General features: G+C 36.1%; 1 pseudogene; it reads left to right on the top strand.

Moving 5' to 3' along the window:
* The first annotated feature begins 9,653 nt into the window (after window positions 1–9,653).
* LOC149542390 (floricaula/leafy-like protein) lies at window positions 9,654–101,521 on the top strand (annotated as a pseudogene).
* The last annotated feature ends 42,658 nt before the right edge of the window (window positions 101,522–144,179 follow it).

Consider the following 144,179-nt stretch of genomic DNA (forward strand, 5'->3'; position numbering starts at 1 on the left):
GGTCTTATCCCGACCAAAATGTCCTGCCATCCCTCCACTATGTTTCTCCTTAATCAGATTTTCCCTCATGGAACTCCTTGGAATGCACAATTGACTACCTTTGAACAACATGCCATCCTAAATCAAATAGTCTAACCACTTGGTTCTATCTATAGCAACAGGTTCTTTATAAGCTTTCCATGCTTCAGCAAAATCGGGATCCTCAGGGTACAAATTCTTGAGTTCATCAAACCCAACTACTTCAACCTGCATTGTTGTAAGCAATAACTGTCTCCTACTTAGTGCATCTGCAACCCTGTTAGATTTTCCACTTCTATGCTTCAACACAAATGTATAGCTCTGCAAGAACTCTACCCACTTCATATGCCTCTGATTTAATTTACCTTGACTATTTAGGTACTGTAATGCCTGATGATCAGTATACAAAACAAATTCCTTTGGCAATAAATAATGCCTCCATTTCTTTAAGGCCTGAACTATTGCATAGAACTCTTTATCATAAACAGAATACTTCTTCTTTGCATCATTCAATTTTTCACTAAAATATGCAATAGGCTTACCTTCTTGGCTTAATACAGCCCCAATAGCGCTACTACTAGCATCACAATCCACCTGGAATACTTTTCCAAAATCTTGAAGTGCCAACACAAGCTGTTCAGTCACCTTCTTCTTCAGCAATTCAAAACTTCTTGCAGCTGCTGCAGTCCATTTGAACTCTTTTCTTTCCCCTCTTATTGTATTAGTTAGGGGTGCACAAATGCCACTGAAATTCTTAATAAACTTCCTATAAAAACTAACCAGGCCATGAAATGATCTTACCTCAGTAGCAGACCTTGGAGTAGGCCATTCCAAAATGGCTTTTACCTTCTCTGGATCCATTTTGAGACCTTCAGGTGATATAACAAATCCCAAATAGACTAACTCCCTTTTTGCAAAGACACACTTCTTTAGATTAATTAACAGTTTCTCTTCCCTTAGCCTTTCAAGGACACTATGAATATGCAGTAAATGTTCTTCCAAAGTCTTGCTAAAAATTAAAATTTCATCCAAATAGACAATAACAAATTTTCCCAAGAACTTCTTAAGTACCTCATTCATGAGCCACATGAAGGTGCTTGGGGCATTCGTCAATCCAAAGGGCATGACTAACCACTCATAAGACCCTCCTTGGTCTTGAAGGTTGTTTTCCACTCATCTCCTTCTCGAATCCGTATCTGATGATAGCCACTCTTCAGATCTATCTTTGTGAATTACTGAGCTCCACTCAAGTAGCCCATAAGATCATCCATCCTTGGTAAAGGAAACCGGTACTTGATGGTTATCCTAATTATAGCTCGAGAATCTGTACACATCCTCCACTCTCCATCCTTCTTTGGTGCAAGTACTGCAGGTACTGCACATGGACTCAGGCTCTCTCGAATCAAGCCCTTCCTCAATAGCTCCTGAACCTGTCTATTTAGCTCCTCTGTTTCAGCAGGAGTCATTTTGTGAGTAGCCTTGTTAGGCAAACTAGCTCCTAGAATCAGATCTATCTGATGACTGATTTGCCTTACTGGTGGCAATCCATCTGGAACATTATTAGAGATAATATCTCCAAATTCCCCTAGTAAATCTGAAACTTTAAATGGTATTTCACTACTACCTTCTTTATCTTTCCTAGGAATCAAAGCATATCACATACGCTGATGTTTCATGCCATCTAAAAACTTCCTTCCATCAACAAGACAAATCCTAGCACTGTTACATACCTTTTCACTTTCCTTTTTCATGGGCTTCAATTTGTGGCGAACTCCATCCTTTGTCAGAGAGTAGGTGTTTGCATGTCCATCATGTATTGCATGTCTATCAAACTGCCATGGTCTACCCAACAATAGATGGCAAACATCCATCGAAATAACATCACAGAGAACTTCATCATGGTAACTCCCAATTTTGAATTTTACTAAACATTGTTCACTTACCAGGAACTTATGATCATCTTTTACCCAAGAAATTCGATAGGGCTGGGGATGTTTCTCCCTCTTGAGCTTCAGCTTAGAGACCATCTCTTCTGATACCAAATTATCAGTGCTACCACCATCAATGATCACATCACAACATTTATCCTCACACTTGCATCTGGTACGGAACAAACTCGTCCGTTGTCCTGGTTCATTCTCACCACTTAGTAGGACTCTTTCATTTACCAAGGTCTCTCCTCTTTCTACATCCTCTGAATGTGATGATTGTGCATCCTCATCCACATGAGCAACCCTAGCTTGGCCCTCAGCTCTCCTGTCTGTCCTTCCTTGTCGTTGAGGGCATTCAAAGGCACGATGACCTTCTTCATTGCAATGGAAACAGGTACCATGAAAGCCTCTTCTTCCTTGTCCATGTCCTCTACCTCTTCCTCTTTGATTTCCAAAGTCTTGATGATGGGAGCGGTTGAAACCCTCATTCCTCTGGTTTTTGCTAGTACCCACATCTTCATTTGGGTTTCATTGTGGCCTCCAGATGATCTACCGCTTCCCCTTCCTCCTTGACTGCGCCCTCTTTGTCTTCCTTCAAACCTTTTATTCAGCTTCTCTTCAACTCTTAGGGCAAACTGGTATGCCTCTTCAACGCTGGTCATTCTTACTAGACTTAATTCCTCCTGGATGCTAGGTCGCAACCCACTGATATAACGAGCAACCTTCTCCTTATTTGCTTCTGCATGCCCCACTCTAATCAAGAGTCGGTAAAACTCCTCTGTATATTCTTGGACTGATCTTCCTGCTTGCTTTAACCCATGCATCTTCTTAAACAGATCAAGCTTGTAGTCTACAGGAATGAACTGCTTCTTCAATTTGTCCACCATGCGATCCCATCTTGTGATCTTCTCCTTTCCTCTTCTAAGTCTTTCCAGTTGAATCTCTTGCCACCAAATTTTTGCATGGCCTTTCAGTTTGGCCTTTGCAAACCTAACCCTATCTGGGTCTCTTATATCCTCATACTCAAAGTATTCTTCGAGTTCATTGATCCAATCGATCAACTCATCTGGTTTCAAATTTCTTGAAAATATACCCACTTCAATTGTAGGCCTTTTCCCAAACTTACTAATGGCCCTAAAAAGCCTTTCCTCTACAGGATTCAGAACTTCTCCGTCAACTTCCATTACTTCCTCTTCATTGTCATCCTCACTATTGTCATCTGCGGCAATATTTGCTCCTCTACGAAGCTCCTCTTGCAATGCTTGTACTTGTCTCTGGAGGGCTCTAACCTCCTCAGGATCAATAGCTCTGGCCCTTCCGCCACACTCTCTTCATGGAGACATCTTCTAACTCAACCCACAACCACACAGTCCTGGTGCAAACTGCCTTACAGTCGGCGCTCTGTCTACACACTCAGGAAAACCCGCTCTGATACCACTTGATGGGGACACAACCCAACAACAGAATGGACACAATAGAAAAGGGGAATAATATTAACTGCGAAAATAAGCTAGTACAAACAGGGCAAAGAAAATAAACTTCAAAACATTCCCTACGGGCTTACAATAGCATAAATCTGGAGAATATTTCTCCTTTTAGCACCTCCTCTCAAGCTCCAATCCGAACTGCCTTTTACAATGCCAGAAATCTCCTTAAATAGACCCCAGAGGGTTAAGGATTAGGATTACATTCTAGAAAGTGCTAGTAGGCATCCACCGACAAAATAGAAGGTTCCAGAAGCTATGTTAGAAGTCGGTGCAAATCTAGAAGAATCCAGAAATGGTAGCCGAACTTCCGGGAGGCATAACTTTTGAACTGTAGCTTCGATTGACGAACCGTTTACATTTTCAGAAAGCTCTCGAAGTTCTCTATAGCCCTATGGACAAGCTTGGCTCATCCCCCATTTTTTGACCCTTTTTGAGGTCATTTAATGCCCCAAACCTGACTTTGAAGCATTCTTAGGATGTCTCTAAAACCCGAAAAACTGCAATAACTTTCAAACCGTGGGGCCGATTGACCTGATTCTTTTTCTAGAATGCTCTAAATCATGATTACATTCATCTAGCCAATTCACACCTTCTAGTTTACCAAAATGATGGCCCAAATACATGCTCCTATTTTTTTAGGATTTTCAAACGCACTGATAGTTGAACTATGAGAGTTGGAACCTTTATTTGAGCCAAATGGGTATCCAAAAATGTAAATACATAAAACAAAAACTAAGTGTAAGTACATTTTTTTTTGGGTGACACAGGATTGCCCTTATACCTTTGGATGCTCCTGCATCAAGGTGCATGCATCAAAAGAGCCTTAGCTCATGAAGAACTAAAGTACAAAGATAGAGCAATATTGATAGATGCAAAATCTATCGTCCAGTGTTGTAACGCTACAATGGGTCCAGGTAAGGAAGGTGAGTCTACGGTTTGTAATTTTTTTGGTTGATAGATAATACTAACATTGCACCATATGAGGATTGTTGCACACTAATAAGATCAAGTGAGTTGCACTCTTTTAGAAGCTCTAATGCAGGTTTATGGAGTATCCATACACAAAAAATGGTATGCTATTGTCCATCATGTACCAATGAAAATTGGGACGAGTCAACTGAATGGGTGGACAAATGGGATATATGATTTTGGACCCAATTGACACCTATCATCCCCCACAAGCACTAGAAATGGTAAGATGGATTCATCTATTGCCTTTGACAACTTGTCTAATCTAGTGCAACCTGGTAATATATATATATATATATATATATATATATATATATATATATATATATATATATATATATATATATATATATATATATATATATATATCTTTGTAATTTCAATATGTAACTTTATAACTTTTACCTAAGTATTTTCTGAATTAATGACTACATTTTGTACATTTATCACTGTAGGCCATGTTTTGTTGTTATTCCACCTGAAGACAATGAAGAAGGGACATATTATTATTTGTGATGTTGTGTCCAAGCCAAATAAAATTTGGATTTCTCGGTTATAGATGGTGAAGGTTTAGAGTACCATATTAGTGTGGTGGTTGTAACCGGCACATGGCTTAGAGGATATTCTATGAAGAACCCTAACTTGTGGTTATTCAAGGATTGGAAAATAGAGAGCAAGATTCTTCATTATTCGAACCTTTTTGTCACATCAAATGTCCACTTGATAAAATATGGTGAAAAATCACATAATAAGACTCTTTGGAAAGTTCGCAAGTCAGCCACGAGGTAATACTTGAGACATTAAAATGTAGAGTAGATCTACTTGGTTCATTAGATTGAATAGGGAGAGAGGGACAAAGAGAAATAGTGGTGCAGGGTAACCTAGAATCATTAATGCAAGTGATAGGGTACAAAAAATGAAGGTTGGGTACAACCCACGAGGACACCTAAACAAAGTTTGAAAGGCCAAACAATGCCAAAAAACTAGCACTTGCACCTTAACAACAATAAAGGCTTAACATATGAAACCTACTCCAAAAATGGAACCATGAACAAAAACTTAAGGCATCTTTTTTTACATCAACAGGGGCATATGGACTGAATTTGAAGGCCTCAAACTAAGAAAAGGTCATAGTTCCTTCATTAACCTCTTAGATTCCTAGTATCCCAAGAAGCAAGGTTATGACTTGCAAGTTAGTAAATATTGAATGGAAGCAAAAACTAACCACCAAAACACCTCCTACTCCTGATATACTATTAGATTCCAAAGTGCTGATATTGCATACACAAAAATGCTACATTAACCCGTGGGGACAATAATTAAGGCTAAAGGGCTGATTAGGCCACTATTGCAAAGGAAGTACTATTTAGACATGTGCTAGAAGCACCAAACCAATTAAACATGTTGAGGAATGTTCTGAATAGCCTAAATCCCAAGTTTGAGGCTTTGGAAATGAGTTTTAAGGTCTCAAGTGTTGACTATAACAAAATAATGAGTTGGTGCATATATGCTACATGCACCTAGGGCATCATCTTTCTCCCTTGTACCTACATTTCTACAACTAAAACCACAAAAATATCAAAGAGCATTAAGAATACAAGGACTCCACCAACGACCATAAAATTCCTATGGTGGAATCTAAAGTTATAACGTGATTTCCACCAAAACCCTTGAAACCCTTAAATTTGGGGATATTAGCACGAAAATAGGAATGTCTTGAGTTCTATAGCATTTAAATAACTCAAAATAGTTGCATTAGAAAGGTAACTGAAATATGCATCCAACCAAAGCAAGATTTGACACCTGTTCATTTGTACAGGTCTGTTCCATGCAAAAAACGGCCCAGAATGCAACAAAACAAGTTATATGTTATTGATTTCAAAGAAAAATATTACATTATACCTTCCACCCACCTAAAAGAGCTATATGAAGGTCTTACTCAATGCTTCCAACCAAATTTGAGAGGTTGTGACTGTTGGCGCTCAAAATTGCATGGTTAATTTTGAGCACTATTGAAAAATTCAGGCCTATAAATGCTTTGTGAAACCTATGTACCTTGCCATTGAGGTAATGCATAAATGGTGTTTAATGTTTCTAACACCTTCCATTCAGCTTGTCTACCTATTCAATGAAGATAAATCATCATTCTGAGCTATTTGGCGAAGTCCTATTTCAAGCATTTGTCAAATTTGCAATTCTTCCCTAGTGTCAAACAGTGACATGAGGCTGTGTTTGCATTTGAATATCTCGCACCCAGAAAGGTTTTGTGACTTTTTGCTTTGAGAGTGTCTAGTGTCCATACCTGAGAATCTATGTTTCAGATTTTGAGTCGTTTCAAGTCCGTTTGACTAGGTTTTGAATTCCTCAAAGTTAGTCAGTTACTGTTTTTATGATTGATGCACTTTGCACCTAATTCTGGGAGGCCCATTTTGACGTGCTATAACTTTGACCTAGTTGACTAAAATCTTGAATTTCTTTTTGCATTGCATTGTACATGTCAGAGACTTGTTATGTGTCAGGTTTCATCTTTTGACGAATCCATTTGATATGTTTTCAAATGTGATTCCAAACGAGATTTCTAAAGTTTTACTGGTGTCAGCACTTGCAGATTTGTCAAGTACCCCTGTTTGTGGCATTATAACTTGAAATTCATGATTGGCAAGATCAAATGGATTGCATCAGTGTGATATACTCTGAAAATACTATAAGTGTGTAAGTTTGTAAGTCGTGACGAATTCATCTGCACACTTTTTTAGGTCAATTCCATTCGCAAAAAATGCTTTCTGTCAACATGTCCTGTCTGCAAAATTCTGAGTAGCCAACTTTAGATGCTTGCCAAATGCATCCTGTTATTTTTCATGAGCCAAAACTGTAGAATCATACTTTCCTCATGGAAAAATACTAGTGCCCCAGTTTTTGTCCTTCCAAGTGTCAGTTTACCCAGTTTTTGAAGCCAATTCTAAACCCAGTTTAGTGTTTTCTGACTTGTTTATCTGAAGGTGATTCTGAGAGGTCAACTTTGACAATGAATATATTTTGACCTCAAATTCGTCATGAGAAGAGATTTGATAGGATGCAAGAATGAGAAGCAGAGATTCAACATGTTCAATTTCAGGGCCTGGTTAGTTGTTCGGGTCAGTTTTTAAGGCCAGTCAAAAGACCTCCTAGCATGAAATTGATAGTTTGCAAGAAGAGGTGAAAATGAGTTTAAAGATCAGTTTGTGCTCAAATTCATTTCCAATCAGTATTAGATGTTCAAATGATCAATTTTCCAGCTTAGGTGTTTGAAAACAAATTTTTTTTTTAGCCGGACCCACTTTGGGGTCCGACTGATTCCATCAGATGAGCCGGATTTTCATTGAATCATGAAGTTATCTTGATCATGCAAATGGGAACATCAAGAAGAGGCTTTCATTTGGAAAGTCTTAAAGAGATGACTTTCAAATTTGTTAAGTCTGGCATGGCTTCATTAACTCCGATTCAGAGTATCATTGGAAGATCATAGAGTCATTGCAATAATGACAAACATAATATCTCACATCAAAAAAAGAGAGCTTCATGATCATTAGTTTTCATTGATGTTTCTAAACAAAGTGAGGATGGCTTCTCAGTCATGGTATCCTCCATGGTTCACATAAAGAATGCAAGTAGTCATTCACTAGAGTTGCATTAAACATGGCAACCTACGCATAGAACAAAAGAGGAAAACATTTGAAGACAAGGAGCAACTTCTAAAGGTGTCTAAATTGAAAACAAAGCCATCCCATGCAAATAGAAACAGCAACCAAGTGGAGGCAGAGTTTTTCTCCAATCAAAGCATGAAAAGAGAGCTGATAGGCCAGAAAAAGACACCCACGCATTCATAATACCAGAGGAGCTCAATGCATAATAGAAGAGCCTTTATATAAAGCAGACCCTTGGCTAAAAAAATTCCTCCACGCCATGAGAAGATGCATCGAAAAAGCCCACGTGTAATGCTGGTTGGGAAGTTAGTGCAGATAAGAAAGGAAGCAGGCATAACTCATAAAAAAGAGCGCGCCAAGAACAAGAAGACATTATGCAGTCAACACCCAGCAACCCCCACATTGAAAAAACCCATAGCACATTAAGAAGAAACCGCTGCAAGATCATATGTTCTGATCAAATGAGGCGTCGCAAAACATATATATCTTGAAAGAAATAGGAAGATGAAATCGTAACTAGAAGATCTTTCATGGTGATCATCGTCAACACCAGCATATCGTCCTATTCCCTTCTTTTAGGGTGCAATGTGGTTTTACAATGTCAGGATTGTTATATAGAGGATATGAGGTTTAGCACATTTGGATGGAAGCCAGTGACACGAGAGGGGTGGATGAATAAATTTGGACCAAGCAAATAGGCTGATGGTTAGTGTGCTTTTTGTGGGAACCATTATATTGGACTATTGGATTGTTATAGAGTCTCCAGAGACTTCCATGTTCCAGAACAAGAAGGCAAGGAAGTTTTAAAAGCCCTGCACAATGGAAAGAAGGAAGAGGAGGAGTTTCCAGCGACACAGTCCAACAGGAGACTCATAAAAAACTAGAAGTCAACGCACTTTCACAAAAGCTGTAGGGCATCAAAGAGCCGTTGTGATTCAAAATAGAAGACCTAGCAATCTTGAATTCACATGTAAAAGACAAGTTGTTAACCTGTGGCTGAATGGGAGCAGACTCATGTCTTGAGGATAGGGGAGCTTATAATTCACACAGTAGTCAGCGACAAGTTTAAAACAAAGGTCCACACCTTTTAACCAAACAAAGCTCCCACGTTTGGTAAAGAAAGGCAGAACTCACGCACTGACAGACAAGATATCATGCAAATAAAGTGCCAAGCAAGAAGAATAGGTCGCAGGTCAGAGAGGAGGTTGCAGAGCAAGACAATTGCCAAAATATTTATCCTACATTGGGGATATCAAAGGGTTCACAATGTTTAAATAGCATTTCAAGTGAAAGTCATAGTGTCTATAAGACACTGTGCTTTTTAGCGCTGAGCCATGTGGAAGGGGCCATGGGGTCGAAAAGAAAAGGTATTTTGACCCACGTGGTGCATGGAAAATGGTCCACTCACCGTAGGGTCGGAGACTCAAAATTTGAATGATACATTCTTATGCAGTGGGGAAATATCTCAACGTAAGAGTGGAGGCTGAAATGAAAAGGCTTCCGATGATATGAGAAGGCAAGTGTCCCGTATGGTCGGGAATAAATTTTGAAGACCCCCCGATATTATGCGTGGATCATATGAGCGTAAGGACAGAATCAAGAGCTTTACAATGCCACGGTGAGTGTATGATCGTAAAGCAACATTTGAAACGTATGGTTAGCAAGCAAGATTTAAAAGGCTCCACTGCTACGGGAAATGAAGCCAGCATATGGTCGTAAATGGAAATTTGAGAAGGTCCGAGAAGCAATAAAATATTAATATAGTATTCCTATGGGCATGTGCGTAAGAACGTAAAGAAGATTGATTGCTTCCCCGGTGCTACGTGAAAGAGGGATTAAAAAAAAATTAATATTAGTATATTAATTAATTAAAAGTATTTCAAGTCTTTGCATAACAAATATGAGTTCGACATTTGGCAAGGTGGGCAAAGTTATTGAAATGAATTTAAAATAAAATTCAGAAGTTTCAACACATGATTTGTTCAAGTGATGAATCTAAATAAATTTAAGAAAGTTTATATAGTGCAAACTATATAATTTTAAAAATTATTCATTTTAATGCTTTGGTTTAGTCTAGGAGCCTGAATTTCAAATGGCCATATCAGGGGTGATTTTTTGTCAGAAATGGGTAGTGCAGTATACTGTTGGAACTGGGAGAAAGTAACTTTTCCATTTTTGGGATCAGATTATGCACAGGTATTCACTGGTTCGTTCTATAAGCAATTTTTTAATTTTTAGAGGCATTCTCAGTGCAATGAGCAGAAGTCATCACAGAGCATCAAAGTTGGTTACAGGGTAGATTTGAATACTTTTTGAAGCCTGGATGTGGAGCTAATAAACAAGAAAGGTTATATTGGCTTCTTGAAGTCACTTTGTAACTGGTTTTTCATTTTTACCATGAATGCACTTTAGAATCAGAAATCAGTTACGAGGGTGAATAAAATATCTCAGATATTTATGCCTTATGGAGCCATAATGATGAAGATTTGATTTTCAGTTTGACGGAGAAGATAAGAAAAATGGTTTTAACCTGTTGAGGAGGTTTTCCCAGGGGATAGATGTCATGATCAGATCAGATCCGAGAATGAACTCTTCTACTATATCTTTCTTTTCATTCTCTATTGTAGAGGTTCTAGTTTTTGGTTCTAGTTTTGGGTTCCAGTTTTTGGTTCTAGTTTTTTGTGACTGTGAAACCATTGTCAGTAGGAAATTTACAATCATTTTGTGAGACCAGTTCTTTGGATCTAGAACTGTGATTCCACCTCCATTCTTTAGCAGTTTTCTCTCATGTGAGCAGCAAGTGTAAAGATAATATAGATAGTTCAGACATGTTAGGTGTTTTCATTTTTTGATTGCATGCTTTTAAATCTATTGTTTCAAGGAAATTAATACAAAGGAACAAGAATTTCATTAGTTTCTTTCTGATTCTCATTTCCCTTATTAGTGATCTTCAATGTTTTACAATCTTTGAACAAAGAGTTTAGGTTGTAATTGTAGCTCCCTAAGGTTGTATGTTAGTTCATTTTTGCTTATAACCCAAGAGGTTATGTAAATGCTTCAGAGAATCAACAGGATTGCAGGTTTGCTAATGGGGATATCATGTAAGAATGAGGTTCAGATTGAGCATAGATGTCCATTTACAAGTTAGATGGATAGATTAGATATCTGAAGATACACATATGTCTCAGATATTCATATGCATGCATTTGATTCATGGATTTGCCCAATAGATAAGACATTGGTCGTTTACAGGATCACTTGTTCATGTTGCTGCATTTTAGGAATTTTGTTTGAATCAACATCATTAATCAAACGATCTTTACTTTTTATGTTGAAGAGCTATAATAGAACTAACCCTCACTCAGCTTATGACTAGCATAGGTTTGCACCTAGCTACTATAGATCTGTGTTGTTTCATAGGCCATTAGGAGATATAGGGGGTTTTATCTACATTAAATAGATTCAGGGATATGTTTTGCACTGGTACGGTATCAATTGAATCTCAGGTCTACCCGCCTAGGTTTAGCAGAGCCTGAAGTAGAAGAAGGGTCATGCCTTATAGTTGGCCTTGTGTCTGAAATGATATGTTGATAACGGGAGTTAGCTATCCCTAGATATGTCATGTTCTCATGGGGATAATTGAAAACCCTCCAGCATTTTCAAACTCCAACAGTGACTATTGGGGAAATGATTACAAACAATTTTTCTTAGTTATGCAAAAAGTTGCATAGCAACTTTTGCAACTTTTATTGCATTTTTGCATTTTTGTGCCTAAAAGGCATTTTAACTATGTAAATGAGTCCTAATTGACTCAATACAACTATTCAACCCTAGATGAAAAGTATATGCATTCAAAATACAAAAATTGTGCCCTTGTGACCTCATTGAGCAACGAGCTTATAAAACACCCAATAATGCTAATGGACCACACAAAAGGGTTAATGGCAAATCTAGGAGTCTAAAATCATGACCTTATTAAAAAAATGGAAAGAAAACTAGAAAGAGGTCATAAATGACCCAAACAACTTGATTACATGATTTCATAAGAGGGGTGATCTTGCACCAATCATAAGGCCCTCACCTTTTCATTTTTGTTGTGTTATGCTCCAGATAAGCCTTGTAAGTAGAATAAGCTAGGGTGGTAGCCTTCAATATACAATAAGTTTTAGAAATCTTAGTGATTTAGGTGTTTGGTCCTATTGAAAATCTAAATGCTCCAAGGGAATGACCTAAAACTTGTCTTAGTTTGCATATGCTTAGTTAGCACTTAATAATACAATCTCATTGTATCTATTTGTACACCCAATTCTCACATATATAAAAGCTTCAAAATAACTTCTTCAAATTGTTTCAACCAACTCTCATTGGTTGGGTTGAAGGTTTAATGGTTTAAAACAATAACAACTCAGACTTCCCTCTAAATCCTAAACTAGCCATTGAATTTTGAAAATTCAAAATTCCAACATACAATTATTGAATTCTTTTAAACAAAAAGACCACTAACATACTCATTTTGATCTTTTATGATCATTAAACTTTCTTAGACAATAAACATTCCACTTTAACCCAAGGACTCTATTGGTCCCCCTTACAAAGCAAATTTGGTCCCTTTAGGACTTTTAACAGTTTCTAGGATTTGTAGAATCAAAAAGCCATTATAGGCTTAAGTATTTCCCAATTAATTTGCCTTACCCTTTGATTGTGTATTTCGTCCTCTGGATTTTCCTTGAGGTTCATAAAGGTCCTCACGATCTTTATCTTTGGCTTGAATTTATGAGGTTCTCCTGCATGACAAAATTACCGAGTTTATGAGTTTTAAGGTGTTTTTGACATTATTTTTGTAGACTGTACTAGTTTCCATGGTAGATTGGGTTGTTTAGAACAATTTTGTTTTAGGAAGTTTGGTCTAAGGTCTAAGGTGTGTTTGTATTCCATTTCATGGTCATTGTTCTCTTTTCATTCATGTTTGGGGGTATGTTCCTTGTGCAGAGCACCAAGGCACTTTGTTTATATTTTGGTCTCAGATTGGTTTTGACAATTGAGTGTCAACACACTTAACCAATATTCACATAGAAGCCAAGTACACTATACATGCCGAGCTACATAGAACTACAATAGGTGCCGAGTGAACCATATGAGTCAAGTGATATATAGGTGTCGAGTCATAGTTGGTGCCAAGCAAACCAGAATCATATATGTGCTAAGTAACATAGATTTAGCATATGAGTTTGTGCCTTCACAAACTCAGATGTAAACTATTTTTTGAGCCGACATAGAAGAATCTCAAAGGGATTAAACATAAGATCAAATCTTTTCATTTTCCTATGCAATCAACATGCAGCCAATAAGAAAAATGGAGAAGGCATGCAACTAGTAAGAAAAGTGCAAGGAATGAGTGAGAAATTAAGATTCAATATAGATCATAGATCCATACCTAACTCTAAGTCTTTGATATCTTTAAAAGGAGGATGAAAACCGATTGTATGCGAGGATGAGAGTTATGTATGGGAAAACTATAGTAAAATTTAGAGAGAAGAGTGAAAAGACTTAGAGGAATAGAGCAAGGGAATCAAATAGATATTAGATCTCAGGGGATCAAGATCAGAATGAGCAGATCAAGTGCCTGAATTCAATAATCAAGGATTGTAAGCTATCAGGTTTTTTAGTCTAATACTCTCTAGCAATTGTATTAGAAGGAAAATTCAATGTTGATAGGTTAGCTTAACAACTAGGTTGTAGATCCTTTGAAGAGGTGATAAAATCCTTTAATAGGGTGACACTTCATGTAAAGTGTTTGTAAATCCTTTAAACAAGTCACTATTGACATAGTGTAAAGCCTTTAATAGGGCAGACCTTTCACAGGGCAGACCATTAGAAGTGGTCAAACATTATTGCTGCAGTGATTTTGTGGGTGTCATCCCCACCCTAGTTTTACCTTCTCATTTTGGAGTGTTTTTGGGTTACTAAATTTGGTGTTATGTGTTGTGATGAATGTGTTTACTTTATGGTTGTTTAATATGTTTACATGCATGAATTTTATTTTCAATTAAAAGTGTGATACTTTTGATTCACCGCCCCCTCTTAGAAGTATTCTTCCCATTTGATTATTTCAACAATTGGTATCAGAGCCTAGTTCTCACAAGGACAAGCCTAAAAACTTAGAGAAAAGATCTAAAGATGGAAGTCTTCAAACTTGGGAAGATTATAGAGAATCAGGTGATGGATGTGCACCTTTCTCTACACAACTTGGAGGAAGCCAAAGAAGAATTCAGAAAATCTTTGAAAAGAAGGAAGGATATAACCATAGCTGAAAATGACACATGCTACAAGGAGATTGATACCACAAAAGTGTTTGCCAATGGAGATTCCAAAGATTTTGATGCAGCAATAGCAAAATTAATGGAGAAAAACAAAGCTCAAGCAGAAAAAATCAGAATACTCAAGCTTGAACAAGAATCACAAGCCATCATGCTTTTGTAAAGTAACTAAACAGAAGAAAAGAGCCATTGAAGATAAGATGATGCTAGAAGATGAAAAGATAAATCTTACCAATAGACTGGAGGAAAAGACAATTGAGTTTGAAAGAATATCAAACATGCAGCTAGAGACCTTAAGCCAAATGATGAATGCACACCATGAGCTAAATATGAAGGACATTGAGATCTCTACATTGAAGATAAATAATGAACAAATGCAAAATGACCTAAAAAAAGAGAAAGAAGTTGCAAAAATTTTCAACAAACCCAATAAAGCTATCAAGTACTTTGAGCAGCTACTAAAATCACCAAGGGCTAGCAATGATACTTCAGGACTTGGTTACATCAGAACTGAACAAGGAGAATCATCCAAGACTGCAGAAGAAAGGAGCAACAAAGGTAAGAACCCTAAACCTACTTGTCATTTGTGTGGTAAAAAGGGACACACTGCTAATGTATGTAGGAGTAAGAAGAAAAATCAGCATGATAAGCCTAAGAATGCAAGCTACTGTCACAAGTGCAAGAAGCAAGGACATCAAGCACATGAATGTAGGACTAGGACAATCAAGACACTAAAATTTGAAGGTCACTACTACAATTGCAAGAAGTATGGACATAGAGTTTTTGAGTGCAGATCAAAGCCCATGTGGACATCAAATCAAGCAACAAGAGAAGGTAACCATGGTCATCATCAAAATTGGGACTATAACACAAGTTATAGCTTTCATTACTATCAGGAATATGGGCACATTCCTAAAAATTGAATAAGGACACATTTTAGAGGGAATTACAGTAGATGGTTAAGCCAAACCACATGTTTCAATTACTTGAAGACTGGTCATATTAGCAGAAATTGTCCAACAAAGTCAAAGGCACCCAAGTCAAAAGTCAACAAAGGAAAAGATAAGGTTTATGTGGAACACATCAGAGAACAAATGAACAAGACTTGGAAGAAGTAAGATGAATGTAGCTCATCAAATGGAGGGATCACTTCACCTAACAAGTCAAGTGGTCATAGCTCATCCAACTAAAAAAAAGAAGACATATGGGATTTATACACAAAGCTATATCAAACATCAGTCTCAAGACAAACAAGTACTGCAAAGGAGAAAATGACATAAGAAAAGATGCCAAGTTAAAACTTAAAATTTTTGCAAGTGTTGCCAAGTTGTCTGTAGATGCCAAGTAAACCTCCAGTGAATGTCAAGTTGCCAGTAGCGATTGAGTTGATAGTTAGTGCTGAGTTCAGAAATGTCAATGGAAGCTGAGTATACAGATGTATGCACTAAGAATTTAATGCTAGGTTTTGAAAGGTATAAGGTCAATTTTTTATCATTTCTTGCCATTCAAATGCAAAGAAAAGACAAGATCAGCACATAAGAGAGCAAAGAATAGCATTGAAGCCATTTGCATGGATTTCAACAATGATCAAGCACAGATTTTGTCGATCTAAGGTATTTTTCAAGTGCCAAGTTGTGCAATTTAAAAGTTTAATGTTTTAAAACCCTAGATCAGTGAAATGGCTTCTAGTTCTAAGAACCTAAAGGATAAGGAAGATCATGAGATCAAATTGGTTAGTAATGAGGTGTATTGTCCATTATCTCGCCAAAAGTTGTAATGGTGCAGGATGTAAGGAAGTGGTACAACTGTAGAATAGGAGCAATAGGAGACTTGGAAAGTTTTCAAGCATATGAAAAATTGTGTGATAACAAGATATTAAAGGATTAATTTTAGATAATTGAGAAAAAGGGTTTAATCCATGCCTTATTCTACCTCACAAGTTTCAAAACAAAATGGATAAGAATTATTCTGAGTAGGATACACAATGGTTGCTTATGGTTAGAAGGAGGACCCATGAAGATAACAAAGAGAATAGTGCATAGGGTTACGGGCTTTCCAACCCTAGATCAACATAAGACCCTATGTAGTGACTCAAAAGAGGCCATTGAAAGGAACACAAGGGCCAAATGGAATAAAGGGGGCATGACAACTAACACTATCATAGATCCCCTTCTAGATTTTGCAGTGAGTGTGATTTCTCACAAATTTTATCAATCCAATTGACTGAACAGTGTACCATCTATTGTTGTGGATGTGGCATATAAACTTGTCAAGAAATATCATACATATGATATGTCAGAATTGATGTTGAAGCAAATTATGGAGAATCTTGGAGCAATTAGAAGATCCAAAGGTGCTCAATGCAAGTTTGGTTCAATTCTTGTTAGCATATTCTTCCATGTTTGGAAGAATTTCCCTCAATTAGTAAAGTGAACTAGAATTCAAAAAAATCTCTAATTACTCAAATAAATGAGTATATCGAACAAATGGGTGATAACTTTGAAGCACAAATGACAAGCTACTTTGACGATTTTAAGAAATCCATGAAACAAAGATTGAGAATACTAGTTTCCCTAGTGGAACAACATGTTAATAACATATGTTTCTTAGTTGATATTGATTATAGGGTAAGTGCACCAAGTTGTGGTGCCAAAAGCGGGGTATAAGTGGACACCTTTTTCCTAAAATCTGCAAATTTTGAACTTCAACAAGAATTTGAAGATAGTTATGCTCAAAATTTTAAGATATGACAAAAACAAAAGTCGTAGTCCTTTGAATCTAGTTTCTAAATTACTAATTTTTTTTTCAAAATGGTTTAGTTTTAGGTCCTCAAAAAAGGGGGCCACAAAAAGTGGTACTATTTATTCCAAAAAAACATAACACAATACAAAATGTGGCCCCCCTAAAATTTGAACTTTTTTTTTGAAATTCTTTAATCACTTTAGTCAAAAGTTACTTAACACTATGTAGTTTATCCCATATTTTTCAGGTAATTTTATAATGTGTATTTTTTTTAATGATTTTTTTAACTAGACACATCCCAAAAACATGAAATATTTGTGTGCTCCCCCTAGAAATAATTGAAAACTAATCTAAAATCAAAACTTTTTTTTTCAAAGTGTGTAGAATGAAGTCTAGTTTCTTCAAAACTAAGTTGTTGCAAAATTTGATGAACAAGCTAAAATCTATAACCCAATTAGTACATGGTAGTTTTTGACAAAAAATGAACATACATTCAAAATAAATTATAGATGAAAGGTTTGAAATAGTTCAAATTAAAAATAAGTAATATGGTTAGATAGCTAACACAAAGACCTATAATGCTATGTAACCTGATCTTATTGATACCCAACCATGAGGAATCTTGAAGGGGAACGCACAAGAAAAAGAAATTATTTTTGGTATGTTTGCTAGAAAACACGTCTCAGACCTGTTTATAAACTCCAAACCTTTGGGTTGGATTTCCAAGGAAAAACCAAGCCTTAGGCTTAGGTTTAATGCAAAGCTTTCAATAGCATGTGCACGCTATAGTGCGCACACACTATAGCACGCATGCACTATTGAAATTTACATTCCCAGTAGTGCGTATATGCTATAGTGTGCACACACTATCAATACTTAAATTACAAAAGAGAACTAGGTGGGGGGAGGGCAAGGGAATGGCTATGTTTGTGTGTGTGAGAGAGATAGAGAGAAAGAAGGGGATGGGAGAGGGGAGAGAGTACAAGATGGGAGAGATAAAGTGAGAAAGAGTAGAGGTGGCAAAGAGAGTATAGGATGGGAGAGAGAGGAAGTGTGAGAGAGTAGGGGTGGCAGAGAGAGTACATGATGTGAGAGAGTAGGGGTGGCAAAGAGAGAGTGCAGGATGGGGGAGAGAGTTTGATAGTAGGGGATGGGAGAGAGAGTATAGGTTGGGAGAAAGAGATTGAGAGTAGGGGATGGGGGAGAGAGAGAGAGTAGGCAGTGGGAGACAGAGTGGGAGAGGAAGAATGAGAGAGAGGAGGATGGGAGTGCATGTGTGTGAAAGAGAGAGAGTATGGAATGGGAGAGGGGGAAGATAGAGTAGCTTGAGAGAGAGTAGGGGATGCAAAAGAGAGTAGGCAATGAGAGAGGGAGTGGGAGAAGGAGAGAGATGGGAGACAAAAATGTGTGTAAAAGAGAAAGAGAAAGAGAGCAGGGGATAGGAGAGAGTGTGAAAATGTAAGAGAGAGTAGGGGGTAGCAGAGAGAGAGTAGAGAGGGGGAGAGAGAGAGAGTGAGTAGGCAGTGGGAGAGGGAGTGGGAGAGGGAGATCGAGTGAGAGAAAAAGTAGGGGATGGGAGAGGAGAGAGGGGGGATGGGTGTGTGTGTGTGAAAGAGAGAGAGTAGGGAATGAGAGAGGGGAGAGAGAGATAGAGAGAGTAGGCAATGGCATAGGAATGGGAGAGAGAGGGAGAGGGAGAGAGAGAGAGAGAGAGAGAGAGAGAGAGAGATAGTAGGTAGTGGGAGAGGGAGTGGGAGGGAGAGAGAGGTGGAATGGAAGTGTGTAAGAGAGATAGAGTAAGGGATGGGAGAGAGTAGGTAGTGGGAGAGGGACTGCGAGAGAGATAGGGGGGGAATGGGAATGTGCATTTATTTATAAGAGAGATAGAGTAGGGTATGGGAGAGAGTGTGAGAGTTTGAGAGAGAGTAGGAGGTGGCAGAGAGAGCTAGTATAGGATGGGGGAAAGAGAGAGAGAGAGAGAGTAAGGGATGGGAGAGAGTGTGTGACAGAATAGGGGATGGAAGAGAGAGAGTGAGAGTAGGGGATGGGAGAGAGAAAGTAGAGAGGGAGAGAGAGTACTTGAGAGAGAGAGATAGTAGGCAGTTCAAGAGGGAGTGGGAGAGGGAGAGAGAGGGGGGATGGGAGTGTGTGACAAATCTAGTGAGTAGGGGACGGGAGAGAGTGTGAGGGTGTGAGAGAGAGTAGGCGGTGGCAGAGAGAGCTCATATGGGATGAGAGAGAGAGAGTGAGATTACGAGATGGGAGAGTGTGAGAGAGAGTAGGGGATGGGAGAGAGAGAGTGGGAGTAAGGGATGGGAGAGAGAGAGAGAGTAGAGAGGAAGAGAGAGAACTTGAAAGAGAGAGATAGTAGATAGTAGGAGACAGAGTGGGAGAGGGAGAGGGAGAGGGAGAGAGATAGGGGGGATGGGAGTGTGTGTGATAGATGTAGAGAGTAAGGGATGGGAGACAAGAAGAGTGGGGGGATAATAGCGTGTGTGTCTATGAAAGAGAGATAGTAGGGGATGGGAGAGAGTGTGAGAGTAGGGGGTGTTAGATTATGTTGACATTGTAGCTGACATATTATGGCTGACATGTTGTAACCCTAAAAATGGATAAAATACTTGTATAAAAGGGTTTAGGGTTAGGTATTTTCATTATGTTGTGATGTGAAATTTCTTCTTGCAGTGGTATTGAGCTATAAGGGATTACAAACTATAATTAGGTTGTAATCACTAGATTGTAATAATATTGGACTTTTTGTTTGGTGGACGTAGCCCAGGGATTGGGTGAACCACGTTAAATCTTGGTGCCTTGTGTTCATTTCTGTGTGATCTATTATTTTTTTTATTGGTTATATTTGCATATAGTTTTTATTTCTATCCGTGGTTTATCCTAACAAGCTATATTAGAACGAGGTTGTATTTCAGTTATCCTTTGCAGGAAAGTCTCATAGTTAAGTGGGAGTCTCACGGTTGAGTGGGAGCAATGGCAGATGAGGGTAATCTGAGGGTTGATAGGTTTAATGGGCAGAACTTCCAGTTATGGAAGATGCAAATGGAAGACTATGTCTATCAGAAGGATTTATGGAAGCCATTGGAAGGCAAAGCCAAGAATCAGGGAACTATGTCAGATGTTGAATGGGATCTTTTGGACAGAAAGGCACTCATAAGAATTTGGTTATGCTTGGCACCATCAGTAGCATTTAATATTACAAAAATAAAGATGACAAAAGGTTTGATGAAAACCCTAGCGACACTGTATGAAAAGCCCTCCACTTCAAACAAGGTATTTCTCATGAAGCATTTATTTAATATGAAAATGGCAGAAGGTGGATCTGTTGTAGATCATTTAAATGAGTTTAATACTATTATTAGTCACTTATCTTCTATGGGTATCAATTTTGATGAAGAAATTAGGGCTCTCTTGATTTTGTGTTCTTTTCCTAAAAGCTGGAATGGCTTGGTAATGGCCGTGAGTAATTCTGTTCCTGGATCTAGTACCCTAAAATGTGAAGATGTGATCGATGTTATTTTGAGTGAGGAAACTCATAGGAAATCCTCACGTGGATCTACATCAGGAAGTGCTTTGAATGCACAAAGTAGGTGTAGAATGACTGAGAGAGGAAGTAAGTCTAGAAATTGTGGGAAATCAAGAGGAAAGACGAAGGGGAAAAGGTCTCAATCAAGAGGACCAAATGATTGCTGGTATTATGGGAAACCAGGTCATAAAAAGAAAGATTGTTGGAATCGAAAGAAAAATGAAGGAGATAAATCAAATGGAGACAAGGAGGGAAATGTGGTAAGTGACAAATCCGAAGAGGATGCTTTGCTTCAATCTTTAGAAAGTGTTGATGATTCATGGGTTTTAGATTCTGGTGCTTCATTTCATGCTACACCTCATAGAGGTTATTTCATTGATTATGTCCAAGGGGTTTTTGGGCTTGTTTATTTGGGGGATAATGAACCCTATCAAATTTTTGGAAAGGGAAAAATTAAGATTAAGTTACAGAATGGGAATCATTCACTACTACATGAGGTAAGACATGTTCCAAGGCTCAGTAGGAATTTAATTTCAGCAGGACAATTCGGTGGTGAGGGTTGTGTAGTTACTTTTAATGATAAAAATTGGAAGGTTTCAAAAGCTTCCCTTGTAGTAGCAAGAGGTGTGAAAGTAGGCACCTTATATCTTTTTACAAGTCATATTGTTCCTTCTACTTTGATTGTTTCAGAGAAAAATGAATGTTTAGGAACAATTGCTGCAGTTGAGTAGGGAGAACAAATAGCTACTATAGATTTTGATATAGCATTGTGGCACAATAGACTTGGGAAAATGAGTGAGAAAGATATGAAAGTACTTCATTCAAAGAAAGTTTTACCAGGTCTAAAATGTGTTAATATGGATTTCTGTGAAAGTTGTTTGTGTGGAAAACAAAAGAGAGTGAGTTTTGTAAAGACTGGGAAGGAAAACAAAAAGGAGAAATTAGAGCTTGTGCATACAGGTGTATGGGGACTAGCTCAAATATCTTCCCTTGGTGGCTCTCATTATTATGGTACATTTATTGATGTCGCAACTAGAAAAGTATGGGTTTATTTCCTTAGACAGAAATCTGATGTATTTCAAACTTTTAAGAAATGGAAATGCTTGGTTGAAAATGAGACTGGTAAGAAATTAAAATATCTTAGATTTGATAATGGTGGTGAGTATTGCAATCATGAAATTGAAGATTATTGCTCCACTAATGGATTTTTAGATAGAAAATTGTTCCAAGGACTCCGCAGGAAAATGGAGTGGTTGAATGCATGAACAGAACTATAATGGAGCATGCAAGGAGCATGAGGTTGCATGCTGGGTTGCCCTTACACATGTGGGTAGAGGCTATCAAAACTACTATATATTTTATTAATAGAGGTCCCTCTACTCCTTTGGGTTGTGGTATTCCAGAGGGGGCATGGATTGGTAAGAAGGTGAGTTATTCTTTTCTCAAGACCTCCGGTTGTGAAGATTTTACTCATATCGACTCTGAAAATAGAACCAAGCTAGAAGCTAAATCAAAGAAATGTGTCTTTTTTGGATATGGCATTAATGAATTTGGTTATAGGCTTTGGGATTTTGAAAATGATAAAATTGTAAGAAGCCAAGATGTCATATTCAATGAGAAAGTGTTGTACAAAGATCTGTTGAAGTAACATGAGAAGAAAGAAGATGATTATGTAGTGTTGGATGATACTCCAAAAGCTGATGTTCCATATATTCCTCATGATGTGAAACAACTGCAACAATCAATACCACACACACCAGTGAATGTTAGATGGTCAACGAGGCAAATTAGACCTCCACAAAGATTTTCTCCCTGTTTGTATTCTATTTTACTTACTGATGCTGGTGAACCTAAAAGTTATGATGAAGCTGTGTAGGTGGATACTAAGATTCAGTGGGAGTTTGCAATGAAAGGTTAAATGGACTCTTTGCTAAAGAATAAGATATGGGATCTATGCAAGTTGCTTGCAGGTAAAAAGGCTTTACAGAATAAGTGGGCTTACAGGTTAAAAGAAGAGGAAGGAGGTCAGAAAAGATTTAAGACCAGGTTAGTTCTAAAAGGATTTGCACAAAAAAAGGGAATTGATTTTTATGAGATATTTTCTCATGTTGTTAAAATTACTTCTATTCGTACTATTTTAAGTCTTGTGGCTACTGAAGATTTGCATTTAGAGCAGTTGGATGTTAAAACAACCTTTCTTCATGGTGTTTTTGATGTAGAAATATATATGGTTCAGACACAAGGTTTTGAGGTCAAAGGTCAGGAGAACTTAGTGTGCAAATTGAAGAAAAGTTTATATGACTTGAAGCAAGCACCTCGGCAATGGTATTTGAAATTTGACAGTTTTATGCATGAGCATGGATATAATAGGTGTCATTCAGATTACTGTGTTTATTTTAAGAGATTGGATGATGATAGCTACATTATTTTACGTTTATATGTTGATGATATGCTTGTAGCTGGGTATAACATGGATCATATTAAGGGGCTAAAATTCCAATTAGCACATGCATTTGCTATGAAGGATTTGGGGATAGCAAAAAAAATCTTGATATGAAGATTTGTAGAGATAGGAAGAACAGAACATTGACGCTATCTCAGGCTGATTGACGCTATCTGTAGGAAGCTTAATGTATGCTATGGTATGGACTAGGCCAGATATTGCACATCAAGTGGGAGTCATTAGTAGGTATATGAGTCATCTAGGATTTGAGCATTGGAATTCTGTCAAGTGGATTATCAGATATTTGAGAGGAACATCTAATAAGTTTTTACACTTTGGGGGCTCTACTACTAATTTATAGGGCTATGTTGACTCAGATTTGGCAAGGGATATCGATACCAGTAGAGTACTACAAGTTATGTCTTTACTGTTGGTGGGGCAGCCGTGAGCTGGGTTTCTAGGTTACAAAAGATTAATTCTCTATCCACCATAGAGGTAGAGTATGTTGTTGCTACAGAGGTAGCCAAGGAGATGATATGGCTCCAATTCTTCTTAGACAAATTGGGACATCCTTAGAAGGATAATTATTTGTTCACAGATAGTCAGAGTGTCATTCATCTTGCAAAGAATTTAGCTCTGCATTTTAAGACCAAACACATATAGTTGCGGTACCATTTCATTTGGTCAGTTTTGGAGGATGGACAATTAAAGCTAGAGAAGATCCATATAAATGACAATCCAATAGATATGTTGACAAAAGTTGTCACAAGGGAGAAGCTAAACTCCTCTTCAGCTTCGGTTGGTCTTCTAGACTGAGCATGACTAAAAGAATAGTAGAGTTCAGGGTGGTTTGATCTAGTGGGAGACCCATGTGGTAGTGGTATCACTATAGGATCAGTCTCCAAGTTGAAGATTGTTGTTTAGTGTGGAGCCTGATCAGTCCCCAAGTGGGAGATGGTTAGATTATGGTGACTGATCAGGAAAGTACTGTACATACAAGGGGGATGGGAGTGTGTGTGACAGATGTAGAGAGTAGGGGATGGGAGAGAAGAGAGTGGGGGGATAAGAGTGTGTGTGTCTATGAAAGAGAGAGAGTAGGGGATGGGAGATAGTTCGAGAGTGTGTGAGAGAGTAGGGGGGTGGCATAGAGAGAGAGAGAGTATGGTGATGGTGGAGAGAAAGTAGGTGGTGTGAGAGGGAGTGGGAGAGAGAGAGGGGGGGAGGAATGGGAATGTGTGTAAGAGAGACAAAGTAGGGGATGAGAGAGATTAGGGGATGGGAGAGGAGAGAGAGAGAGAGTAGAGGATGGGGGAGAGAAGGTAGGTAGTGGGAGAGGGAGTGGGAGAGGGAGAGGGAGAGGGGGGATGGGAGTGTGTGTAAGAGAGACAAAGTAGGGGATGGGAGAGAGTGTGAGAGTGAGTAGGTGGTGGTAGAGAGAGCTCATATGGGATGGGAGAGAGAGAGTGAGATTAGGGGATGGGAGAGTGTGAGAGAGTAGGGGATGAGAGAGAGAGAGTGAGAGTAAGGGATGGGGAAGAGAGAGAGAGAGAGAGAGAGAGAGAGAGAGAGAGAGAGAGAGAGAGAGAGGGAGAGAGAGATAGAGTAGAGAGGGAGAGAGAGAGATATAGTAGGTGGTGGGAGAGAGTGTGAGAGTGTGAGAGTATGGGGTGGTAGAGAGAGTACGACAATGGGGGAGAGAAATTAGGTGGTGGGAGAGGGAAAGAGAGAGGGGGGATGGGAGTGTGCATATAAGAGAGAAAAAGTAGGGGATGGGAGAGAGTGTGAGACTGTGAGAGAGTGGGGGATGGGAGAGGAGAGAGAGAGTAGGGGATGGGGGAGAGAAAGTAGGCAGTGGGAGAGGGAGTGGGAGAGGGAGAGAGAGAGGGGGGGGGGGGGGGGATGGGAGTGTTTGTGTAAGAGAGACAAAGTAGGGGATGGGAGAGAGTGTGAGAGTGAGTAGGTGGTGGTAGAGAGAGCTCGTACAGGATGGGAGAGAGAGAGAGTAGAGAGGGGGAGAGAGAACTTGAGAGAGAGAGATAGTAGGCAGTAGGAGAGGGAGAGGGAGAGAGCTAGTGGGGATGGGAGTGTGTGTGATAGATGTAGAGAGTAGGGGATGGGAGAGAAGAGAGTGGGGGGATAAGAGGGTGTGTGAGAGATCTAAAGAGTAGGGGATGGGAGAGGAGAGAGGGTGAGAGAGGTAGAGAGAGTAGGCAGTGGGAGGAGAGTGAGAGAGAGAGTAAAGGATGGAAGAGGGGAGAGAGAGTGTGTAAAGGATGGGAGAGGGGAGAGAGAGTAGGAAGAGAGAGAGAGGGTAGTGGATATGAGAGAGTAGGGAGGATGGAGAGTGATGTGTTTTCACATAGTTTGTACATACTATAGTGCGTACGTACTTTATAGTGCATATGCACTATAGTGAGTATGTACTATGTGAAATCACCTAAAATGGGCAAAAAGAAACTTTGGGGCCAATTTCATCAATTTTTTGCTTTTGGTCTGTTATGCACTCTGTTATTCCGATAGAAATCATGGGTTCCAACATAGCAAACACTATTTCAGCACTTTTGGAAGCTAGCAAACACCAAATTCAATCATTGGATATGTGATTTAAAAACTTTTTGAATATTCCTTGTATAGAAAAGGTTAGTGCAATCTATTTTAAATATTATTTATTGATATATAGATACAAATTTGATTATAATTTGACATGTTGTTTAATATATAGTGAATTCATTGAAATTTGTATGTTTGAATGAAATATTATTTCGAAATGGTTAGAAATTTGACAAGTAGTTTGATATATATTGTGTATTCATTCAAATAATTATAATTTTTATATGTATTTGAATAATTTTTAATTTACACATTTTAAGTAATTCATATGCCAAGGAAGAAACCAAAAACTCAAACAAACGAAGATAGGGAGAGAGATTTGGCAATGAAAAGAGATCAAATGAAATTACCATGTGAGCAAAGAAAATTTGCAAGGCAATAATGAAGAATTGACTTTCGAAGAGGATCAAGAACCACTGGTACAAAGAAACAAAGAGGAAGAATTGGAAAGACAAAGAGAACGAATGAGACTATTATCCTCAAGAATACAATTGAATTGTGAAGCTACGCCATCTTCCAATGTTGGAGTCATATCGCCCGCTACACCATGTTCCAATGTTGGAGTCATATTGTCCGCTACACCATCTTCCAATGTTGGAGTCATATTGTCGGATACATCATCTTCCAATGTTGAAGTCATATAATCCTCTCATGTTGAAGAGACACTGATTTGTAGATCTAATGATATATACACTCCATCATGTCATGTTGAAGGCACAACATCAACACATCAAGTAGGTGATATTCCATCTTTTGCAAAACATTAAAAATTGGTACAGGTACTCTAAGGAGAGCCATGCTAAGGCGTGAGAGATTGGAAGATCCAACAAAAATGAGTTATGGACATTTAGCGGTAGACTTCTGTGAAAGGATAAAGAAATTAGTGAAGCCTTGAAATCATTGATCAAAATTTTTTGAAAAAATAACACACTTGTTTCCCCTAATCAAAGAGATGTTGTAAGAAAGAGGATTGGTAGCCAAAATTGCGACCCACATGCAAAACATTTTTTGGACTCAACTCAGACACAATTTTTTGCAAAATTTATTGGTATGTATCCTCAAATTCAAATAAGTCAAAGATTTTTTGAGATGGGTAAACCTTTGTATGTGAAGATAAATCACACACACACAACTTGTTCTTGTAGGATACATATTGAATTTTCTAACCATTTTGATGTTTTTAGGCATATATGCATAGTTTTACATTCTCAGTTTGTTTTGCAAGATTGTGACATAAATGAGCCACCAAGATTGTCAAGGGAATTCATATCCAACATTTAATGTGAAATAGGGGACGGCCAACAATTTTACAAGACATCATGCTTGGATGGTACGTGCTTATTTTGTGGTTCTTTGCAACTTTTATCAACTTATCAACATATAGATAGTACACATGCAATTGGAAATGAAATAGTAGATTACAAAAAATTTAAGACAGTGACATATTCTCTAAAAGATGGAAAATATGGTAAAAGATGTGATTTAGTCATTGAAAAGATTCCAGTGTATGAGTTCATGAAGAATTTTTCGTGAAAAGATTATTTACAAGTATGCAAGGCATACCCATAGAGCTCAATGGCTAGATTTGTAATTCAAGTTGTGCAAGGATACATTTCCACTGGATACCATTGTTTTGGTTGTAGATTTCACAGAGAAGTACACACTACAACCACAAAATGAGGTGCAAGAAAAGTATTATACTTCTCAACAGGTTTCCATATTTGTTCACATAACATTCATGCATTCACCTACAAGTATAGAGGATGACAGGAGGATTTTGAGGTACCATTTTTACATCAGCGATGATCAATCACATTCTACAGAGTTCATACATGGTTGTTTTCAACTATTTTATGGAGATTTGGCTAACAGGGGCATACGACCTCATGTTCAGTTTGACAACTATTATTTGCAAAAATTGCTCTTAGCAACTTTTTTCATTTTGAAATTTTTAATACTTTTTTACAATTTTTTGCACTTTTGTAGGTTGGTTTAGCGGTTTTGAGTCTATAATAATCATTTGGAATGATTAGGATTCATTTAGGTTGGTGGTTAGTTGAAATACCAAAAAGTGCAAAAATTGCAAAGTTGCATTAGTAACTTTTGCAAAAATTTAGCAACTTTTAGGAAATAACCATAAAACTGTCTATATTTGTATATTTCTTTGAGATTTTATTGTTGCCGAAACTTTTCTAAGTCATAGAATTGGAATCAAGTGAAAAATGTAAAAATTGCACTTTTTTTGCAAAGTTGCATTGTTGAAAGTTGTAAAAGGTGCTCAAATTTACAACTTAGTGGAAAAAGGGTTGTGGGATCAAACTGTCTACTCCATTAGCTCCGAGTGGCTGGGTAAGCACTATCCCTAACCTCATCCTATCCCCTTCAACACTCGAACATTCTTGGGCACACCGAACCGGAATGTCCCTAAGGGTCACTAAATGCCATAGGGTTGTGATCTTTGACGAGGCATATCTCAAACCTCGTGTGAGGTATGGATGCAATTCTAGTTCCTACAAGACTGTGTTGCAGAGACCTACAATGACCTCTCTCACTTTTTTGAGATCAGACTCCATTTTTATTTTACAATGTCATCTTGGGTGATGCTTAAACTTGCAGTATTGGCCAGTACAAAGTTGCCAACTTCCAAATCTCTCTCACCTTTCATCATGGGATCATAATGTCTACTCCGTTAGCTCTGAGTGGTCAGGTAAACCCTATCCCTAACCTTTTTTTGTCCCATTTACTGCTGGAACGTTCTCGGGCACGCCGAATCGGAATGTCCCTAACGGTCACTAAATGCCATAGGGTTGCAATCTTTGACGAGGCATATCTCAGAGCTCGTGTGAGGTATGGATGAAATTCTAGTTCCTATAGGACCATATTGTGGAGACCTACAATAACCTCTCTCACCTTTTGGAGATCACACTCCATTTTTATTTTACAATGAAATCTCGGGTGATGCTAAAACTTGCAGTATTGACCAGTACAAAGTTGCCAACTGCCAAATCTCCCTCACCTTTTGTCATGGGATTGAAATGTCTCCTCTATTAGCTCTAGGTGGTTGGGTAAACCCTATCTCTAACCTTGTTCTATCCCCTTTAGTGCTGGAATGTTCTCGAGCACACTGAACCGAAATATCCCTAAGGGTCACTAAATGCCATAGGGCTATGATCTTTGATGGGGCATATCTCAGAGCTCGTGTGAGGTATGGATGAAATTATAGTTCCTACAGGATGGTGTTGCAAAGACCTACAATAACCTCTCTCACTTTTTTGGAGATGACACTCTATTTTCATTTTATGATGCCATCTCGGGTGATGTTGAAACTTGTAGTATTGGCCAGTACAAAGTTGCCAACTGCCAAATCTCTCTCACTTTTCATCACGGGATCGAATTGTCTGCTCCATTAGCTCTAGGTGGCTGGGTAAACCCTATCCTCAACCTTTTCCTATCCCCTTTAGTGCTAGAACATTCTTAGGTATGCCAAATCGAAATGTCCCTAAGGGTCACTAAATGCAATAGGGCTGTGATCTTTGACAGGGTATATCTCGAAGCTCGTGTGAGGTATGGATGTGATTCTAGTTGCTAGAGGACCATGTTGTAGAGACCTAAAATAAGCACTCTCACTTTTTGGAGATCACACTCTATTTTTATTTTACAATTCCATCTCAGGTGATGCTAAAACTAGTAGTATTGGCCAATACAAAGTTGCCAACTGCCAAATCTACCTCACCTTTTATCGTGGGATCAAACTGTCTACTCCATTAGCTCCAGGTGGATAGGTAAACCCTATCCCTAACCTTGTCCTATCCCCTTCACCACTTGAACATTCTCGGGCATGCCAAAATGTAATGTCCCTAAGGGTCACTAAATGCCATAGGGCTACAATCTTTGACAAGGCATATCTCAAAGCTCGTGCAAGGTATAGATGCAATTCCAGTTCCTACAGAATGGTGATGTGGAGACCTAAAATAACCTCTCTCACTTTTTGGAGATCAGACTCTATTTTTTATTTTATGATACCATCTCGGGTGATGTTGAAACTTGTAGTATTGGCCAGTATAAAGTTGCCAACTGCTAAATCTCTCTCACCTTTCATAATGGGATTGAATTATCTACTCCATTAGCTCTAGGTGGCTAAGTAAACCCTATCCTCAACCTTGTCCTATCCCCTTCAGCCCTCTAACATTCTCAGGCACGCCGAACCGAAAAGTCCCTAAGAGTCACTAAATACCATAGGGCTGTGATCTTTGATAGGGCATATCTTGGAGCTTTTGCGAGGTTTGGATATGATTCTAGTTCCTATAGGACCATGTTGTAGAGACCTACAATAACCTCTCTGACTTTTTAGAGATCACACTCTATTTTTATTTTACAATGCCATCTCGGGTGATGCTAAAACTTGTAGTATTGGCCAGTACAAAGTTGCCAACTGCCAAATCTCTCTCACCTTTTTGTCGTGGGATAAAACTGTCTACTCTGTTAGCTCTGGGCGGATGGGTAAACTCTATCCCTAACCTTTTCCTATCCCCTTTAGCACTCAAATATTCTTGGGCACGCCAAACTGGAATGTCCCTAAGGGTCACTAAATGCCATAGGGTTGTGATCTTTGATGGGGCATATCTCAGAGCTCGTGCAAGGTATGGATGCCATCTCGGGTGATGTTGAAACTTGCAGTATTGGCCATTACAAAATTTCCAACTGCCAAATCTCTCTCACCTTTCATCGTGGGATCAAACTGTCTGCTCCATTAGCTCTGAGTAGTTAGGTAAACCCTATCCCCAACCTTGTCCTATCCCCTTCAATGCTCGAACATTCTTAGGCATTCTCGAACATTCTCCACTACACTAATTACAGACACTTTCGAGTTGTTTAGGAGTCTTTAAGACCTTCAAAATTGACTTGTAAGTTTTTATGCCAACTTCAAAAACAAGAAATTTTATTACATTAAATCTAGGCATTATCTTTCAATAAAAAGTTATTAGCATTCTTATTTAGTCCCATCCAAAGTTTTGAGAAAGGTCTAGGAATAATTTGTGCTGAAATGTAAACTTAATTTAAATAGTAACCTTATGCAAATTAAAGGTTGACATTGTCCATGAACAAATCATTGCTCAATCAACCTTGTCCTCTCCAATTTCGAGTTCTCCCTTGTCTACCAAATTAGTCTACAAAAAAAATCAAAAAAGCCTAATCATTCTCAAATTGATTATGTTTGAGAAGGGAAAGGAAAGGAAAGGAAAGGGGGTTTTATAGTCCACGACACTATACCATAGTTTTTGGGCTTACGTATGGTGACAGTGATATGAGACTACCTCGTACTCTTTTTCAAGAGGTGCTTGCCACTACAAACAAGGCATACATACCCTACCCCCTAGTGGGATTTGAACTGGTGACCTCTCTTTCAAGAGTACAAGTTCTCCACCACTAGGCCAACTAAGGCTGTACATTGCATTCACCTTCAAGGTGTGAATCTCTTTGTAATGATAACATTGCTCTCATAGAAGCCATAATATTGAAACCCAATAAATGCATGAAAATACCACATTGTAGGTCATGTGTCTAATGGCTTCTTGTTTACTCATTTTTTTAATATTCATTACAGATCCAAATTGTCACTAACTCTGTAACTCTCTATCCTCCACTAAAACCATCAAATTGCTAGAGGCAACTCATTGTTCTGTGTTGTTTGTCATGACTAGGGATGATAAGAGTATGAGTAGATATAAAATATTTTATACAAAATATAAATATATTCCTATGTGACAATAGATAATCAATATTGACTAACTTTAAAGATGTTAAGAAAAAGGGGAAATTAAGTTAAAAACATTGGAAATTTAGTTAAAAACATTGATAAATTGTTAATGAAGATAAAATATTGAATGGACTTATATCAAAGGTAGTGATGTAAAAATAGAAGATATGAGTCAAAGGGGGGGAAATGAACTACTGGCGAATGCTACTCAGGGAGAGAAGTGTTATAGTTAAGATATGAGTCGAGCAGAGACATGAAGTAGAGAAGTGTTGCAAGGAGGAGATGAAGGGTTTATTAGTTCTATGAGTATTTTCATAAGGGGGAATATATAATAGAAAAAAATGGAAACATTATTGTGTTTCATCATAATTTGAAGATGATAAATATTGGTGAGTGGAGGAGGTTTGAGGCCATGCACCAATTCATGCACCAATTATTTGGTAATTACTTTGAAAACCAAACCTAGTGTGACCTTATTAGGTCTATGTACTTTACATGGGTTAGATGCTACAGGAATGGAATTGGGAATCTAGGCTTTGGAGTCTTAAATAAATTTCAAAAGGGTGTCTGAATCTACCCATATAATAGTAAGATTTCAACCTAAGAGGAATTTAAGTCCAGAAAATCAGAGTAGGAGACCTACAAGGAATTCTATGATAGTCAACATTTTGTACTATATGAAAGTTGGAGGGTTAAACCAAGAGTTGATTATCAATCAGTTCAACATAAGGAAGGTGTCTCAATAGAAACTTGGGGTTGGTGAAGCCATTGGTGAAGAGTTATAGTTGTTGGCTTGGAATAGGGCCAGTATCACTAAAACAAAAAGGTGCAAGATCTTGATTGGAGAAGTACTCACCTTGGAGGAGTTCACAAATGACCCTATCACTTTGGATAGGCCACAAAAATTATATCCTAAAGGAGTAAGATATTAGGAAGGCCACAAGTTTAGTTTGGTAGATTAGGAAGAAGAAAGTGCTTAAACCTCACTTCTTGCTCAACATCTCTACATTAGTGAGGGGGAGATGAAGAGGATAGATGGCTACATAGATATGGCAAAAAGAAAAATATAAAGAGGGTGGGGCGGGGGGGATAAGAGAGAGTGAGATACAAGAATAACATGAGCCAAAACTACCAAATTGCAGTGCTTGAATCCTTCATTAGAAAATCGACACCCAAATTTGAATACGAGTCTACAAAACAACATGTTCCTTCCACTTGTCATACTCTTTTATTTCCTTTTAGAGATGCTCTATGATTTTCCATAACATGCCTTGTAAATTTGTTAAAAATTATAGCTCCCTCTTACAAGTATCTTATGTGTCATCTTAGATTCATCCCCCTCTCATGTGAGATATCTCTCTTTCTTATACATCACAACTATTTATTAAACTTTTATTTTTACCTTATCTAGTTACTATAGAATAATAACAACACATTCCAATCAACTGGTGATAATGTTACAATCATTAATGTATGAAAACACATAAAACTATAAGTGATTATGTTACATTTAGGATTTTTAAAATGACTTTTTTTTGCAAATAATCCATCTTTTCTCTACCATCTCTGACATTTTTCAATTGATGATAAAGAATGGTGGTTATGTATTGAAGCTTAAATAGCTAATTGTGTTTTTTCTTCTTGTCTATATTATTTTTGTAAAAATGATTTTTTCTTCTACACAAACTTTGTGACCACTTGTGATCAAATTTTTATCTTATTTTTAACATAAATGTTTAGAGAAATTTTGATATAATTTTGTTGGATAGAGTAATTTCAAACTATTTATTTCTTTAATGGAGTTCCTAATAAATTTCAAGGTTCTCATTTAGATGACCAATTGCCAGGAGGTCCACGAATATTGCCTGATAAAGTTTATTGCCAGGAGGTCCTAATCGATCTTGATTGATAAAGTTTATTGCCAATCAATATTGTATCAAAAATTCAAACTAATTAGGTATTGAATCAAACTTGATAAACAAATAATAGAGAAGGAAGAATTTAAACATGAACAAGGTCATAAATCATATGTCGATGACATATTACAAATGATTAACTTATGCTTAAACAATGATAAAGTTTATTGTTAATCAATATTCTATCAAAGTTTTCAATAGATTAGGTATTGAATTTAATGTGATACATAAACATATCTAATTTAATGTCATACATGCACATATCTAATTTAATGTCATACACGAACATATCTAATTTAATGTCATACCTGAACAAACATATAATATAAAATGATAACCAATAATGTCATGTACATTAAAAAACATATAATATATTATGATAACCAATAATGTCGTATATGAACAAACATATCTTATATTAACCAATAATGTCGTAAGTCGAATAATGTCATACATCAAATATAGAATGTCATATACATCAAATGTTTATCGAATATGTCCACTGATGCCTATATATACATGTCTAGATCAACTATATCTTTTTCTTCCCACAAGGGTAAGGAAACAAGTCTCTCGACGTCCTCTACCATCGTGTAGAGGGAGATGGTGGAGATGACGAGGTCCTCCTGACACACTCACTCGACCTCTTGTGGAGGCTCTTCTCCAACTCCAACTGATACAAAGAAAGTAGATATGAATCAATATTTATTATACGTTGAAATCAAATATATGTACACACAAAATCAATTATTTTCTTACCGCCATCAAATAGTTACTCTATAAGTCCACCTTGAATGCTCGTGGATGATCAAGCGTGACGAGACCCTACAAAAATTCAATAAATATAATCACTTATAAATAACATTAGAAATTTTTTAACTAACTATTATAAGCAATAACTAAAATGAAGAAAATTCATTCATACCTCTGTTAATGGCTGTGAGCTAGCCATAACTGCGGCCACTCCACTATCATTAGACTGTCACAGATGAGGAGGTGTGTCCGACATTATGAGATGCATGTCATACAATACACATTACATCTAACATGAAACATGAAATAAAGATAATCAAATGAATTAAATTAACATGAAACAACTGTACTTGTGTGAAGCTCGTACGATGTCTATGCTTTGAGTCCATAGTAAAGGTTGAGGGTCCTATGGAGAACTGATGCACACGACTAATTTTTTTTGTCAATCCTTAATATGATTACGTAATAAATATATGTATTAATTAAAATGATTAAATTGATACATACCTCTGGATTGGTGGAAGGGACAAAAAATGGGCCTGGAGGATCACTGCTAGGCCCAACAACACTCTGACCTTGAATTTTGAACAATGTCAATAGATTCTAATTAATTAATCATTCACTATACATATTAAATGTGATCAAATTAGTAAATTATAATTTTAATTTACTTGTGTGTCAATGCCAAATGTGTTGTTCAGGAACTGATTGGTGACAAGCCCATCATCCACACCATCTCCAGCATGAGTGCCAACTATGCATAGGGATCCGCATAAAGTGCACATGTGACAACAATACACAGAAGGCTCCCCCTCAACTAATGGGCTCGTGGAATGGATGAGGGTCTAGGTCAAAGCATTAATGGTCCTTAGAGTGATGGCCTCTACATGTTCCTTCACAACTAAAGGAATAGTCACATGCTAGCACTGTGGCTTGACCACAGTGCCCTAACTAAATTAGGGTCACGACGTGCTCTCTGCCTCTCAAATGATGACCCCCCACCTCTACCCTAGGAGTCTAATATATCAAAATAATTGTGGATCTCCCCAAGGAAAAACTCACAATATAATTTCTTCAAAAAATACATGGGGACCTCGTGACTATTGCAAGGAGGGGCATCAAAAACCATCCACCATCTATCCCAAAAATTATTTCTTATAGCATCGTGTATGCACCAATGGACGGGGAATTGTTTAGTACCTTCTCTAATAGTATTTTGCTCACCAAATTTTCTAAATAATGCACATATACTACCTTTTGGTATTTCTTTTTTTTTTTAACATCTTCATATGACAATTTATTTGCATAAAATATTTTTTGTTCAATCCTCTTAACCTGCCAAATATCTAACTGACCAATAACTGAGGCTATCTGGGTGTTAATGGATTTGAGGGATGATTCCAATTGAGCCTTCATTAGATTGGTTTGTCCAGATTCTTTCAACTGGGCAATGAGTCTTTCTAATTCAGTTTTGCCTCTCTCTATTTCATTTATTATATTTTCTTGTGTGCCTAGTAGAGGTCTTACAATTGGTTCGGGTTGTGGAATTTGTTGTTCTTCTTGGGGAGGGTTTTGGTTTTGAGGTTCTTGTGGATTATTCGGTTGATTATGGACATTTCTTGATAAAAAATCAATTGAAATCCAAATAAATAAATAAATCTAAATGAAATTTGTAAAAACCCTACAAAACAATATAAAAAACCTACAAAACAATATGAAAAACATATGGTACGCTTGTGGTCTTGGATTTCATTGGCAAGGAGGCATTTTGGCAAAGGATGGTGAAAATGTTGGATTTTTAACTCGCGTAAGTGCCACTCTCTGTAGGAATAGCAGAAAATGCTAATGAAAATGATGGATTACGAGTGTACAACCCATCATATATACTTTTTTGATTTTGGTAATAGTGCATAGCATTATGGCTTGGGTTATGGTACGTGCTATAGCATGTACGCACTATTGAAAATAGGAAAAAAAAAAAAACTTGTCACCTTTTTGGCACCACAACTCGGTGCATATGCCCTACACCTACATCCAAGTAGAAATTCCAAGGGTGAGATGGATAAGGCCATTGGGTTATGAGAAAAACATTGATGAAGCCTCAGTAGCAATCGCGACATTGCTTGTAGAAGAAATTGATAAGGAGGCACCCCATTTTGGAAAATATGATGTTGTAAAGTCCAAAGTTGAAACAGAGTTGAAGAAAACCTCTATAATTAAGAGGAAAGATAAATCAGTGAAGAAGATAAAGAAGAAATTTGGTGCAGAAATTGAAGAGGTAGTGGGTGCAGAGGATGTAGATGATGAAGAAGATGAATAGGGGCAAGGCCCAATGGAATTAACTCAAGGCTTAGGAGAAGATAAGGAGGAAGGTGCCAAGGAAGAAGAAGCCAAGGAAGCACCATCTCAAGCTGAGTCAAAGAAAAAAAAGGCTAAAGCTCAGCCTGTAGTCCATCCCAAAGCCAAGAAGGTTACAGAGCCTACTCAAGCCAAGCCAACACCAGTAACAAGAGCCACTACTCAAAAGGCCAAGGACAAAGCGAAAGTAAAGAAGAAGGCTATTGAGGAGACTGGTCCAGTGTAGAAGAAGCAAAGGAAGGAAGTATGTAGCATATGCAGAGTCTGATGAAGAGGAAAGAACACAATAAGAGGACATAAGCTAGTTTAGAGTGGTAAGTCATTCTCCTAAGTCACATATAGATAAAATCTATGATAATGTTAAGAATGCAGATTTTTTTGATTTGAAAAATATTGATTTCAATAAGTTAAGTAGAGAGGATCAAAACAAGATAGAAGAGTCAGTGTATGCCATGATGACAACACTATGCCCCAGGAACTATATAAAATTATTGAAAATAAGTGGCATTATTGCTTGAAAATGGAAAAGGAGATGAGGGAATTTACTTTGGCACAAGTGGTGCCAGACTTGACTAGAGGTCAAATTACTAAGGCTATTAAGAAACATGGTGGCAAATTTGCACCAAACTATAGAGCATTTAGCATCCTACAAAATAAAATTAAAGATTTTTTTCAAAAATGAATAAGATTATGGAATCAATACATAACATAACAAATGACAAGGATGGACAAGAAGGGAAGGATGTAGAAGCAAATAAGGCAAAGGCTAGTGAGAAGGAGAAAGAAGACAAAATAGAAGTAGAGGAAACAAGAAAAGGAGAAGAAAAAAAGAAAGAAGAAGAGAAGAAAGATGAAGAGGACAAAGAAAAAAGTGAGGAGGAGATACAAAAAGGAGATCAAATGGCAACAACTAAGCAAGAGCAACAACAAGACCAGAGTGTGCAAGACACACAATTGCCACCCCCTAGCCCTCCTCATGTAAACATCACATCTGTAGATACTATAACGATAAAAGATGTTACTAAAAAATCATGTCAGAACATCAATCCACTGACTACAGAGGATCTCAAGAAGATCCTTCACCAATCAACTCCACAAGCAAGATTATGCACAAATCTTGTATTGGTAAGTGTGGATGAGTTAAAAAAGGCTATAGCAGAACCAATTAGAGACAAGGTGAAAACACAAGAACCACCTTCTGTCTCTATAGCTACTAGTACTCAAATTTTAATGCTTCCACCACCAATTGCAATGGTTGATACCACAGTGTAGAAGCTGAGTGTAGAGGTAGTGAAACACATAGAGAAAATAGGATAGATTGCTACATCTGATCCTATAGTACATTCAACAAGTACACCTTAGATTATTGTGATTGATCAGGGGAGAATAGTTAAGGAAAATGAGGATAAATCAGAAGAAAAGGAGCAGGCTTCAATACAAACATTGGTAGAGTTACCTAAAATAGGAACTCCTAAAAAAACTCTTCAAAAGTCTAGCACTAATGTCATACCTTTGCAAATCTCTACACTAGACTTGAGCTCAACCAAAGTGACTAGGGTAATTCACTATGGAGACCCTAAGTTAGATGAAGAAATCATCATACCTACCTATGACTCCAAGACAATCAGCATTGAGCATATCACAAAGATGCAGGATGCATTAAATAGGAGACAGAGGCAAGAAATACTCAGGAAGGAGTATAAACATAAGCAAGGATTGCATGTGATTAAGGACATCTTTATGGAAGCCTTAAGCTTGTAGTCACCAGATGAGACAAAGCTTATAACGAAAAAAATTGTTAGATAGTGTTGACAAGGTGACAAGTGAAGACTAGGAGACAAATGTGAAACTCATGGAATGGTCTGAAAAGAAATTCCAAGGGAAAGTCAATGAGAAAATAGCTAGTGAAATAGCACTATCTCAAGTTGAATTGTAAAAGAAGATTAATAAAGTGAAAAAGATATTTGAGAATATATTCTCATTATACAAAATGTTGTGTGATTTTTCCTATTTCACACAAGAGACAAGTCAAAGTATACTGAGCCTGGAGAGAAATCTAAATATTTCTAGCATGCAACTGCCAAAAGACCCAGCTCAGAGTAAGCCATTTTTCTAAAATGCTTCACACAAAAAAAGAATTAGCTGCACTAACAACTGAAGAGGCCAATATTAAGGCCAGATTAATGTAGATACAATCTTCCATCACCCCTCACTTGGAAGTACTCCATAAAGAACAAGCCTATGTTGAGACTATTTTAAAGAAAGATCCTAATCTTTCTAGTTCAGATGGGCTTGTACATCTCACTGCAAAGATTGCCATCCAACACAAGTTATTAGAAATTGCTTTGGAAAATTGGGATGCAACTCTTAAAATGATTAGTGAGGTAAATAGTACATTTTTCTCAAAATAATGTCTTAACCCCTAGCACCCTTTGACACAAGTGTCAAAAGGGGGGAGATATAATAAAGATTGTACATATGAAATAAAGGGGAGATTACTAAGTAATTACATTCTTTCATTCTTTTGGAGAATAAAGGGGGAAATATTGTACATATCCCATGGTAGGAAAAAGGGGGAGACATATAAAAGGGGGAGATATGAATAAAAATTTGCAAACGCAGAATAGGTGAAAATAGAATAGATAGAACAGGTCAGCAAGCAGGCACAAGAAAATAGAAATAGGGCAAAGGCAAAGAGTATCAGAAACATCAGCATGAGACAAATTGAATGCAAAATTTTGGTCATAGGAATATAAATGGCACATAAACTCAAGAGGAGTTATAAGAATCTTGAGGTATATTGTTCCTTAAAAAATTTTGAACAACTTTTTGAAATTTTGTATATATGTCGAATAGATTGAATAATGTACTCATAAGACCAAGCATAATGCTTAGTTAAGTATTTTTGACACTCATGTCAAAGGGGGAGATTGTTGGTCTCAAATTGGTTTTGACAATTGAGTGTCAACACACTTAACCAATTTTCACATTGAAGCCAAGTATACTATATGAGCCAAGCTAGACAGAACTCTAACAGGTGTCGAGTGATCTTCAAGTGCCAAGCAATCTTTAGGAACCGAGTGAAAATCAAGTGTTGAGTGACTTCAAGTGCTGAGTGAGCCATATGAGCCAAGTGATATATAGGTGTTGAGTCATAGTTGGTGCCAAGCAAACCAAAATCATATATGTGTTGAGCACCAACAATCCAATATGTGTTGAGTAACACATAATTAACATATGAGTTTGTACCTTCACAAACTCATATGTAAACCATTTTTTGAGCCGAGATAGAAGAATCTCAGAGGGATTAAAAGATAAGATTGATTCTTTTCATTTTCCTATGCAATTAGCTTGCAACCAATAAGAAAAATGGAGAAGGCATGCAACTAGCTAGTAAGAAAAGTGCAAGGAATGAGTGGGAAATTAAGATTCAATATGGATCGTAGATCCATACCTAACCCTAAGTCTTCAATATCTTTAAAAGTAGGATGAAAACCAATTGTATGTGAGGATGAGAGCTATGTATGGGAAAACTATAGCAAAAATTCAGAGAGAAGAGTGAAAAGACTTAGAGGAACAGAGACACATTGTAGTATCTAGTTGATCATAACAGAGCAAGGGAATCAAATATATATCAAATCTCAGAGGATCAAGATCAAAATGAGTAGATCAAGTGCCTGAATTCAACAATCAAGGATTGTAGGCTATCAAGTTTATTAGTCTAAAACTCTCTAGCAATTGTATTAGAAGGAAAATCCTATGTTGATAGGGTAACTTAATAGCTAGGTTGTAGATCCTTTGAAGAGGTGATAAAATCCTTTAATAGGGTGACACTTCATGTAAAGTGTTTGTAAATCCTTTAAATAGGTCACTTTTGACATAGTGTAAAGTCTTTAACAAGGCAGGCCTTTCATAGGGCAGACCATTAGAAGTGGTCAAACATTATTGTTGCAGTGATTTTGTGGGTATCATCCCTACCCCAGTTTTACCTTCTCATTTTGGAGGGTTTCTCGGTTACCAAATTTGGTGTTATGTGTTTTGATGCATGTGTTTACTTTGCAGTTGTTTCATATAATTACATGCATGAAGTTTATTTTCTATTCAAAATTTTAAGGTTAAAAGTGTGATACTTCTGATTCACCCCCCCTCTCAGAAGTATTCTTCCCATTTGATTATTCCAACAGTAACCCTTTCCATTTAACCAAGTATTGATAGTAGGTTTGATTCCTTGTCTTTTTGGAAACTTTGGTCTCCAAGATTGCTTCAAGCTCTAAGGGTTGAGAAGGTGATAGATTTTTCAACCAATCTTCATGTGAACTTATTGTAGATGTACTTGCAATATGCTAAGTGTCCTTGAAAATAGTGAGATTAGCCACAATGAAAATTGGTGAGATGGCAATGGTAGGTGGTGATGAAATTTCATAGGCATTATGACCAAATTTATGCAAGATTGTGCAAGGTCCTACCTTCTTCATTTGGAGTTTGGTGTGATGACCTTTAGGGAGTCTTTCATTTCTCAAATATGCCCACACTATGTCACCTATTTAGAATTGAACATCTTTCCTCTTCTTATCTGCTTATGCTTTGTATTTTTGTGAAGTTTGTTCCAATGTATCTTTCACTTTTTCTTGTACTTTTTTGATAAGGTTAACCAATTCTTCCCCTTGTGCACTAACCTTGATATCATTAGGTAACTCTCTAAGTTCTAGAGGTCCTTTTGGATGATAGCCATAGACTGTGAAAGTCACCAAACCTTCCTGAGCATTGAGTTCATTTCCACGACCCCATTTCATTAATATATTTTGATGAGAACTTTGAGGGATCATGCCCAGCTTGAGTATCTTGGCTTTCCAAGTCCTGTAAATGCAAGGCCATTGATGAATAGGCATTTCTAATTGAAACATCTATGGTGTTGGAATGAAGTGCATGACTAGATTCTTTGCCTGCTAATGAGCCAATTTGAGGCTTCACTTCACATTGCTTCGTGGACAATCCTTTAGCACTTATTACTTCTCTATCTGAAAATTTTGTCTATATATAGGTGCACTTTCTTCCAATAGCTATAGTTTTTTTCTCTTTATCCTAAGTAATTGGCATACCCTAGATGGCACTAAGACAAAAATTTTCTTCTAAAATGTCCTTTTCTCTCAGATTAATCTCTTTATTAAGCAAGTTTTCTATATCTTCCTTTGTATATTTAATAGATGTAGCTGGTATCCAATTGCTTATTCATTTTCTTTCAATATTCATGGGAAACTAAAGTTTTTGGTTACCTAATAGGTCCTAGGAATCTTAACTAGGGTCCTAGAATAGTAGTAGATGGACCCATTTGACCTAAATATGTAAAGAGCAAAAATTGCTCAAAAGTTGCAATGTTGCTCAAAAAATTGCTTAAGCAACTTTTTCAATTTTTGTAAAAAAGTTGCAAATGGAAGTTTGGGAAGTTGTAACTATCCATGCTTAGGTATATGAGCATGGGAAATATTTTTTCAAAGGTTAGAAGTTTTGTAGTCAGATTTGCCTTTTTAAGCAACTTCTACAACTTTTGCTATTTTGCACAAAAAGTGCAACTAATGTAAAGTTCAATAGATTTCACTTCTAGGACTTGGAAAAGTTTCCAAACTATTAAAAAAAACTAAAAACACCTAATCCTAGGCTATCTTGACCAAAAACTCAAAAAGACCCGATTTGGCCTAATTAGCAACTTTTGCTCATATCTTGCTCATATCTCCCTAATCATTAATTGTGGGATTGAAATGTCTATTCCATTAGCTCCAAGTGGCCAGGTAAACCCTAGCCCAAGCTTATCCCATCCTGTTGAGCACTCAAACATTCTCGAGCACACCAAACTAAAACATCCCTAAGAGTCACTAAATGTAATAGGGTAGTAATCTTTGATGAGGCATATCTCAGAGCTCGTGCAAGGTTTACTTGCAATTCTAGATGCTATAGGACCGTGTTGCCGAGACCTACAATAACCTCTTTCACTTTTTGGAGATCTTAATCTATTTTGATTTTGCAACACCATCTTGGGTGATGTTGAAAATCATAGTGTTGGGTGTACAAAGTTGCCAACTACCAAATCTCCCTCACCATTCATTGTGGGATCAAATTGTCTATTCTATTAGCTCCGGGTTTCTGTGTAAACCCTAACCCCAAGCTCATCCTGTCCTGTTGAGCACTTGAACATTCTTAGGCATGCCAAACCAAAATGTCCCTAAGAGTCACTAAATGCCATAGGGTAGTGACCTTTTATGGGGCATATCTACAAACTTGTGCAAGGTATACTTGCGATTTTGGATGCTATAGGACCATTTTGTAGAGACCTACAATAACTTCTCTCACTTTTTCTAGATCATACTCTATTTTGAATTTACGACGCCATCTTGAGTGATGTTGAAACTCGTAGTGTTGGCCACTACAAAGTTGCCAACTGCAAAATCTCCCTCATCATTCATTGTGGGATCAAACTATCTATTTTGTTAGCTCTGGGTGGTTAGGAAAACGCTAGTCCCAAGCTCATTTTGTCTTGTTGAGCACTCAAACATTCTTGGGCACACCAAATTTAAAAGTCCCTAAGAGTCACTATATGCCATAGGGTAGCAATCTTTGTTGGGGCATATCTTAGAGCTCGTGTGAGGTATGGATGCAATTCTAGGTGCCATAGGACCATGTTGTAGAGACCTACAATAAATTCTTTCCCTTTTTGGAGATCTTACTCTATTTTGATTTTGTGATGCCATATCTGGTGATGCTGAAACTCGTAGTGTTTGCTAATATAAATTTTCCAACTACCAAATCTCCCTCACCATTCATCATGGGATTAAACTATCTATTTTGTTAGCTCTACATGGCCAGGTAAACCCTAGCCCCAAGCCTGTCCCATCCCATTGAGCACTCAAACATTCTCGGGCATGCCGAACTGAAATGTCCCTAAGAGTCACTAAATGCCATAGGGAAATGATCTTTGATGAGGCATATCTCAAAGCTCGTGTAAGGTATGGATGAAATTCTAGGTTCTATAGGATTGTGTTGTAGAGACCTACAATAACCTCTCTCACTTTTTGGAGATCTTACTCTATTTTGATTTTGTAGTGCCATCTCAAGTGATGCTGAAACTAATAGTGTTTGCTAGTACAAAGTTGCCAACTACAAAATCTCCCTCACTATTCATCATGGGATCAAACTTTCTATTTCATTAGCTTTGGGTGGCCAAGTAAACACTAGCCCCAAGCTTGTCACATCCCATTGAGTACTCAAACATTCTCAGGCATGTCGAATTGAAATGTCCCTAAAAGTCACTAAATGCCATAGTGTAGCGATCTTTGATGGGGCATATCTTAGAGCTCGTGTGAGGTATGGATGTTATTATAGGTGATAGAAGACCATGTTGCAGAGACCTACAATAACCTCTCTCACTTTTTGGAGATCTTACTCCATATTGATTTTATGACACCATCTTGGGTGATGCTGAAACTCGTAGTGTTGGCCAGTACAAAGTTGCCAACTGCTAGATCTCCCTTACCATTCATCATGGGATCAAACTATCTATTTTATTAGCTCAAGGTGATGCTCTTACTTTTTGGAGATCTTACTCTATTTTGATTTTGCGACGCCATCTCAGGTGATGCTAAAATTTGTACTGTTGGCTAGTACAAAGTTGCCAACTACCAAATCTCCCTCATCGTTCATCGTGGGATCAAATTATCTATTTTTTTAGCTCCAAGTGGCTAGGTGAACCCTAGCCCCAAGCTTTTCCAATCCTAATGAGCACTCGAATGTTCTCAGGCTTGGAAACTGAAATGTCCCTAAGAGTCGCTAAATGTCATAGAGCAGCGATCTTTGACAAGGCAATTTCAGAGCTCGTATGAGGTATGGATGAGATTCCAAGAGCTATAAGACCATGTTGTAGAGACCTACAATAACCTTTCTTTCTTTTTTGGAGATCTTACTCTATTTCAATTTTGCGATGCCATCTCAGGTGATGTTGAAACTCATAGTGTTGGCCAATACAATATTGCCAACTGCCAAATTTCCCTCACTATTCATCATGGGATCAAACTATCTATTTTGTTAGCTTCAAGTGCCAAGGTAAACCCTATCCCCAAGCTCCTCCCATCTTTTTGAGCGCTTGAATGTTCTTGGGCATGCCAAACCAAAATGTCCCTAAGAATCACTAAATGTGATAGGGTAGCAATCTTTGATGGAGCATATCTTGGAGCTCGTGTGAGATATGCATGCAATTCTAGGTGCTATAGGACCGTATTGCATAGACCTACAATAATATCTCTTTCTTTTTGGAGATCTTACTTTATTTTGATTTTGTGATGCCATCTCGGGTGATGCTGAAACTCGTACTTTTAGCCAGTACAAAGTTGCCAACTTCCAAATCTCCCTCACTATTTTTCGTGAGATCAAATTGTCTATTCCATTAACTTCGGGTGGCCGAGTAAACCCTAGCTCAAGGCTCATCCTGTCCTATTGAGCACTTGAATTTTCTTAGGCACACTGAACCAAAATGTCCCTAAGAGTCACTAAATGTCATAGGGCAATGATCTTTGATGGGGCATATCTCAGAGCTTGTCTGAGGTTTGGATGCAATTCTAGGTGCTATAGGACTGTGTTGTGGAGAAGTAAATAATGTCTCTCACTTTTTGGATATCTTACTCCATTTTGATTTTGCGACACCATCTCAGGCGATCCTGAAACTAGTAGTGTTGGCCAGTACAAAGTTGCCAACTACCAAATCTCCCTCACCATTTATCGTGGAATCAAACTATCTATTTCGTTAGCTCTAAGTGGTTGGGTAAACCCTAGCCCCAAGCTCATTTCATTTCATCTTGTTTAGTGCTCAAACATTCTCGAGCACACTAAATCAAAACATCCCTAAGAGTCACTAACTGCCATAGGGTAGCGATCTTTGATGAGGCATATCTTAGAGCTCGTGTGAGCTATGGATGTAATTTTGGGTGCTATAGGATCATGTTGTGAAGACATACAATAACCTCTCTCTCTTTTTGGAGATCATACTCTATTTTGATTTTGTGATGTTATCTCAAGTGATGTTGAAACTTGTAGTGTTGACCAATAAAAAGTTGCCAACTATCAAATCTCCCTCACCATTCATCGTGGGATCAAATTGTCTATTTTGTAAGCTCTGAGTGTTTGGGTAAACACTAGTCCCAAGCTCCTTCCATCCTACTAAGCACTTGAACATTCTCAGGCACGCTAAACTAAATCATCCCTAAGAGTCACTAAATGCCATAGGGCAGTGATCTTTGACAGGGAATATCTTAGAGCTCATGTGAGGTATGGATGCAATTCAAGGTGCTATAGGACTGTGTTGCAGAGACCTACAATAAAATATCTTACTTTTTGGTGATCTTACCTTATTTTGATTTTTTGATGCCATCTTAGGTGATACCTATTACTTGGCATGCTGCATTATTTCCAACTTTGAAAATTCCTTCATCCTAACTTTTGAAGTCAACAAACTTGTTCATGTCACCAGTCATATGATGTGAACAACCACTATCAATTATCCAATTAGATTTCTTCCCAACCTGTGATACCAAAGCTACCTTTTCTAGAATCTTTTCTTTAATTCCCACAAATCCAATTTCATCATCGCTAGCACCCAATGCTTGCTCATTAGAATCATAATCTTCATTCGCATACAAACAATCTCCATCTTTTGTAGGCTTACGATTTCCCTTATACTTTTTCTCCCTTTTTGGACACTTAGATGCATAATGACCATATTCATTACAAGTTCAACATCTAAAGATTTTCTTACCTCCTTTTTCTCTTCTTACCAGAAGGGCTACTGCTTCATCAATCTTTCTATCTTCTTTGAATTTGCTGCTGTTAGAAAAATCTTGTGTAGCACTTGTGATCCTTGATAAGTTAGGTCAAATACTTAAGGCACTAAAAGCTATCTCCAATTGCTTCAATTCTTCCAAGCAATGTTTCCTTTGTGAAATCTTTGGTGCATGATATCAACAACTATATCATTTGAACTGCTCACTTGAATAGTAGTGTTAGAGTTTTCAATATCTTCCTTATAATTTCATCATCATCCTTGTTTCCTCCTTGAGCTTTAATACCTATTGTAATTTTTGATATCCTACCTATATATGTTCTTAAAGATTCATCTTCCATCATTTTGGCATCTTGAAATGCACAAATCCAATTTTTTAGCCTCAACTTCTTAGAGTGTTCATCACCTTCAAATCTATTTTCCAAAGCTTTGCAAATTAAATGTGAAGTAGCAAGTGATTTTACCTGATTGTACTAAATTTCAGAAAGTGTAGTCAATAGTGCTTCTCTAGCTCTTATGTCATACATGAAAAAATCCCTTTCTGCTTTGGTGCAAGTTTCCAAATCCTTTTCTTCAATGAATTTCTTCTTTGTTTTTGTTAGGATCCAATATCCTAGACTCATACACAACAAATGTATCTTCATCTTTTCTTTCTAGGCCATAATTTTTTCCATCAAACATCTGACTATCTTTCCTGAACATGTTCACCATGGATCTCCCAAAGCTATTAAACTTTTCCTTCAAGCACCTAATGCTTTGATACCAATTGTTAGAAACAATAATCCACCAAGATAACTAAGATGGGCGGGGGGGGTGTGGGGTAGGGGTGAATCAGTTATCTAACAATTAAAATGCTTATCTTCTTCAGACAAACTTAACCATTCAACCAAAGTAAATAGCAACCATACAAAGATGTATGTAGAATTACACTAGATATGTTGACTCGGGAAACCCTTGATCAGAGGGAAAACCTTGACAGGAGTGATGCCCACAAGATGATGTACTAATAGAAATATTCCTTGTTAGAGGATAGACCCTATTAGGAGTCTGTTACAACATTAAGTACAATGAGTCCTTGTTAGGAGACTTTGAATCCTTGTTAGGAGATTCTGACCCTATTAGGAGTTGTGCCAACCTTGTTAGGAATTGTGGTATAATGTATGCAAGAAGAGCCCACTGCCCAAACATGCAATTTAAACTACATGAAGAGCTCACTACTCAAACAAGTAATTTAGTGTTATTTTTCTTCCTTGGTTGTTCTTTCCTCTATCCTGTCAACCAGAAAAATCACTGTTAGACCTTGTAGACTAGGTCACAAACCTTGGATCCAAATATCAAAACATCGAATCACTCAAAAAAACCTTAGGAATGAAGTTTTCTTCACTTCCACACTACTATACTTAACTTCACATTCTGTACTCTCTATTGCTTTCTAAGCATTCAGAATTCACATATCACCATACCATGATAATGGAAAATATCCTTCCTTTATACCAAGTCCATTAAACAATTCCTTGAGGTAGCTATTAGTCCTTCTCAATTAATTATTATAGAACCACATTAAGAGAAAGTTACACTTAGTGATAACAAAAATCTTTTGCCTTGTAACTTGAATAACTTTTAGTACATGCAATAGTATGACAAGTGAGCTTAGCCACATAATCCTCAACATTTCTTCTCCATGTCCTTAACCTTGATCCTCAAGATATTATCTCTACTAAGAGATATAACAAGTTTACTAGAACATGCCTCTGTAAACTCTATCTTAGAACAAATATCACCAAAACATACATAACTTTTTCTAGACTTATGCTTTCTACTTCTTACATTAACTAAATATACCAAATACTCATATGTGTCTTCCATAACCTTGGGTGGTTATCATGCTCTACTAGTTGTTAGTATCAACTTTATCTTTCCATTGTTCTTCTGTCAGATACCATAAAAGACATCAAACATGCTATGTTGACACCAATGATGATAACATACCATTAAACCAATCTCTCCAATCTTCCAATAGAGGTTTCTAAATAAGTGATAACTAAATTAATTATTGGTTAATAAAACTAAGATAATTAAAATGTGATTGCCTGGTGGTTGATCCGAGGGTATGGACCTAGCAATATAGCTGAGGGCATGTGTTTTTATGACATTTCTCTAAGGGCATGGTATGATGGACTCCTGAGGGAGAGTTTTTGCATGATGTTTAGCTTGGGCTCCATGATGCCAAGTGACCTACTCTCCACTAGATTCCCTACATAGGAGACCCATAGAGTGTTTGACCAGGACCTATTGCATTGCATTGTCTCATTATCTTGGGTTTAGTACTTTGTACTATTTGGCATGAGATTTAGCATTGGCTGATAGTCTTCCATGAGTTTAAGGTCAAATCACTATCTCGATCAACACAGTGAGAGTGGGTCGATGGGTTCCACATGGTTTGGAAGTGTAGCTACCTTTACCACTACTAGGGACCAACATATAGAGTTGGCGTTTCTCTTTGTTTAGTTTTGGAGGTTGATGCTCACTTGGTTCTTTGTATCTCTTGGGGTATGTTTCCATGCAATTTCTATGATTTTAGTTCATAGAGATAGTTGATTTATGCTAATGTATGTTAGCGATGATACTTTTCCACATGGTCACTAGATGCTATGGATTAGGTGATTAGATGTTTGATTTATCCCTTTTAGCATGTTTAGTTGTTTTACATTTGTTCAAGCTTTTGAGCCTCAATTATTGTGGATTTGGTACTCCCCAGTGTGGACGTTCTAACTCTTTTTTCCTTTTGATTGTTCTTCATGTTATTTCTTTGGGTAAAAGCACAAACCTGTGTCACCTTTTATAAAGAAACGAGATATTAAAATTTGACAGTTCAACATTAATGACAAAAAAATGGTATTGTGTTTAGAATATGAAGATGATGTAAACTGATGAAATGTGTAGAATTGGATGAATTTTATGCTTATAATTTTTATAAATTTTTTAAATAAGAATTTATTCATTTTTTTTTATTTTGAAGTTCCTTTTTTAACTGTAAAAAATATAGGGTGTAGTTCCCGTCAAACAAGTATATGAAAATCATCTTTTTTTTTTTTTTTTCTGATTTGAAAATATCTTACAGATGACATGTATAGCTAGGGAACAAAAAAAGAAATAATTATTGTTGATGTATATTTTTTTTGTTATACGTACTCAAGTTTGACCTTAACAAAATCAAACAATTTTTTCCTCCTGTCAAAACTTCACTATCAAATCTCTACCTTCTCGTAAAATAATTACATATTCGTGAAGAGGATTCTCTCCTCTAGAGATAAATATGATTTTAATTTATTTTTTATATGATTTACTTTTTTTTTTTTTCCTTTTTTGAGGGAGCATCTTCTAAAATGTTGAAATATCAACTTATAATATTTTGAGATTATAACATATTATAACTAATAAAAACACTCAAAAATTTATATAATCATGATATTGAATTTGAGATCTATAAAAGGGTATTTTTAGTTTTTGAAAAAAATTGAATTTTCATAGAGAAATGAGATTTGACCAAAATAGATTTTGGTATCATAAACGGTGACATAGATCTATGCTTTTACCCCTTTGCAATCCTGGCTGACAAAAGTTCAACATTGGGCGATATTGGAAAACTATCGCATGCCTTAAGGAGAAATATCAAAAGATACTTGAAATTATGTAGTTATAAGTTCTATCCTGTGACACTGGTAAAGTATCTCATGGTAGTAGTAAATTATATCATGCAGTCCCTAAAAGTGTTGCCCGATAGTTATAAGAAGTGTCACATGATACTAGAAAAGTATCACCTGGTAGTAATGTGAAATTTCATACGTTATGGGTAAAGTATCACCTGATATCTTTGCAAAAACCTACTTGGGAAAACAACAGGTATCTCTAGACTTTTTTATATGATTTACTCTCTTTTTTTCCTTTTTTGAGGGAGCATCTTCTGAAATATTGAAATATCAACTTATAATATTTTGAGATTATAACATATTATAACTAATCAAAACACTAAAAAATTTATATAATCATGATATTGAATTTGAGATCTATAAAAGGGTATTTTTAGTTTTTGAAAAAAATTGAATTTTGATAGAGAAATGAGATCCTGGCTGACAGAAGTTCAACATTGGGCGATGTTGGAAAAACATCGCATGCCTTAAGAAGAAATATCAAAAGATACTTGAAATTATGCAGTTATAAGTTCTATCCTATGGCACAGGTAAAGTATCTCACGGTAGTAGTAAATTATATCATGCAGTCCCTAAGAGTGTTGCTCGGTAGTTATAAGAAGTGTCACATGATACTAGAAAAGTATCACCTGGTAGTAATGTGAAATTTTATATGTTATGGGTAAAGTATCACCTGATATCTTTGCAAAAACCTACTTGGGAAAACAACAGATATCTCTAGACTTTTTGGTTAAGAGTCAAAGGGTGTTTTAGTTACCCTCTTAGGATACACCCCTTCCCAGGCTGCAATAGGTTAGAGATCTTCAGCTTCTCTTTTTCATAAACTTTCATAGTTGGTTTTGGATGTGTTAGTAAGTAGCGTGACTTGGAGATTTTTTGGTTGCTTGGATTGTTTTGTTAAGTCTACTATTGTGATCCTATGATCAATTACATTTTGATTTTTTTTAATTCCATGATTCTTCTTCAAAAAAATTTATATTGGCTTTTATTTATCATTGTTCCAAGGATCTCAAAGTGGGTTATTACATCTGGTATTAGAGCCTATGTTGCAACATTGGGATCTTTGTGTTATGCTCCCACTATGATATTGTTTTCATTACATATAATGGTATCTTATTTTAGCTTATGCTTGTTATACTTATGTTGTTTCATATGACTATAATCCTTATCTTTTTCCTCCTTTAGTGATACCTCATACATGTAGACATGGTGGTTGAGGTAACACTCAACAAAATGACAATTAAGATGAGCACCATGAGGAAGAATGTCAAGAAGTTCAGGGAGGACAAGGTGATAAAAATCAAGGTGATGTTAGGGAACTATTACCTTTATTGTAAGAGATTATAGCTTAGTTGGGACCTTAAGTTGAGGAAAACCAACATGACCATGGCTAGGAAGAGAGATCTAATCAAGGAGATTTCCATTTGTTAGATCATAGAGAGGAAGAAGAATGTGAGCATGAACATTCTCGCACACCACCTAGTGGCAAAGGGCACCATTAGAGAGGTCAAGACCATGACAGTGAGGATTCTATCCACATGGACATGATGTAATCCCTTGAGTAGTCTAAATAGCCATACTTTGATGGTAAGGGTGGTGGCCTCAAGGATGAAACTTGGTTACTTGATATGGAATATTACCTTTCCATGTATCCATATACAAGAAACTTGAGAGCATATTGTGTTTTCATGCAACTAAGATGCCACACTTCTATTTAGTGGAACATTGAGGGGAAGAAGCTCCAAATGAATATAGTATATCTCACCTAGGAGATCTTTGAGGAGAGATTCAGTGAGAGTTCCCTATCCCCTCAGTTCAGGGAGGCTTGGGTGGATGAGTTTCATAAGATCAAACAAGGGAACATGATGATGGATCGATGTGAGATGAGATTCTTTGAGCTTAGGAAACTCATGTTATAACCATGATGAGATACTCCTTACTCAACATTTTCTTTGAGGTCTTAAGGACTTCATCATTGGAGATGTCTAGATGCATCAACCTAGGACACTTGCCTTTGCTTTCAAGAAGGAAAGGATTGTGGCAAGCAATTTGGTGAAGGGGTTTAGTGGAAAATCTAGTTCTCAAAGCCATAGTGCACAACCTTAGGGGCAAGAGGTACAATCCCCTTAGTTGTAGTTCTTAGGAAAGGGTCAAACCCAGTCAACATCCTCACAAGGTAGTCATGATCACTAGAGGTAATAGAACTATTAGTATTGGTCTAAGGGTGGACAGAGTATAGGTTATATAGGAGAAAAGGGGTGTGTTCAGAGTATAGATCAATAGTCACAACAGAATCATCCTTCTTAGAGTAGTTAGCAGAACTATAGCAAGGGAAGTGCACCTTATTCTAGTGCTTCTTAGGGTGGATGTGGATAGGGCTCCAATATTAGAAGAGTGTGTTTCTTATCTAGTCATCTCGACCATAGAGAAGTTGAATATCCTTTGAAGACATCTTCAAGGCCTAACAGAGGAGTAACCAATCAGAGCCTATCGTCAAGGATGTAGGTAGATCCCATGAGGTTTTGTGGTGGTTGATAATCGTCAAGATGAGCACCAGGATACCATAGTCAAGGCTACAAGTATTTTGCATGGTATTTCTTCTATAGTATTAATTTATTCAAGTGCTTTAGATGCTTTTATTTCATCATCCCTTATTAAACGATGTGGGCTAGTGGCTACACAATGGGTTGATAGGTGGTAGGTTGAGTTAGCTACATGTTCCAAGGTGACTGTGGATTCTATAGCTAGGGGTTGTGTGTTGGACTTAAGCACCTTCAGTACCATAGTGGATCTTTGTATCCTAACCTTAGGATCTTATGATATTATTTTGGGTATGGATTGGTTAGCCACCCATTAGGAAAATATAGATTTCCAACATAAAGTGGTACAGTGTGTTGATGACATAGGTGGGTAGAAAAAGCTTGTAGGGGTCCAGAGGCTAAGCTCACTTTGGATGATTTCAGCGAAGCATCTGAAGCAGAGTGTATGAAATGGATGTCAGATGTTTGTAGTCTCTTTTAGTGACCTTGAAGAGGCTGAGAGTAGTGAGGTGAGACTAGATGATGACCCACTCCTTCGTGAGTATGTGGATGTATTCCTTGATGAGATACCAAGAATGCCACCAGAACATGACATTGACTTTTGTATAGATCTTATTCATGGAGCAGAGCCTATTTCATGAGCTCCTTACTACATGACTAATTAGGAGTTGAGAGATGTTAGATTGCAGTTGGAGGAATTTTTGGCCAATGGTCATATTTGTCCTATTGTATTGTCATGGGGTGCACCAATTATTTTTGTGAAGAAGAGAGATGGATCATTGTGGTTGTGTATTTACTACCGATACTTGAAAAAGTTGATGGTGAAGAACTATTATCCTTTTCTAAGAATAGATGATTTGTTTGATCAAATGAAGGGAGTGAGAGTGTTCTCAAAGAATGATCTTAAATTAGGACACCATCAGCTTTGAATTCATGAAGCTAACATTTATCGGACAAATTTTTGTATATGTTATGTGAATTATGATTTTATGATTATACCCTTTGGGTTAACCAATGTGTCATCGATTTTTATGAGTTTGATGAATGGATTATTTTTCACTTACATTGATTGGTATGTCATTATTTCCTTGGATGACATATTGATCTATTCTAAGGCTATTGAGGAGAACAAGGTCCATTTATGTCAATTATTGTAGTGCTTACAAGACCATCAATTATATGGCAACCTAGGAAAATGTGGATTCTTCTAGTCTGAGGTGAAGTATTTGGGGCATACCATCATAGGTAATGGTATTGTAGTGGACCCAAAAAAAATTTGAGCTATCATTGATTGGTCAGCACCCACTAATTGTTCTGAGGTTTTTAGTTTCATGGGATTGGTAGGTTACTACCATCAATTTGTGAAGGACTTCTCACGAGTGGCTCATCCTATCACTTCTATTTAGAGGAAAGGGAAGAAGCATGTTTGGTTAGACCAATGTGAGTTAGTGTTTGAATCTCTGAAGGAGTAATTGACCATTGCACCAGTCCTTGTAGTTCCTAATCCTATAGATGATTTTATGGTTTGTACATATGCTCTATTAGAAGGTGTGAGTGTAATTTTGATGTAGGATGGTCATGTGATTTCATACGAGTCTAGAAAACTCAAGGACCATGAGTTTAACTACCCCACTCATGATTTGGAACTTGCAGTTGTGGTGCATGCATTTGTGTGCTGGAGACATTTCCTATTGGGACACAGGTTTGAGCTACATAGAAATCATCGTAGCTTGTAGTATATCTTGACTTAGCCAAACTTAAATGCACGACAATGTCATTGGATGGAGTTCCTATGTGAATATGATTTTGATGTTCACTACATCACAAGGGAAAGAAAATATCATCGTGGATGCCTTAAGTAGGAGACAAGATGAGATATTAGTTTTGTCACTAGGAGTGGATTTGTGAGGTTGTATCTTGGAGGCTTTGCCTAGTAACACATGGTATCATGAGATGAGGGAAGAGATTGAGTCTACACATACCCATAAGGGGAAGTTTTCAAGATATTTGTTAAAGTTTGATGGATTTTTGCAATACTTGGGGTGCAATTATGTGTCTATATCTAGTGATCTTTGTACCTTGAATTTTTCAGAAGCACATCATGCACCGTATTATGCACATCCTAGCATCAAGAAGATACATTCCAACCTTAGATAGTTGTATTTTTGGTTCGGGATGAGATGCAATGTTGATTTTTTTGTTTGATGTCTTGAGTGCCAAAGACTAAAGGTAGACACTTGTACATTAGAGGTCAAATTTTAACCTATAATTTTTGACCAACTCCTCAAGAGAGTTGTTCAATACTTTTTTTGGTTTTTATGCTTGAGTTGGTTGAAATTTTGACCAACTTAGGGGTTCTCAAGTTGGTCAAAATTTTGACCATCTTGAGTTACATAATCAAAAATTAAAAATCATGAACATTCATTATTTCTTAGGTATTTCACAGTGTTTTTTTATCCCTCGTCATCCCCTCACTATAGAGAGGTTCAATAAGAGTTTCAACCAGTCTGGAAATAGTGAACACAATGTCTTTATAATGAATATAGATATGCTTAGTCTATGTCGACAACTTTTTGAAAAACAATATTTGACCAATTTATAGGCACCAAGGCACTAGATGATGCAGATTAAGATATGATAGAAGTACTTGGACTAATTCTAGTATGAAGATTTTTTAATACTTCTATAGATCAATAAAGAATTGAATTTAGAATTCTTTCCATCGTGCAAGTGAGAGGTATGGCTTTTATATTTTGTGCATGGATTTGGATGATTATGACTATAGAAACTAAGATCTATTTAAAAAAAATTAAATGACAATACTATTTCTTGTGCAGGATACAAAGAGCATACAAGATACATATATACTTCTATCAACAATGTGATTGTTGATGCTAGAAGGTACGTGCTTCTTTTCCATTATTATAATATTTATTGCTATCTTGAAAATGATTTAAGTAAATGATATTTTATTTCACAGTGTCTATATCATTAAATATGGTTATAGTTATTAAGTAATTCCCCCTATTTCAATGTGAATTAATTCAAAAAAACTCTTAAATAATTCTTTTATAATATGAAGACTTGTGTCTATCATATATGGTGTGAAATGTAGAGCCAGTTCCTCATATTTTGGCACATCTGGTTAGGTTGTTGAGCCCTCTACATCGGTTGGCTGAATAAAAATGTTAAAAAAATATGGAATGTTTACTATCCGCAATTAGTTGCTAAGAATTAAATTGTAAACTAAGGCAATAATGAACAATAGAGTGCGTGACATATTGAAAATGGTTCAATGCCTATTTAGTCACTAAACTCACTGTCACTCAAATCTTTATCATGGGAAATACTTTGAATTTGAGTTATGACTCTTTGACTCCTTAAAATGCAATAGATGAACATTTTTTTTGTACTAATACCTTTGTGATATGTTATGGCATGAGTGTTGATTTCATTTTTTAAATTGCTTGTTGCTCATTGATAGAGTATGCTATGGTCATATGTTCTAAAGTTAAAACAAAACTTATAATGTTGGCTATAGATTAAAACATGGCTTCATTCCTATGAAATCTGAACATCTCCATGTACAAAAAATAATGCAACAAAAATCACTTCATACAATTTACCAAAACTTGAATTTCTATTTTTGTTTGTAATTAAGTAATTGATTGCACACTAATGTAAAGGATTTGAAAAATTAAGTGCACATAGCTCTTGTTTAGGTATGATTATCATTTGAACCTCTTCTCCTAAGCTTGTGGTGTATACTGAATAGTAAATGGATTTACATGATTATGTTTAATATTGTCATCACTTGCACATTATTAGTACCCATAATTATTTCTACTTCCTTAACTCTATTCTTTAACTTTATTGGTGCTTGATGATAACTCCCTTGTATAAAAATTGCTACTTTTTTTTATTGCAACTTCTACATTAACATGGGTTGAGAGTGTATAGAATACTTTGCCTGGTTAATAGGAATTAAATGTATTCTCACTCTTGTTAGAATAGAAAAGGAAGAACACTATGCTTAATGATATAGACTACAATACACACACTAAATGTATATATACATCTTTAAGAATTACATACTCTAAATTTTTTTCACCCTTTTATTAAAGGTTGGGCCCTTGATGTTGTGTAGTCCACATAGGTTGTCCATAATCAGTTGTAGGACCTTCTTCAATTTTTTTCCATTATAAGGTGCAAAAAGAGTTGTTATTCATATGATTTAAATGTGATAAGAAGTAGTAGTTGATCTCACATCTTTACAAAGATGCTCTATTAATTTTGTTGGACCAAAGCAACCATCAAGGACTACAAATCCCAACTCAGAAACCTCTAGTTAGACTAGTCGACTCTTGATAAATATGAATCTAGTTCTTCCATGTTAGGATAGCTAAAGCTAAAGGTGTTTTAGGACAACAAATTCTAATTTTTAGGAAAACTAAAGTTGTTTTACTGTTTCTCTTTTTGTCATCATATTGCATTTAGAGAGTTGTAGTAGGAAAATAGTGTTGGATACAATTGATTAATTGTGTGTTATCTTTGATGTTACACAAATTTCATATCAATTGATAGACAATGCTTACCAAGCTCACTTGGTCAGTGAAGATAGCTTTCCTTGCTACTGAGCATTCACTAGTTTACTCTGTATAGATGAAAGTGTCTATCAAGCTCACTCAGGTGTTGAAAGAATTGAGGAAGAAAAGAGTGTTAACGAAGCTCACTCAGTTAATGAAGGCAAAGATGGACAAAGCTAGTATTCACCGAGTTCACTCAGTTGCCAAAGGATTTTTACAAGTTCACAGTGTTAACCAAGCCTCTGTTGGTTAACACAGAGAATCATTCCAAAGATAGTTTCTACCGAGCAGGGTCAACTTATGAAGGATTTTCTTGTTTTGGCATATGAAGCTTAATTACTTTATGTATTGATTCTAGCTGACTATGATGATGAATATTGGTTATTGTAATTTGAAATTGGGCTGACTTGAAAATTTGGAAGGTATAAATAAAAGGTCAAGTTGAGATTTCCAGTGTGTTGATTGAATTAAAAAGGAAAGTGAGAAAGTGAACTTGAAGGATAAGTAGGTATCCTTATGGAGCAGAAAAATAATATTCAATCAGGAAGGATCAGGTTTAAGCAAAAAAGAGATCTAGATTCAACAATTCAGTTGCATCACAATCGGGTCATTTTATTGTTACTCTCTAACCATTGTAGCAGTGATCTAAAATATCTTAATAGAGTTGGTTTAATAGCTAGTTGTAAATCATCTAACAAGATGGAAATTCCATTTACTTGTTTTAAGACCTCTTGCAAGGCCACTCCTAACAAGCTAATTAAATCCTCTAACAAGGTCACACCCAACAGTGTGTTTTTTAACCTTTAACAGGGTTGGCTCCTAATAGGGCTCACTTCAAAAGAGTGAAATATAGTAACTGCTTAGATTGGTGGTTTTTTCCAAATTGAGGTTCCACGTTAAATCCTAGTGTCTCATGTGTTCATGTTACTTCTTTTATGCTTGAAAGTTAATTACTAATAATGATTTAAGATCTGCTAAAACTAATTTACTCTATATTTACCAAGTTACAACAATTTCTGTTTGTTTACCAAGCATCAGCAGCAATTAGTTTTCTCAATCTAAATTTTATTGTTGATATCTAAGGGATCTGTGATTTATTTTAGTGGTAATTGATTCACCCCCCCTCTCAGTTACTCCTTCTATATTTCCAACAATTGGTATCAATTGGTGCTTGCAACAAAGGTTTCAAGGACACAAGCTAAAGAGCAGGATGTCTTACAAGAGAGAGATTCCAAAGCTAAACAGAGACAACTTTTTAGCATGGCAAGGACTCATGAGACTTCATCTAGCCACCATTAGTGATTCAAGCTGCAAATACCTCGATGAAGAATACAAAACTCTTACCGCTACATTATATGTTGGAGATCTTGCTGACAAAAAGATCAATAACATCATGATGATTGATATTGCATCTTCTCTCAGCTATGATGAATTTGATGAGATCAAAGATTGTAAAAATACTTTTGATACGTGGAACAAGCTAAAGGACATCTATGGTGATGATGACAATGTAAGGAGAGCCAAAGCAGAAAGCCTTGGAGGATAGTTTGATCAAATAAGAATGAGAGAAGATGAAAATGTTACCAAATATGTGAAAAGAATCAAAGCTAGTGTCAGTGCAATTAAATCTTCTAGATGAGAAATCAAGGAAGAAACTATTGTAAATAAAGTTCTCACAACATTTCTTCCTATCTATGCAATTAGAGTATCTGCTATTCAACAAAAGAGATGTGACCCAAATCACAAGTTAAGTTTGGATGCCTTAGCAGGAAGATTGAAAGATTTTGAGCTAGATAACTTTGACAATTATGTTCTAGCTTCCAAAAATGTTGAGTCTACATTTGATGCTAAACTTTCACTCAAAGAGAAAGGCAAGAAAATAAAGGATATTCATTCAAAAAGTGAAGAGGAAACAGAGAAATTTTTTGACAATGATCTTGAAGTTGTTGAAGCTTTACTTACAAAGAAATATTCTAAAGGTAGAGGAAAGTACAAAGGTAAAGTTCCTTTAATCTGCTTTTCATGTGAAGAAATTGGTCATATTTCTACCAAGTGCCCAAATAGAGAAAGAAAGGATGAGAAGAAGAGCCACAAGTATAAAGGCAAGAAGGAATCCAAAAGTCACAAATCCTTCAAAGACAAAGGTAAGAAGACTTGTTTTATGGCTAAATATTCTGATAACAATAAAGATGAAATAGTGTACATTGTTGTAAAAGATGAATTTGATGTAGAAGAAAATAAGATGGCACTTATCTCTCATGTTAGTAAAAGGTACATGTTTTATTGTTAATTTTGAACGTAGAAGTATTAAGGATGTTATAGAGAATGAAAGTTGGATTGAGGCTATGAACGAAGAAATAGAACAGATAGAAATGAACAAAACTTAGACTCTTGTTCCTAGGTCTAAAGATAAAAATATGATTGGAAAAAAATGGGTATTCAAAAATAAGCTGAATGAAGATGGACAAGTATCAAGAAACAAAGCTAGATTAGTGTGTAAAGGGTATTCTCAAGAAGAAGGAATTGATTATGGTGAGACTTTTGCTCCTGTTGCAAGATTAGAAGGTCTTAGGACCTTACTTGCATATGCAGCTCACAAAGGATTCAAAATATATCAAATGGATGTTAAATCTACATTTTTAAATGGAATTCTTGATGAAAAAGTCTACATTGAACAACCAGAAGGTTTTATTGATCTTGAAAAAAGGGACATGATTCGTAAATTGCACAAAGCTCTATATGGTCTCAAACAAGCTCCTAGAGCTTGGTATAAAAGACTACATAACTACTTGATATAGATTAGTTTTCAGAGAACAAATGATAACAGTAGTCTATACATCAAGGAAGGACCAGATAACAAAATTATGTTGGCAGGGATATTTGTGGATGATAGTCTATTTACAGGAATTGATGACCTATGCAAAGTATTTTTAGAACAAATGAACAAAGAGTCTGAGATGTCCAAGTTTGGTGAAATAAATTTTTTTGTTCGATTGTAGATACAATAGAACAAAAATGGTATCTATATCACCCAATCCAAGTATGTAAAAGAGATCCTCAACAATTTTGGTATGGATGATTCAAAACTAGTTGGTATCACTATGTGTATTAGACTCAAGCTTACCAAAGATGATGACTCCAAAGAAGTAGATCAGACCTTATATAGATCAATGATTGGAAAATTATAGTATGTAGTTCACAGAAGGCCTAATATTGCCTTAGCAGTTAGAATAGTGGTAAGATTCTCAGCTAAACCTAGAGAAAATCATATGATGGCAATCAAAAGAATCTTGAGATATCTAAAAGGTACTAAAGACTATGGCTTATGGTACAAACTTGGAGGAAACCTAGACCTAAAGGTATTCATTGATGCTGATTGGTCAGGAAATCTTGATGACAGAAAAAGCACCAATGGTGGAGCTTTCTTTCTTGGTAAAAGGTTAGTAGCTTGGACAAGCAAGAAGCAAAACTGCACATCCCAATCTACAGCAGCAGTGAATTGTTCTAACATTGTTTGGTTCAAACAATTGCTAGAAGGAATGAAGGTTGAAATCAAAGAGCTAGTAGTAATGTATTGTGATAACACCAGCACAATTAACATATCAAAGAACCCAGTGATGCATTCCAAAACAAAGAACATTGCTATAAAATATCACTTTGTCAGAGAACTAGTGCAGGACAAAGAAATTAGATTGGAATATGTCCATACAAAAGTAAAAATTGCAGACATATTCACCAAGCCGTTACATGAGGATGCATTCATCTATCTAAGAGGTAAGCTAGGAGCCATTCCCCTATCTGAAGGTCACTAAATAAAGTTTAGTGATGCATCAACCAGAACAAAGTTAAAGATCAATCAGTTGATGCAACATAATCAAGAGAATATTGCATATGAATCAATACTCAAGGTACATTGATACAAATTTGGCATGTGTTGTCAAAGAGGGAGAAGTTTACTATCATATCTTTATCTTTTTGAAACTTTGTAGTGGGATAAGTTTGAAAAGAAGGTATACAATGAAAGAATATAGCATAAAGAAGTTCTTGTGTAAAATCTAAGAGGGAGAAACTTTCTGTCAAAGAAGTTTGAAGAGAAGGTATGCAAAGAAAGAATACAACATAAAGAAGAAGTTCTTGTGTAAAATCTAAGAGGGAGAAACTTTATGTGAAAGGGAGTCTTATTTTCAAAATACTATGACATGTTGTGTTGTCATCAATACCAAAGAGGGAGATTGTTGGTGTTACACAAATGTCATATCAATTGGCAGACAATGCTTACTAAGCTCACTTGGTCAATGAAGATAGTTTTTCTTGTCTACTGAGCATTCACTGGTTTACTCTAAATAGATAGCAATGTCTACCAAGCTCACTCAGGCATCAAAGGAATTGATGAAGAAAAGAGTGTTAACTGAGCTCACTCAGTTAATGAAGGGAAAGATGGACAGAGTTAGTATTCACCGAGTTCACTCAGTCGACAAAGGATTTCTACATGTTTGTAGTTTTAACCAAGCCTCTTTTGGTTAACACAGAGAATCATTCTAAAGATAGTTTCTACCGAGCAAGGTCAGCTTACGAAGGATTTTCTTGTTTTGGCATATGAACCTTAATTACTTTATGTATTGATTCTAGCCGACTATGATGATGAATATTCCATTATTGTAATTTGAATTTGGGTCGAATTGACAATCTAGAAGGTATAAATAAAAGGTCAAGTTGAGATTTCTAGTGTGTGCGCAAGTGTGTTGATTGAATTAAAAAGGAAAGAGAGGAAGCGAAATTGAAGGATAAGTAGATATCCTTGTGGAGTAGAAAAGTAATATTCAATCTGAAAGGATCAATTTTAAGTAGAAAAGAGATCTAGATTCAGTAATTCAATTGCATCACAATCAGGTCATTTTATTGATACTTTCTAATTTTTGTAGCAATGATCTAAAATCTCTTAATAGAGTTGGTTTAATAGCCAGTTGTAAATCATCTAACAAGGTGGCAATTCCATTGAATTGTTTTAAGACCTCTTGCATGTTAGGATAAAATCACATACATAAATAAAAAAATACATGCAAATATAACCAATAACAAAAAATAATAGATCACACAGAAATGAAAACAAGGCAACAAGATTTAACATGGTTCACCCAATCCCTGGCCTACGTCCACCAAACTACAAATCCGATATTATTACAATCCAATGATTACAACCTGATTACAATCCATAATCCCTTACGTCTCAATATTTTTGCAAGAAGCAATTTCACATCAAAACATGATGAAAATACTTAACCCTAAACCCTTTTATACAAGAATTTTATGCCATTTTAGGGTTACAACATGTTGGCCATATGTCGGCCACGGACCAATTTTTTTTTTTGAGGCGATGCCCCGAACCCCAAAGAATTTATGAAGTATGTATAGTACTTTCCGGATCAGTCACCACAATCTAACAATCTCCCACTTGGGAACTGATCAGGCTCCACACTAAACAACAATCTCCCACTTGGAGACTGATCCTGTAGAAATACCACTACCACATGGGGCTCCCACTGGATCAAACCAACCTCGACTCTGTTGTTCTTTTATTCATGTTCAGTCTAGAAGACCAACCAAAGATGAAGAGGAGTTTAGCTTCTCCCTTATTATAACCTTTGTCAACATATATATTGGATTGTCATTTGTATGTATCTTCTCCAGCTTTAACTGTCCATCCTCCAAAACTGACTGAATGAAATGGTACCACAACTATATGTTTTTGGTCTTTGAATACAGAGTTGAATTATTTGCAAGATGAATGGCACTTTGACTATCTGTGAACAAATAATTATCCTTCTGAGGATGTCCCAATTCTTTCAAGAAGAACTAAAGCCATATCATCTCCTTGGCTGCCTCTGTAGCAGCAACATACTCTGCCTATGTAGTGGATAGAGCATTAATCTTCTGTAACCTAGAAACACAGCTCACAGCTTCCCCACCAACAGTAAAGACATAACTTGTAGTACTCCACCTGGTATCAATATCCCCTACCAAATCTGAGTCAATGTAGCCTAATAAATCAATAGTAGAGCCCCCAAGTGTAAACACTTATTGGATGTGCCTCTCAAATATCTGATAATTCATTTGACTACATTCTAATGCTAAATTCCTGGATAACTCATATACCTACTAACAACTCCCACTACATGTGCAATATCCAGCCTAGTACATACCATAGCATACATCAAGCTTCCTACAGCTGAAGCATATGGTACCTTGGACATCTTATCCTCCTCTTCTTGTGTCCTAGGACACATCTCCTTAGTCAACTTCAAATGACCAGGTAAAGGTGTGCTAACAGCTTTACCATTCTCCATAGAGAAATGTTGCAACACCTTCTCACCATAATCAGCTTGAGATAGCATCAATGTTCTATTCTTCCTATCTCTACAAATATTCATACCAAGGATTTATTTTGCTGCCCCAAAATCCTTCATAGAAAATGCATGTGCTTACTAGCATTTTAGCCCCTTAATATGATCCATGTTAGACCTAGCTACAAGCATATCATCAACATATAAGCATAAAATAATGTAGCTATCATTATCCAACCTCTTAAAATAAACACAATAATTTGAATGACACTTATTATATCCATGCTCATGCATAAAACTATCAAATTTTACATACCATTGCCGAGGTGCTTGCTTCAAGCCATATAAACTTTTCTTCAATTTGCACACTAAGTTCTCCTTACCTTTGACCTCAAAACCTTGTGGCTGAGCGATATATATTTATTCATCTAAATCACCATGAAGGAAGGTTGTTTTAACATCAAGCTTCTCTAAATGAGAATCTTCAGTAGCCACAAGACTTAAAACAATACGAATAGAAGTCATTTTAAAAATAGGATAAAATATCTTAGAAAAATTAATTCCCTTTTTTTGTGCAAATCCTTTTACAACTAACCTAGCTTTAAATCTTTTCTTACCTCCTTCCTCTTTTTTCAACTTGTAAACCCACTTTTTCTGTAAAGCTCTTTTACCTCCAGGCACCTTGCACAAATCCCATGTCTTATTCTTCAGCAAAGAGTCCATTTTGTCTTTCATTGTAGACTCCTACTGAATCTTAGTATCCACTTTCACAGTTTCATCATAACTTTCAAGTTCACTAGCATCAGTAAGTAAAATAGAATACAAAGAGGGAGAAAATCTTTGTGTAGGTCTAATTTGCCTTGTTGACCATCTAATGTTCATTGGTGTGTGTGGTATTTGTTGTTGTGGTTGTTGCATATCATGAGGAATGGCTAGAACATCAACTTTTGGAGTATCATCCATCACTACATAATCATCTTCTTTCTTTTCATGTTGCTACAACAGATCTTTGTACAACACTTTCTCATTGAATATGACATCCCAGCTTCGTACAATTTTATGATTTTCAAATTCCCAAAGCCTATAACCAAATTCATTAATGCCATATCAAACAAAGACACATTTATTTTATTTAGTTTTGAGCTTGGTTCTATTTTCAGAGTCTATATGAGCAAAACCTTCACAACTGAAGGTCTTGAGAAAAGAATAACTCACCTTCTTACCAATCCATGCCTCCTCTAGAATACCACATCCTAAAGGAGTAGAGGGACCTCTAATAATCAAATATAAAATAGTATTGACAGCCTCCACCCACATGTGTAAGGGCAAGCTAGCATGCAACCTCATGCTCCTTGTGTGCTCCATTATAGTCCCGTTCATGTGTTCAACCACTCCATTTTCCTGTGGAGTCCCTGGAATAGTTTTCTATCTATGAATACCATTAGTGGAGAAATAATCTTCAAATTCATGATTGCAATACTCGCCTCATTATTAGATATGTTACATTTTAATTTCTTACTAGTCTCATTTTCAACCAAGCATTTTCATTTCTTAAAAGTTTGAAAAACATCAAATTTTTGTCTAAGGAAATAAACCCATACTTTTCTAGTTGTATCATCAATAAATGTAACATAATAATGAGAGCTACCTAGGGAAGATACCTGAGCCAGTCCCCATACGTTTGTATGCCCAAGCTCTAATTTCTCCTTTTTGTTTTCCTTCCCAGTCCTTACAAAACTCACTCTCTTTTGACTTCCATACACACAACTTTCATAGAAATACATATTAACACCTTTCAAACCTGGTAAAACTTTCTTTGAATCAAGTACTTTCATACCTTTCTCACTCATGTGCCCAAGTCTTTTGTGCCACAGTAATATATCAGAATCTATAGCAGCTATTTGTTCTCCCTGCTCAACTATAGCAATTGTTCCTAACCATTCATTTTTCTTTGAAACAATCAAAGTAGAAGGAACAATATGACCTATACAAAGATATAAGGTGCCTACTTTCACACTTATTTATACTACAAGGGAACCTTTTGAAACCTTCCAATTTTTATCATTAAAAGTAACTACATGACCCTCATCATCGAGTTTCCCCGCTCAAATTAAATTCCTACTCAGCCTTGAAACATGTCTTACCTCATGTAGTAGCCAATGATTTCTATTCTGCAACTTAATCTTAATTTTTCCCTTTTCAACAATCTGACAAGGTTCATTATCTCACAAATAAACAAGCCCAAAATCCCCTTGGACATAATCAATGAAATAACCTCTATGAGGTGTAGCATGAAATGAAGCACCAAAATCTGAAACCCATGAATCATCAATACTTTCTAAAGACAAAAGCAAAGCATCCTCTTTAGATTTTTTAATTACCACATTTTTCTCCTTGTGTCCATCTAATTTATCTCCATTTTGCTTTCGATTCTAGCAATCTTTTTTTTATGACCTGGTTTCCCATAGTACCACTAGTCGTTCAGTCCTCTCAATTGAGACCTCTTCCCTTTTGACTTTCCTCTTGATTTCCCACGATTTCCAAAGTTACTTCCTCTCTCAGTCATTCTGTGCCTGCTTTGTGCATTCAAATCACTTCCTGATGTAGATCCGCCTGAGGATTTCCTATGAGTTTCCTCACTAAAAAAAACACCGATCACATCATCATATTTTAAGGTACTAGATCCAAGAACAAAATTACTCACCGCCATTACCAAGCCATTCCAGCTTTCAAGCAAAGAACAAAAAATCAAGAGAGATCTAATTTCTTCATCAAAATTGATATCCACAGAAGATAACTGACTAGTAATTGTATTAAACTCATTTAAATGATCTGCAATAGACCCACCTTCTACGATTTTCATATTGAATAAATGCTTCATGAGAAATACCTTGTTTGAAGTGGAAGGCTTTTCATACAGTGTCACTAAGGTTTTCATCAACTCTTCTGTCTTCTTTTCTTTTGCAATATTAAATGCCACTGATGGTACCAGGCATAACCGAATGCTTCCAAGTGTCTTTCTGTCCAAAAGATCCCATTCATCATTTGACATAGATCCCTGATTCTCAGCTTTTCCTTCCAATGGCTTCCATAAATCCTTTTGATAAAGATAGTCTTCCATTTTCATCTTCCATAACTGGAAGTTCTGTCCATTAAACCTATCAACCCTCAACTTACCTTCATCTGCCATTGCTCCCACTCAACCATGAGACTCCCACTTAACCGTAAGACTGCAGAGGATAACTGAAAGACAACTAGGCTTTGATACCACTTGTTAGGATAAAACCATGTACATAAATAAAAAACTACATGCAAATATAACCAATAACAAAAAATAATAGATCACACAGAAATGAACACAAGGCACCAAGATTTAACACGGTTCACCCAATCCCTGGGCTACATCCACCAAACTACAAATCCAATATTATTACAATCCACTAATTACAACCTGATTACAAACCGTAATCCCTTATAGCTCAATACCGTCGCAAGAAGTGATTTTTCATCACAACATAATGAAAATACCTAACCCTAAACCCTTTTATAGAAGTATTTTATGCTTTTTTAGGGTTACAACATGTCGTCCATATGTCGGCTACAATGTCGGCCGTGGCCCAAATTTTTTTTTCATCTATGCAGTATGTACAGTACTTTCCTGATCAATCACCACAATCTAACATTGCAAGGCCACTCCTGACAAGGTGATTAAATCCTCTAACAAGGTCACACCTAACAATGTGTTTTGTAACCTTTAATAGGGTTGGCTCCTAACAGGACTCACTTCAAAAGAGTGAAAAACAGTAACTAGTTAGATTGGTGGTTTTTCCCAAATTAGGTTTTCACGTTAAATCATGGTGTCTCATGTGTTCATGTTATTTCTCTTATGCTTCCAGGTTAATTACTAATAATGATTTAAGATCTACTAAAAGTAATTTAGTTTGTATTTATTGAGTTACAACAATTTTTGTTTGTTTACCAAGCATCATCAACAATCAATTTTCTTAGTCTAAGTTTTATTGTTGACATCTAAGGGATTTGGGATTTATTTCAATGGTAACCAATTCACCCCCTACCCTCTCAATTACTCCTATATTTCCAACAAATAGTTAGTCTATAAAATCAAATTTTATTAACTCATCAATTAATCCAACATAGATCTATTGTACGATTCCTTTCTTTTAACCCTATTAATCAATCTTGGAATGGAAGATGGCATCAGGTAATCATTAAACATCTATGTACAGCTATCCATGTAATTTATGCATTGCACCTCCTTCTATATCTATTATTAGCTTATATGTCAGTATTATATGATATAAACCTATTCTTAAACAATGTCTTCTATTTGAAAAGCAACATGAGTGGTAGTAGATCAGCTTACCTATTATGACTAGAAATTAAATTGAACAAGGGAAGAAAAATGACTCATTTTTTGCCATGAATAAATTTACACATTTTGTGGTTTCTTGAATTTTTTCTCTACTAGGAATGTCAATTATGGTTTGGCTCAAATTAAAAGGATGTGGTATTTAGAATGAGAAAAGAGAAACTAATTCATTATAACAGCTAGTGTCCACTTACCACTTACTGTCAAGAACACATACAAATTAAATAATAAAGAATTTTGATCCAGTAATTCTCCCCCACTTGTTATTTATCATTGCCAGACTCCCCGAGTGCAAAAAAAAGGTAATGGTTCTCCTCTTATCTTATTTAGGATTACTTCAAATAGAAAATAGAAAATAAAATTTGCTTCTACCTATAAAGACATGAATTTTGAATGGTGCATAAGTGTTGATTGAACATATTCTGATTTGATTAGATGGTGTGAGAGAGCTTAAGAAAATAGTTCACTTTTAGTTATTATAAATTAAGGTCTTTGACTTCTTCAAGTTGAGAATCGAGAAGTTTTAGCATCTAGCTAGATTCCTTATCTAAGACCATGATACTCACAATTTATATAAATCAATGATTTCGAATGATAACTACACATTGAACTGTGATAGCAATAGTATAATCTTTAGAATAAGGTTAAAAGAAAAACTAATCTTTACGAATATTAATGTGATCAAGAGAAATGAGTTTTTATATTTCACAATTTATTAAATATAGGACAACGAGTTTTTTTGAATCATAATTTAGAAAACATGAATCAATATGTCTGATATGTTCTACCTATTAGATTGGATAAAAATTCTTTATTATGAAAAGTTTATCTTAAAACCTAAGTTCCAATTCAACTTTTTGAATATCACGTAGGTGTAATAAGTGAAATGTTCCATTCATTCTCATAAGAGATGAGTTTATGAAACATGAATAAATGCATTTTAATAAAAAATTACAAGTTAAATTATGATAGCAATATCAAAATCTTTAGAATGAAGTTTTGAATTTAATTTTCTTTTTCCTCAACATCATAATTACTAAAATCATAGCTTGACAAATATTATTTTTGAATCACTACTCAAAACACACAGGTTAATGAGTTTAAATCTTTTTAATAATATTATAATCAATGACAACAAAATGACAATCTTGATAGAATAAAATGAAACTCTACTAAGTTTTTGGTTGACAACGATGGAAATGTAGTTGATAGATATGCGCCCATGACATCTCTATTGAAGATTGAGGTACTTGAAAATCATATTTTGTTATTTTGTCAATTTTTTCTATGAAAATTGTACTTACAATCTTTTTAAACAGGTTTGATTTGTTTGATGACACATCTTATAGGAATAATGACTAATATATGTAACCTTATGTTTTTAGGAAGTTGGACAAGGTGGGGGTGTACTAACTCTAGACTTATTTGTTGAAAACATCTTCATCAGCCTATAGTCACTATATTCTAGGTTCTTGATTCTTTTCCTTTTTCTATAAATGAAATATTTTATTTAAGATTGTTGGTCATTTTTTCCTTCCTACCAAAATTGCCATATTTGATTCAAACATAGTAACGTTCAAATGTTTGAAAATTCAAATAAAATGAGGCACAAAAATACTTTATACTAAAACCTTAGGTTATATTTTAATTCCTAAGTGACTACGCACTTTAATATTTCCACGAGCCAAAATCATCCCCATCATCAAATCTTTTGTGATCTATGGTCGTTGCTCTATTGTTGTGCAGAGATGTGAGGGGGTTATTTTATGTGACATAGCGATAGCTGGACATGTGGATTTTAGTGGACCCTCTTTCTTGTCAAAACACATTGGTATTTTGTTGGTTTCTCATTGGCTAAGGTGATGACTATGCAAGGTGTAGGCCAGTTCTTTCGATGCATTTTACTTGCCATCAGATCTTCTTAACAACTATGGTTGTTGCCTTATTGCCTTATAAAGTTACAATGATCTTATGGAAGGCAACATAGAGACATTATGATGCATGTAAATAGTGACATCACTCCCATGGTGGGACACAAAAGAAAAGATTTGTTAGACAGGTTGGTGTACGGGTGAGTCTTGATTGGTTTGGATTTTGGCATGGTTAGTAGGTTCATTGCATATTGTGGGCCATCAGATGGAAGAAGATCAAATGAATCTCATTATGTCACTATGATAAAATGGTCAACCTTTAGTTATAGTCACATCGTGAGGTTTTTCCACATGTCCAAATGAGCCCATTTCTTCAACTCTTTTCATTGTAAAATCACAAGGGTGAAAAGTCAGAATTATGATGCCATGACTAAATTTCTATGCTATGATCTTATGATCTAGTATGAGGTCATAAAGCTAGTCCTAAAAGCTATCGATGTTATAATATTCATAAGCATCATAGTGTTGCATGGTGGTAGCACCAAAGGGGATCATAAAATTGTGAACCAGAAAGGATAGCTGCTCAATGCTATGACATTATTGGTGAACGTAAGATCATAATGGTCAAGACTAAAAGAATCCATAAGGTGGCGAAAAGATATAAACCATTGATACATGCCGCTCATCTTGGTTGTATGACTTAGTTGACCTGCTAATTTTGGTTGATTTGTCGAGTTGACAAGGAGGGAATAATGGCATTCCTATGTAATATGATCTACATGATCAATTCCAACCACTCTAGAGTTATGGTCATGCTAAAAATATGTGAAAGACATTCTGCTTGCCTCTTGGATATCCATTTTGAGGAGGGTTTTGCATTAAAGGGTACTATTTCATGTTAGAATCGCGGTTCTTCTAATCCAGGTTGATGATTTCCATGACTCTAAAAGGTGTATCAAATCCAATATATTACCAAAATTTCAACTAGTCATCCTTTGACAATCTTAAATGCATGAATAGAATTGTGAAGCAATCAGGAGTTATGCTTGAACTATAAAAGCAAGTTTTGTCATTTTCTCAAGGGTTCTCTTTTTTCTAATTCCTAGAGAGCTTTTTATTTTGAGGTTTTAGAGTTCGTCTATAATTTTTCCTATCCTCAATAGAGATCTTCTCTATTGTATCCATTCTTTGTCAACCAAGTGTGTACATATCACTATGGTGTCGCTTGTTGAATGTATTTGACAATCAAAATATCATACAATCATGTTCATATTTGGTGGTTGATTAGATCAAGTGAATCCATTGTATTCCTTCTCTATTCATGTCATCTTTAGCTTATTATGATATAGAGATTGAATAGGTGCAGATAATGGTATATTTTGAGAAATCTATTAAGTTTTAGTGCATCTATTGGAAAAGAAGTAGAACCACGTACTATTTTGGTGCATTACCCTCTAAATTAGGTTAGGTAGTTCTACTTACATGCACTCCTTCTCCCTTTTCCTCTTGAAGATTAGTTAGGTGCATCTTGATAGTAAAGGAAGTCGACCTTCTCTGGAGATTTAGCCTCAGAGTGCAAGTCCCACACTTGGAGGTTGTTTCCATTTTATATGAGGCTATTTGAGAAGTATTCGCTTAGACTAGAGTGCAAGCATTTGTGTCAACATTTTTTGGCATGCTCAGTGGGACCTACTCCAAAATATTTCAAGCCTACTGGTGTCAAAAGGGAATAATTTCAAGTTTATGTTGAGAAGATAGTGTTGCCCTTATTATTCCAAGCCTTCAAGAGGGACTCTACACCCTTCATAGTTGGTTTCAAACCATAGTTGATGTGATTCATGCCGAAAGCTGAAACAAGGGCATTTTCTATAGGTAATTTTTAGTATCAAGAGCTTTCATTTTTCAATTCTAGAAGAAGGAAGATTAGATTGTCTCTATCACCATTTAGGAGTACAGAAGAAATCCACACACCTACAAGATCAATCTCTACTCCTCCTGTTGTGAGATCTCAACCTAGAATACCACTAGCTCATATCAATAGACCACTCACTTATATGGCTAGATCTCATGCATTTTTCACCTTTACTGGTGGAAGTCCCCTATTATTAGCTCAGAGACATGACATACCAGCATCGGCTCTCAAAAGTATACCATATTTCATTGGTGAAACCTCCATCTTTCCTATAGAACACATTCAAGAAGTGTCAAATGCTTGTAATATTCATGGTATATTTGAGGATGATGTTGCAATCAGGGTTATAGCTTCATCTTTAAAAGGGAAATCACTTCAATGGTATAGAGGATTGTCTCATAACTCTATAATAGATTGGGATTGGTTAGGAGCATCCTTATGTAAACATTTTGAAGATAAAAGTGATTTCCTTTCACTACTAGAGCAGTTAACCACTATAAAAAGAGCCCATGATGAATACATCATTGACCTCAATTATAGGTTCCAAAAAACATGGGATAGAATACCAATTTTAGTGAAGCCTATCCTCGATAATGCCTTCTTGCACTATCTAATAGCCCTAGATAGTGATATTACAACTACAATCCAAACTATAGGAGGGAATACTCTACTGGGTGCTTACGAGATTTCCATAAGGGCAGAGAATATTTTGATACAAGGAGGAAAGCTATCTCCAAGGCCTCCTATTCCTTTCTTCTCTAATATGCCAAACCATCAACTAGTAATAGCCCCTATTCCCACATCCTCCACATCACAACCTCTTTCTCTAGCCCCTTAAGCTTCCACATCACCTAGTGAGCTGGAAGAGTTGAAGGCATTAATGCAAGATATTGAAAAAAAGTTGCAAATTCAAGATAAGAAGTTGGAGGATAGTTTCTCTATGATTCAAAAGGTGAGCAATAAAGTGGTGACTTTGGATAGACAACAAGATTAGGTGAATAAGGCTCCTCAACTATAATATCAAGACCCTAAAAATAGTAGGCTTCCAAACTAGAATCCAAATTATGTCCCATATAATAAAAATAGATCTAATGGTCATGCTTCCACTACCAATACAAATCTGGATAGAAACTTGGTTCTCCAAAACAATCTTGCTCAAGAGCAAGATTTTTTCCCTTTTTGTAACTATTTTTATGCTCATTGCATGTGCCATAAGGCATAATCTTATTTGGCATTAACTACCCAAGGGCCTGTGGTAGGGAAACCATAGATTGTTAGTCAACCTACTAATGTTTCTTATCTATAGTAGCAAAATGATTGTTCTTTTATGAACCATCAACTAGAGGAACATTATCATGCAAGTTATGATGCTATAACTCATAATACTAGAAGAAAAAGGAGAGATGATGAAGATTTTATGCCCTTGTCACTCAATCAAGCTTCAATTTCAAATGGTGTTCCTCAAATGCCAATAATGAATGTCCAATCCAATGCTACTCCTCAATAGAAGCAAAACACAAGTAACAGAAGACCTTGTTAAACCTCAGGTTACTCAACCTCAACAACCTATCGATGCAATCAACACTCCTTTTAATGTGGTAGAGAAGATGAAGAAAACAATTGTAAATGTTTCCATGTGGAATGTTGTTTCCACCATACCACTATAGAAGGATTTAGAGAACATAGAGGCCAAGGATCAGCTACCTATAGAAGAGAATGAAAAAAGCTTGGTGCAGCCAATAAAGGGAGGAGAAAAAAGTAAGAAAATTAGGCCTCCTCACTTTTATGTTTCTTTTATCATAGGAGATAAACTAGTCCACAATTGTATGATAGATTTAGGGGCTAGTAGTTTTGTAATGCCCAAAAGTGCGGCTGATCTCCTTGGTATCAAGTATGAACTCATGATTAGGGATGTCCTTTAGTTAGATGGTAGCTCTATCAAGACTGTAGGGGTCCTAAAAAATGTGAAGATGGCATTATATGCTTGTCTTGGTTGTATAGTAACCCAAGATATATCAATCATAGAGGTAGAACCTTGTTTTGCAATCTATCTTTCTAGAGACTTCACTGCATAAACAGAGTGTCATATTGTGGCAGATTGGTCATGTATGTTCTTTAGGAAAAGATATGGGGTCTTTAGCCCTTAACCACATAGAGAATTATACTCCAAGCCCTATAAACATGAATTGTACAATTAGGGAGGAGGAATAAGTGTATACATTCTATGAGCCTAATACTTCATTAGCAGAGGTCCCTGATTTTCTTTTGGATCAGTGGGCCACAACCTATCAGTTTGATCCAATACAAGAAGCTAAAGAGACAGCTCTTGCGACCTATTATATATTTGAAGAAGGAGTTTCTATCCCCAATCTCATGAAAATAAAAGAGGATAAAAAAAAATTGTGGGAGTTGTTCTTTGATGGTTAAGGAAACAAAAATGGTTTAGGGGCTAGTGTTATGTTGATCTCTCTTAAATTGGAAAAATATTATTTTTATTATAGACTCCAATTCAGCTACACAAATGATGTAGTAGAATATGAAGCCCTAATCTAAGGTCTCTAACTAGCATGAAAGAGAGGTGTTAAACTCTTAAAGGTGTATGGGGATAGTTGTTAGGATTAAACCACAGACATAAATAATAATTACATGCAAATATAACCAATATCAAAAAATAATAGATCACATAGAAAAGAACACAAGACACCAAGATTTAACATGGCTCACCCAATTCCTGGGCTACATCCATGAAACAACAAGTTTTATCTTATTACAATCTAGTGATTACAACTTGATTACAATCTATAATCCCTTACAGTTCAATACCACTACAAGAAGCAAGTTCACATCACAACTAGGAAACAATTGCTAACCCTAAGCCCTTTTATACAATTATTTTTACCACTTTAGGGTTAGAATTAATAATTAAATTTTGACCCAAAATCCTAATAAAATAGGACCCAAAAAAATTTTGGCCAAAGAATTTATGAAGTATGTACAATACTTTCCTGATCAATCACCACAAACTAACAATCTCCCACTTGGGGACTAATCAGGCTCCACAATAAACAACAATCTCCCACTTGGAGACTGATCTTGTACCTATGTCACCACTCCATGAGGTTCCCACGGGATGAAACCACCCTGGACTGTGCTATTCTTTTATTCATGTTTAGTCTAGAAGACCAATTGAAACTAAAGAGGAATCCAACTTCTCCCTTGTTACTACCTTTGTAAACATATCTACTAGATTGTCATCTGTATGTATCTTGTCTAGCTTTAATTGTCCATCCTCCAAAAATGACTAAATGAAATGGTACCACAACTATATGTGTTTGGTCTTTGAATACAGTGCTAAATCCTTCGTAGGATGAATGGCACTTTGACTATCTGTAAACAAATAATTATCCTTCTGAGGGTGTCCCAATTCTTCCAAGAACAATTGAAGCGATATCATCTCCTTGGCTACCTCTGTAGTAGCAACATACTTTGCCTCTGTCGTGGATAAAGCATTTAAATTCTATAACCTAGAAGCCCATCTCATGGCTACCCCACCAATAGTAAAGACATAACTTATAATACTCTGCCTGGTATCAATATCCCCTACCAAGTCTGAGTAACCACAACCCTATAAATAAGTAGTAGAGCCCCCAAAGTGAAAAGACTTATTGGATGTTCCTCTCAAATATCTAAGAATCCAATTGACCACAATCTAATGATCAATTCCTAGCTGACTCATATACCTGCTAATGTCTCCCACTACATGTGTAATAGTTGGCCTTGTACATACCATAGCATACATCAAGCTTCCTATAGCTGAAGCATAGGGTACCTTGGACATCTTATCCTCCTCTTATTGTGTCTTGGGACACATATCCTTAGTCAACTTCAAATGACTAGGTAAAGGTGTACTGACAACTTTAGTATTCTCCATAGAGAAATGTTGCAACACTTTCTCCACATAATCAGCTTGAGATAGCGTCAATGTTCTATACTTCCTACCTCTAGAAATCTTTGTACCAAGGATTTTTTTTGTAGCCCCCGACTCTTTCATAGCAAATGCATGTGCTAATTGGCTATTTAGCCCCTTGATATGATCCATGTTAGACCTAGCTACAAGCATATGATTAACATATAAACATAAACTAATATAGCTATCATCATCCAACCTCTTAAAATAAACACAATGATCTGAATGACACTAGCAATATCCATGCTCATGCATAAAACTATCAAATTTTAGATACCATTGCTGAGGTGCTTGCTTCAAGGCATATAAACTTTTCTTCAATTTGCACCCTAAGTTCTCCTTACATTTGACCTCAAATCCCTATGGCTGAGCCATATATATCTCTTCATCCAAATCACCATGAAAGAAGGTTATTTTAACATCAAGCTGCTCTAAATGCAAATCTTCAGTAGCCACAATACTTAAAATAGTACGGATAAAAGTCATCTTAACAACAGGAGAAAATATCTCATCAAAATCAAATCCCTTTTTTTGAGCAAATTCTTTTACAACTAACCTGGCTTTAAGTCTTTTCTTACCTCCATCTTCTTCTTTTAACTTGTAAACCCACTTATTCTATAAAGCCCTTTTACCTGCAAGCAATTGGCATAAATCTCATGTCTTATTCTTTAGAAAAGAGTCCATTTCATCTTTAATTGTAGACTCCCATTGAATCTTAGTATCCACCTGCACAACTTCATCATAACATTCAAGTTCACCAACATCTGTTAATAAAATAGAATACAAAGAGGTAGAAAATCTTTCTAGAGGCCTAATTTTCCTTGTTGACCATCTAACATTCACTAGTGTGTGTGGTATTTGTTGTTGTAGTTATTGCACATCATGAAGAATGGCTGGATAATCATCTTTTGGAGTATCATCCAACACTACATAATCATCTTCTTTCTTCTTGTGTTGCTGCGACAGATCTTCGTACAACACTTTCTCATTGAATATGACATCCTTGCTTCTTAAAATTTTACGATTTTCTAAATCCCAAAGCCTATAACCAAATTCATTAATGCCATATCCAAAAAATACACATTTCTTTAACTTAGCTTTTAGCTTGGTTCTATTTTCAGAATCTATGTAAGCAAAAGCTTCACAATCAAATGTTTTGAGAAAAGAATAACTCACCTTCTTATCAATCTATGCTTCCTCTAGAATACCACAACCCAAAGGAGTAAAGGGGTCTCTATTTATAAAATATAAAATAGTATTGATAGCCTCCACCCACATGTGTAAGGGCAACCCATCATGCAACCTCATGCTCCTTGCATGCTCCATTATAGTCCTATTCACACGTTCAGCCACTCCATTTTCCTGTGGAGTCCTTGGAATAGTTTTTATTATACAAATACCATTACTAGAGTAATAATATTCAAATTCATGATTGCAATACTCACCACCATTATCAGATCTAAGACATTTTAATTCCTTTCTAGTCTCATTTTCAACCAAGCATTTCCATTTCTCAAAAGTTTGAAATACATCATATTTCTCTCTAAGGAAATAAACCCATACTTTTCTAGTTATTTCATCAATAAATGTCACATAATAATGAGAGCCACCAAGGGAAGATACCTAAGTTGGTCCGCATACATCGTTATGCACAAGCTCTAATTTCTCCTTTTTGTTTTCCTTCCGAGTCTTCACTAAACTCACTCTCTTTTATTTTCCATACACACAACTTTCACAAAAATCCATATTAACACATTTTTTACTTGGTAAAACTTTCTTTGAATGAAGTAATTTTAAACCTTTCTCACTCATGTGCCCAAGTTTATTGTGCCACAATGTGTATCAGAATCTACATAAGCTATTTGTTCTCCCTACTCAATTGTAACAATTGTTCCTGAACATTCATTTTTCTCTTAAACAATTAAAGTAGAAGGAACAATATGACCTAAACAAAGATATAAGGTGCCTACTTTCACACCTTTTTCTATGACAAGAGAACTTTTTCAAGCCTTCCAATTTTTATCATTAAAAGTGACTACACAACCCTCATCACTGAGTTGCCCTACTGAAATTAAATTCCTACTCAGCCTTGGAACATGTCTTACCTTATGTAGTAGTCAATGATTCCCATTCTATGACTTAATCTTAATTTTTCCCTTTCCAACAGTCTAAAAGGGTTCATTATCCCTCAAATAAACAAGTCCAAAATCCCCTTGGACATAATCAACGAAATAACCTTTATGAGGTGTAGCATGAAATGAAGCACCAGAATCTAAAACCCATGAATCATCAACACTTTCTAAAGACAAAAGCAAAGCATCCTCTTCAGATTTGTTACTTACCACATTTTCCTCCTTGTCTCCATCTGGTTTATCTCCTTCATTTTTCTTTTGATTACAACAATCTTTCTTTTGTGCCCTATTTTCCCATAGTACCAACAGTCATTTGATCCTCTCGATTGAGACCTCCTCTCCTTTGACTTTCCTCTTGATTTTCGATGATTTCAAAAATTACTTCCTCTCTCAGTCATTTTGCCTTTTCTTTGTGCGTTCAAAGCACTTTCTAATGTAGATCCACCTTAGGTTTTCTTACGAGTTTCCTCACTCAAAACAACACTAATCACATCATCATTTTTTAGGGTACTAGATCTAGGAATAGAAATTCTCACAGCCATTACCAAGCCCATTCCAACTTTTAGGTAAAGAATGCAAAATCAAGAGAGCCCTAATTTCTTCATTAAAATTGATACCCATAAAAGATAACTGACTAGTAATAGTATTAAACTCATTTTAATGATCTACAACAGATCCACCTTCTGCCATTTTCATATTAAATAAATGCTTCATGAGAAATACCTTGTTTGAAGCAGAGGGCTTTTCATATAGTTTCTCTAGGGTTTGCATCAACTCTTGTGTTGTCTTTTCTTTTGTAATATTAAATGCCACTGATGGTGCCAGGCATAATCAAATTCTTCTAAGTGTTTTTTGTCCAAAAGATCCCATTCATCATTTGAAATAGATCCCCAATTCTTTCTTTTTCCTTCCAAGGGCTTCCATAAAACCTTCCAATAAAGATAGTCTTCCATTTGCATATTCCATAATTGGAAGTTCTACCCATTAAACCTATCAACCCTCAGCTTACCCTCATTTTCCATCACTCCCACTCAACTGTGAGACTTTCCTGCAGAGGATAATAGAAAAAGACAACCTCACTCTAATACCACTTGTTAGGATTAAACCACAGACAGAAATGACAATTACATGTAAATATAACCAATATCAGAAAATAATAGATCACACAGAAAAGAACACAAGACACCAAGATTTAACATGGTTGACCGAATCCCTAGGTTACGTTCACCAAACAACAAGTTTGATCTTATTTCAATCCAGTGATTACAACTTGATTACAATCTATAATCCCTTACAACTCAATACCACTACAAGAAGCAATTTCACATCATAGATATGAAACAATCCCTAACCCTAAGCTCTTTTATACAAGTATTTTTATCACTTTAGGGTTATAATTAATAATTACATGTTGGCCCAAATAAGTTATGAAGTATGTATAGTACTTTCCTACTCAGTCACCACAAACTAACAACAGTGAGCTGATTGTAAATCAAGTTAGGAATAAAAACATCACAAAGAACAATCTCCTCAAGTCATATAAACATAGAGTATGGGAACTACTGGAAGATTTTCAAGCATTCAATATTCAAAGTGTTCCAAGGAACAATAATAAACATGCTGACAAGCTTGCAGCCATTGGTGCTCACTATGTCATACTAGAGTATGTTGTTGATGAGAAGAAGCAATAAAAATTAGGATTTTTGTAAGATTTGTTGTCCCTGAGAATTGCACAAATTGGCAGGTAATTTATTCTAATGCACAAATTGTTATTTTCTTGCAAAATGAGGCAAAATTCTTTACAAAAAATCAATCCAAACTCTAAAGTCATTTTGGGTACCAGATTATGAATTTGAACTCTAAAAAATTAGCTGAGGGTCTCATTATCTTGGAGTTGATTTTTAATTTTTATAATCGAGTAAGGAGCAAGGGTTCAAATCTAACTACAAGTAAAGATGACTACACACCCATAATTGTTACTAATGGAAAGACTCTCAATTTAGGAAAGATATATGCTGAAGATGAACATGAAGTTTTCATTAAGTTATGTCAAGATTTTAATGATGTCATTACATGGACGTATGAAGACTTAAAGGGTTTTGACCCAAGCTTATTTCAGCATACTATAAATTTGAACCAGGATGCCAAGCCTATTAGACAAAAACAAAGGCCAGCTAATCCTAAGATTGAGTCATTAATAAAAAAAGAGTTGTAAAAACTCATAGAGGCTAATATCATTTTTCCTATCAAACATTCCTCATGGGTAGCTAATCTTGTTCCTGTGAGCAAGAAGAATGGAGAGATAAGACTATGTAGACTTTAGAGACCTTAGCAGGGCCTCTCTTAAAGACCATCACCCTCTTCCTTCTATGGAATAAATTTTATCCAAGGTTAGTGGTTCATAAAGATTTTTTTTCTTGGATGGTTTTTTAGGAGATAACCAGGTACTTTTCCAGGAATCAAAGTGATATAAGATAGCCTTTACCACTAAATGGGGTACCTATGCCTATTGTAACATGCCATTTGGACTAACTAATGTAGGTACCACATTTCAAAAGGCAATGGAGATGACTTTCAAAGGTGTAATGGATAATTTTGTGTTACTGTATCTTGATGATATAACTATCTTCGCCAAACATGCAATAGATCACTTTGATCAATTGAAGCAGGTGTTTGTTAGATGCAGAGAATATGTTGTTTCCCTAAATCCCAAGACGTGTGTTTCTTCCACTAAGAAGGGAAAGCTCCTAGGACATATTGTATCAAGAGATGGATTAAGGATAGATCTAGAGAGGGTAGAAACAATTCTTGCTCTCCCACTTCCCACTCATAAGAAAGGGTTGCAAAGTTTCCTTCGGAGGATTAATTTTGTAAGAAGATCCATTCCAAACCTTACTGTTATGGTCAAAACCCTAATAGCCATGTTAAAAAGTAATTTAACTTTCACCTAGACTAAGGAGGGGAAAGCTAGTTTTAAAGAAATCAAGAAATCAATTTCCTTAGCTCCCACTCTTATTAACCCCAAGTTTGACAGATATTTCACCCTTTACTCCTTTGGAGGAGAATCAAGTATATCAGTGGTTTTGACACAACTGAATGGTGGAAACTTGGAACAACCTATTTATTTTTTTAGTGAAGGGTTATGAGAAGCAAGTCCTTATTGTTGTAAGAGCTCTCAAAAGGTTTAGGCATCTCTTGTCCCATAAAAAAATCTAGCTTTTAGTCCCACATGCAAGTGTGAAGAACTTCCTCCTAAACAAAGATATTAATGAAAAAAGGGCTAGATGGAATACTAAGGTGGTGGAATATGACATTGATATCAAGATCACCAAGCTGATAAGAGGTAAAGGACTTTGCAAGAAAATGGCTTCATCTTTTGAGATATTTGAGGTGGCCACCCTCTTGATTCAAGGTGAGCAACTAGTAGGAAATGAGGGTGAGTCTAATTGGTTGCAAAACATGACAATCTTCTTGCTAGAAGGAAGGTATCCTCAAGACTTAAGCATAATAAAGAGGAGATAATTGATTTTACAATCTATTCCCTATTTCTTATTGGATGGAATATTATTTAGGAAATATTTTGATGAAGTCTTATTAAGATGCATTCAGACTAATTAGGGCAGTAGGTTGCTAAAATATTTTCATAATGGTCTTGATGGTGGCCATTTCTTAGTTAGAGTTACTGCCATGAAGATAATGAGGATTGGATATTATTGACCAAACTTATTTAATGACTATTATAAATGAGTAAGGAAATGTGAGAAATGTGATTTCTTTTTTGGGAAGAAAAGATTGGCTACCTTTCCCCTCCATCTCATTTAGGTTGATCAACCTTTTACTCAATGGGGTTTGGATTTTATTGGTCCAATAAACCCACCCTCTAGTGCTAGTCATAAGTGCCATAGATTATTTCAAAAGATGGACAAAAGAAGAGGCTCTAAAGGATACAACAGAGGCTTCTGTGGTTGATTTCCTTAATAGAACTATAACAAGATATGGTGCCCCATAAAATATTATTTCAGATAATGTAAATTTTTTTGTAGGAGCTCATATTTGTGCATGGGTGATTGACCATAATATCTACTTAAGAACATCCTTGAACTATTGTCCTTAGGGAAATGGATTGGTTGAGTCGTCTAAAAATAACCTCATCAAGATCATGAAGAGGACAATTGAGGATAATTAAAGGTGTTGGCATGCCAAGTTAAGGATATGGAAAAGAATCCAAGCTTCCTATCTCATTGGAGTTCCTATCTCTTGAGTTAGCTCATCAATTAGAGCTAGAAGAATATGACTCCATAACAATTAGATTGGAAAAACTAATCAAGGTAGAGGAAAAGAGGCAACATACTATGCAAACCTTAGAGACACATTAGGAGTAGATGAAAAGGTCTTTTGATAAAAAATCCAAAGCTAGGGTTTTCAAGGAAGGAGATATTGTTTTCAAATAGGATGCAGACAAAGAAAAACCAGGGAGGCAATCAAAACTTGATACATTATGGCGTGGTCCCTATGTGGTTTTTGGTTGCAAGAGGGCCAATGATTTCTAGTTAAGTAGGTCTGATGGTGAAATTTTGCCCGTTCTAGTTAATTTGATATATCTCATACCCTATTTCTAAGATAGAATGATGCTTCCTATACATATTTAGAGTAGTTTTTTTCCTATTTGTTCCTTCTTTCCAAGAAGTGCACGAGCACATGTTTTTTGCAAAGAGTTTTCGTTCTTGGTTTCAATTGTAGAGAGGTAGTTTTGAGGTTCAAGGGTATGTTTTCTATGATTTTAAGGTTTTGTTGGGTGAATCTTCATGGTTTCTATGACTCAACTACCCAATGGATACATAGGTTACTAGTCTATGTGTAGCTGGATTGCATCCCCTCTAAGTCACCAGATTTGTTGGTCATTTTTTCCTTCCCACCAAAATTGCCATATTTGAATTCAAACGTAGTCACATTGAAATATTTGAAAATTCAAATAAAATGGCACACAAATATACTTTATACTAAAACCTTAGGTTACATTTTAGTTCCTAAGTGACATCACACTTTAATATTTCTATAGGCCCACATCTTCCCCATTGTTAGATCTTTTGCAATCCACGGTCATCGCTATGTCACTGTGTAGAGATCTAAGGGGATTATTTTATGTGACATAGTGATATATTGACATGTGGATTTTAGTGGACCCCCTTTCTTGTAAGAACACATTCACAATTTGTTGGTTTCTCATTGGCTGAGGTGATGACTATGCAAGTTTTGGGCTAGTTCCTTCGGTGTATTTTACTTACTATCAAATCTTCCTAACACCTATGGCCATTGCCTTGTCACCTTATAAAGTTACAAAGATCTTATGGAAAGTGACATAGCAACATTGTGACGTGTGTATCTAGTGATGTCATTCCCTTGGTGGGCTGCAAAAGCAAAGATTGGTTAGATAGGTTGGCATACAGACAAGTCTTGATTAGTTTTGGATTCTGGCATGGTTAGTAGGTTGGTTACATGTATTGGGCCGTCAGATGGAAGAAGATCAATGGTTCTTATTATGTCACTATGAGAAAATGATTGAGCTTTAGTTATAGCAACATAGCAAGGTTTTGCGACATGTCCAGGTGTTCTCATTTCTTTAGTTCCTTTTCATCATAGGATTGCAAGGGTGAAAAGTCAAATTTATGATGCCACGACTAAATTTCTATGCTACAATCTTACAATCTGGCATGAGGTCATAAAGCTAGTCCTAGGAACTATCGATGTTACAATATTTGTAAGCATCATAGCATCATATGGCCATAGCACCAAAGGGGATCATAAGATCACAAACTAGAAAGGATACTTCCTAATGCTACAACATTACTGGCAATCGTAAGATTGTAATGGTCAATACTAAAATACACCATAAGGTGGAAAAAAGATATAAACGATTGATACATGTGGCTCATCTTGGTTGTATGACTCAGTTCACTTACTGATTTTGGTTGATTTCTCAAGCCAACAGGAAGGGAGTAATAGCATTCCTACATGATCTAATCTCCATGATTGATTCTAACCATTCCAAAGTTATCGCTGTGCTAAAATGATGTGAAAGACATGCTGCCTGCCTCTTGGTTATCCATTTTTAGGGGGGTTTTGCATTAAAGAGCATCATTTCATGTCAAAATCAAGGTTCTTCTAGTAAGGGTTGATGAGTTCCATGACTCTAAAAGGTGTATCAAATCCAATTTATTACCTAGATTTCATCCAGTCATCCTCTAACAGTCTTAAATGCATGAATGGAATTGTGGAGTAATTGGGAGTTATGCTTGAACTATAAAAGCAAGTTTTATCATTTTCTCAAGGGTTCTCTTTTTTCTAATTCTTAGAGAGCTCTTTTTAAAAAAAAGTTTCAGATCTCTTCTGTAATTTTTCCTATGCTCAATAGAGATCTTCTCTATTGTATCCATTCTCTATCAGCCAAGTGTGCATATATCCCTATGGCCTTGCTTGTTGCATGTATTTGATAATTGAAATATCATATACTCATGTTCTATTTGGTGGCTAAATAGATCAAGTGAATCCATTTTATTCCTTCTCTGATTGTGTTATGTTTTTCTTATTATGATATAGATATTGAAAACTTGTAGATAATGGTATATTTTAAGAAATCTATTAAGCTTTACTGCATTTATTGGAAAAGAAGTAGACCCACATACTATTTTGGTGCATCAACCTCTAAATTAGGTTAGGTAGTTCTATTAACATTCACTACTTCTCCCTTTTCTTTTGAAAGATTTGCTAGGTGCATCCTAATAGTAAAGAAAGCTAGCCTTCTTCGAAGATTCATCCTCAGAGCACAAGTCCCACACTTGGAGGTGCTTTCCATGTTACACGAGGCTATCTGAGAAGTATTCACTCAAACTAGGGTGCAAGATTTTGTGTCAACAATTCCTTATAATTTTTAGATAGAGCAATATATTCTATAATTCAACTTCCCCCTATTTCACTTGCCTTTGAAAACTAGTTTGCAAGTCCTTATATCATTTTTGGTTCAGTAGTATGTAGTAGTGAGTTGTTGGTGTAAATTAGTATTTACTTATTACACTTTACTTAATTTTACTTAGATTAATGCATTATTTTATTATTTATTTGGTGAGACACTTAGGAGTTTGCATACTCTTATGAGTTCTCATGTTGACAACACTGGAGTAAGCAACTCTAATTCAACACATGGTGTCTACAACACTGGAGTAAGCAACTCTAATTCAGCACATGGTGTCATTTGATTTGATCTATGCATTGTATTTTTAGATTTCTTTTTTAATTTATTCTCTAGTTTTTTGAATTTGTGGCTTTTTCAAAAAAAATTGGCACTATAGGCCCCTTCAAAGAATTTTTTTTAGTAGAACCAGCTAGTGATACCCTAGCCCTAGAAGGAATATTAGTCTAGCATATTCCTTTTCAATTTGGCAGGTATATACTTCACAAATTCTGGCTAAATTTTGGCTAGAACGGTGGTCATTCAAGCACCAGACTGCATATCTATTGGTGGACTATGGCTTTACAAATTTTCATTGATCGGCATCCAAAACTCGATGATCACACTCACCGACTAAACACAAGGTCGATGGCTTCATTTTTTTATACCATACTGGATTTCATTTTAAAGCCTTAGTGCAGTGTTCTCCCCATGAATGTGGGATTAAACCCTAAATTTAGTGATAGGTTTCCAACATTTTGTTGCCACAAAATACTATTCCAGCACCCACAATAAAAAATTGTTGATAGTGATTAGTCTAGCATGTGCATGTAGTAGAAGCCATGTGGACTTCTTTGAACCTGTGTCCATTCATGTTGTACTCTTACATCTACCATGTACAGCTTGCCATGTAGGCATAAAACTATTTGACTTAGCCACCTCAAATCTAATCAGATACTGACAAAATAGGACACGCGATAGTCACAACATCCCACCATGCCATGCTTCATCCACATTACCCTGTTGGACAACTCCCATGCCAAATCACTAGGCACGTGGCTCACTTGCCACATAAGTTAGTCTAGTCAGTAAGAGTGACATCATCAACCCATGTTAGCACCCATTCAGCAGATCCATATGCCAACTCAACCCAAACAAATTAGATTTGTCCATACAATTCTGTACACGTTGATGACATCCTTACATCATGCTAACATCATCACAAGGCATGGGTACACAAATGTCATCAGTTCATTAGCCTAAATTTGATGGCCATCTAACCATCATCTAGGGGCAAAATTGAACTACTATGATAGCCATATGATTGTCAAATTTAACCCCATCTTTTGCTGATCCAACCCCTCTTTAGATTGATTTTCAATTTGATAGTCCGACTTTGGGAGGCCATATCTTAGTCATTCAGACTCCAAATCAGGTTCAATTTTTTTTCTATTTTGGGTAGAATTTCCTAAAGGTTTTAGTGGTGTAGCTCTTTTCTAGTTTTGGTGCATGGATTTTTCAAAAATTGTGTCTTTTGGCGACATATCCAATCCTATATTTTGCAACTTCAAATGCTCCGTACAGGCTCATCTGGACACGAAATTAGGTTCCATTTTTTTGAAAGTGTGTTATTTTTTCTCTACTTTGTGGATTTCTAATCAAAGTATAGGGTTGTGTAGATGAAAGTGTCACTTTCAAAATTAGGTCCTTTTCTACATTGTAATACTTTGATATATCTTTAAAATAGTTGTATATCTGAGATACATTGCAATGTTCCAGTTTTGAACTCCATAAGGAGGTTGTGAAAGGAAAAATTAGATGTCCACTAAGGCAAAAATTGGAAAAGTGGCCATTATAAATGTACTACATATAAAGTGCCAAAAGCATCTTTTTTGGAGGGGTTTCTTTATTGAGTGAAAGGGGGGGGTGTTGTGTTCCTCTTTTTCTGTTGTTTCTTTCATTTTTTTTGCATATGGGAAATTGTAAGTTTCCAAAATTAACTCCACATAACTATACTACATGGTCCATTAAAATGTGGTGTCATTTAATGCATAAAGGAGTTTCTCAATATGTAGATGGTACCCTTCCTAAACCAACAGGTAATCAAGTATCTACTAGTGAAATCATTGATTAGCAAATAATGGATAGGAAAGCCCTAGGTGATATTTGTTTGGGGGTTAAAGACAAGATCAAAAAGATCATATATCAGATCCAGAAGTTTCGTGCATCCAAGGACACTTGGGATACCCTCCAAAACCTATATGGTAAAGTGTATGAGGAAGATGTTTTCAAAATTGAAGATAAGCTTGTCTCCTTAGATACAAAGGCATTTGATTCCATACAGGATTTTTACATAAAGGTGAATGAATTAAGAATGAAACTAGATGATTATGGGAGTCCTATTAAAGATGATAGGTTAATCTATCTCATTCATAATAAGCTACCATCTGAGTACTCCACATTTGTTTCTACTTATAACACCTCAAAGACTACATTAGAATCTGCCTATCAGAAAGTCTCTTGATCATTATACTGAACTATTGGATAAAGAAGAAAATAAGTTGAAGTCAATGGGGATTCTCAATTCATCAAAGTCACAAGCATTGGTAGCAAATAATGAGGGTTCTCAAAATTTAGCTAGTCAATCTTCAAATAAAGGAAAGGGCAAGAATAAAAAATCAGGGGATGTAGAAAAGGTAACACCACAATCAAATCAATAAGGCAAGTCTTTGAATTCAAATAAGAAGGGAGACAATAATAAGGACAAGAAAAAGTGTGCTTATTGCAAGAAATTGGGTCATGAAGAACATGGGTGTTATCATAAAAAGATTGATGAGTTAATGAATATCATGAAGAAACATAATGTTCTACTACCTAATGCTTATAAGGAGAAAGGGTCTTCCTCATATTCAAAGGGAAAAGGGCAAGCACTCATGGAAAATTCAAGGTCTTCAAAGGAATGGATTCTTGACTTAGGTGCCTCATATCATATGGGTTCTTCAAAAGGAGATTTTTCTTCATTGAAGCAATCAAAGGTACCATACATCTTTGTAGGAGATGATACAAAAATTGAAGGGAAAGGAAATGTGGAGATGGAAAATGGAGAGTTCAAAGATGTTCTCTATGTTCCAAACCTAATTTCTAATATCCTCTTAGTTTACCAAATCACTCACCTTGGAGATGGTCATAAAGTTGAGTTCCTTCCTGACTCAATAAAGGTGCACAATCTAAAAGATGATTTAGTGGTTGCAGTTGGGAAAGTTAATCATGAAAAAAGGTTGTATTCTTTCTCCCACTTTGTGCCCAAGTCTCATTCACAAGCCTTGTTAACACAATCCAATTCTCAAACAAATTTATGGCATGAGCAGTTTGGTCATCTTGCCTTCCACTATCTTTAGCAACTTTGCTCAAACAAAATAGTCAAAGGTCTCCCTCCAATCAAATTTTCCAATGGTGAATGTTCAACTAGTTTAGTGGATATCCATCTAGAGGACAAGTTTCATAAAGGGAAGTCTTTAAGAGCCCTAGTTGTTCTTTAGTTGGTTCACATGGTACTAGAAGGTCCTTTTGCAGTGACATCAGTCAACCAAGGTCGCTACATTCTCACTTTCATTGATGACTTTTCACACTACACTTGGGTCTGCTTTCTTCATCATAAGAATGAAGTGTTGGATAAGTTTCTATCCTTCAAGACTCGTATTGAATAGATATCAAGGAAAGCCATCAAAGTTCTTAAAATAGAAAATGAAAGCAAATATGTGAACAAAAGACTTAAAGGCTTCTGCAAACTTGAGGGTATTGATCTGCAGAATCTACCAACATTCAGTCTACATAAGAAAAATGTTGTAGCACTAAGGATATGAACTCTTAATTCTATAGCAAGGTACATGATACAAGCCAAGTCTCTTGATCCATCACTTGAAGTTGAAGCAATCAGCAGTGCCAATCATATACTTAATTCATCTCCTCATCTTGCCTTACATGGCAAGACTCCTTTTGAGGCATGGTGCAGTAGAAAACTAGTCATGAGTCACTTCAGAGTCATTGGTTGTGTAGCACGAGAAAACATATCTTCCAAGGATGCAACCTGGGCCTTGTACTTTTATCAAATATGGAGACAATCTTAAGGCATACAGACTTATGGATCCTGAGACACATGAGATTTTATAGAGAGGAATGTACACTTCAAGAAAATTTCACCAAGTGTATCCTCTAATCGTCTCCACACTTCATACATTGTGGAAACTAATAGTGACACCAGCAATAGTACTTCGACATATTTAGATACGTGGGGTTCTATCAACAGTTGCAGCAAGAGGTCATGACATCAACACATTCCACATGCATACACATGCATATATAGCCATAATGATAGGTCTAACATAGCAGGGTACACCTCATCTTCTAGTTCCAGCAACAGAGGATGACTACATAGTAGATATTTTAGGTTTTTTTGTGGAGTCATACATAGTAGATTTGGGAGACATCATTGATGATACACATCTTCTCTTTGATAGAGAAGATCCTTCTTTAGTTGTTGCAAGGGTTCACTCTGACCCTCCTATCCATTCTCTACATGATCAATCTTTACAAGTTGATGTGATTGTGGATCCTTATGTACAATAGTTTTAGGAGGTCTCTTTATCATTTGAGGAGACAATAGATTCTTTGAGAGGTTCTACATTCATCCTTGACAAGGATAGTTGAGCAAGTTTCAAAGACATTAGTGATCATCAAGATTCTTTCCACATACAGTGGAGGCATCTCACTTGTACCTATGGTATTATTTCTTCCAAAGGGGAGGAACACTATTCAATAGTCCTAGATCAACTTCTACATCAAAGAAGCTATCATTGATCGACACTCTTCATTTGGTGGAGGAGACTACCTTGTCTCTCTTCTTCTTTCTTGTGGGGGGGACATTTTCCTCCTTTGGGATAGTGTTCTTCTCACATTTCTCTATTGTATATACTTGATGTATGTCATAATGGGGGGGGTCTTGATTACTCCATCCATCCATGCATCTAGTTTTTTCATCTGCCTTTTTGGGGGAGGGTTTTTCCCATGAGGTTTTCCCTGTTTTTTGCTTTATGAGAGATTTCATTTCATTATTTACATGGGTACCTAACATGTCCCAGTAGCTAGGACCCATCATGCATTTCATTATAGCTTTCGTAAGCTTAAGTGCATTCCCCTAAGTTGGACAAAAGGGGGGCTATTGGTGTAAATAAGTATTTAATTATTATACTTTACCTAAGTTTACTTAGGTTAATGCATTATTTTATTATATTGCATTATTTTATTATTTATTTGGTGAAACACTTAGGATTTTGCATACTCTTATGAGTTGTCATGTTGACAACACTAGAGTAAGCAACTCTAATTCAGCACATGGTGTCTACAACACTAGATTTTGTATCATTAACTAAGTTGTCATGTAGAAAACATAGTTATTTGCACTCCCATTTTAGCACATGTTGTCTACAACATTATTTGGCATGCTACACGTTTCTAGGCTTATCCTCTCATCATGGCACTTACTCTTGTGCTTAATGGTGGATAACCCATATCTGTTGGACATGTGCTTGATTGTATGACTTATCATGTTGCTGACTCCTATGCATTCTAGAAGCTTTCCAAAGGCCTTTATATACAGGCACTCCTAGTGTACTTTCAATTGAATATTGAATAAATATATCATCATTCTGATCATACTCTCTTTCGTCTACTGTTGTGGTTGTGTTTGAGTTCCTTGATCTTCGGTGAATTTTTCCCTAAGGAAAATTCTTACATGAGTAGATATTTGACATGTATATGAAAAAGAGTAAAATAATAGTAAATAGGTTATGTTTTCATACATTTTATGTCTTTGTGTTAACAAATCAAATAGGGAATGACACAACTAGATTAAGGAAAAGGTATTTTTTGATGGATTTTGAATTGGATATGGAAGTTATAGCCATAGGAGGACTTGTGAATTTGTTTTAGGTCTGCAAATTCATCAACCTACAAACTACTATGAGTATTTTAAAGTTAAAACATCTATAATTGGAATAGTTAATCTATGAAACAACTAAAACTCAATCTCCATTTTCTACTTGAAGTGAGAAACACCATTAGATCGATAAAAATTAAGGTATCTTCTAGTATCAATTATGACAAGGAAAATTTAGAAAATGAAGAAATCACAAAATTTTGAACAAAATTGATTTCAAAATGTGGTCTATGACATTGTGCTAAGACGGTAAAAGAATCTTTCCATCACAAGATTTAAACAAAAAGATAGATATCTAGCAAACAAGTAGCTGTCAAGCATCTTTCTAAACTAATGAGAACTATTATGTGTAATTGTTTAAGGATTCAAGAGATGTTGAAGATAAGACTCACAATCATTATCAACTATGACCTAGTTAGAAAATGTAATTTTCCCTAGTCATACAATAATTGCTAGAATTTCCACAAAGACATTGGTCTATGCACCCAACTTCAAAAATGGAAAGGAATATTTGGGCCTTTGGAGAATATATCTATCACAAAGTGCTCTATAAAATGATTATAGACATACATTTAATGCTAATTTTGAGAGAAATTTGTTTTGAAGATTTTAGAAATCTTCACAGTTATGCCTAGTATAGCTAGGAACAATCCCTTGGGTAAAATATACATCTATTGTATGATAAGTAATTTGAGCTCCCACATTTAATTTGCAAAATATGATAGAGATATACGAAATCCATGTAAAAAGGATTAATGCATTCTGACTTTGTGTGGGAAGTCATGACTAATTTGATGTTAATATCTCTTATCATTAATCCTCTAGAGGGAACAATCCTATTGTACATCATATTTACAATATTGGAGATTGACGGTGTTTCTTTTATTGTTTTGAAGGTACAATCTTCCATGCACACTATAGAATTCTTTTGTAAAAAGGATTTCCTTAAGAGCTGTAATCTTTACTCATATTGCTTCGATTTTTGAGGAGTAAGTTAATGCAAGGTGGAGTCATTTATTGTCCCAAAATTACCAGCACAACATTTATGCATTTCATGATAGGCACTATTTGAAACATGGGAAAAAACACCTAATTTGACCATATTTTATGGAAAAATTGATACCACCACATTTGATCTATTTAATAGTAATATATTTGGGTTAATATCTAACTACGGGTGCCTAAACATAAAGCTATACATGTACACAAGGAAAGCCAAATAGCTACTTGAATGAATCATACTAAGCTACTGAAAGAAATAGTCACAACTCTGATATGTGCATACTCTACACTAAATACAAACTTACCCTATTAAATGACCCCAACTAATGACAAAAAAGTAGTAATGGAAAATTTCAATGAAAGTTATTGAATTTATGTCAATGAAAGTTGTTGATATTATAATATGGGTGAATTTGAGTGAGGTGACCAAATTTTTCTTTCAAAACCATATGTGAAGATACAATCATTAAGTACAAAATGTCCAATATTTTTGTAGATATACACATTAATCAAACCAACTTTTTCTTTCAAAACCATATGTGTAGATATAAACATTAAGTAGAACATGTCTAATATATTTGTAGATATACATATTAATTACACCAATTTTTTCTTTCAAAACCAAATGTATAGATATAAACATTAAGTACATGTCCAATATTTTTGTAGATATATACATTAATTAGGCCAAATTTTTCTTTAAGATCCATATGTGCAAGTATAAACATTAAGTAAAACATGTCTAATATTTTTGCAAATATATACATTAATTACACCAAATTTTTCTTTCAAAACCATGTGTAGATACAAATATTAAGTACAACATATCCAATATTTTTGTACATATATTTTCCTATGAAGAAAGACCACACTTGGCAATATGAACCCAGAACAAAATAACGAAAGAATTGCTAGATTGTGGTTTGAGTTCCAAAGAAAAGTTGATAAATGTAATTATCCTTGCAAAAAGTGCAAGGACTTAAAGAATATAATAATTCTAATAAAAAAAACCTAGAGTCATTGTAGGCAACATGGTCACGTTGAAGGGGGGCATAACTTTTTCTTATTGGTGAATGTGGATTTCCAACTAGAGGAACATGGAGGTATGAACATCCAAGTTGGGGATAAAACTCCTATGAAAGAAGATGATAATGTGCCAGAGGACTTGATTAAAGAAGATGGTATTGGCATAGCTGACGAAGATGGTCATGATGATGGTACTAGATCATTTGATAATAATGATGAAGATTGTCTTGATATACCTATACTTGAGAAGGCACATGAGCCTCTATACCAAGGCTTTCAAACAACTCTTCCATCTTCTATAGTGTTGTCTGTGAACTTGAAGGATATGAATGGTTTATCCAATGTAGCAATATCACATATGCTAAGGTATGCCATTTTTTTCATCTTCAATGTTAGCATACCATTAATATTCATTATATTAACAATTCATATTTGTTGTTGTAGGTTAATAGGTGAGTTTTTGTTACCACCATCAAACATTTTTCCTCGTTCGCATTGAGAATTATCTACCATTATGAACCAAATTGGAACGAAGTATCAAGAAATACATGCATGTCTGAATGATCACATTCTATATCATAAACAACATGAATTTACAATAGAATGCCCTAATTTTCATATTAATAGATATTGGTTAGATCAAATAACAAAAAAGGTGCCTCACAAGGTTCTTCAGTACATTCCCATTATTCCACATCTTCAACGATTATTCAAGTGCACTAGCTTGGCATAATTTATAGATTACCATGCATGCAATAGAAGTCAATATGACATTATGTGAATTCTTGTGGATGGTTCTACAAATAAAGAGATAGAAGAAACATGACCACACTTTAAAGAAGAACCTCATAATCTCAAGCTTTCACTAGAAGTGGATGGTGTCAATCCATTTGGAGAAATGAGATATGTTTAGTCAGTATGGGCTATTTTTGTTATTAATAATAATATTCCTTCTAGGATGTCTATAAAGAGGGAGAACATAATGTTGTCAATGATTGTACTAGATATTTTTTTCATTTAATAGTTATCTAAATTAATTTATAAATAATGCATAAAAATGGTCATAATAATTATATAATATTTTTGTTCATTCAATTACTAAGTAAGTACCAAGTTAAAGATATGAACGTGTATATTGAGCCCCTTATTGACAAGTTGTTGAAGTTATGGAATGGGGTCACTATGTATGACATCTCTAAACCAATAAGACAAAGAAAACTTTAATTGCATGCAATGCTTGTGTGGACAATACATGATGTCACTAAGCTAACTCATGTTTGCAATATATTATATTGTTATGGTCACATATTTTTGGCTTGTTATAATACTTACACGTTATTATTGTATGATTAAGTTGTGCATGATAATTGTACATGATATTTTGGGTCTTCAGACAAAGGAAAAATTTGCATGTCCAATTTGTTGTCCAAAGATGAAATCTCGTCATTCAAAAAGTTTAGGAAAGTAGGTGTTCAGTGAGTTTAGGCACTTTCTCCACAATAATCATAAGTATTGAATTATTGAAAAAAAAATTAATGGAAAAGAAGAGACAACATCAAGGCCACAAAGAATGACACCTCATCTATGGAAGTTGGAATACGATTGACTAAATCTCCAAGGTAATGTCTAGTTTGTGGTCCGAAGTTTGAAATTTATATTTTGATATTATCTTTTATTTAGTAATAATGTAATTGATACTCATGAAGGTCATCAAGGCATCAATGACCAACTTCTTAGAGAAATAAAAATTTATCCCACTCAATTTAGTAGGTTACCGTACTACAAGGATCTCTCAATCGTGCATTTATTTTATGCTATGCATATTGGAAAGAATGTAACAGAGTCATTATGAAAAATATTGGATAGAAGGCATGATAGAGAAAAAATTGCCAAAATTTTTACTGAAATTCATGAATCCAATCATGCACTGAAAGATTTCATTGAATCAAATAACAATGGAGACCGCATAAATATGAGTGCCCTTATGTGTGAAATGAAAAAGTGTCCACCTTCAACTTTGTTCAGTGCTCAAGAACACTACCTCATACATCAAGTTGAGGAGATTGAATTGTGTGGAGCTATACAAATTAGGTCAATGTGGATGGTTGAGAGGCACTTGAAATTTATGAAGGGCTTGGTTTGAAAAAGAGCACATCCTAAGGGTTTTATGGTAGATGAATATATGGTATACCAGATCATGGTGTACATTAGTGAATATCTTCCAAAGTTTGCGGCAAATATCCATGTAGATCGCATTTGGGATCCCAACTCTATTAACAAATTCAAAAAAGAGTACCTGATACAGAAAATTAGATTGAGGAGAGTGAGAGGTAATTATAAGATGTTTATTGTAGTTAATTAATTCTTATCCATCATCAATATAAGTTGTTTCTAATTGGTCTAGTTGTTTTCTTTATTGTTGGTCATGAGTGGGATGCACTACATTTGTGTATTGTATACAATCTTGATTGGATGATGGTATGGATTCAAAAGTCACGAGAAAATGGTTTCTCATTAACATGGGATGGTGTTATATTGTTGGTTAAAGAAGCTCATTGTAATGGCGATCCCAATGTTATACCAATGGTACTTGATCTAGCATGTGGTTTAAGAGATAGAAAGGTATGTAGAAGATTACTAATCATAACCCATAAGTTTGATATCAACTGACGGATTGATGCAAATAATCTTGATATGTTTGAATAATTTCATATCAAAAACCACAAAGATATGTACTACCATAGCCATACATTTTGCATAAAAAAGTCAGATGAAATGAAGAAAATTTGTGATTCCAGGATAAGTACAATTTTTGAGGTCACCAATATTTTGTCTAGAAATGACATACACCCTTAACAATTTGAAAATTGATATTATGGCATTTTGGATGATATACTTGAGTGCGACTTTAATTCATTCCAATCAGTTCTATTTGCCATCAAATGGTATAGGTTATGGCTAAATTGAAATGATCCTGATAGGACTATTATTAAACATGATACTGGATTTACAATGATTAATACAAGGTCATTTGAGCCATTTGGAAATGAGCCTATGTTCTTCCAAGCCAATGTGAGAAAGTATTTTACTACCGGGTTGGTCATTTTTTGTTAGACATGATCTAAGAGGAAGTCTAGTAAAGTATAATGTGATGGAAGAAGAAGTTACTAAAGAATCTAAAGATAAAGTAAATGATGAAGAAGAAGATGATCATGATAATAATCATGCTAATGAAGATGATGATGATCAAGGTGATGATGGTCATCATAATGGTGATGAAGATGGTGGTGGTGACGATAATGATTAAAGTGACAAGTACAATGATGGTGATGATGGTGATGACATGGATGAAGATGACGATCAATGACATGATCAATGAAATATTTCTCGATGTATGATCAATGTCAAGTGGGATGAGGTCATGATTTATTTATAGAATTTTTTTGACTTGTATGTTTTTATAATTAAGCTATTATGTGTTGAACTCTACTATCATGGAGTATATACAATGATATTTCATAGCTACCACACATAAAATAAAATAAAGGAATTATAAAATATACAATGATTTTGATAATTGCATCATGTAATTTTTGTCTTTTATGCAATTTGTAGTATATAGAGCATCGTAAGCAAACAACTTTTCATTCATTGTAATATGGATGAATTTGATGAGCGAGGTGACCAAATTTTTCTTTCAAAACCATATGTCCAAATATAAACATTAAGTACAACATGTCCAATATTTTTGTAGATATATACATTAATTAGACCAAATTTTTGGCTAACTTAAGATAAATTATTTACATATTCAGGCTATTCAATGCCTTTGACCAAGATCTTGAACAGTTACATGGATTGACAGGTATAAGTTAGTAGACCCTATAGATACAATTTTTTATTTGCATATCTTCTCTTTATCGTCAACATCTACTTTAGTCCTAGTATGACTCTCATTTTATTGATTGCAAGTATCACCAAATAGGTATTTGTCTGATCTGTCTTCCTTGAGTGAGGAAAATGTGAGAATAGAAGACAAAAGTGAGACATCTAGTAGGTCTAAAATAGGGAGATCAACTAGAGGTCAAAAGACTAGATGAAAATTCAATAAAAAAAATGCATTTTTTTCTTGCTAAGGGGGGGTCATGTTCTTATGATAATGAGAGTGAAGACAATAAGAAGGTTCCCTTAAGGTACACACATCTTCAGAAAGAATGAGTACCCAAGGAACTACCTCTAATTAACATTGATTTTTCTATTAATGAAAGGATATATCACATAGCTCCATCTTCATTACATGGTTTGGGCCTGTTTTTCATGGATGACATAAAGGTTTGTTACAATAAAGTTGTTCAATTGATGGAGTATGTAGGACCTTGTTGAAAAGTAAATCAAATTGAATAGTTGAGAAATTTCTTCTTTGGTGTTAGTTTTGAACATAAATTGACTACATAACAATATGCATAACATCTCACTGCAGCCTTCATATCCTATCATAGAATCTGCACATGATGAAGTCCATGATGTGCATCATGGTGGTGTTCTATTGGAAATTAATTATGCAATTATGAATACAATTTGACATCTTCAATTGCAATTTGATGTGTAACATTTTTTTGAATATTTTAGAGCATGTTGAACATCATAGTGAAGGAGTAGAGCATGTTCCAAGTGTTCAACATGTTGACGTGGTGGAGGATAAAAATGTTAATGTACATGATGTGGCTTTTTTATGTAAGGAGAATGCATGTTACATTGTACTAGTTAATTAAATAGTTGTAACAGTTAAAAAAGAAAAAGAGTATGCCAATTTAACCCATTTACTTGTTCTTGCAACATAACCCCCTTCAGTGCAGCAACCTCCTGCTTCTCAAAATAGGAGGAGGCATCATAATTTGACATTACATTTTCCACAAGAGGAGGAGAATGAGGAAGATATTCATGCTCCTATTAGCCTTTTTTTTAAGAGAGCTAAGAATAACAAAAAGAAGAAATGATTTTTTAAAAATCCTCTTTGATAAAACTTGTTTGATAAATTTTGTTAGATACTAAAAGAACATTTTTTAAAGTAATTATTTATGAATTTTGCGTATTAATATTGATTTTTATTTCACTATAATGAAGATTTTTATGTGTTAATGAAGTCTTGATTAGTATTGTGTATTAATGAATTTTATATCATATTAATGAATGTTAAGTGATTGTATTGATTGAATGTTATAGTTCATAAATGGATGAATGAATGACTGAAGTGTGTAATTAGATGATAATGGGAAATTTAAATTGATTTTGGGGGGAGGAGGGGGGAGCCTAGATGAGCACGTTCATGCGGTTGGCCTTGTTAAGTAGAGAATATTAAAGTATTCTTGAAACCAAGTGAAGCTCAAATTAACATACCAAGGATATCTTCCTATCCAGCTAATAGTTTCTTTTCTTTGAAATAGAGTTTCATGTCCATTCCTTTATCAATCATTACCCTTTTAAGCTCCTCAATTTTCTACTCTATTCTTTCTTTTACTTCAAAACAACCAAAGTAGCAATTTATTCTTTTTTATCTTTAGCTTAGTTACCAAGCAATATAATTTTGATATCGATACCTCTGCTTCCTTCAGCTACTATTCTATCATATTCATTATGTTTTCATCCCTTGCCCACATTTTTCCAAACTTGAAAGGACATTGTTTTAGGAGTGAATCCTCAATTATACTCAACTGAACTGCAAAGTGGTTTGAACTAAAATGAGGGAGGATATGGGCCGAGACAGTATATTGAAATCAATTTTTATTGAGATTCTTTAGTGATTCTCCACTATTTTTCTCTAGTATTAATTATAGCATTGAATTTAAAACCTATAATACAAATCTGAATTCACTATAGCATGAAATTTAAAACTTGCAATATTTTTGTTAAAAAATAAAATCATGTCCAACACATGCTTACACTAGCCTTCATGCAGGGAATTAGATGAGCATTTTATATTGGTGGATTGAGGTTGTCTATACAATGCATTAGCTTCTATATCAGCTTCATACATACGAGAAAACTCTAGCAAGATTTTTATTTCCGTCGAGAAATCCCTTTTTTTTCCAAACACAAAATTTTAATATTCTAATGCTTGTGAGAGCTAGGAAACTAACTAATAAGCACTGCAAATGCAATTCTTTCTTTCAATCAATTGTATTAAGGAACTTAGTGACAATGTCTTGTATTACACTCTTGGAGATGGTGACCCCAAAAATTGGAAAACTCAAGACTTGGAAAGTAAAGTTACAATATTTTAAAGAGACATATTTTTTTGGTACCCACTTTTTTACCTATCTTGACATTTGATGCAAGGAGGAGGTGTTAATACATTCTTATTACCAAACTCTATAATTAGGCTACTTCCAAGCCTACCAAACATATTACCATCATGTTGGTAAATAGATTGTTCTTTCTTTAATAACTCTCAAAATGCCTAAATTTTTGTAGAACAATTGAATACAACAGTTGGGAAAATGTTACTTGATAATTAATTTCCCTTTGAATTATAGGTATAGCTCAATTGTAGGTGATTTTCAGTCAGATTTTTTTTCTAATCCTACTATGGTGTGTTCTTGACCAAAAAATAGAAGAGGTAAACCAAGCTAGACCTAGGCAGGAAGAACTCATGTAATGGGTTGGTCTTGAAATGAGATCAACTCTAAAAATTCACACATCTTATGAATCCACATAATTGATTATGTAGTTATGAAAAATTGAAGTATGAATAAAATGTAGGATGAAATGATATGAAGCCATGATAGAAATATTCCTTCTAACTTTAGTAATTCTTTGATTACTTTGTTAGTTTTTAAAATTGCAAAGAGAAACAAAGCTCTATTTGTCTTCATATTTCTAATCTAACCAGTAAGAAATACACTAACTAACATATGCATGGAACAGTAAATAAATGGTATCAAATACTTTTTATTTTGTCTCTGCAACAAAAGAGCATTTCACAAAAAAAAAAATTTGACCCCTCTATTATTAGAATAAATTACATTTGTAGTTTCTTGTCATCTCTCAATTCTAGTAGAGATTGATTAACAATAGGTTATCATTGAGTCCTCGGGGCAAGTCAATCGATTGAGATACATAAAGCTAAGCAAGATGGTTGAGATGGATTTCACTACCAACACATTGGTCAATCAACTAAGCAAGAGCTAGATGATGTTGTTAGGATCATGTCTAAAATATACAGCCCTGGTCTTCTTGTTGGAGAGAAATATGGCATTAAATCTATAATTAGGGTAGAAAGGAGAAAGTTTGATGAAGTAGAGAGGAAGAAGCATATGGAACTATTTGTTATCATGGATGGAAAACAACACAAGAGTGATGAGAATTCCTTAGATACATTATCTTAGGAAGGTAATTTGTGCCTGTCCATTCCTACATATGTTTGAATAGAAGAGTTACCATTATACTTCATTTTTGTGTGCACATATAGATGCTTTCTTACTCTATTTTGTGCTTGTTTTCCTTTAGGGGACATATATATTCTTGAGAGATTAATAAATTATATAGTTGCACATAATAGTTGTAATTTGTTCTTTTGAGAACACTACTCCGTACTCTAGTATCCACATTTTCATTATGTTTGCCTCTAGATATTCTGCTCACAAAGTCACATAATTTAGATCACATTAGTAGGTAGCTTCTAAAGCTATAAAAATAGTAAATACTTGTAGCATTGTATATACCTTTGTGTAGAAACTATTTCTTGTAATCAATCTTCCATTAAAATGAGAACTAAGAACTATTTCATTGTTCATATTATTTTGAGTACCATTGTTGCATGATTTGTAAAGATGTAGTTTTTGTTATGCTTTAGCTCTTTAATGGGTTTTAAAACTTGTCTTCTCTAATAGAGTCAAATACGGTAATTTTCTCTTTTGGGAACAATTTTGTAATAGTTTTTAGCATTGACATTTTAGATCATACTTCAGGATGTCTTATGCATCATAAGCAAAGGCATTATGATTATGAATCATATACTATGATCAGCATGGATACTAATAAATTATCTCATAGTCTATTCAAGAAGAGAAAATAGTTATCTAGTATAAATTGTGGAAATCTAATACACTTTAGTAATTAAACTTTATACATATGCGATATGAACAATGATTAGTGGTGAAGGGGGCGAGATTCAATAGCTTCTAAGATTCGTCATTTCTATATGAAATATATTATTTGATTTATTGGTTCTTTATAATATTTGGTGAAGAGAAGGACTATACATGGATTATAAGGGTCTATTAGATCATATGATGATAAATCAGTTGGGTTGTTGATATAGTTCTATCAGTGAAAGATCCTAATAGAGATAACACTATGATTTTTTCATAGAATAACTATCCATTGAACCTAAATGTGGGCAATGATCATGTGTTACTTCTCTAAAATAATTGTCATTTTAGTACTATAATGAGTGGGCTAATGACATTACCTGATAATAACAACTATTGCAATGATCAATAGCTTAAAGCTCGCAAAAAGAAGAGGAGAAGGCACTCAAATGAGTGCAGAGAAGATGGCGATGATAGGAAAAGAGAACACCCTTTTATTGTAACTAAACTAGGAGAACTTGCAAGAGGAAAAAATAATGGGCTTGACTATTTGTTTGATCTCTATGAGTAGTGTGGCAAGTTTCTGCTGGATGTTCAGCACATAGCTAAGGAAAGAGAGGAGAAATGTCCTACAAAGGTATTTGGTTATAATTCTCTACAATCACCTTAAAAAGATAGTGCATAGAATTTAAAATCAAATATTGGTTCTTTTATTCAATAAGATTAGGTAACTTATCAAGAGAGAGTGAGATTGTTTGTGACATGGATCAAAGTGTATTTACTTGGTTGAAACAATGTTTCAATCAATAGTGTAGTAACTCTTCTTACATGTTTAGACAAATGTTTGAATGTGTGTTGAAATGCATGGTTGACCTTGTTTAGCATGCTTTTCTTTCCTGTATAATGCTCATATTCATATTTAATGTGGTTGTGTTGGAATCCCTATTATCCATGACTTGATAATACTCTATTATATTGACATTGATGTCTACAATATTGAATAATTTTGTAGATCTCCAAAAACCATAGGTGGAACTTGATGGAAAACCATGTGTTGTTGTTCAAAAAAGTTGTCTCATGTCTCTGTATGAAAATCTACTTAGTCAGGTTTACAATAGCCTTAATCTTATTTATGATTGCCATATTTCTAATGCTCAATATACTTTCTTAGGAGATAAATAGTAAAGAGAACTTATTTCAATACATTAAACAAATTAAATTATGTCTTGCTATCATGCAACTAGATGTGGCATCATTTGAACTTCTTGTAACTGATAATGAATTCAAGGATTCAAATTTCAGAAAATAATTGAGTGAAACTGTAGGTTCTTTGCTAGAGTTGTGTGTAGCTCTAATTTTCAATGAAAATGATGCAGTGAGAACAAGAAAAGCACCATACAAGGTAATAATTCTTATAATGAATTTAAACCACATGTTTTGCTTATAAGTATGCCAAATTTTTAATTTGTGATTTATTTTGGCTAATTATTTGTGACAGTTTGTTTGAAAACTAGCTTACTTCCATACACTTACCATTCCAAATGGTACATGGACTTGTTTTGGACAACATTTAAACATGATGAAAAAATCTTGTTAGATATGTCATGAGAAATAAAAATATTGTTTGCCAATACATGCATATATCCAAGAGTTGAGAGACCTTCTCAAGTATTAGATGGAAGACCTATTACAATTTGCTTGCAAAACATAAGAATTAAGCTCACTAACCTTAAGACCATGAAGGGAAATTCTTAAACTCTTGTTAACATATCATGAACTTCAAACAATGTGAACTTGAACAACTACATAAATGTAGCTCATATATAGATGTCAAAAAAGATGGTTGTCATAATAAGTGAATCAAACACAATAGAATTCATGAAAGAAGATGAGTATTCATAGAGGTCATTTTACTATTTGTGCTCTTACTCTCAAATAGTTCTTTTGTTTTAGGTAGATGCTTAAATTTTGTTAGACTTAACTAGCTTTTGGCAGTCTTCTTGTTCATTAGATTGAATTCTTCTTTTTGAAGCTACCCTTAAATTAATTTCATATCATCATACCCTTTTGATCTTCTAGCACGATTGTTATGCATCACTTAAAAAAGTTGTCAACATCCATAGGATTGCCACTTTACTCTTTTCTTATTCACTATGATTGAATAATGTTTATAGTAGTTCCATAAGGTTCAGTAGGTTATTACATTCTGAATGGATAAAGAAGCAAATGGTCATGGTATTAAATGTTTCAGGTTAAAGGTCATTTACTAATTTTTCTCTTAATATATATGCAGTAGTGTTTTTATTATAGGGAGATCCTTAAATTATGAATCTAATTGTCTTCTGGCAGTCTTCTTCTACATTGGATTGAACTCTTCCTTTTGAAGCTACCCTCCCTTTTGATCTTCAAGTACCACTATTATGCATAACTTAAAAAATTTGTTGATAGTCATGGGACTATCTCTTTATTTATCAACTACCTTTTATAGCACACACATAAAAATTAATTCTATCACGCTTAATGACTACTCTTTCTGACAAGCTCTAGTTGCCTTAAGAATTTTTTAGATCCAATTATCAAAGTCTGAATAGATTAAGTGGAAAATGGTCTTAGTATTAAATTTTTTTGTAAAATGCCATTAGCCAAGTATGCTCCTAATGTGTCATTTGTAACAGGTCTTTCATTTAGGTAGATGTGTAAACTATCATAGAAAATTAAGTCAATCATGCTTAATGCCATTGTGGTCTTAATATATTTGTAATAGTGCTTTCATTATAGTTAGATGCTTAAACTATTAGGTTTTAAATATCTTTAGACACTATTTTCTTGTTCATTGGACTGAGTTCTTCCTTTTGAAGCCACCCTTAGACTAATTTCATGTAACCATATCCTTTTGATCTTCTACTACAATTATTATGCATTACCTCAAAAAGTTGTTAACAACCATAGGATTATCTCTTTATTCTTCACTTATACACTATGATTGTTGCACACATAGATACTAATTAAGTTTTTAATGCTTTATGAATTTCATTGTCAGTATGCTCTAGGTGCTTTATGGCTTCTTTTGATTAGGTTTAGTAGTAATATATTAAGATGAAAATGATCATCATATTAAATGTTTTAGTCAATAAATCATTTAACTATTTGTGTTATTAGTCTCAAATGGTTCTTTTGTTTTAAGTTGATGCTTAAATTTTGTTAGACTTAACTAGTTTTTGGCAATCTTCTTGTTCATTGGATTGAATTCTTCTTTTTGAAGCTACCCTTAAACTAATTTCATTTCATCATACCTTGATCTTCTCTTTATCACACCCTCACAACAATACAATTCAATTGTGAACTCCTCTATGTCTTTTCTTTGATCCTGTTACATAAGTTTTTATTTCCAATGTCATAGATTTAATAGCTTGCTACAACTTTTCTCTCGATTGCAAAAAAATACCAAAGGGTTGGAACACACGTTTCATTGATTTTTTTGGGGTACTCTTTCAAAAGAATACTTTTCTTCTTTAATATCTGTACTTCATGAGAGTGATTCACTTCTTCACACTCATTCCAATCTTCATTCCCTTCCTTGGCATAACACTTTATTCTTTCCATATGCCACTAAGATTCACACTAACCATCTAATGTCCAACCACCTATGGTTTCTTAGAGTTATCATCTAAGCATTGGTTGTGAACATGAGCTTGGACAGATTTCTTTTTAAGATGAAGGTCTGAAGTTTTCATTTTGTGAGAATGATGGAGAAAAGGTGATCAATATTCCATAGGTGCTAGGAGTTTGACTTGTTGATTGAGAGCATCCTTACACTTTCATTCTTTGACTACTCAAATACTTCACTTCTCACCCCCTCCAACCTCCATGTTGCCTGAGTTTTGTTACCTAAGACATGCAAAAATACTGGTAAGCCAAGACCTACCTAGGCAAACCACAAAACTACCAAGAAAAATGGTTTCCCATGGATGTCCTTCTACAATGGGGCAATGGAGTGAAGATATCACAACATCTATTTTGACTTTGTGTGAGTATTTACATGTTTACCCTAGAAAAAGACTATTTAGGTCTTCACGTTTTACATGTTCAAGCACAAAGGTTGATAAATCACTATAATTATTGCAGAAAACTAATAGAGGCAAAGACAACCTATTTTTAAAATCTGAGAATTGAGTTTGAAAAATCTAATTTTGGAATCTAAATTTGATATCATTAAAGTTGAGGAAGATTACACTTTTTAAGCTATAAATTATGCATTGCTTTATAATATTCTTAATGTTTTTTTTTATAAGAATTATTTTCTAATGTAAATTGAAATGACAAAATATTTTAGATTCTAGTATTAATTTTTGGCTTTTCCCGTGTAAGTGAGGTCTATTATTCATAACTCATTTCTGATTTGGCTTACTATTTGGTGTTGTAGATGATATTTAAGGGCACCAAAATTTCACATTGGTCATTGGTAAAATTTTCTTGAGGTTTCCCTACTAGAGCAGTCAAAGAATTTTGTCAAAAACTACCTAACCTATTTAAACATTACTATAAATGATGGATCTTATTAGTTACTGTATAGAGATGAGGTATCGTGGTGTTATACCAACTTTGAATATTAAAAATATAAATATAAACCATTTTAAAGAGGAAGAGTTTAAGAGCTGGTAGATTCCACTAAATTAAAGCTATAATTAGATTACAATTAAGATACATTGAGAGAAGTCCATGCACATAAACATGTAAAATGAAAAGTGTTACAAAAGTTATTATCTAATTTGAGATCTTAGTTTTGTTTTTTTTTTAAGTTTAGAATATGTGTGTGATCGGTTGATTGTTTAATAGTTACTATGTCTTTGTAATTAGAAGTTAATTTTTATATTGTAATGATTTTTTTAAGGGTTGATTGATTTTTATTACTGGGAGGAGGAACCAATTTAGGGGAAAAGCCATAAAAAGAGAGCTTCCAAGAAACTTCTCTGGAGGTACCTTTATAAAAGAGTCCTTGTCAATAAAAACATCTTTTAGACACTTGGATGAAATGAGAACATTCATTGCCAAAAACCACAAATCTTATCATAAAAGATTGAAATCTCCTACTTTGTGAAAGTAGGAAATGATTAAATACATTTTTCATATGTCATGCCTCATGAAAGTAGGAAATTATTTAATACAATTTGCATTAAACATGTGTGGATGTTAAAAAGACTTCATAGATACAAAGTCAGTAGTCCCATGGTGGTTAGCTTTCTCTATATTTAATTTGATATTGACTGCTTTAATGATTATCATGTAAATTGATGAAAATGTCTCTATCTATATGAATATGAGCAGACTAGTAGTTGGACTAGTAGAAGTTATAGAGCCTTAGGCCATGGGTACAAGAATGTGTCAGTGTTGTAGAGCTAGTAGTTATATCATTTATAGAGCATATTTAGTTTCTTCATTATGTCTTAAATGATACTAACTAAGCTTATGAGTAAAATCTTTATGATTGAGACTCTCTAGCTTGAATTAATCGAACTTTTGTTTGGATCCATATAAAATTTTACTTCCCTCTTTATGGACTAGTTTTGTGCGCATAACTAGCTAGTAGTAGCCTAATAGAGATCTTATGATGTTTTTGTTGATTTAATATTTACATATAGTCAATGATATAGGTATGATTTTTTATCTTCAAAGATTTGTGAAAATTTCCATCTAGAAGGAGTTTGTAAATTAAATATCTCATATGGGTGTATTCACCACTACCTAAACTAGCATTCCACCCCTTTCTTCATAATGTTATTTCACATCTAGGGACTCATTTAGTGCAACACTAACTCTAACAAATGGGCTAGCTTGAAATTTCACCTCATAGTCTATATTGAAATAGATTGAACCCAACTGCTTCTTGAATCCATCAAGATTTTAAGTCCTAGTTTTGGGTCCATTCAACAGATAATATATGTCAGCAATTCTAATGCTTGTTTCTATTTTTAGAAGGAAGGTTGTCTTATTAGAGACTGGCCTCATTGCAAACTCCTAACCTCACACATCTTTGATTAAGAACCCCACCCCCAACTCCATATACAGACAATGATCAAGGTAAAATCACATTTGGACTTGTATATGTAGACAATATTGAAACCTCATCAATCTATAGCCATTTGTAGTGCCATCAATATAGGTCTATGAAATCTCATCTCAAGGTTGTGGTAGACCCACCAAAGACCTGAAGGTAAATATCCAAACTAATCACTGACTAGGCTAGTGATTACTTTGGACATTTATTTTGTAATATATATATATTTTAAAGAAATTAGATTGGTCAATATTTTGAGCAATCTTGGTCAACATTTCCACCAAATATTAGTCAAAATTTTGAAAAATGCTTTGGTCGTGAGTATGGCATCCTAGTTGTTGATAGACTGCAATTGGTTGAAATTTTGACCACACTTTGGTGGCCATTTTGACTAATATTGGTTGAAATTTTGACCAATAGTTGGAGCATCATTTGGTGGCCATTTTGACCAAGATTTGTCAAAAAATAGACCAATAGTTTGACCATTGTTTGGTGGAACTTTCAACGAAGATTGGTCAAAATTTCAACCAATGGCCACCAATAATGCTCACACCAAATGTAGCCTATTTCAACCAAATACTTGGTCAAAATTCCTACCAATTGGAGAGCTCATAAAAATTTTGATGACCAAAATAATCACACACAAACTCGGTCACAAATTTGATCAACATGGGTCAAAATTTTAACTAATTTTTGATGAAAATGGGTAAAAATTTACTAGTGAGAACATCAGCATCTGGCAGGCCTTTTGCAGATGCATACCAATCTAGAGTGGAAGTGGGACACTATATCTATATGGATAACTTGTCCAAGGCAGCACATTTTTCACCCATGAGAACATCCTACACAGCTTCTTCTGTAGCACATGTTTTCTTGGAAGACATTTTTCGATTGCATGGAATCCCTCATCGAATTATATCATATAGAGATCCAATGCTTACCTCATCACTATGAACATCTCTCTAGCATGCCTTAGACACACAGCTTAATTTTAGTTTGGCTTACCACCTAGAGATCGATGGTCAGACAGAGAGAGTGAGTCGGGTTCTAGAACACATGCTTAACATGTATGTGATGGATAGGTAGGTGAAGTGGGAGGATTATTTGTACTTGGTTGAGTTTTCCTATAAAAATGGGTACTATTGACACAAAATTCTACACCCTTTCTTGAGGTATGAGCCTCAAGCAATCTCGTGTAACATGGAAAGGACCTCTAAGTGTGGGACTTGCACTTTGAGGTCGAAACTTTAGAGAAGGTCGGCTTCCTTACAATCAGAATGCACCTAACTACTCTTTAAAGGAAAGGGGAGAATGAGATGCATGAAAGCAAACTAGCTAACCTAATCTAGAGTGGGTGATGCACCTAGATTGAATGATCAAAACTTTGTCTAAAACTACACAAAACATCAATAAAAACCTAATATACACTAGACTTAACTTTGGTCTATCCCCCAAAGGAACATGCAAGTATGAAATTGATGAAATGTTGAAAGGAAAGATAATATTCACTTATACAATGGTTGCCAATAGATTGGACACAACATGTAAACTTAGGAAAATAGAAAGAAAACATTTATTACAAGACATATACATGCACTAGACAACAAAATGGAAAGAGAAGGTAAGGAACGAAGATTTCATTAATGAAAGGAAAATTTACAAAGTATAATGCTACTACAACATACAAGCAGGGAAGAACCCTTTACAAATATTTACAACTGCCTTTCATAGATATCAGACATAGCTATAATATTACATTGAGTTCAAACTCTGACTAGGTAGAGTTGAGATTGCAAAGGAGCAATAATTGTTGAGCAGAAGAAATCATGATCAAATGCACATCCCCATATAGGAAATCAAATATTTTATCTACAAATCTGGCTCTGAATGGATAGAAATGGTGGCCATCATTATTATGGCTAGGTAGATGGATAAGAAAGGAATGAGAGGAAGAAAACTACATTTATCATGCATGGAGAACATCAATAGGTAGTTGCAGTCTATCAAAAGGATCAATTTTCCATTAACGAGCTACTTTCCTTCATTCTCAACATGCCAAATCAAATATATTATCAAGTCAAATAGATTCAACCATCTAATTAGCCACATGGACCAATGTCCATTCAGCATTTTTCCACCTTACCCAGTCTTCTATCTATTTTTTGAATTGTGCCTTTGCAAGTGTTTGCGACTTTGTAGCCTAAAGTTCTCTTTAACTATTTGGCCTTGTGAAACCATGACTACCCTTGTTTATGCTTGATCGCTACATCATAGCTTATCTATCTATTATCTTATTAACTGTTGTGACCCCACGACATCATAAAATTACCCTCTTTACATCTTCATAGTAGTTAAGGTTTTAACATTTATTTTTCTTGTGATACTACGAGACCTCTATCTTTGACTGTCTCGCCTTGTCATAGCTTGCTTTCACCTTGACCTCTTAACCCTTGCAATCAAGTGACTTCCTCTATTCACTACTTCATAGTCAATTTATGCCTTACTATTTAAAACTAGTGACCAGGTGAACAAGCATCCTTAGTTGTTTTTCCCAGGTCACGTCTTGTCTCCTGGTTAGCATCAAATGTCTGTGACCCTATGATCACTGAGAACTTAACTGCTATCACTTCCTTTCATGCCATCATGACTTAAATCTTAATCATATCTCAGGTACCTTTGACCACACAAAGACCACACCCTTAACCATGATCACACAATTGTAACTGCAAACAATTACTTTATTTAACCCTACGAAGATATGAATAAAGAAATCGCTACTTTTTCATCCTAAGCTTAGGTTAGACCTAACCTCCTATGACTAAGCAATCAAGAATATTTCATAGCATCACCACTTTGACCATGGTTTAGCATTAACCCTCTACGATCATGCAAAAACTAAATTTGATTGCGGCCTCTTGACCTTTTGCATGGTCGTGACTTAACTTTTGAAGCTCTATCGATGGAGACCATCAATTCAATTGATCTATCCTCATTTGATGAAATATTCCTTTGAAATTGACCCTTACAATGATGCGATTAAGGAAAATAAGAATTGATTTGGCTCACCATGACACATGTCCACATGTCACCTATTTACAACCTACAACTAGGGTTTGGATCTTAATTGCACGAACATGTGCCCAAAAGAAATTGCCACTTTGCAGTCTAAACTCTGGTTAGTCCTTAACCTCTTATGATGTTTTAAGAACATGTAAATTAGACTATTGGAGTCAATCTTCACATGGTCATAAATTGAGACTACTTGATCTCAAAATTGCCTGTGATCATGTGACCAAAGGCTTTTCACAGCATTGCCACCTACATTTGAATGTTAGTTTAAACCACTTGGAACTATGCAAACCATGCACTTGACCATTTCACACATTCGTAGCCTCCCTGACAAATAAGCCATAAACTACAACGATCAAGTGATGGAAGGTAGTTGCATGGTTGTGACTTAAAATATCTTAAGGATATATCATACAATATGGAGATTAGAAGACTTAGGGATATAAAGGGTATGACAAAGGTTTTAAATATCCCTATCAAGCAATAATTTAGAGGACATGGACATGGCTACCACCTTGGTTTTCATGGAATTGGTCAATGTTTGGAAAACAAGGGGGGGTAAAATGGTCAATATTTCTAGCGACACAGGGGAGATGCTTGCCTGCTAAGCATGGAATAGTGGCCTTAAGTAATCCATTGGGCTATGGAGTCACAAAAATGAAACCCACACTGCAAACAACTAGAAACCATAAGCTTTGCAACTTCAAAACCTCAAAACTTTTCTATCTCATAGGGAGACAGCCTGTGCTCATGCACTTCTTGAAAAAGTGGAAAAAACTAAAAAACACCTACTCTACTATGTACATAAATTTATAGACAAAATATCAAACAAACCCATTATCTAATTTGTTGAAGTAGCTACCCTTCCTCGCCAGTTGATTCCTTCCTACATGCATGAGAGCAGCCAAAAATGACAGCAAGCATGAAAATCATACTACTACGTGGAAAACCTTGCTCTTGATGCTAAAGACAATGAAGCTAACTAAAACTAGGAGATTTCCTTGTGGAGCAAAACATACTTGTTCCTTTTTGTGAAAACCCTCCTCATGCTCTGGAATGAGCATGACCTCGGGCAACATGCATTGCTACAGAGCTAGATGTCTGATTAAGCATCCTATTGATGGTACAATGTCAAACAAATCATCCTTGACCTCATTGTTGTGCTCTATGAACTTTAAATCCTCTTGGCTAGCTCTGATTGTATGGTTGGAACTATGTTCTCCTCCAACCCATGTGAATCCTTGCAAACAAGGGACTACACTTCCTGCACTTGTATAGGCTCTTGTGACTAGGGAGGGAGAGATGATTGTGTCTCCTTTGATATCTTTGTTGTTGCAGACAACATTCTCATCACTTGTAGTTCTTTCTCACACCATTCCTTTTGTGCAACCAACTCCCTTGAAAGAATTGTTTCATGCTCTTGTAGTTGGGCCTCTAGCCTCCTCGCCAATGTTTCCTTAAGTTTCCCTGAAAGCTCATCCTCAAGTTGTACTCATTGTGCTTCTAACTACTACAATAAAGTTTCTCCCTCTAAAGTGTGTGATGGTTCATGGGCAGCAACTGATACCTCTTGAACTTGGGGTAGTAAGGGAAATGTTTCTTCCTCCTCTATCAAATCATGGGAGACCTTTTGTTGTAATACACGGATTGGCTTTTCTTATCTTTGTAGCATGTCCCTAGGCTCCATCTTAGGCTCAAAAGCTAGTTCTTGTTCCTCAGGAATAGAAACAACCTTTATGTTATTTTTCTTTTTCTCCTCCACCCTAGGTGGCAACTCAGCATCAAGCTGAGGAGTTGCATGCTCTTGTCCATTTCTTTTCAACATGGTAGGAGGGCCACTTTGCAAAAAGTGAACAAATTTCCTCCTTGGGGGCTATAGTGTATTATCTTGTAGAATAGGAGGGTTTCCCTACAAGAAGTGGGTGAATTTTCTTGTTGGAGGACCCTAGGCCACAATAGCTTGCATAGTTGCAACTCTCTACATTTGGACAAGCATGAGTCTTGCTTCTTCAATGAACCTCTTCTATCTTAATTCTTCCTCCTACACTTGCTGCAAGTGGAGGCTAATCTCCTGAGCCACATTCAAGATACCAAATGCCTCAAATACCAAGGTGCAGACACCAAGATTATTCTCCCACATTTCTATGTCATCATTTAACTCCTTAAGCCAGGAAGTCATAAGGAACTTAACATAAGAGAAGTTCACATAATTTGTATCTAGGTATGGGTTTTCCACATAGTTAAAAAACTTGGAAAATGTGGCAAACTTGGATCCCACATTATTTGAATGATCTTGAAGCTCAAAAAGCTTTGAATTAATGGCTAAGTAATCAAGTTGTGGCCAATATAGAGTATGGGTGGGCTAAGGAACAACCTTTTCATGATATGGGAAGATGGGAAGAATTTCTATGAAGGGGATCCATGATAAAGCATTTAGGAAAACAACTTCACAAAAATACTGAGGAAACATAAAAACTAAAAATCATACCAGCACTTGGTCTCTTGAAAACAAAAGATGCATAGAGTCACCATGGTGTTAGATGAACACCTCCAAAGGCTGATGTCACCAAGAAAAAGACCTAATATCTCAGTGAATAAGGATCAACTAGCTAACCAATAGGCTTATGAATCTGAATATTTGTCCCACTGGGCATGTCAAAAATTATTGACACAAAATTTTGCACCCTTTCTTGAGGTATGACCCTCAAGCGACCTCATGTAACATGGAAACAACCTCCAACTGTGGGACGTGTGCTCTAAGGTTGAATGTCTAGAGAAGGTCAGCTTCCTTACTATCAGGATGCACCTAGCTACTCTTTAAAGGAAAAGGGGGAAAGAGATGCATGAAAGAAAACTACCTAACCTAATCTAAAGGGGTGATGCACCTAGATTAAATGATCACAACTCTCTCTAAAACTACACAAAACATCAATGAAAACCCAATATACACTAGACTTAACTTCAGTCTATTTCCCCAAAGCGACATGCAGGTCTAAAACTGATGAAATTTTGAAAGGAAAGATAATATTCACTTATGAAATGATTGCCAATAGATTGAACACAACATGTAAAATTAAGAAAATAAAAAGAAAACATTAACTACAAGGCATATACATACACTAGACAACAAAATGGAAAGAGAAGGTAAGGAACAAAGATTTCATTAATGAAAGGAAAAGTTGTAAGTAGAGTTGAGATTGCAAAGGAGCAATAACTATTGAGCAGAAGAAATCATGATCAAATGTATGTCCCCATACAGAAAATCAAATCTTTTATGTGCAAATCTAGCTCTGAATGGACAAAAATGGTGTTCATCATTATTCTAGCTGGGTAGATGGATAAGCAAGCAGTGGGAGGAAGAAAATTGCATTTGTCAGGCATGGAGAACATCAACAAGTAGTTGCAGTAGATCAAAAGGATCAATTTTCCATTAACCTTGCCCAGCCTTTTGTCTATTTTCTGACCTATGCCTTAGCCAATTTTTCTGTCTTTGTAGTCTAAATTTCTCTTTAACTATTTGGCCTTGAAAACTTTTTATTGCCCTTGTTTACGCCTAATCGTTGCATTGTATCTTATCTATCCATTATCTGCTTAACTAGTATGACCTTGCAACATCATAACATTACCCTCTTTGCATCTTCACAACAGCTAAACTTTTAACATTTTTTTTTGCCTATGATGCTACAAGGCCTCTATCTTTGACCGTGCTACCTTGTTGCAATTTGCTTTCACCTTGACCTCTTAACTCTTGCGACCCAATGACTACCTCCATTTTCTCCTTTGCAATTAATTTATGCCTTAGTATTTAAAACTAGCAACTAGGCAAAAAAGCACCCTTAGTTGTTTTTGCCAAGTCACAGCTTATCTCCTGGTTGGCACCAAATGTCTGCAACCCTACAATCCCTGAGAACTTAACTATTAGCACTACCTTTCACACTATTGTAGCTTAAATCTTGATCATATCTTGGGTAGCTATGAAAATGCAAAAACCACACCCTTAACCATGATCTTACAATCACAACTGCAAATAGTTACCTTTATTTAACCCTACAAAGATGTGACCAAAGTGATCGTTCCTTTTCCATCTTAACCCTAGGTTAGAGCTAACCTCCTATAACAAAGCAATCAAGAGTATTTTGCAACATCAACACTTTGATCATGGTTTAGCATTAACCATCTGCGATGATGCAAAAACTGAATTTGGTTGTGGCCTGTTGACCTTTCGCATAACCATGACTTAACTTTTGAAGCTGTATTGATGGAGAGCATTGATTGAATTGATCTATCCTCATTTGATCAAATATTCCTTCAAAACTAACCCTTATGACAATGCGATGAAGGAGAATAGGAATTGACCTAGCCCATCATGACATGTTTCCACCTCTCACCTATACACAACCTACAACTAGAGTTTGGCACTTAACTTTGTGAACATGCTCCCAAAAGAAATTCCCACTTCGTAAGATGGACTTTGGTTAGTCCTTAACCTCCTACAACCTTGCAAGAACATGTAAATTAGACTACTAGAGTCAATCTTTGCATGGTCACAACTTGAGACTGCTTGATCTCAAAGTTGCTTGTGATCATGCGACTAAAGGCTTTTCACAGCATGACCACCTACATTTGAATATTAGTTTAAACTATGGAAAAGCTGTACAAACCATACACTTGACCATGTCACACATTCACAGCCTCCCTGATGGTTAAGTGATAAACTAGAGCGACCAAGCAATGAAAGGTAGTCACATAGCAATGACTTAAAATCTCTTAAGGATATGTCATACAATATAGAGGTTTGAAGACTTAGCAATATAAAGGATATGACTAAGGTTTTACGTATCCCTATGAAGTTTGCATGAAAATCAATAATTCATAGGATGCGAACATGGCTACCACCCTGGTTTTCCTAGAATTGATTAATGCTTGGAAAACTAGGGGGATGGACAAGTACCATAGTTCTCTTGGCATGTCACCTTTTCAGGCCTTGTACAGTAGACCTTCTCGTACCCCTTTGACTTGGGATCTCTTAGAGGACAGTGTGATTTTAGGTCCAAAGATGCTTCAGGATATGGAACAACAAGTTGCTCGTATCATAGTGCATTTGGTTACTACTTAGGACAAGAAGAAAAAGTATGTAGATGCCAATAGGTTGGATCGTCACTTTTCAGTTGGTGATTGTGTGTTTTTTAGAGTGCATCTACGGAAGAGCCCTATCCATTATGAGAAACACTCTAAATTGGCACCACATTTGGTTGGACCATTTGAGATCCTTGAGAGGATCAGTACTATTGCTTATCGACTAGCATTGCCACCTAGCCTATAGTGCATCCATGATGTTTTCCATGTTTCTATTTTGCGGCAATATATTCTCGATGTGACCCATGTTCTTGATCGGGATGCTTTGTAGGTGGAGGATGGGAAACTTTCTTTGGAGCCCATTCATATCCTTTAGCATTAGAGGCTGACCCTTAGAGGTCAGGATATAGAGCAAGAAAGGGTCTAAAGGGACCCGAGCGATGAGACTTTTTCTACTTGGGAAGATGCCACACAGTTTAGAGATTTGTACCCTTATCTTTTTGTAGGTTTCCAAGAGTACACCTATGCCTAGTAGGGGAGGATGTAGTGCCTCCTATGTTTGCATTTTTTACCTTATTATACTTTGATCTCAAGAGGAAATATTGTTCTATCTGCAATAGGAGCTATGGGCATGGGATCATCACAAGGTTGGTCTTATTACATCCATCTCGAGGAAACCTTGGATTGTCGAGACTTTGGGCAGTTTCTGTGTGGTTTTTATTTTATTGTTCACATTCTCATATTTTCCCTTTTGGCTCATAGGTAGAGCTCTCCTTTTTTATTGTTTCATCTTATATTTTTTGTAGTTATTTGTTAGGAGGTTGAGAACTAGAGTTCCACTCCATTTCTGGTTGCTAGCTCTACCCAGTTGGGTGGGTATGAGCATTTTCGTATTTTTCAGGATGGGGGTTTGGGGTTTTACACTGTTATGCTGATCATTTTTGCATAAGGAGTTCAAAACCAATTTTTATTAGATTTTTGTGGCTCATTTACCCAAGGGTAGAATGGGTTTTATTTTTGTAAAAAAATTTCAACGTTGGATTTTTTGAGGTTTTTGCCTCGATTTGTGTGCCGCCTAGTTTTCTCTAGTTTTATTGGCATAGTGTTGGTTGTGGATTTTGATTATCTGTATGATTTCAATCTGAATACCATTACATCTATGTGTTTGTGTTGGGATGTGTGCCACATCTGTACTCCCGATTTGTATTTGGTTGAGTGTTGTTATGCTTGTGTCTTTTGTTTCTTATCCAGCCCTTGTTATTTATGATTTTCATTTTGTTGGTGTACCCATAAATGAGCAAATGCACGTGCATTTTTTAGGTGCTTACAAGGCCCAAACTCTCTATTTTCATTGGTGGAGTTATGATTCATAGGGGTTGGGTTGGGAAACTGCATTGCCTACAAGCACTTATCATGTGATGAGCATGGGTATGTAGGGTAAACGTGTGGAGGGGCTTCTCTCACTATCCCAACTACCTCCTGAAAAGATAGTGTGAAGAGGTTTCTAAATAAGTGATAACTAAATTAATTACTATGAAATTAAACTAAGATAATTAAAATGTGAGTACTTGGCAATTGATCTGAGGGTACGGGCATAGTGATATATCTGAGGGCATGTGTTTGTATGACATTTTTCCAAGGGCATGTTGTGATGGGCACTTAAGGGAGAGTCGGCATGATGTTTATCTTGGGCTCTATGATGCCAAGTAACCTACTATCCACTAGAGTCCCTACATAGTAGACCCATACAGTGTTTGACCAGGACCTGTTGTATTGCATTGTCTCATTATCTTGGGTTCAATCCTCTGTACTATTTTGTGTGAGTGTTAGCATTGGATGATTAATCTTGTGTGTGTTTGAGGTTGGATCATTATCTCCATTAGCACCAAGGAAGTGGGCCTACGATTTCTATGTGGTTGGGAGGCATAACTAACTTTACCACTATTGGGGACCAATGTACAAAGTTGGCCTTTCTCCTTGTTCAATTCCATAGCTGGATGCTCACTTAGTTCTCTATATCTTTTGGAGTATGTTTCCATATGATTAATGTTATTTTAGTTCACAAAGATAGTTGGTTTATGCTCATGTATGTTATTGCGATGTTACTTTTCCTCATGGTCACTAGATGTTATGGATTAGGTGATTATGTGTTTGATTTATCCCTTTCAACATGTTTAGTTGTTCTACATTTGTTTGAGTATTCTAGCCTTGATTATTGTGGATCCAGTACTCCCCGATGTGGAGGTTATAACTCTTTTTTCCCTTTTGATTGTTTGTCAGGTTGTTTCTTTGTAATCTTGATACTAGAGAAGTATTACATGCCTTAAGGAGAAATATCATACGATATTGGAAAGTATCACACAACATTTTTAAGTTCTATCATGTGACACTGGTAATGTATCACATGGTAGTAGTAAAGTCTATCGCGCGGTCCCTAAAAGTGTCGCTTGATAGTTATAAGGAGTGTCGCAGATACAGGAAAAGTATCACCTAGTAGTATTGAGAAATGTCATACGATACTAGAAAGTATCACCTAATATCTTGACAAAAACCTGCTTAGGCAAACAATAGGTATCTTTGGACTTGTTCTTCAAGAGGTAAAGGGTGTTTTGGTTACCCTCTTTGGATGCACCCCTTCTTGGGCCCTGATAGGTCAAAGATCTTTGGCTTCTCATTTGCATAAACTGTCATAGTTGGTTTTGGACACAATAGTAAGTAGTGTCGCTCAAAGATTCATTAGTTCCCTAGATTGATTGGTTAAGTCTTCCATTGCAATATTATGATGGATTTCATGTTTATGTTGCTTAATTCCATGCTTGTTGTTAAAAAATAAATTATATTGGCTTTTATTAATCCTTGTTCCAAGGATCTTCGGGTGGGGCATTACAGAAAAGGTCACCACCTCACATTCTAATATAACATGTCCAAAGCTTACAAGTTCCTAGGATTTTATCCTTCAGCCATCATAACCAAATTTGATCTTTTTGACACCTTTTCACTTCTTGGAATTTAAATTGAGGCACTTTTATGCTAGAAATGGTTCAAGAAGATCTTAGATATGTTTGTATAGAATAGAAATTTTTGAAGTCTAAAAGTGATAATAAGTTGTTCATGTCTAGAAGTTGCATAAGTCATGCAAAGAAATGAAGTAGTCGAGGGCATTCGTAACATTTTCAGAGTAGATATGGATATTCAATATTTTTTCTTAAATATTCATCAACTTTTTTAATGTAGATCTTGATTTTTTTCTCTAAGATAAAGTCATTATTTGTTCCTAAATTACTCAAAATTTTCTAGAATTTTGAGACATTTTTATAATAAATACAAGAATAAGATAAAATAAGATAAGATAAGATAAGATAAGAAAAATTTATTAATGTCCAACTGGAGACCAACAAGAGTCTATGGGGCTGAAAACTTATAGAACAAGAAGCAAAGAACTAGTAGACCACGAAACAGTGGTCGAGAAAGTAAACAAAAGAGAAAGAGAACCAAATATGAGACACAGACTAAGGGTTCTTCGTAGGCTAGAAGAATTCCAACACTGAGGGATACGGACCCAAGTGGGGGAGAGCATGTAGCCATTTTGAAATCTACTAGTGGGATGACACTAATGGAGATGAAGATAAGGATGAAAATAAGCCCTGCAGGCTCACACGGATCTAGAGTGGACAATGGTGGAGGTATCTAAGGGTTGCTTCATACCCTACCTAGGGGGCAGGGGCGAGAAGAAGTTTGTAATGAGCTTCTCAATAGCCTACTTCTGGGTGAGAATAAATTGTAGCATGTGATCATGAAGCTGCATCACCTCCCAGAGATAAAACACCAAACATCTTTGATCAGTGTAGCGGAAGAAGGAGGCCAGTGAGCTTCACTCTCTAAATAAACAATAAAATCTCTCTCTGATCTCGTAATAAATAGGGCAATGGAAAATGAAATGCAACTCAGTTTGAATCTCAGCCAATGTGCATAGCCTACAAATATGGCCCTCTCCATCAATGTGGTGGTCAGTCTGGGCCCATAGACGGTCAAAAATAAAAGAAATGTTTTTGGTTGACACAAGATACCTTATAGATCCAAATGCTCCTACATCAAACAAAAAAATAATTCATGTGTTTGCATTTTAAAATATGATATTTATAGTTGCCACCTTATGCTAGTTCATAGTCATTGCTATCTTAAGAGAAATTATTTCTCAATTGTGTAACCAAATACAAGCTTGCACATTACCTCAACTTGGCTAAGTATTGCCCCAACTTCATCACCCTTTCCTTCCTATTTTGGAAGGATGGTTTGATAGTAGAGACCTCTAAATATTGTTTCTTATTAGTTAATTCTGCTGAGGATCTCCCTTCAACAGTGCCAGTTTGGGTTCGCTTGCCTCGTCTTCCCTTTGAATTTTGGCGTGAAGACATCCTTCGACAAATTGCTGCTTTGTTGGGGAAGCCGGTTGCGATTGCACATCAATCCCTTGATAAAAAGGTTATTTCTTATGCTAGAATTCATGTTAAAATTAATTTGAATAACACATTACTAGATTCTTTGGAAATTTGTATGGGGGATTATTCTTGGGTGCAGCAGTTAGATTATGAATCTCTCCCTTTCCGTTGCTGAATTTGTCATGAGTATGGTCATTTACTGCGTCAGTGCCCCCGTAACTCAAGTTTCAAAGGAATGGATGGTTCTACAGCTGGCAATACTAGTGGTTTGGCAGATACTACAGGGAAAGGACAATCTCATATGGCTAATACTACCAAGGGGATGAATCTGCAAGATGCTACAGGTAAGGGTAAGGCTCAAATGTAGGATAAGGATGGATTTACCCCTATTCGCCCTCGTGCTAAGGGTCGTGGTCAAAAGAGGCCTTTGAAAGAAAGATTATCTGATTCAAGTTTTAATCGCTTTGAGGTGCTGGATAGTATGGTTCTAGAGGAGGGTATTCCTCCTCCTATCTCTTCTGATCCAGTTTGCCCAGATGAGAGATCTGTTCCTAATGATGCTTGTGGGGCATCCCAAGTTGTAGTATATCAAAACTGTGAGGTCCCTATAGCTCCTGTGACAGAGGCTCTGGTGACTCCTGTAGTGTTGGAGGATAATGATGTTGTTTTAGCTAAGGGCAAGGGTTCTCCTCTCCCCTTGGGGTTGATGTCTCGACCCTTTAAGCGGGCTTCTTCTACTCCTCCTCTAAGGAGTGGGCGCAAAATAGACCAAGAGAAGATTAAACTCACAGGAGATATATTGATTGAGTCTGGTCCATTGAAACCTTTGGATTCTCATTTTCCCAATTCTACCCAATGATGATTATTCTCTCATGGAATGTAAGGGGGTTGAATAGCATCCCTAGACAAAAGGCTATTCATAACTTGGTGGTTGATCATAGCCCTGATGTTTTTTGTATCCAAGACACTAAGCTCTCTGTGGAGTCTATGGTCCAACGTGCCTCTAGTATTTTGTATCATGGCCAATGCCAGTGTGTTGGGGCAACAGGCAGTGCGGGTGGTTTAGCTATATTTTGGGATCCTCAAAAAATTTCTCCTCTTGGCTGGATGTCTTCTCGCTCAACTCTCTCTATGGTAGCTTCTGCTCTAGACTCAGGAGAGGTAATCATGGTTACTAATGTGTATGCACCTGTTGATCTTGTGGGAAAGGAGAAACTTTGGGAACATATTCAATATGTTAGAAATTTTCATCCTTATCATCCTTGGGTATTAGCAGGGGACTTCAATTCAATTTTAAGTCTGGAGGAGAAGCATGGTGGTTTGGCTAGATTGGGGCCTTCTTCTGCTCTTCTTCGGAAACATATATCTCTTTTGCATCTCTCTGATGTTAATCCTTCTAATGGTCTCTATACTTGGAATAATCGCAGGACTGGTGTTGCTGCTATCTCAGAACGTCTGGATAGATTTCTTTTTTCTTGCTTATGGGTTAGTCGCACCCTTACTATCTCTTCAAAAATCCTTGATTGGAGGGGTTCAGATCATTGGCCAATCAAATTTTCCACTATAGGGGCTTATGTTCTGAAGCATCCTCCTTTTAAGTTCCAGTTGATGTGGCTTCAGGACTCCTCTCTTCATGATTGTGTTTTCTGTTGGTGGAAAGATGGTGCTCCTGCATATGGTACTGCAATGTTCTCATTTTCTAAAAGGCTTCAATATGTTAAAAGGAAGCTCAAGATATGGAATAGGGAATGCTTTGGGAACCTTCACTTTATGAAGAGGCTTGCTCAAGAAGATCTTGATATCATCACAAGGGAGATTAGAGATTGAGGTTTCTTAGAGGATCTTGGCAAGGCTAAATCCCTTGCTTCTAGAGCTCTAGAAGAATGGGAACTTTGAGAGGAAATTTTTTGGAAGCAAAAGGCTAGAGTTGATTGGCTCTACGAAGGTGATCATAACACTGCCTTTTTCCATAAAACAGTGCAATCTCGCCAGAATCAGAGCACTATCTCTTCTTTGGTTAATTCTCAAGGTATCCAACTGAATTCCTTGCCAGCTTTGTTCCAGGAGGCTATTTGGTACTTCTCTACCCTCTTCTCTGAGGACTCTCCTCCTGCTGATAATGAAGAAAATCTTATTTTCTCCTCTATTCCTTCCCTTATCACTCAGGAAATGAATGATTATCTCATGCGTCCTATTTCTTTGGAAGAGCTGGAGGATGTGGTCTTTGGCATTCCTAAGGGGAAGGCTTCTGGTCCTGATGGCTTTCCAATTGAATTCTTTCAGGAATTTTGGGACATCATTAATCATGATTTGTTGGAGGTGGTTAAAGAATCCTATGCTAGCAAGCAGATGCTTCGAGCTTTGAACTCTACATTCTTGACTCTTATTCCTAAGAGAGAGGGTGCTAATCAATTGGATTTTTTTAGACCAATTGCCTTATGTAATGTGTTTTATAAATTTATTACTAAGTTGATTAATGAGAGATTGAAAAGGTGACTTCCCATTATTATCTCAGAAGAACAAGGTGGTTTTCTTGCTGGCAGACAAATTTTGGATGGGGTGGTTATTACTATTGAGGCTATTCACTCTATGGCTACTTCAAGGGAGAGAGCCATGTTTGTTAAGTTGGATATGGCTAAGGCTTATGATAGAGTTAAATGGAGCTTCCTAAGGAGTATTCTTCTTTCTTTTAGATTTAGCTCTGACTGGGTGAGTTGGATTATGAGTTGTGTTACTTCTGCCTCTTTTTCTGTTCTTATTAATGGTCAACCTTCTCAACTATTTGGTGCTTCCAGAGGCCTCCTCCAGGGTGACCCTCTCTCCCCATATCTATTCATCATCATGGCTGAAGGCTTGGGCAGATTCATTAAGCATCAGGTGTCCCAGAATTCTATTCAAGGCTGGCGGTGGGGTAATGGCTTACCTTCTCTTTCCCATCTTCAATTTGTTGATGATTCTGCTCTTGTTGGTCTTGCTAGGATCAAGGAAGATGAAGCCTTTTGACATGCTTTGGACGTTTATTTGGCAGCTTTAGGCCAGAAAGTTAATGAGCACAAATCTTCCATTTACTTTTTTAACACTCCTCATTCTATTCAGCACAGGATTGTTGGTATCCTACGGTTTCAGATAGGATCACTTCCTTTGACTTATCTTGGCATCCTTATTACTGTTTCCAAGCAGCCACGTCTCTTCTGGAAAAATTTGATTACCAAGCTTCAGGATAAGGTAAATCATTGGACTCATAGATGGCTTTCTACTGCTGCCCAAGTTACTCTTCTTCAAGCTGTTATCCAAGCTCTTCCTACTTATTGAAGCATGGTTCACGCTACACCTATTTACTTTCTCAAGGAGTTTGATGCTCTTTCTCGGCAATTCCTTTGGAGTGGTAATTTTTTTAGTACTAAATGGAGCTTGGTTAATTGGGCAACTGTTTGTAGGCCTAAAAAGGAGGGTGGTCTTGGTCTTCGATCTGCTCTATTGAGTAGTCAAGCTTTAGCTGCTAAACTTTATTGGCGATGGTGCTCTGGACAACATCAACTTTGGGCTCATATTATCACTCATAAATATTTTCATGGTGCTGATCCTTACTCTGTTTCTGCACTTCCTCTTGAAGGTCGTGGCTCAATGGTTTGGCATACTTTGAAGACAGGTGCGATGTTGGTAAAGAGGGGTCTATTTTGGATATGTAAAGGAGGTTCTCAGGCTTTGTTTTGGTCTGATGCTTGGGATGGATTCCCTTCCATTTTATCCATATACCCTCATCTTCAGCCTCTTTGTGACTCTTTTCTTTCCACTGGATGGGATAAAGTGGCTCATTACAAGACTCCTTATTAATTGGGACCTTTTGTTGGTTACAGATGGAAGCTTTCTTCTGATTGGCCTCCTAGAGGTACAGACATGGATCGTCAGGAGCTTTCTCAAATTTTGGCCTCTAGAGAGTGTTCTTCTTTGCTTGGTCCAGATGTTTTGGCTTGGGGCGGTACCTTGTCTGGTAAATATCATGTCTTTGTTGGGTATCAAGAGATAACTAGACAATTATTTGGGGATGCTGAGGTCCCTTGGTGGAAGCAAGTTTGGAATAAATTTTCTTGGTCCAAGTGCAATTTTTTCATGTGGCTAGTGGCTCACAATCGTTGTCTTACCTGGGATAATCTTTGTAAACGTGGATTTCAGGGCCCCTCTTATTGTGTTTTGTGTGGTAATGGAGAGGAGTCTGTCTCCCATCTATTCTTCCATTGCTCCTATTCTACTCAGATATGGCACCTTTGGTGGAGCGCTTGGGGTTGCTCTTGTCGGTATGCTTCCTCTTTGCCTGAGTTCTGGGCCCGCTTGGGTACTACTCCCTCCAAGTCTTCTTTTCTCCATGTTGCTTGGATTGCTGACCCATCTTTTATGCTTTGGCATATCTGGTTAGAGAGGAATCGTCGCATATTCCAAGATGTTCGGCTTGGTGTTTTGCATCTTTGGTGGAAAATATCACATTCTCTTCAGGAAACTATTCTTGTGAAGTGTGAGCTTGATGGGGGTATGGATCCGATTGATCTTGCTATCTGTAATCGCCTCAATTTTCATCTACAGGATGGGGCTGCAGCTCATAGGTTTCCTTCTATGTCCAGGCAGCTTCACCATCAGAGGAAGGGTCGGGTTATCCGGGATGGGCACTGGACTCCTCCTCCCTGTGGAGTTCTGAAAATTAACACTGATGGTTCTTCCCGTGGGAATCCTGGTCCGACTAGTATTGGCGGAGTGGCTCATTGTAGTTCTGGGGATGTTAAATTTTTCTTCTCAGTTCATAAGGGTGATTATACTAACAATCTCATGGAAGCTCAGGCTATTTTATATGCTGCGGAACAGTGTTGCTTGCAGGGATGGAGTAAGATTATCTGTGAGTCTGATTCCCAGGTGGTGGTGAACATGCTTTCTTGCAAGAGCTTGAGGATGTTAGTTGGCAGCTGGCCATTGTTGTTAAGCAGATTCTTTTCTTCTCTTCCTCTTTTCAGTTCATTAGGTTCACGTATATTCCTCGTGAATGGAATAGAACTGTTGATTGTTTAGCCAAATGGGCATCTCGTCATGATCCAGGTTGGAATATTAGGGATAGGAGGAAATTGTCCTTTGAGATGGTGCAAGAATTTGATGATCTTGTTGCTCAGGATCGAGCTCCTTCTTGAGCTCTCCTTGTTGTATTCCTTTCTGTCTTAATAAATTTTTACCCCTCTTTTTGCAAAAAAAAATTCACAAAGGGCATAGGTGATTTAAGTTACAAAGAATGATTATGCAAAATGATCGTAGTCATTGATTCTACATCAATCCTAATGCATTCCATCTTGATTATGCCTTTATGAACAATTAGTTGTATTATTTCGTTTAATTTTTCTCTCATATTAAAGATTTTTTTGTGTCATCATAGCAGATAGTTTTACACTGTACAATTGTTCATGGTAAAAAGCATTGTTGAAATCTTGATTTATGATTCTTATTGACCAACTCAATTTGAATTCGTTGCAATGGGCTCTAAATTGTTAGGCCAAGTTGTTAGTTTTTATACGTGTAGAAAGGGTACATTCTCCCACATACTATTGAATCATCGAAAAAGGGAAGGAATTTATTGCAGAAAAGGGAAGGAATGTATTGTAGAAACATTTACTTTGAAAACATATTTCTATTAAAGTGGCTTACTGCTTCTAAGTTTTGGTAAAATTGTTAAAATTTGCAAAATAACATATCTTTATATTTGAGATTCCAAAATCTTAAATCTAAATTTAATCAATGGCTATATTAAAAAAAATCAATACTTCAAGGATAAGAACTTTAGATGCAAACTAAAATTTACAGATTGTAACCTTTCACCATTTAAGCTACTTCTGTTGTAAAAAGCTTTAACAATATTAATATCTTGGCCATAAAGAAATACACTTCTTAATTCATATTCTTCCTCCCACTGCCATATTTAGAAATACCAAATATCTCATACAATATGTGACAACAATCTGGCTGATTGTTGCTTGTTATTTTAGTGCGAAAAAAAATATGACATGCAAGACGGTTTCAGTGGCTTTTTGAGTGAGTGGTGCTGCCACAAAGTTTTAGGTGGAACACACCAAATTTTAATAAAGGCTCTGCTTTATACAATCTCAAAGGCCAAAAATAGTGGGATTTATTGTCATATGACAGTAAGCATTGGAAAAATTACAGTGGCCATAGTCATTCAATAGTTAACTATGGATTTAATTTTTCATTCTTTATTGGGTATTTAGGAATTATGAATTACAATTATTATCATGTATTGGATATTCAAGAGAAGGATGGGAAAAATTACAGTGGTCATAATCATTTAGTAGTTGATTATGAATTAATATTTTTGTTCTTTATTAGATATTTAGGAAAAGATTTGTATGAAGTGTCCAGTGCTTCACTTTTTATTGAAAGGCAGTCTACCTTTAACAACTCTAACTATGATTGTCTATATTGTTTGAATCTATTAGAATCAATCAAACAAATTAATCTATATGTTATTGTGATATTGCTATCAATATTTAACTATGTAATTTTTGAGTCAAACTCATTGAATCATGTTTTATGAGTAGTGATTCACACGAACGTATTTCTCATGAGAATAAATATAACACTTACAATCATTGGATCTAGGTGATGCTCACAGAGATGAAGCATCAGGAGAACAAATGTAAAGCTTAGCACTCATTAGATCTAGGTGATTCTCATAGAGGTAAAGCATTAAGACTTCCTGAGAGATCACCCATCCCAGTACTAATCCAACTTTATTGTGCTTAAGTATAGAGTTTCCTCCATGGTTAAAACCACTCTACTTGTAACCCCATTTGCAAAACTTTCACCAAGTATTGTTCTTTATGAATCATTCATTAGAAAGCCCCTTAAGCTCATCAATTAATAAGTTGAACACTATATTTATTATTTCATATACTTATATAACTTGAGTTCTTATAAAAAAATAAGTACTCTTGTCCTCCTTTGAATGGAGAGATATGGAATAGTCATTTTTAATCCTTCTTAAAAATGCATTTTCCTATCCTGATTTTAAAGAGATATAAAAAAATTCATTTCAAATCATTTGTTTTAAGTGTATTTCGCAATTTTGGGAGGCTTACAAATATTAATTTTTTTCTCTTGATTTATTCAAACATAAAAAATTGTATTATTGTTATAGATTCAAAAGATTGAATTTGGTACAACACTTCTAACATTTGCAATAGTTGTTTGCTTCTTTGTGGAGCTCAGTAATGCAAAGATATAGTTCAGGTGAGTCATGAAAGGGATGTGTGTTCCTTTATTAAAAGGGAATGACACAATCAAACTTGGACTTTTTATTTAGGACAACTTACAATCTTTTGCTATTATAATCTAGCAATATTTTGCATGCAAAATGGCACATTGAAACTTTATTTTTTAATGCTAAAAAATTTATAATTAACAAGGGACACAAAGTGTCAAAGTTTCCACCAATAACATAATTTATTTAGACTTAAGATTAGGGGAAATTAGTAGATTAATGCATTAACAATTTATAGATTTTTAACTAGTTTTAACCATCAAGTTCAATAAGATATTGATGAATTTCACAAAGATGTAGATATCAAAAAAAATCAATTACTAAAAGTAGATAGTGTTGCAAGCTTTTAAAGTTGAATAATATAATATTTACAAGGCTTATCAAGATCTTTCTTGATAGAAAATGCCTAAAACACTTTATAGATAGGTAAGCTTTCTAGAAAAGGCTTCTAACTTTACCCAATATATTTGTCTGCAACCCATTGAATTGAAACCCTTATATTTGTCTACAACCCATTGAAGTGAAACCTGTATAGAAGAAAATGCAAGACTTTGCAAACATGTTGATTATTATTTTTCCATATTGGACTTTGAAACAACAATATCACTACCCATATGACTAAAATCATATCACTTTAAAAACATTCTTCTATAAAAAGAACAACTATAGGAAAGAAGGTGTAAGTTTTTTGAATAACTAAATACAACTATAATTTATAAAATGAAATAGAACAACTATTAAGTGGTGGCACAAAAAAATATAATGAAAGTGTAATGATAACATACATTTCTTACTCTTTTATTAGAGGTAAGTTGTGTGATTATGGACTATGGTAAGAAAATTTGCAATTATTGAATGACAACATTAAGTATAGAACAAGTGCACAGACTCGAGCCTCTAAAGGATGTCTCTTGTGACTCCTTCACTTCTTTCCATTTGAAGGCTCCATTAAATGATCAAACTTCACAAATTTCTCTCAAGTCATTGCAAGACACTGCCCCTATGGATTCCATTGATCAAGACTCCAGTATAGATGGCCAGAAAAGTTTGCTTAGAAACTAGTTTGATGTGCTCCAGTCTGTTGAGGAAATCCTCCTAGATTCTACTCAATGAAGTGAATCATTCAATCATGGAACACGTGGGGCTTGACCATCCCTGCTCGAAAGTATCAGGTCAAAAAGTCTATCCAGGTCCATAAAAATGATTTTCTTATGCTACAAGAAGTGAAAGTTAGTGTGATTCATCTTAAGGTTACCCTCACAAACATCTGGTCGAAGGCTTAGTTTTTGCATACCAATCATACTAATGGTGGTGGTGGTGTGGTTTTGGCACTTGCTCCATGGCTTGCCAAGTATATTGTGGTGGTCAGGCCAGATCCAAACAATTATTGTGTCTAGGAAACTATTCTTATAAATGACAAGCTTTTTGGGTTTTGCTCCATCTATGCCCGTAACTCTCTAAATGGGAGAACTGTGTTTTGGGAGTGGCTTCGCACAAAGTGGTTTTTAGGAGGAGACTTCAATATGGTGGAATATCCATTTGATTGTAGTTGGATTGGTTATTCTCACTTGTGTCAGTCTGAATTTGAATATTGGACACTAACTTGAAACTCTCTTGGAGTTCATGATCCTCTAGCGGGAAAATGTGATATCCACATGCCTCAGTGGTTTGCATGGAGTAATCATAGATCTTTTGTTAAATGAGTAGGTTAGACCACTTTTACATATCCTCTAGTTGTAATATCCTCCCATCATCAAAAGATTGTCTTGTCTCTTTAGATCTTTCTACCACCCTCTCTGACAATTTTCCCATCTTCATAGTGCTATCACTCTCAAACTCTTTTCCTCTATCCAAAGACCTACCTTTTAAACTAAATGTCTCTCATCTCCAAAATTAGGACTTCATTGATGAATTGTTGGCTATTTGGAAAGTTGAGCCCAAATCGCAGCAGGATAGTTGGGTTAACTGGTAGGGGAAAACAATTGAGCATTGCTCCTCTTTCCTCTACGACTATGGGCAGAGAGTAGTTGCAAAATGTTGCAGACTTGAGAAATCCATTTAAGATCAACTAAAACTTGGAAGATCACATTTGGCCTATGATCCATTCAACATCTCAATGCAAAGAAATGGCCAAGGCTGAAAGTATGCTTCCAAAAATGGATGCTTATAAAGGCAAAGGTGCACAAATTCATGCACATTTACAATGGATTGAAGATGGTGATCATGGTTCCAAATTTTTCTTTCAGTATCTTAACCACAAGCATAAGGCTCAACATAGTACAACTATTAATTAATCTAATGGAATGAGCCAAACTCATCATTGTGAGATTATGAATACTTTCTATGATACTTTTAAAAATCTTTTTACCAATGATTCAGCTAATGATTTTCTCCTCCCCTTCCTTGAGGAGAGTGTTGATGCGTGTATTCCACATAAAATAGATCTTGACTACAACAGGTTTCTTGATCGCCTTCTCTCAATAGAGGAAATTGATGCAACTCTCCAAAGCATGGCTTTAGAAAAAAGTCCAAGAATTGATGAGCTACCTAGAGAATTCTACAAAACTCTTTGGCCGCATATTCAAGAGGATTTCTACAATGTCTACCTTGAGGGAGTTGAAAATAGTTCATTAGGAGAAGGGATTAATCAAGGACTGATTAAACTTATTCCCAAAGGCAAAGATGAGGACATTGTTAATGGATGACATCCTATTACCCTTCTTAACACCTCTTATAAGATAATTGCCAAAGCTCTTGCACATAGAATTAAATATATATCTCAAAAGATTCTGGAGCAAACAAGCTTTTTGGGAGGAAGATTTATCCTTGACAATCTAATATTTGCTTGGGAAATAGCTGAATGGGTGCAACAAACTTCTCAGGACACCCTTATAATTAAGATTGACTTTGATAAATTCCATGATCGCATACACTGGCCTTTCATCCTTAATATGCTTAAATGTCTTGGTTTTGTGCCTAAAATATGTAAACAAATCTATATGCTTTTCCATAATGCTTCAGCTCGTATCACTATTAATGGTGTGCTCTCTCCACCATTTCCCTTGCAAAAATTCATTAGACAAGGTTGTCGCCTTGCACCCTTTCTCTATGCACTTGCAACTGACGCTCTTGGCTATTTGCTTCAGCATGCTCATTCCAATAAACTCATTCATGGTATTTCATTGCCTCACAATGCAACAACACTCAATTCTCATTTTGTGTATGATAGTATGTTGTTTATACAAAATTTAGTAGAGGAGATGAATAATGTTTTGAATGTTTTGGATATTTTCTACATTATTTCTAGGTCCAAACTAGCCATGCATAAAAATAAATTCATCATGACCTATCCAAGCCTTCGACCCCCTTGGATTCCTAGTCAATGGCATGAGATTAAGCATGACACCATCACTACATATATTGGCATTCCCTTTGGAATTGGGGTTTCACTCAAAGATATGTGGTCTTGGTTCATGAATAAATTAAAACACAAATTTCTAAATTGGATCAATAAGTTCCTATCAATGGCCAGTAGAATCCAAATCGTTAATAAGATCTTGTTGGCCAGTCATGTTTACATCTCATCTTGTTGGCTGCCCTCTCAAACTTGTTACACTCAATTGACTCAGCTTATTAGAAGGTTTCTTTGGAACAAATGGGGAAAATGCCAAAGGTTTTCCAATAACTTCCTAGATACATTGTATCCAACCAAGGGACAAAGGTGGTTTGGGAATTATTAATCCATATAGACAAGGCATTTGCTTCAACACAAAATGGATTGTATGGGCCTTAGAGGGAGATATGCCTTGGAAATATCTGGTTAAATACCATATTCAAATAGCTACCACTAGGAAATCATGGAACATGGTTAGATGGCAAGATAAATTGTTGTTGGCCCACTGCTTTAAAACCCATGGTTTAGCTCCCTTTAATTCCATTTGGAGGGCTTGGCATTTATTACTTCAAAGAAATTGTGTTGGTGTGATCAGACTTTAAGTCATGGTTTAAGTTTTACTTCCTCGTCCATTTGGTGGAATTGAATGGTCTAGGAAAGCAATAGCCCTCTGTCTATCTTAAAATATCTCAAGGGAAGACAATTTTTTAAGAAAGGCATTTGTGTGTTTAGTGACTCATTGTTGGATATAATTGTCTAATTGTGTGTTGTCTTTGATGTTACAAAAATGTCATATCAGTTGTCAGTTAGTGCTTACCGAGCTCACTTAGTCAAAAATAAAGTTTTCCTTGTCTACAGAACATTCCTGAAGATTACTCTGCAAAGACAGTGCCTACCGAGCTCACTCAGGCATCAAAGGAATTCAAGCAAGAAACAGTGTTAACCAAGTTCACATGGTTAGTGAAGGAAAGTTGGATAGAGTTAGTGTTCACCAAGTTCATTCGATTACCAAAGGATTTTTGCAAGTTCGGAGTGTTAACCAAGCTTCTATTGGTTAACATAGGAAATCATCTCAGAACCAATGTTTACCAAGTAGGGTCAGCCAAGGATTTTGGTATTTTGGTATAAGAAGCTTAATTATTTTAAGTATTGTTTCTAGCCTACTATGGTAATGATTATTGGTTATTATAATTTGGATTTGAGCTGACTTAACAATTTAGATGGTATAAATGAAAGGTCAAGTTGAGATTTCTAGTGTGTGTGCAAGTGTGTTGATTGAATTAAGAAGGAAAAAGTGAGAGTGAACTTGAAAAATAAGTAGGTATCCTTGTGGAGCAGAAAAGTTCTATTCGATCAGGGAGGATAAAGTATGAAGTAGAATAGAGATCTGTAATTAGCAATTCAGTTGCATCACAATCAGGTCATTTCATTGTTACTCTCTAACCATTATAGCAGTGATCTAAAATCTCTTAACAGAGTTGGTTTAATGGGTAAGTGCACCAAGTTGTGGTGCCAAAAGGGGGGTATAAGTGGACACCTTTTTCCTAAAATCAACAAATTCTGGACTTCAACAAGAATTTGAAGATAGTTAAGCTCAAAATTTTAAGATATGACAAAAACAAAAGTCGTAGTCCTTTGAATCTAGTTTCTAAACTACTAATTTTTTTCAAAATGGTTTAGTTTTAGGTCCTCAAAAAAGGGGGCCATAGAAAGTGGTACTGTTTATTCCAAAAAAACATAACATAGTAAAAAGTGTGGCCCCCCTAAAATTTTAACTATTTTTTTTAAATTCTTTAATCGCTCTAGTCAAAAGTTACCTAACACTATGTAGTTTATCCCAAATTTTTCGGGTAATTTTATAATGTGTATTTTTTTTTAATGAATTTTTAAATTAGACCCATCCCAAAAACGTGAAATATCTGTGTGCTCCCCCTAGAAATGATTGAAAACTAATCTAAAATCAAAACTTCTTTTTTTCAAAGTGTGTAGAATGGAGTCTAGTTTCTAAAAAACTAAGTTGTTACAAAATTCAATGAATGAGCTAAAATCTACAGCCCAATTAGTACATGGTGGTTTCTGACAAAAAATGAGCATACATTCAAAAGAAATTATAGATGAAAGACTTAAAATAGTTCAAATTAAAAATAAATTATATGGTTAGATATCTAACACAGAGACCTATAATGTTATGTAACCTGATCTTATCGATACCCAAACCACGAGGAATCTTGAAGGGGAGCACACAAGAAAAATCAATCATTTTTTGTATTTTTGCTGGAAAACACGTCTCAGACCTGTTTATAAACTCCAAACCTTTGGGTTGGATCTCCAAGGCAAAACCAAGCCTTAGGCTTGGTTTTAATGCAAAGCTTTGAATAGCGCGTGCACCCTATAGCGCGCACGCGCTATTAAAATGCTAGTGAATTCGAGGTAGTGCGCACGCACTATTAAGACCTAAATTGCAAACCAAAACCAAGAGAGAGCTAGGGGGGGTGGGGCGAGGGAATGGCTATTTGTGTGTGTGAGAGAGATAGAGAGAAAGTAGGGGATGGGAGAGGGGAGAGAGGAAGTGAGAAAGAGTAGGGGTGGCAGAGAGAGTATAGGATCGGAGATAGAGGAAATGTGAGAGAGTAGGGGTGGCAAAGAGAGTACAAGATGCAAGAGAGAGGAAGTGTGAGAGAGAGAGTAGAGGTGGCAAAGAGAGAGTACGGGATGGGGGAGAGAGATTGAAAGTAGGGGATGGGAGAGAGAGGAAGTGTGAGAGAGAGTACAAGTTGGGAGAGAGAGATTGAGAGTAGGGGATGGGGGAGAGAGAGAGTAGGTGGTGGGAGACGGAGTGGGAGAGGAAGAGCGAGAGAGAGGAGGATGGGAGTGCATGTGTGTGAAAGAGAGAGAGTAGGGAATGAGAGAGGGGGAAGATAGAGTAGCTTGAGAGAGAGTAGGGGATGGAAGAGAGAGTAGGCAATGGGAGAGGGAGTGGGAGAGGGAGAGAGAGAGAGGGGATGGAAATGTGTGTAAGAGAGAAAGAGAGAGAGTGTGAAAATGTGAGAGAGGGTAGGGGGTAGCAGAGAGAGAGTGAGAGAGAGTGAGAGTAGGCAGTGGGAGAGGGAGAGTGAGTGAGAGAGAAAGTAGAGGATGGGAGAGGAGAGAGGGGGGATGGGTGTGTGTGAAAGAGAGAGAGTAGGGAATGAGAGAGGGGAGAGAGAGATAGAGAGAGTAGGGGATGGGATAGAAAGAGAGTAGGCAATGGCAGAGGGAGTGGGAGAGGGAGAGAGAGGGTGGATGGAAGAGAAAGAGATTAGGAAATGGCAGAGGGAGTGGGAGAGGGAGAGAGAGGGGGGATGGAAGTGTGTGAAAGAGAGAAAGTAAGGGATGGGAGAGAGTGTGAGAGTGTGAGAGAGAGTAGGGGTGGCAAAGAGAGAGAGTGAGAGTAGGGGATGGGAGAGAGAGAGAGAGAGAGAGAGAGAGAGAGATTAGGTGATGGGAGAGGGAGTGGGAGGGAGAGAGAGAGGGGGGGAATGGAAGTGTGTAAGGGAGATAGAGTTGGGGATGGGAGAGAGTAGGCAATGGGAGAGGGAGTGTGAGAGAGAGAGAGGGGGGGGGAATGGGAATGTGTATAAGAGAGATAGAGTAGGGGATGGGAGAGAGTGTGAGAGTTTGAGAGAGAGTAGGGGGTGGTAGAGAGAGCTTGTACAGGATGGGGGTGAGAGAGAGAGAGATAGTAGGGGATGGGAGAGTGTGTGAGAGAGAGTAGGGGATGGAAGAGAGAGAGTGAGAGTAGGGGATGGGAGAGAGAAAGTAAAGAGGGAAAGAGAGTACTTGAGAGAGAGAGAGATAGTAGGTGGTGCAAGAGGGAGTGGGAGAGGGAGAGAGAGGGGGGATGGGAGTGTGTGTGACAAATCTAGAGAGTAGGGAATGGGAGAGGAGAGAGAGAGGGGGGATGGGAGTGTGTGTCTATGAAAGAGAGAGAGTAGGGGATGGGAGAGGGGAGAGAGAGAGTAGGGGATGGGGGAGAGAAAGTAGGCAGTGGGAGAGGGAGTGGGAGAGGGAGAGAGAGAGAGCGGGGGAATGGGAATGTGTGTAAGAGAGACAGAGTAGGGGATGGGAGAGAGTGTGAGAGTGTGAGAGAGAGTAGGTGGTGGCGGAGAGAGCTCGTATGGGATGGGAGAGAGAGAGAGTGAGATTAGGGGATGGGAGTGTGAGAGAGAGTAGGGGATGGGAGAGAGAGAGAGTAGAGAGGGAGAGAGAGATCTAGTAGGCGGTAGGAGAGGGAGAGGGAGATAGGGGGGATGGGAGTGTGCGTGACAGATGTAGAGAGTAGGGGATGGGAGAGAAGAGAGTGGGGGGATAAGAGTGTGTGTGTTTATGAAAGAGAGAGAGTAGGGGATGGGAGAGAGTGTGAGAGTGAGAGAGAGAGAGTAGGGGGTGGCAGAGAGAGAGTACAGGATGGGAGAGACAGAGTGAAAGGATGGGAGAGATAGAGTAAAAGGATGGGAGAGAGTGAGAGAGAGAGTAGGGGGCGGCAGAGAGAGAGAGAGTACGGGATGGGAGAGATAGAGTGAAAGGATGGGAGAGAGTGTGAGAGAGAGTAGGGGATGGGAGAGAGTGTGAGAGAGAGTTGGGAATGGGAGAGAGAGAGAGAGAGTAAGAGTAGGGGATGGGAGAGAGAGAGTAGCGAGGGAGAGAGAGAAATAGTAGGTGACCTGGGAGAGGGAGTGGGAGAGGAGGAGAGAGAGGGATGGGAGTGCGTGTGACAAATCTAGAGAGTAGGGGATGGGAGAGAAGAGAGAGGGGGGATGGGAGTGTGTGTGTGTGTGTCTGTGAAAGAGAGAGAGTAGGGGATAGGAGAGAGTGTGAGAGTGTGAGAGAGAGTAGGGGGTGGCAAAGAGAGAGTATGAGATGGGAGAGACAGAGTGAAAGGATGGGAAAGAGTGTGAGAGAGAGTAGGAGGTGGCAGTGAGAGAGAGAGAGAGTACAAGATGAGAGAGACAGAGTGAAAGGATGAGAGAGAGTGTCAAAGAGAGTAGGGGATGGGAGAGAGTGTGAGAGAGAGTTGGGGATTGGAGAGAGAGAGAGAGTAAGAGTAGGGGATGAGAGAGAGAGAGAGAGATAGTAGGTGGTGGGAGAGGGAGTGGGAGAGGAGGAGAGAGAGGAATGGGAGTGTGTGTGAGCGATCTAGAGAGTAAGGGATGGGAGAGGGGAGAGAGAGAGGGGGATGGGAGTGTGTATCTGCAAAAGAGAGAGTTTAGGGGATGGGAGAGGGGAGAGAGAGAGTAGCCCAAGAGAGAGAGAGAGAGAGTAGCGGATGGGAGAGAGGGGCAGATGGGAGTGTGTGTAAGAGAGAGTAGGGGATGGGAGAGAGTGTGTGAGAGAGTAGGAGGTGGCAGAGAGAGAGAGAGAGAGAGTAAGAAGTGGGAGAGAGAGAGAGAGAGTAAGAAGTGGGAGAGGGAGGATGGGAGTGTGTGTGAGAGATCTAAAGAGTAGGGGATGGGAGAGGAGAGAGGGTGAGAGAGATAGAGAGAGTAGGCAGTGGGAGAGGGAGAGCGAGAGAGAGTAAAGAATGGGAGAGGGGAGAGAGAGTAGGAAGAGAGAGAGAGTAGGGAGAGAGAGAGAGAGAGAGAGAGTAGGGAGGTTGGAGAGTGATGTGTTCTCATATAGCGCGTACGCGCTATGTGAAATCACCTAAAAACGGTCAAAAAGCAACTTTGGGGCCCATTTCATTCATTCTCTACTTTTGTTCTGTTCTGCACTCTGTTATCCCGACAGAAATCGTGGGTTTCAACACAGCAAACACTCTTTCAAGGTGGCAAACACTATTTCAAGCTAACAAACACTATTTCAAGCTAACAAACACTATTTCAAGGTGGCAAACACTTTTGGAAGCTAGCAAACACCAAATTCAATCATTGGATACACGATTTGAAGACTTTTTGAGTATTCCTTGTATAGAAAAGGTTAGTGCAACCTATTTTAAATATTGTTTTTTGATATATAGATACAAATTTGATTATAATTTGACATGTTGTTTAATATATAGTGAATTCATTGAAATTTGTATGTTTCAATGAAATGTTATTTCGAAATGGTTAGAAATTTGACCAGTCGTTTTATATATATATATATATATTGTGTATTTATTCAAATAATTATAATTTTTATATGTATTTGAATAATTTGTAATTTACACATTTTAAGTAATTCAAATGTTTGAATAATTTGACATGTAGAAATCATTATCATGCCAAGGAAGAAACCAAAAACAAATGAAGATAGGGAGAGAGATTTGGCAATTAAAAGAGATAAAATGAAATTACTACGTGAGCAAAGAAAATTGCAAAGCAATAATGAAGAATTGACTTTTGAAAAGGATCACGAACCACCGATACCAAGAAATAAAGAGGAAGAATTGGAAAGACAAAGAGAATGAATGAGACTGTTACGCTCAAGAAGACAATTGAATTGTGAAGCTACACCATCTTCTAATGTTGGAGTCATATCGTCCGCTACACCATCTTCCAATGTTGAATTCATATTTTCCTCTCATGTTGAAGAGACATCGATTTTTAGATCCAACGATATACACACTCCATCATGTCATGTTGAAGGCACAACATCAACACATCAAGTAGGTGATATTCCATCTTTTGCATTTTATTGCCAAGGCACATCATCTTTGGTTCAAGGTACACAATACACTCAACCTTATGTTGATGTTCAAAATGTTGAGAGAATTGAAGAGATTATAACACCTTCTAGAATTCATTTTAGAAGACCAAAATATTTGATTGATATTGATAGTAACATTTTGAAATCAATGCCTGACAAGATTAGCAAGCGTACTTGTCAAAGAAAAGTTAATCGTATGTGGAGATTATTTTTTGATGAATTAAATATTACAGGTCAATGCCAATTATTTGTTGAAATGATGAGGAATTTAAAATTTAGGCCTATCATGAAATTTCTTGGGCTAAGAACGATGGATGATTCAAATGAAAAAAATATTGTAAAGAATCTAATGAATGCTTATGATAAAGTGGGTTCTAAATCACGCACCAAAGATAGTAATATCGCAAGACGAGTACTTACATCGACAATAGTAAGTAGCCAAATGAGAAAGCTCGACTCATGAGAAAGACAAGCAAAACATTAAAAATTGGTAGAGGTACTCTAAGGAGAGCCATGCGAAGGCGTGAGAGATTGGAAGATCCAACAAAAAATGAGTTATGGACATTTAGCGGTAGACTACCGCGAAAGGATAAAGAAATTAGTGGAGCCTTGAAATCATTGATCGAAGATTTTTGGAAAAATAACACACATGTTTCCCCTAATCAAAGAGATGTTGTAAGAAGGAGGATTGGTAGCCAAAATCGTGAGCCACATGCGAAACATTTTTTGGACACAACTCAGACACAATTTTTTGCAAAATTTATTGGTATGTATCCTCAAATTCGAATAAGTCAAAGATTTTTTGAGATGGGTAAACCTTTTTATGTGAAGATAAATCACACACGCACAACTTGTTGTTGTAGGATACATATTGAATTTTCTAACCATTTTGATGTTTTTAGGCATATATGCGTAATTTTGCATTCTCAGTTTGTTTTGCAGGATTGTGACATAAATGAGCCACCAAGATCTTCAAGGGAATTCATATCCAACATTTTATGTGAAATAAGGGACGGCCAACAATTTTACAAGACATCATGCTTGGATGGTACATGCTTATTTTGTGGTTCTTTGCAACTTTTATCAACTTGTCAACATATGGATAGTACACATGCAATTGAAAATGAAATAGTAGATTATGGAAAATTTAAGACAGTGACATATGCTCTAAAAGATGGGAAACATGGTAAAAGATGTGATTTAGTCATTGAAAAGATTCCAGTGTATGAGTTCATGAAGATTTTTTGTGAAAACATTATTTACGAGTATGCAAGGCATACCCATAGAGCTCGATGGCTGGATTTGCAATTCAAGTTGTGCAAGGATACGTTTCCACTGGATACCATTGTTTCGGTTGTAGATTTCGCAGAGAACTACACACTACAACCACAAAATGAGGTGCAAACAAAGTATTATACTTCTCAACAGGTTTCCATATTTGTTCACATAACATTCATGCATTCACCTACAAGTACAAAGGATGACAGGAAGATTTTGAGGGAGTACCATTTTTACATCAGCGATGATCGATCACATTCTACGGAGTTCGTACATGGTTGTTTTTAACTATTTTATGAAGATTTGGCTAACAGGGGCATCACATATCGTCAGCACATTATTTGGTCAGACAATTGTGCATCTCAATTCAAGAATGCACGGATGTTCTATTGGTTGAGCAGGATGCACAAGTTGTGTAGAATTCAATACATGTGAAATTTCACAGAGGCTGGTCATGGAAAGGGAGAGCACGATGGTGTAGGCGCATGCATCAAAAGAGCCTTTGCTCATGAAGAACTAAAGTACAAAGATGGAGCAATATTGACAGATGCAAAATCCATCGTCCAGTAGTGTAACGCTACAATGGGTCCAGGTAAGGAAGGTGAGTCTATGGTTCGTAGATTTTTTTGGTTGATAGATAATACTAACATTGCACCATATCAGAATTGTTGCACACTAACAGGATCCAGTGAGTTGCACTCTTTTAGAAGCTCTGATGCAGGTTCATGGAGTATCCACACACAAAAAATGGAAGGCTATTGTTCATCATGTGCAGAAGAAAATTGGGATGACTGTGAGTCGACTGAATGGGTGGACAAATGGGATATACGATTTTTGGACCCAATTGACACCTATCGTCCCCCACAAGCACTGGAAATTGTACAGATGGAATCGTCTATTGACTTTGACCGCTTGTCTGATCTAGTGCAACCTGGTAATATATATATTTATATATCTTTGTAATTTCAATATGTAACCGGGTGGCCGGGTAAACCCTATCCCCAACCTTGTCTTTTCCCCTTCAGTGCTCGAACGTTCTCAAGCACACCTAACCAGAATGTCCCTAAGGGTCATTAAATGTCACAGGGCTGCGATCTTTGATGGGGCATATCTCGGAGCTCGTGCGAGATATGGATGAGATTCCAATTCCTACAGGACTGTATTGCAGAGACCTACAATAACCTCTCTCGCTTTTTGGAGATCACATTCTGTTTTCATTCTACAATGCCATCTCAGGTGATGTTGAAACTTGTAGTGTTGGCCAGTACAAAGTTGCCAACTGCCAAATCTCTCTCATCTTTCATCATGGGATCAAACTGTTTGCTCCATTAGCTCTGGGTGGCTGGGTAAACCCTATCCCCAACCTCTTCCTGACCCCTTCAGTGCTCGAACGTTCTCAGGCACGCTGAACCAGAATGTCCCTAAGGGTCACTAAATGCCACAGGGCTGCGATCTTTGATGGGGCATATCTATGGGCTGTCAATACTTCGACTATAGTTTAAGTCAACGATTATCAATATGTGAAAAAATGGAACTCATTGTATTTTGAAGTACTGAGAAGATGGCCTTGCCCTTCCCCAGGAGTTTCAGAAATGGGAGACATTAGGTAAGAGAGTGAAAATGTTACTATCGCTTCAACGCACATGACGCAATTGGAAATGCAAATTTTGATGGTAATCATTTTGTGATAAGGGAGAGACTAGGGATGATCATTGTTACTATCTCTTTAGTAGTGGAATTTTTTTTTCTCTTGAATATGGTGGTGGGGGATCAGTGGTAAGACTCCTTGGATATTCCTTCTTATGATGTTAGTGACAAGTGTTGCTCTTTGAAAACACTTGTACAATCTTTTTTAAATTATTAGATAAAAATAGAGAATTGTAAGTATTAAACATGATTAGCCTTTAGTTCCTAGAAGATCTTTATTTCCCCATCAATGCATTTAGAAAGTTAAGTTTTAAGAAGATCATAAATAGAAAAAATTATTTGAGGTCCAATTTGAAAATATATTTGTAAGGATCTCGACCAAGGTTCACAAGCTTGATGATTAATACATTCATTCAGGCTAGAACCTCACTACAAAAAAATAATATATAAAAAAGGTAGTAAATAACGTGATGTCTAGACCCAAATCAACCAATGAAAGTCAAATTAGCATAATGTGGAACAACAATATATGCATTGAGTGGGTTGTCATAAAAAAGCTTCATAATAAAATTCATGTCTAGAATTAAAAGACCTTAAAGAACATTTATGCTTGTAACACAAATGGCCATTCAAAACTGAATATGATTACAATATGTGAAATAGCATTACAAGAACTTGTAATGCTCTTGTGAACATCGTGTTAATTATTGTAAGAATCCCTAAGATGCTTCTTATACTCAAAATTTTTTTGAAATTGAATTAATTTTTATCCTGTCGGTTAATTGGCTTAGGGTGATATATTCTTCTTGGATGGAATAATGAGTTCGTGATTAACTCTGTATTAAGATTCATAGCATCTTCTAGTTATTTGCAAAGGAAATTTATAAATTACTTGCCAATGTCATATGGCTTGCTTGAGAAAGATGTTCGTGTTCTTATTGATGGGTACTAATGACTATCCACATTTAGTTCTTCAATATCCTATTTGACAAGCTTTCCATAGACATTTCTTTACCATACTAAGTATTTTTGAAAACATATTTGAGTAGAAGGACTACAGTAGATACTACATGATGTTTTAAAAAATAAAGTAATGGGTTAAAGACTATTATTTCCAAGGTATTATGTCATAGTATTTTAATTGTAATGATCTTAGACTAATGATATTCTTGAAGGTAACTTCAACATGCAGCAAGAAAGACAACCTACAGCCAAGGCTATATTGTGCCTACAACCAAAGCCATAAATGCTCACAGCCAAAGCCACTAGTGCACATAGCCAAAGCCATGGATGCTTATAGCCAAAGTTACAAGTGTTCGCAGCCAAATCCATGAGTACATGAAGTCAATGATCACAATTATTTACAACTATTCACCAGAAACAGCGTCTTTGCAGTTTTTGAGAAATACTAATAAAGCAAAAAAGAACATCTACTAGTTGGTAGACATAATGGCAACTCTCTAGCAATTGAATTTAATTTCATACATGCACATATCTAATTTAATGTCATACATGAACATATCTAATTTAACGTAATACATGAACAAACATATAATATAAAATGATAACCAATAATGTCATATACATTAACAAACACATAATATATTATGATAACCAATAATGTCGTATATGAACAAACATATCATATATTAACCAATAATTTCATACATCAAATATAGAATGTCATATGTACATCAAATGTGTATCGAATATGTCTCTCAGATGCCTATATATATACATGGGGAAGGAAACAAGTCTCTATATATATGTATCAAATATCTCAACTACATCTTTTCCTTCCCACGAGGGGAAGGAAACAAGTCTCTTGATGTCCTCTGCCATCGTGTGGAGGGAGACAATGGAGATGATGGGGCCCTCCTGACACGCTCACTTGACCTCTTGTTGAGGCTCTTCTCCAGGTCCAACTGATACAAAGAAAGTAGATATGAATCAATATTTATTATACGTTGAAATAAAATATATGTACTCACAAAATCAATTATTTTCTTACTGCCAACAAATAGTCACTCTGTAAGTCCACCTCAAATGCTCATGGACGATCAGGCGTGACAAGACCCTACAAAAATTCAATAAGTATAATCACTTATAAATAACATTAGAAAATTTGAGATTAACTATTATAAAAAACAACTAAAACGAAGAAAATTCTTTCATACCTCCGTCAGTGGCTGTGAGCTAGCCACAGCTGCGGCCACTCCACTATCAACAGACTATCGCAGATGAGGAGGTGTGTCCGACATCATGATCTGCATGTCATACAATACATGTTATATCTAACATGAAACATGGAATAAATATAATCAAATGAATTAAATTAACATGAAACAACTATACCTGTGTGAAGCTCGTATGATGTCTCTGCTCTACGTCTATGGTAAAGGTTGAGGGTCTTGTGGAGAACTGATGCACATGCATATTTTTTTTGGTCAATCCTTAATATGATTATGTAATAAATATATGTATTAATTAAAATGATTAAATTGATACATACCTCAGGACTCGTCGAAGGGACAAAAAATGGGCCTGGAGGATCGCTGCTAGGCCCAGGAACACTTTGACCCTAAATTTTGAACAATGTCAATAAATCCTAATTAATTAATCATTCACTATATGTATGAAATGTGATCAAATTAGTAATTTACCTGTGTGTCAATGCCAAATGTCTCATTCAAGAACTGATCGATGACAAGCCCATCATCTGCACCATCTCCGACATGAGTGCCAAATGTGCATAGGGATCCACATGAAGTGCACATGTGACCACGACGTATAGAAGGCTCCCCCTCAACTAATGGGCTCGTGGAATGGATGAGGGTCTGCGTCAAAGCATTAATGGTCCCTAGAGTGCTGGCCTCTACATGTTCCTTCACAACTGAAGGAATAATCACATGCTCATGTTGTGGATGGACCACGGGTGCCCTAACTACATTAGGGTCATGACGTGCTCTGGGCCTCTCAAATGATGACCCCCCACCTCTACCCTGGGAGTCTAACTTATCAAAATAATTGGGGATCTCCCCAAGGACAAACTCACAATATAATTTCTTCAAAAAATACATGGGGACCTCGTGATTGTTGCAAGGAGGGGCATCAAAAACCATACACCATCTATCCCAAAAATTATTTCTAATAGCATCATGTATGCACCAATGGATGGGGAATCATTTAGTACCCTCTCTAATAATATTTTGCTCACTGGGTTTTCTAAATAATGCACATATACTACCTTTTGGTATTTCCTTTTTCTAACATCTTCATATGACAATTTATTTGCATAAAATCTTTTTTGTTCATCCCTCTTAGCCCGCCAAATATCTAACTGACCACTAACTGAGGCTATCTGAGTGTTAATGGATTCAAGGGATGATGCCAACTGAGCCCTCATTGGATTGGTTTGTCTGGATTCTTTCAACCGAGCAATGATTCCTTCTAATTGAGTTTTGCCTCTCTCTATTTCATTTCTTATATTTTCTTGTGTGCCTAGTGGAGGTCTTGCAATTGGTTCGGGTTGTGGAATTTGTTCTTCTTCTTAAGGAGGGTTTTGGTTTTGGGGTTCTTGAGGATTTTGATGTTCTTGTGGATTTTCTGGTTGATTATGAACATTTTCTGATAAAAAATCAATTGAAATTCAAATAAATAAACAAATCTAAATAAAATTTTTAAAAACCCTACAAAAGAATATAAAAAACTTACAAAACAATATGAAAAATATATCAAACAATGCAAAGTTAGGTTTATATCACTTACGACGTCGTCGTGGGTGCACTTGTGGTCTTGGATTTCGTCGACGAGGAGGCATTTTGGCAAATGGTGGTGCAAATGTTGAGTCTTCAACTCGCGTACGCGTTGCTCGCTGTAGGAGTAGAAGAAAATGCTGATGAAAATGATGGGTTGTGGGTTTGCAGCCCATCATATATACTTTTTATTTTTTTTAAAGCGCTTACGCGCTATAGTGCGCACGCACTTTTTAAAATAGGAAAAAAAAATTTCCTTGTCACCTTTTTGGCACCACAATTCGGTGCATATGCCCTAATAGCCAATTGTAAATCCTCTAACAAGGTGACAATTCCATTGAATTGCTTTAAGACCTCTTGCAAGGCCACTCCTAATAGGGTGATTAAATCCTCTAACAAGGTCACACCTAACAGTGTGTTTTGTAACCTTTAACCAAGTCGGCTCCTAATAGGGCTCACTTTAGAAGAGTGAAAAATAACAACTAGTTACATTGGTGGTTTTTCCCATATTGGGTTTCCACATTAAATCCTACTATCTAATGTGTTCATGTTATTTCTCTTGTACTTTCAAATTAATCACTGTTAAATTTTTAAGATTAGCTAAAAGTAAATCACACTCTGCATTTACCAAGTTACAACA

The sequence above is a fragment of the Cupressus sempervirens genome, chromosome 8 (genome assembly GCF_028749045.1).
Source record: "Cupressus sempervirens isolate cs-2001-9-10 chromosome 8, ASM2874904v1, whole genome shotgun sequence".
NCBI lineage: Eukaryota > Viridiplantae > Streptophyta > Pinopsida > Cupressales > Cupressaceae > Cupressus > Cupressus sempervirens.